This window comes from Spermophilus citellus (assembly GCF_964194105.1).
Source record: "Spermophilus citellus genome assembly, chromosome: 3".
Classification (NCBI taxonomy): Eukaryota; Metazoa; Chordata; class Mammalia; order Rodentia; family Sciuridae; genus Spermophilus; species Spermophilus citellus.
The window spans coordinates 89,138,726-89,271,310 of record NC_138184.1 but is presented as its reverse complement, the minus strand read 5'-3'; the positions used below and the strand labels follow the sequence as shown (position 1 = coordinate 89,271,310).

Sequence of the window (132,585 nt, the reverse complement as noted above, 5' to 3'; positions counted from 1 at the left end):
CTTGTACGTTTTTCCACTTGATCCACATCTCTTCATCTTCACGATCACTGCTCCCCTGGCCCAGAGCCTCACCTTTGGGTATGTTGAGTTGGAGGTACAAGTGGGACATTCAGGTGGACAGTTAGACCCAGAATTTGAAGGAGAGAATCATTAAAGTAAAGGAAATATAGGTCAGGTGGACACCTTAGAGATACGTCCATAAAAGTCTCAGCAGGCCAGTACTGAGTCTCAAATACAGAGAAGGCACTATCAGAGTGTCAGGATAACATTGTACAGAAGGGAAGAGGTAGGGGACTGGGGTGGTAGCTCGGTGGTAGATCACTTGCCTTGCATGTGTGAGGCACTGGGTTCGAATCTCAGCACCACATAAAAATAAATAAATAAAGATATTGTGTCCTCCTACAACTTAAAAAAATATATGTTAAAGGGGCTGGGATTGTGGCTCAGCAGTAGAGCGTTCCCCTAGCACGGGTGGGACCTGGGTTCGATCCTCAGCACCACATAAAAATAAAGGCATTGTGTTGTGTCCATCTACACCTAAAAAATAAGTGTTTATATATATATATATATATATATATATATATATTTTTTTTTTTTTTTTTTAAAGGAAGAGGTAGGTTCTTAAGAAGAAATAAGTGGCTGGGGATGTATCTCAGTGGTAAAGCACTCACCTAGTATGTGGAAGGCACTCACTGAGTTCAATCCTCAAAACCATAAATAAATAAAATAAAGAAGGTGAAAGGTGTTGGCATTACTACATCCCAGAGAGGGATCATGAAAGGAAAACTGAAAAGAATCTGTAAGGCTGGCAACACAAGACCACTGAGGACTGTGTTCTTTCCCTGTTGCACTAACTGCAAATTAACTGTTTCTGTAGGTCCAAAGTCTGGCACCCTGCAGACAGGGGCTTCCTGGACTCAAATGAAGGTATTGGCTGGGGCTGACTTTCTCATCTAAGGCTCAGGCTCCTATCCCAAGATCAAAGTTGTTGGCCAAGTTGTTGCTTCCTTTTCACACTTTTCCACATGGCCCCTTCCTTTTTGAGCCAGCAAAATGGCAGCTGAGTCCTTCTCATGCTTGGAATCTCTTGGACTTCCTCTTCTGCCCACCTCTTCCATTTAAATTTTTTTTTTTAGTTGTAGATGAACACAATACATTTATTTTAAATTTATTCTTTTAAAATATTTTTTTTAGCTGTAGATGGACACAATGACCTTATTTTATTTATTTATTTTTATGTGGTGCCGAGGATCGAACCCAGGGCCTCACATGTGCTAGGCAAGGGCATCACCATCGAGCCACAACCCCAGCGCCCACTTTTTTAATCTTAATTATTTTTTTTGATACTAGGGATTGAACTTAGGGGTGCTTTATCACTGAGGACACCCCGGCCCTTTTTTATTTTTCATACTGAGATCAGGTATCGCTACGCCGTCCAAGCTGGCCTCCAACCTGCGGTCCACCTGCCTCGGTCTCTCAAGTTGCTGGGATTATGAGCATGTGCCACCTCATCCATTTTGAGTCATCTCTTTAATTCACTTCCACAACTGCCCATCAGCCAGTCCTGTAACCTCCGTCTCCAGCCTCTCTGCCCTGGGCCAAGCAGGAAAGGCTGGACCTGGCACCTGGAAAGCTGCACAACCTCCTCATTGGTCTACCTGCTTCCATAGTGATTCCCACTCCCCACTCTCCACTCAATGGCCTGGGTTGGTTGTCTGGTTGGTTTTGTTCTCTCTCTAATTTTAAAATGTACCCAGATCCTGTATTTGTCTACCTAAAGCCACCCACTGGGATCTTATTGTTAGGGAGTAGCTAGCAATGAGCAGTGAGATGCAGGCCAGGTCAGGAGTATTCTTTAAATTATTTAGGGCCCTTCTTTCAACTACTTCCAAAGTAGACGAGAGAGCAAAGGGTGGTAGTTAATATGTAGAAAATAAACAGAAGCCAAGGAGCTAGTGGGAAGGCCCGTCCAGAGAAAAGGATTCCTGGGACTAACTCTTGGCAGGGTCCACTGAGGTTGGTGTGGAGCTGGAGCTGGGGATTATGGCTAATGCTGTCTCCATTTGCCTGGGAAGGAAGGTACCTTTGGTAGCACAGGTGCACTAAGGTAACTTCTGATCAGTTATGGATCCCAGCGTCCTCATTAACATGGGATTGACCTATGAAGCCCTCCTAAATAGGAGGGCCACTGTGACAGTTCTGGAGAGGACCATCAAGGTCAAAAACTCCACCACCTGAGGTGAGTGAAGGAGGAGTGGAAGACCTGATTGGCAAAGAGTGGTCCCCCGAAGGTTGTCCCCAGTTCTGCTGGTAAACATCAAACAGTAATAAAGCTGGGGACAGCGTTGTCTCCTGTGTTGCTCTCTGCTTGGAGATGACCACTCTCTCCCTTGAGAGTACTTTTTGCTTACGCCTCACTTTTCTTTGACTTTTTTTTCACCTCACTTTCACTTCTAACAAAGTTCTCTTGCATGAATTTTGGTGTCTATCTTCAAATCTTCTTTCATCGGAACACAAGAACTGAGGTGTGGAGTTTCAGGTCCCTGCTTTCCTGTGACATCATCCCACTTGGAAGAAAACCCAAGTTCTTTATCATGGCCGCGAGGCCCTCATGACCTGGCCTCTGCCCACCTCTCTCACACTCCAGCGACCACAACCTTCTCCCTGCTCTTGGGAGCACATTCCGCAGCTCCTCTGCCTTCCCCAGATCTTTCCCTGATAGGTTCTTCTTACCTATCAGGGTCTCAGTTTAAATGTCATGTTCTCAAGGAGACTTCTTCTGACCCCCGCTCTTAAAGTATCTCACCCATTATTCATTAGCCAATCATGTAGTTTTATTTTTATAGCTTTTATTACCTGGGTGCTTTCTTGTTTCTTTGTTAAATTTTTTTTTTTTTTGGATTCGGTATTGAACTCAGGGGCACTGGACCACTGAGCCACATCCCTAGCCCTATTTTGTATTTTATTTAGAGACAGGGTCTCACTGAGTTGCTTAGCACCTCGCTTTTGCTGAGGCTGACTTTGAACTTGTGATCCTCCTGTCTCAGCCTCCCGAGCCGCTGGGATTACAGGTATGTGCCACCTCGCCTGGCTTCTTTGTTAATTTTTTTTTTTTTTTGAGACAGAGAGAGAGAGAGAGAGAGAGAGAGAGAATTTTTTAATATTTATTTTTAGTTTTCGGTGGACACAATATCTTTATTTTATTTTTATGTGGTGCTAAGGATCGAACCCAGCACCCCGCGCATGCCCGGCAAGTGTGCTACCGCTTGACCTACATCCCCAGCTCCTGTTAATTTTTTTTTTTTAAGAGAGAGTGAGAGAGGAGAGAGAGTGAGAGAGAGAGAGAGAGAGAGAATTTTTAATATTTGTTTTTTAGTTCTCGGCGGACACAACATCTTTGTTGGTATGTGGTGCTGAGGATCGAACCCGGGCCGCACGCATGCCAGGCGAGCGTGCTACCGCTTGAGCCACATCCCCAGCCCTCCTGTTAATTTTTTAAAAAATATTTTTTGGGGCTGGGAATGTGGCTCAAGCGGTAGCGTGCTTGCCTAGAATGCGTGCAGCCCGGGTTCGATCCACAGCACCACATACCAACAAAGATGTTGTGTCTGCCAAGAACTGAAAAATAAATATTAAAAAAATTAAAAAAATATATATATTTTTGTAGTTGTAGATGAACAGCATACCTTTATTTTATTTATTTTTATGTGTTGCTGAGGATTGAACCCAGTGCCTCACACATATCAGGCAAGTGCTCTACCACGGAGCCACAACCCCAGCCCTTTTTGTTAATTTTTTAATTGCTGTCCCTACCCCACCCCAGTGCCAGATCTTTTTTTTTTTTTTTTTTTTTTGAGAGAGAGAATTTTTAATATTTATTTATTTTATTTTTTATTTTTTAAGAAAGAGTGAGAGAGGTGGAGAGAGAGAGAGAGAGAGAATTTTTAATATTTATTTTTTAGTTCTCAGCGGACACAACATCTTTGTTGGTATGTGGTGCTGAGGATCGAACCCGGGCAGCACGCATGCCAGGCAAGCGCGCTACCACTTGAGCCACATCCCCAGCCCCCAGTGCCAGATCTTTGAGGACAGGATCTTGTCCAACTTGTTTGCTGCCATTCCTATGACCCTAGAAGAGGACTTGTTCAAAGTTGGCACTCAAGGGGCTGGGGTTGTGGCTCAGTAGTAGAGCGCTCGCCTCACACGTGCAAGATCCTGGGTTCAATTCTCAGCACCACATAAAAATAAATAAATAAATAAAGGTATTATATATATCTACCACTAAAAAATAACATTTAAAAAAAAAGTTAGCACTCAAAGTAGGTATAAATAATTTCAGTGGCTCTTGATCCTGGGTTCTGGTTCTAGGGCCTGGGATTGCAAGGTACAGCTGAGAGTCCAGGGATATCCAAGGCCTTTGACTCACGGTACCCGCAGTGGTTATGAGGGCCAACCCCGCACACGGCCTGGGCACGCTTCAGAAATTCCCAAAGATAACGCAGTCCACAGATCTCCCCCACCAGCTCCGAGCCTACGCACCCTCCACCTGATCTCCCCAGAAAATCCCCCTGGGCACTGACCCTCAATCCCCGTAAGTCACTTGTTCCTTGGTGGTTGTGCCTGTCAACTCTGGGCTTCAGAATTTCCTCTAGTCAAATCAAACAGCTCTTTCCAAGAAGAAAAGTCCGAGTGGCGGGCGCCTTCCTGTGCTGGGTGCTGGTGACTCTCTGCGTCAGGCCTCCGGCTGCTGTGAGGGTAACCTCAGCATTTCCTTCCAGCCCCACTTTCACCCAGCCCGGGCTGGCAGAATTTTGAAAGTGTTTTCTGGAGAAAAGCTGAGCAATGGTTTTGCCATGGGCGGGACATCGATTACTCCTCTTCCTCACTCGGACCCTTTATATGTCTCCTGGGGGCCATGCCAAGCACATCTGGCTCCAGAGGTCATTGCCAAGGCCAGCTGCGCCTCCTCTCTCACCATGATCTCTGTCACAGGTACCTCACGCTGACTCTCGGGCATGGTCTTGTATCCCTCAGGGAGGAAGCTTTTGGAAAGAAGGGCTCCACCAGCGGTTGTTCCACCTGGTTTCTGTGACTGAGGACAGGTGGGCAGGGGGTTTGCTCTGTGTGCCTCACAGCTTCTTCTTTCTCCAGGACCCACGAAGCCTGCACTGATGCTGCTGTGCTGTATGTCAGCCTGGATGTCCATCCACACGTTCCCCACTGACAGGCCCATCGATGGGCCAACAGCATGTGAAGTGCAGCTGATCCTCAAGAATTTGGACAACCTGTCGACACAGCTTTTGCAGGACTACGTAAGTGCCCTAGAGATTTCTTTTCCAAAGCACTTATTTAAAAAGCCTTCTGTTGCCCCCAGAAGCAGCTGCTCTTTCCATATCTGATCTAGCTGTGGGTATCCCAGGAAGGGACAGGGAAGAAGGAGATGAGCTAAGGAGGAATGTTTAAGACAGTGAACTGCAGTGGGGAAGGAGACAAGGTTGGCCAGAGTCACAACCTCAGTGGTTTCCAGCCGGGTATGTGTTCACGCGCCTCTCTATCTCAAGCCTGCTGGGTTCACGGTACTATTATCTGAGTTCTCCTGCCTGACCACATCCTCAGAGATGGGCCATCTTGCATGCAGGAACCTTCTGAGCAGCCAAAGTCCATCAGGGCTGCAGAGGACGTCCCAGCCAATGCAGGGCGTTGATAATGGTTTCTGAGGGTCTCTTCCATCAGAGAAGGGTGGCCGTGAGCAGATGAGGGTCTGCGTGCATGCTTCTCTCTCTGCCTAGTGACTGTAGAACCTGACCCCGGCAGTGGAGTGGAAGACTAAATAAATGTGAATACTACTGGGTTTTCTTGGGTTGCCTTCAAGGCAGGGCCTCTTAGATAACTTTGATTAAACAAATAAATACCAGAGCTTGGAACAATCATGAGACCAGTCTTCTTCTTCTTACCCTCCCTGGCATTTAAACCCTAGGCTTGGCTTTTTAAGATACAGAGGCAAGGGTGCTGGGGGTGATGAGGTCTCTTAGTCATTCCATTTAACCTGAAAGCCTTAGTCCTTAGGAAGGGGCAAGGGACAGGGGGTGGCCCTGAGTCCTCAGTTTGTTTCTGAAAATTCTCCCTAGTTTCTTGGGGGCCTTTTTTAAGCAAGCATAAAACCATCCTCTACCAGCCAGAGACATCAAAGTGGCTTTCACACAGGGGGACAAGAGCAGGGAGCTAGTGTGGAAATGCAGATTTGCTCTTAGTCTCCATCCCTGGAGCCCCCAAGCTGACCTCAGCTACATGGGGCAGAGGGGACAGGATGGAGCAGTGGTTATAAACACAGGCTTGGAACTGTGGCCTTGGGAATGCTGGGTCTGCCACTTGATCCTGGGCCAGCTCCATAAACCAACAGAGGCCTAGTTTCCTCTGGAAATGGGGTTGGCGCTGGCCACAGCCTCAGAGGGTGGTCGCAGCAGTTGGACAGGGTGCCCACCAGGTCTGTCGCAGGGGAAGCTCCCGCCGATGAGCTGTCAGCATCTCTGGGTGACACTGCACAGCCAGTGCTCATGCCTGCCGTTTCTCTCTGCTTCCTACAGAGGAAGAAGGAGCCTAACATGCCAGACAGCCAAGCCTGGGTAATCCAGAAGTACCCGCTGCCGTGCTTCACCCCCGGGCCCCAAGCCTCGCACAACATCTCGGTCATCCAGGCATATCTGAGGAAGACCACTGAGTATGGGACGAACAGGATGGACGGAATGGACGGGACGGTCGCTGACGTTCTGGAACAGCTCGACAAACTCAAAGACGACAGCACCCCTGAGGCCTTGGCCACCACGCCCGCGTCCTCCGGGGATGCCTACGAGGGGAAGAGCTTCATCCTGGCTGTGCTCCAGCAGTTCTCGGGCTGCATGGCCCAGACTCGGGAAGCATTTACAAAAAGCCTGCCCAAGGAGGGTCGGAGATGCTCCCTCATGAAGTAAAGGAGGACGCCGACGAGCCTTGGGCCAGTCCTGGGGGCGCTGAGACTGAAATGTCTGAATTGACTTGAAAGAGATTCTGTTACTGTTATGTCCTTGTTATTTGTCTTGGTATTTATGGAATTATTTTTTTAATATGTGAGAGCTGGAGAGGCCAGCTCTGTTAATTTATTGATATTTATTGTACTGAGGAGCCCTCAGACTCTATTTAATAAATTATATTGAATTTTTCTCATGGGCATCTGCTTTGGATTTGGTGAGGGGGTTGAAATCAATGGATGGGAATTGGGTTGGTGGTGGCATGGCTGAGGGAGGACAGGGACCTTCTGTAAATAGCTAGCACTTCTTGTACCACGGTTTCCCCACACAGGACAGACTCCATAATAAGTGCAGCCATAGCTATGGGGTTTTGTTTATTTGTTTTTCGGTGCTGGAGATTGAACCCAGGGTGCTCGAACACGGAGATTTTTGTTTTTTATTCCCGGCAATTTTAAATTTTAAATTTTGAGAAAGGGCCTTGCACGTTGCTAAGCCTGGCCTTGGACTTGTGATCCTCCTGCCTCAGCCTCCCAAGTTGTGTGCACCACAGCACCCAGCTCCATTTTTATTTATGCTTAAAACATTTTTCATGAATGTTTATGGAGCATTTCTTAATGTCAGGTCATGCAAATGTCATCACTGTCCTTTTTGTTTAGGTGGCGAAACTGAGGCAGGATGTCATTCGGTCACTTGGGCAAGGACATGCAGTTGTTAAATGGTTGAAACAAGATTCCAGCTTGAGCTGTGGTGCTCTACCCGACCTCTGTCCCTCTCTGGGCGGTGACTGGGTCTCAGAGGTGCCGACTGCTGTGCCTGGCACAGAGCAGTCTCTCAGAGGCTGCTGCACCTTCCCCCGTGGATTCTCAGGGCCTCTGCATCTGCAAAGATCTGGGACTTCCTCACATCAGGCCTTGAATAAAATGTGTGACCAGAACTATTAAGTGTCTTGGGGATCCTGTGGCCAATGGTTCTCATGTGTGGTCTGTGGACCTGCGGCAGCAGTGGCCTTTGGCACTGCATTAGAAATACAAATCTGGGGGCTGGGGCTGGGGCTGGGGCTCAGTAGAGCACTTGCCTTGCATGTGTGAGGCACTGGGTTTGATCCTCAGCACCACATAAAAAAATAAATTAAATAAAGGTATTGTGTTCATCTATAACTAGAAAAAGAAAAGAAAAGAAATACAAATCCTTGACTTGCGCACTGGCTCAGATAGTAGGACACTGGAGTCAGCACTCTGGTTGTGAGTGTGCACGTGTGTGCGTGAGTGTGTGTGCATTTGTGCATGTGAGTCTGGGGGCCCAATGCACATGCTCTTGCACATGCCAGGCAAGCACTCTACTGCTGAGCCACATCCCCAGCCCAGCAGTCTGGGTTCTCGAGAGCCCTGCAGGGCATTCCAATGTGCTCTCAGCTGAGAAGCACAGATGTGAGCCACCTGCACCTTCAACAGTCCTCATCTTAAATATGGGGAACTCAAGGCCCAGAGAGAAGGCCCGCACAAACCAGGCAGAAGGGGGTCGCAGGAAGACTGGCCCAGGCAGCTGTGTGTTGGACTGCTCATTCCTGCTCATGCATGTCTCTGATCCAATCCCACACCTGGCTTTTCAGCCCCCCAATGACCCAGTCTCCAGTGACAATGTTTGGGTTGTCCTTCCAAGAACTCCCCCATGGTGGCCTTCAGTTACCCTTTTTGACTCTCCTGTATCAGAATACCTTCACTGTTATTTTAAAAAGTTATCCAAAACTTGGAAACAGGCAAAAAGACCACTAGGGGGCTGGGGTTGTGGCTCAGAGGTAGAGCACTGGTCTAGCATGTGCGAGGCCCTGGGTTCGATCCTCAGCATCTCATAAAAATAAATAAAATAAAGGCACTGTGTCCAACTACAACTAAAAAATAAATATTTAAAAAAGACCACTGTAAATCTTTCAAAGGGCAAATGAGCCACGAGCCCATCAGGATATAAATAATTGACTAGGAAAGTAAATGAGGGAAGGGGTCAAAGTTTCCTTAGAGAACGACTAAATTATAAACAGAGAAGGGAAGAGTGAAGCAGAAATCATCACAGTATCTTGGCATTTATGGTCCCCGGCAGGATCCTCGGAACGATGCTGAAATGGGTGAAACTTTAAAGACAAACAGGAAATTTCCACGGCGAGGAAGTATCTTCCCTAGCGGTAAAATCATGGTAGTGGTTTTAACGAATGAATATCTACATATTTTAGGCTCCTCCTCCAGGACCAGGAGCTCAACTGTCAACTGTCACTCCCTCCTAACCCCAGCAGGCTTGGGAGATGATGCTTCTCTCTCTCTCTCTCTCTCTCTCTCTCTCTCTGTGTGTGTGTGTAGTACTGGGAATTGAACCCAGAACACTCTACCACTCTACTATGTCCCCAGCCCTTTTTTATTTTTTTTTATTTTGAGATAGGGTCTTGCTAAGTTGCTGAGTCTGGCCTTGAACTTGCGATCCTCCTGCCTCAGCCTCTTGAGTCACTGGGATTCAGCTGTGCATCAATGTGTCTGGCCTGGGGGCTGCTTCTCAAGAACCGAACCCAGGAGGGAAACAGCAAGGTGACAGGGAGACCTGGCACTGCCCCCAGGAAGCCATCCAGCTGGCTGTCACCAGTCCCACTGGTGCTGGCCTCTCTGACATGGCCTGGTGACAGCCTTGCTCTCTGCGGTCTTCTTCCCAAAAGTTAAATAAAACCTTGCCCACGCAGTGTGAGAGCTATGTTTTGATAGTCTGAGACACCTTTTGGTGGCTAGCAAAGCCTACTTCCTGCTATAGAAGCTGACAATAGGAGAGATTTGCCTTCCCAGCCTCCCTGAGGCTAGCTAGGGTGTGGGCTTGTGACCATGACAATACGGGCAGACTTTAAGTCCTGAGCCAGTGACCTGAACCGGCAGGGATGGTGGAAATTAATTCTTGCAAGGAGAGGTGTCAAACGCACAGAGGTCCAGGCTCAGGAGCAGCAGGGGCCAGCGCTTAGTGGCTGCTTATGCCTCTGTTGGGGACAGGTCCCCAGGGAGCAATGGCCTCATAGCAGCTCTGCGGCCACCTAGTACCCTTGATCTCCTCCAGCTCTGCTGGAATCAGTCAGGACAGGTGGATTGGTGGACTGACCCGGGTTTCTGGCAAACCTGGCAGCAGGCTCAGTCTCTCTCCTGCTACTGAAAACCTACAGCTCTGGAGATGACTCAGCCCCGGGGCTCAGGTCCTTTGCTGCAGCCTTCTGATTAAAACCACCTCAGCTCTTGCTGGGAGAGGAAACCCTGTGATGTTCTGATTTCTCCTCTCCAGCTCCCAGCTTGGTCCCAAGTTCTCTGATGAAGAGGCCTGCCGCTGAACACTCCCCCTGTCCTCTGGATGGAGCATCTCAAACTTTCCTCTGGGGTGCAAGGCCAGCTGGGGGGAGCCTAGGGGCAGTCACCAGGCTCCACGTCCAGAAGGACCCCAAAGTATTTTAATCTCTGTTTCTGCCACCATCTCAAAATTCCTACAATTTTTCAAACAAAGTAGACAGCTGGGTCCTGTTGGAGTATTTGGGTAAAATGTAGATTCCTGGGTTTTACAACCAGAGGTTCTGATTTAGTATGTCTGGGCTGGTCCCTGGAATCTGTCCTTTACACAGCTTTATTGACATGCAAATTACATACTAGAAATGTCACACATTTTATTTGTTTGTTGGTACCAGGAATTGAAATGGGGACACTCAACCACTGAGCCACATCTCCAGACCTATTTTGTATTTTATTTAGAGACAGGGTTTCGCTGAGTTGCCTAGTGCCTTGCATTTTGCTGAGGCTGGCTTTGAACTCACGATCCTCTTGCCTCAGCCTCCTGAGCCGCTGGGATTACAGGTGTTGTGTCACTGCACCTGGCAAAGTCACTCATTTTCAGTGTACAGTTTGGTTTTTGTGCACAACAGTGCTTCAGCCAATGACAGGGTATCTATGTCAGTGATCTAATAAGATTATGCTGGAGCAGCTGGGTGCGGAGGCACATGCCTGTAATCCCAGCGACTCGGGAGGCTGAGAAAGGACGACCCGTAATTTCAAAGTTAGCTTCAGCCACTTAGTGAAGCTCTAAGCAAATTTGTGAGACTCTGTCTCAAAATAAAAAATAAAAAGGCCTGGAGATTTGGCTCAGTGGTTAAGCGTCCCTGGGTTTAATCCCTAGTACCAAAAAAAAAAAAAAAAAAAGATACTGCTAGAGCTGAGAAATTCCTGACGACTGTCAGCGTAGCCATCGTAATGTCGTGGTGCAGCACCTGACTCACCTGTATGAGATGACGCTGGGGCAAACAAATTGCACTGCCAATCATACAACAGCATGCAGCACAGCTCCATAGAGCTGGGAGCAGCTTGGTGGTGGAGAATTTGCCTAGCATGCCCAAGGCCTTGGGTTCCGGCCCCAGCACCCACCCCCCCAAAAGGTACAGTACATACAAGTAGGTTCAGTATATAATACTTGAAATTGATAATACATGGCTATGTTACTGGCTTATGTACTTAATGTATGTGTTCATCAGCTTTTTGCTGCTGTGACAAAACACCTGAGGTAATCAACTTAAAAAGAGGAAAGGTTTATTTTGGTTCATGGTTCTGGAGGTTTCAGTGTCTAAGGTCACTGGGCCTCATTGCTTTGGGGCCTGTGTTGGAGGAGACCCATCCCCCTCATGGCAGCTGAGAAGCAAAGAGAGGAAGAGGAAGAAGCTGAGGTCCCAATAATCCCCTTATGAGCACACCCCGACGACCTCGCTGCCTTCCCAATAGCATCACAGGTGGGAGCAAGTACCTCTAACCCATGAGCCTGGGGGACAGTCCACGTTCAAACTATAGCATTATCTTCCACTTTCATCATTATTTCAGGGTGCACTCTTCTACTTATTAAAGAAAAGAAGTGCCTGCACCCCAGCACCCCTTTCAGTCCAGCGGCACCCCTCTCACCCACCCGCTCCAGCCTAGCCAAGCGCCCAACCTGCACCCTCTTGGTTTAAATCGGTACAACACAAGGACTGGTGGTCACCTGGCGACTCTCTTCTCAGTGGGTGGCGGTGTCCTTAAGTGACAAATGACTGTCTACTTGCAGTCAACCATCACCATTCTGGAACATCTGTATCAGCCCCGGAAGAACCCGGCCCCTCCGCCCAGCCGCCGCCAACCGCCGGCTCCCCGTGCCCGCATGCCTGCTACTTGCCTGTTCTGGACTTTAGCATCAATGAAATCACAGGCCACGTGATCTTTTGCACACGGTTCTTTTCACTTAGCGTCACCTTCGCTAGGTTCGCCCACCGTGCAACAGGTCTCAGGATGTGCGTGCTGCTTCTTGGGATCCTGAGGTGGTCAACTAGTGTGGTGACATCTGCCATGATGCTCACTCTGCCCACAGATTCTCAGAAACAAGAAAGATTTACAGGGAGGAGATTACAGTAGAAATTTGCCTTTAGATCGAGACCATCTCCCACGGCTCCGTGCAAGGGGGAAAACATCCAATTCCTGTTTGCAAAGCAGCAACATGGGACAGAGCCAACCCCAGCTGGTCCGTGTGACAAACCCTAAGCTACCTGGAACTCAGCAAGCGCAAACTCAAATAACTAGAATTTTTTGGGGGGTAATAATTATCTGCTCAAATCTAGAAAGAAGAAAAAAACACAAGCAGATCTTACTATTTGTTGACAAATTTAACATTACATCTCACAGGACAACTTCCAAAACCATCCAAAAGAATAACTTTTTTTTTTTTTTGAGAGAGAGAGAGAGAGAATTTTTTAATATTTATTTTTTAGTTTTCAGTGGACACAACATCTTTATTTTATTTGTATGTGGTGCTGAGGATCGAACCCAGCGCCCCGCACATGCCAGGTGAGTGAGCTGCCGCTTGAGCCACATCCCCAGCCCCCAAATAATGACTTTTAAAGGTCCAGGGCCACCAACATGGTGGCTCACAACTGTAATCCCAGCAACTCAGGAAGGTGAGGTAAGAGGTTGGCAAGTTTGAGACCAGCCTCAGCAATTTCGTGAGACCCTGTCTCAAAGGATAAAAAAGGCAGAGGATACAGCTCAGTGATTTAGCACCCCTGGGTTCAAACCCTAGCATCAAAAAAAATTTTTTTTTTAATTTAAAAAAATCAGTGTTAATAAATCACAGAGAAAAGGAAAATAATCTACCAGGGATCACAGAAAAGAAAAAGTAATATAATCATCTGATTTATTTATTTATCTCAGGAGGAATTCTCTAAGGTTGACTAAAAGCTTATGCATGTCAAATTATAAAGGAAACATAGAAGAAGAGGTAATATAACTATAGGGAATCCTGCCAGGTACAGGGGCACACGCCTGTAATCCCAGCTGTTTGGGAGGCTGAGGCAGGAGGATCACAAGTTCAAGGGCAGCCTCAGCAATTTAGCGAGGCCCTAAGCAACTGAGACCCTGTCTCTAAATAAAATGTCTCCAAAAATAAATAAATAAGTAAAGGTAGGGAAAAGTTGTGTTTTTTGTTTTGTTTTATTTTGACATTTGTCCTGCTAGGTTGCCTAGGCTGACCTCGAACACCTGGGCTCAAGCCATCCTCCTGCCTCAGCCTCCCAGGCACCTGGGAATACAGGTGGGCGCCATCAGGCTCAGCAAGAAGGGGATTTTTAAAACAATGTCATTTTCTTATTCTGGAGAATTAAGAGATGAGAGTAAAAGTAGAAAGGAAATAGAAGAGGACATCAGATAAGGAGAGAGGAGAAGGGAAGGGGAGGGAAGAGGAGAGAAGAGAAAGAAAAGCTTAAATGTAAAACCCAGAAATCAAATAGCCAGTAAATGTGAAACTGCTCAGCCCCACAAGTGCCCAGGAAGACAGCAGGGGCAGCCTTCTGCCGGTGACAGTGACGACAGCTGAGGCCTTGCAAGTGATCAGGCTGGAGATGAGGCTGGTGAGAAAGCCCCGCTCAGCCACTTCCGGAGACAGCATCCTCTCACGGAGGGTTCGGCCCCCCAGGAGCATCTTCCCAAGCAGGCCAGGGGGCCTGGACGACAGGCAGACACCACAGGTCTGCCACCGTAGCGTTAAGAGTTGCATCCCAGCCTACCCAAAAAAGTGATGTGACCTGTTTGTCCAGGTCATCATGCCAGAGATTTGCAATAAAACCAGTGAGGACCAGAGGGAGGGCAGGGAGCTGTGTCCTTGTTGATGGAGAGAGGATCAGCCACTGCGCCTCGGCCTGGGCCATCCTAGGAGGGTTGAGCAGGGCCCTGGGAGAATCCTCAAGCCAAGCCAAAGTCACCCATCCGAGGAGCCCTGTCTCCCAGGAATGAGCCCCCCCCCCCCAGGTGCCTGCCACAGGTCACTGGCTGGGGGAAGCTGATGGGACCTCTGTCAGCTGTACTTCCCAAAGTGGGGCCTGAGAAGCACCCTTCCTTCCACGACTACCATGCAACCCAAGTGACTAAAACCAAGGCCACATGGGGACATACTCTCCTGTCTCCACAATGGCATGAGGTGGCCCTCCAAGGCCATTTTCTCAAAGAATTACCAAATGACACAGTAAAATACCTCAAGTAGAGGGATGGAGACTAACACTGGTTCAGAAAAGTTTATTTAAGGATCGCTCCCACGGAGTTAAAAAGCACGTGTTGTATATGCGTCCCTCTGTCTGAGTGAACATATTTATCTCACAGATGGACAGAAAGCAAAATTGAAAAATAGTACCTTTGGGGAGGGGAATAGTTTTCTTTATATTTTTATATTTCCTGAAATTTCTTATAATTAGTATGTATCATTTTAGAAGTTAGTAAAATAAACATGATTTCAAATTTTAAGAAGAAGTAGGGGTTGGGGCTGGGGCTCCATGGTAGAGCATTTGCCTATCACGTGGGAGGCTCAGATCCATCCTCAGCACCACTTACAAAGATTAATAAATAAAATAAAGGTATTGTGTCCATCGACAACTAAATAATGATAATAATGAAATAGCAGTTGGAGAAAAGAAGATGAAAAATGGAGAGTTGGAGAGTTCTGCAAGGGTCAGCAGAGGTCAAACGCTTTGGCTTGCCACCAGAGCAGTGGGGCGGACCCTGCGTTTCTTCTCACTGATCTGAGATTAGCCAAGGGTCCATTGTGCCCTGCTCTCCAGATCCAGGGCTTGAATGGCACAAAAAGTCGCCCCTTAGGGGACATGCTTCCTTGCACAACCAGTTTCTCAGTACACAAAGGCAGCATCGCTTTTCCCAGACCTTTAAGTCTTTAAGGGACTATCCAAATGACAATTCTTTGTAATGACAAGGAACAAAATGACAATCATGAGGCTCCCCAAAACCTCAATTTACACAGGGTGCCATTGCGCACACCTGTAACCCTGGTGACTCAGGAGACTGGGGCAGGAGGATGGCAAGTTCCACATCAGCCCAGACAACTTGGCAAGACCCTGTCTCAAAATAAAGAATAAAAAAGGGCTGGGATGCAGCTCAGTGTGAAAGGCCCTGGGTTCAATCCCTAGTATAGGAAAGAAAAGAAAGAAAAAGAAAAGACAAATATCCCAACTTAATTGATTTACTTGCTTGGCGGCCCCAGACACTTTTTCTCTCTTAGTGTTAGTGCTAAGAGCGGATCTTCTTGGGTTTCAGTTTCTGGTTCTCTACTTACTAACTATGCTGTAACTTTAGACAAATTAGTTCATCTCTGTGAAGAATACAATCTGGGGGGCGGGGCGGGCAAGATGAAGCATGTCTGTAGTCCCAGCTTCTCAGGAGGCTGAGGCAGGAGGATCGCAAGTTCAAAGCCAGCCTCAGCAATTTAGTGAGGGCCTAAGAAACTTAGCAGGATGCTGTCTCTAAATAAAATATAAACAAGAGCTGGGGATGTGGCTCGAGTACCCCTGTGTTCAATCCCTGGTACCAATGTGTGTGTGTGTGTGTGTGTGTGTGTGTGTGTGTGTGTTTGTGTGTGAACAGAGTCAACACCAGCTAATTCCAGAACACTTTCTCACCCTGTGAGCAGCCATTTCCCTGTTTCATCTGCCTAGTCTCCTGTTCTGTACATCCACAGCAGAGAACCCCCCAGATGTGGCCTTGGTGCCTGGATTCTTCCCTGATGTGAGAAACACGCTCACCTCTCCAAACCCAAAGAATGGACTGAGACCCAAGGTACAGAGCCAGCGAGGCTTTTCCTGCCGGTGACCGGGTGTCTGGGTAAGTGACACACCTAGAGCCTTTGCAATCAGCATTCTATCCCCTCTGGGTTCCTCATGGCTGAGGACTGTGGGGCGGGAGTGTCCCCAGGGCCTGGGTTTTACTGTTTGGGACCAGGTTCTTCTGATCTCCCTGGACGGCCAGCATCTCAGGTCTGTCTGCTGCCAGGCTGCCCCTCCCCCACCTCCTGACTGTCAGGGGCTGTGACTCCCACGCTCTCCGGTGTCAACTGCTCCCAACTTTCCACTCCGTCGTCCCTCCTGCCGCTTTTCCTACACTCCAGTTTTACACTGAAGGCTAAATACTGTACTCTAAGTGACCCTCTGGACTTCCTCTCCCCACACCTTAGCACACTGTTTTCCGGGTTCATCCATGCAGTGGCATGGGTCAGAACTTGATTACTTTTCTTTTTCTTTCTTTCTTTCTTTCTTTCTTTCTTTCTTTCTTTCTTTCTTTCTTTCTTTCTTTCTTTCTTTCTTTCCTTCCTTCCTTCCTTCCTTCCTTCTTTCTTTCTTTCTAGTGCTGGAGATGGACCTGAGGACCTTGCATATGCTGGGCAAATGACTTGATTCCTTTTCATGGCTGAATAACATTCCTCAGCACAGATAAACTTAATTCGATTTATCCATTTGTCAGTACAAGGACATTTGGGTCATTCCTGCATCTGGCTGTTAGGAATGAAGCTGCCGTGACATATTTCCACACGACGTGGTAGAGTCCCTGGTTTCATTTTGTTTTGGCACTGGGGATTGAACCCAGGGGTGCTGAGCTTCATCTCCAACCCTTTTTATTTTGAGACAGGGTCTCACTAAGTTGCCCAGGTTGGCCTTGAACTTGGGATCCTCCTTTCTCAGCCTCCTGAGTCACTGAGATTAAAGGTGGGAAGCTCCCTGCTTCCACTTCTCTGGGGCATGTACCTAGGACTGCAGTAGCTCAGTCATATGGCAGTTCTGTTTTTGACTTTTAAATGAACAGCTTAGTTATTTTCCAGAGAGGCTGCACCCTTTTGTTCCCACTGGCCACAAGTGTTCAATAGCTTGAGATTCTTGACAACACTTAGTTCCTTTCTTTCTTTTTTTTTTTAAACACTTTTTTAGTTGTTGATAGATCTTTATTTTATTTATTTATATGTGGTGCTGAGAACTGAACCCAGTGCCTCACACATGCCAGGCAAGTGCGCTACCACTGAGCCCCAGCCTCACCTAGTTTCTTTCTTTCTTTCTTTCTTTTTGGTTTTGGGGATTGAACTCAGAGAAACTCGATCACTGAGCCACATCCCAGCCCTATTTTATATTTTACTTAGATACAGGGTCTCACTGAGTTGCTTAACACTTCTCTGTTGCTGAGGCTGGCTTTGAACTTATGATCTTCCTGTCTCAACCTCCTGAGCCGCTGGGATTACAGGTGTGTGCCACCATACCTGGCTTATTTCTTTATTTGTAATACTCGGGATGGAACCCAGAGGACTGTACCATTGAGCTACATCCCCACCCTTTTTATTTTTTGTTTTGAGACAGGGTCTTGCTAAGTTGCTGAGGCTGGCCTTGAACTTTCGATCCTCCTGCCTCAGCTTCCTGGATATTACAGGTGTGTACCACCATGCCTAGATGTTTTTGGTTTTTAATTATAGCCACCATAAAAATGTGTGCAGCAAATAAACAGGTGAATTTGCCTATTTTTTCTTTGATGTCCTATCTAAAAAACCATTGCCCAGTCCAAAATCAGGAAGATCTGTGCATTTACTCTAAGTTCCAAAGTCACGAAGGCTATTATTTCCTGTGGGCTGTGTTGGCAGAGGACAGATTTGCTTCTGGACTCTCAGTTCTGGCCTCTTGGTCAACAAATCTATCCTATTTCCAGAATAATGCTTCCTTGGTGACTATAGATTTGTAGTAAGTTTTAAAATTGGAAAGTGCTCCTCGGCATTGTGGAAATAAAAATTGGGAAGGGTGATTTTGAGATTGTTTTGGTTGTTCTGAGTCCTTTTCATCACCATATGTATTTTAGGACCATCTCGTCCATTTCTGAAAAAAAAAAAAGGCCAACAAAAAATTGGAATTTTTGCTAGGTGTGGTGGCGCACACCTATAATCCCAGCAACTCAGGAGGCTGAGACAGGAGGATCATAAGTTCAAATCCAGCCTCCGCAAACAGTAAGGTGCTAAGCAACTCTGTGAGACCCTGTCTCTAAGTAAAATACAAAACAGAGCTGGGGATGTGGCTCAGTGGTCAAGTGCCCCTGAATTCAATCCCTAGTACCAAAAAAAAATTTTTTTTAAATTTTGATGGGGACCACATTGAATCTTTGAATTGGGGGAGTACATCAATCTTACAACAAGATTAAGTCTTTCCAACCATGAACATGGGATGTCCTTCCATTTATTTAGATCTTCTTTAGTTTCTTTCAATATTTTTTATTGAAGCAAAATTGATATGACACAAAATTATCCATCATAAACTGTACGATTCAGTGGTATTTAGTGTGTTCATCATGTTGTGTAACCACTACTAATAGTAAATTCTAAAACACTTTATCATCCCCCAAAGACCTTGTAACAATTAAGATGGCAAAGCTCACTTACCCCCACCTGCCACAGTCTTGGCTGGGCACAGAATCACGAGCCACCACACAGCTTTGTAGATTCAAACAGCAATTCTTTATTCCCGAACTCACACCGGCCTCCACACACGCTCTGGGGCAATCCCGTTCTGCCACCGCCCAATTCACCTACTCCACGAGGCTTTTTTCCAAAATCCCATTTGAATCTCACGAGAACTCAATGGGAACAAGCAGCAGGAACACCCTAATCCCAGCAGCAATAATCTTCAACCTCCAACTTCCCTAAAACCCCTATTGTCTTAAACCGGGAATGCCTTAAACCCAAGGACCGGGATACTTCCTCAAACCTGATCAGCTCTAAATTCGGATCCGCCTTGGTCCTTGAGCAAGGTCACCTTACATGCAATGTCAACAGCGAAATCCATTTAACATGGGGTACGCTGGCAAGGAAATTTCGATGCGTCATTCCTACTTGGCAATGGCCCTCAGCATCTCCCCCCTTCTGATTAATTAAGCAACAAGCAATGTAGCTTAAGGACCGTGCCTGGTAGGTTGTCCAATTCAACATATGGTTCTTACCCGTCATGGGAGAACTGACCTTTAGGCGTCAGCTTCCTGTCTTAGGTTGATACCACTGCAATCAGATCAACCCGTCACTGACTACCGGTCCAGCATTCAGCCATACTTGTGGATAGGCCTATGCACCAGTGGGGGGGGGTGAGGTTCTTGCCTCACCTCTGTTGGCCCCCAAATTTAGCCTTGGTGCCAGTGGGGGGGTGAGGTTCTTTGCCTCACCTCTGTTGGCCCCCAAATTTTAGACCTAGTAGAAGGGAGGAGGATACAGAAATGCCACGACACCAAGCCAATTGACGGCTCCTTTGGAAAAATTGCATCACTGGTGACACCATCAGCAAAGATATGCCAGCAGTACCACAATTCGCTGCATCAGACGATATTTCACAATGCATGCAACTGATATATAGTCCAGGCAAGTTCTGCAGGCAGTTCAAATCGGAGGAGTCTATCAATATGTCCAATTCCTCCCAAAGGAAATCAAGTCCTTGATTGAGCATTACTTGTTGAGTTATATTCATTGATGCATCAGTTTATACAGTTTATTGTGATAGCTATCGTAGAAGCTGTACTTTGGTTTTATCTTAGTCTTCACCGGCACTGGGATGGAGATGGGAATTCTGGCAATGATGCTAAAGAGACATTATCCTGAACAGAATTATTAAATATAATGAAAAGGAAAGGTGAAAGTAAACAAACAGATCTGTTAACCTCCTTTAAAAACAATCCTTAACAGCTGTTTACCTAATTTAAATTAGTAAACAAACAGATCTTTTAACCACCTTTAAAAACAATCCTTAACAGCTGTTTACCTAAATTAAATTAAATCATTTAAATCACGTGAATAAAAAAAAATTCGGATCCATTTTTTCATGAGTGCTCCTCATATATGAAATATGGACATACACACATACATATAACACAAAACAGAAGTGTGCACACAACATACAACACATAAGACAATAGTAAATAAAGGCCTTGTAGCTATACCTAGGTGAAATCTCCATTGCAATGTTTAAAAACTCCACAGTCAAAAAATAAAACACAGTCAAAAAATAAAACTGATCAGAAAAACATTAACCTAGGTTTGTATGAGCTCAAAAATAAAATAGAACTTTATGATGTGGGAAAAATGCAATAATAAAATAGATATTGAAAAAAACACCCTGGTTAATCACTGTCGCAGATGTAAGAATAGCCAAGCTGGAGCTCTGGATATCAGCTGTTATGGATTTGAGTCAAATTATCTTCTTTTTGGTCTGTAGAAATTGCTTTAGTTAGTGTCTCTGGAATCCAAATCAGCTGCTGTTCTCCCTGTGGAAACAAACACAAACGGAACCCCGACTCCAGACAATAACTGGATCAGGACCTCTCCATTGTCCTGTTAGAATATCTTTCCAAAGTACCTTAGGCTTATGTACATTTTTTGGATACATATGTCTTTCCGCAGCACTAAGTCCTGATGAATCCAAATTTAAAAAGTTTAGAGTAAAAAGGGTTATTTTATCTTTGGGGGATATATACCCCTAAGATCCTTTTAAATTTAAGTCATTCAAAAGCATTCTGCCTTAGACTTGTAATTTCTGCACCACCAAAAATTAAAATTGATGGGCTTTTTGAAAAAATTACTAATAATCTCCTTGTTCTTCTATTTTATCCAATATTTGACTTTAAAATTCTCTCTTCTACCTTTTTCTATCTAGAATGTCTGTATCTAATAGTTATCTTAGCTTTTTGCATTTTCTATCTGAAATACCTTTACTTGACATTTTCAACCATTTTCTATCTTATTTCTATCTTCTAGTTTTCTTCTAAGGTTTTTATATTTACCCTTAGTTGCTTTTTTCTCTCCTAGTTTTCTTTTGTTTCCTATTTTGTGGGTTTAAAATTCTTGTCTTTCTACGTCTTTTTTATCTTTCTACATCTTTTTTCTTTTTTTTTACCCTTCTGTACTTCTGTTTTTAAAGTTTTCTACTTCAAATTTTTAATCTTCTTTATCTAAATATCTTTTCTTATTATCTTCCCATTTTCATGTTTTTTTTTTCTCCATCATGAAGGCATCTTAACCACCTTCAATTTAACCTTTTAAAGCCTTTTGCAACTTATTTAGACATTTTACAACTTTTTACTTTACCACACAAAGATTATCTCATCTCCCTCTTTTTGGTTTAAAGTACATTTTAATAGTTTGATGAGTAAAGCAATCTTTTTTCCGCCATGAAGTTATCTCGACCACCTTCAATTTAACCTTTTAAAGCCTTCCAATTATCATCTATACTGTACTTTTAAATGTACTTTTTCACCACCTACAGCTTCACTCTTTTAAATGAGGCTTAGATTCTGTTTAAATCGCTTTAATGTTAGTTTACATGGCTGCCCTTCAACCAAAGGCTTTTTTTTTTCCATTAATAAGCTTTGTCTCAATCTGCCATGTACAAATATCTTTCTCTTCTTTCTTCCATTCTCAAGCTTTTAAATTAAGTCTAGTTTCCTCAAAATCTTTTTAAATGGCATTTTACAACTTTTTACTTTACCACACAGAGATTATCTCATCTAGAAACATTTCTTTTTCCTTTAACCTTTTATATTAAAATATATTTCCACATCTTGAATCTTTTTATATCTCTTTTTTAACCATTAACCCTTTTTATAAATTCACATTCTGAAACAACTCTTATAAAATTTCTGATTTAGACAAATTATCCACTTTAATAAGATGAAATACTTCCATGTTTTTTATGGTACTATTATACTGTAATTGAAACCCAACTGAAACTTCTTATACTCTTTGTATATAAATTACACATGATAGAATCTTAACTCTTAGTAACCTTGTTTTAGCAAAGACACAGACCAAAGCAATATTAAACTTTTTTCTATTTACCAATTTATGAAAACACACATAATGTTTAAATATATTACCTTATGGAACTTAATAAGTAAACAGTACTTGATTTTATATTTAGTGGTTGATATTTTAACACTTTAGCTTTGTAAATTAATCAGATGTCTGTAAAAACCAAGATCTTAGACAAGTATAGTAAACAGAACTAGCCATCTCTTTCTTGTTGAAGAAAAATCCTTCTACAGGATACCATGATGGTCCCATTGATATACTTAATAACTCATCTTTAAAAAGCCATGGGCTACATTTTTGTACTGTATCAACATATGCCCTTATTGTTCTTGGTCTTACTGGGGTGCCTCCTTCCTCTAACAATTTCTCTTCCTTGGAGGCGAACAACCTCGAACCTTGAGTCAACCATTTTCCCCAGTTTGCCTGAGAAAGTTCTATGAACAGGCAACTTGAAATAAAAACAAAATAAATCAAAACAAGAACACATTGTTTTTTGAAATGGTCACCCATTTTTTTGCTCTCCTTCAGGAGTGAGCAAATTCACTTACCCCCAAGCTTCAGACGTTCCCCGTACAGACCACCAAAATGCCACAGTCTTGGCTGGGCACAGGATCACGAGCCACCACACAGCTTTGTAGATTCAAACAGCAATTCTTTTTTTTTTTTTTTTTTTTTTTTTTTTTAAGAGAGAGTGAGAGAGGAGAGAGAGAGAGAATTTTTAATATTTATTTTTTAGTTCTCGGCGGACACAACATCTTTGTTGGTATGTGGTGCTGAGGATCGAACCCAGGCCGCACGCATGCCAGGCGAGCGCGCTACCACTTGAGCCACATCCCCAGCCCCAAACAGCAATTCTTTATTCCCGAACTCACACCGGCCTCCACACACGCTCTGGGGCAATCCCGTTCTGCCACCGCCCAATTCACCTACTCCACGAGGCTTTTTTCCAAAATCCCATTTGAATCTCACGAGAACTCAATGGGAACAAGCAGCAGGAACACCCTAATCCCAGCAGCAATAATCTTCAACCTCCAACTTCCCTAAAACCCCTATTGTCTTAAACCGGGAATGCCTTAAACCCAAGGACCGGGATACTTCCTCAAACCTGATCAGCTCTAAACCCGGATCCGCCTTGGTCCTTGAGCAAGGTCACCTTACATGCAATGTCAACAGCGAAATCCATTTAACATGGGGTACGCTGGCAAGGAAATTTCAATGCGTCATTCCTACTTGGCAATGGCCCTCAGCACCCACCCACCTCCTGGCAACTACCAGTCTGTGCTCTCTCTGTGGCTAGCTCTACTCTGGAAATCTCATTTGAATGGAGTCGTATATGACTGTTTGCATCTGGCTTTTTTCATTTAGCATGCTTTTTTTTTTTTTTTTTTGATACCAGGGATTGAACTCAGGGGCACTCGACCACTGAGCCACATCCCCAGCCCTATTTTGTATTTTATTTAGAGATAGGGTCTCACTGAATTGCTTAGCACCTCGCCATTGCTGAGGCTGGCTTTGAACTTGCAATCCTCCTGTCTTAGCCTCTGAGCCACTGGGATTACAGGTGTGCACCACCGCGCCTGGCACTTAGCATGCTTTTGAAGTCCATCCACATTGTAGAATGTATCATTAGTTTATTCCTTTTTATGGATAACTAATATTCCTCAGTGATGTTGTGTAGTATTCAGGGTAACAGTCTTGCACTTCCTTGGTTAAGTTTATTCTTAAAGATCTTATTCTCTTTGATGGTATTGTACATGGAACTCTTAATTTTATTTTTGGGTTGTTTATTGATAGTGTTCAGAAGTATAGCTGCCTTTTGTATATTGGTCTTGTTTCCTGCAACTCTGCTGAACTCACTGGCTCTCATAGGGGCATTTGTGTGCATGCATCCTTTTATGGTTCCTATATAGAGAATCAGGTCATCTACACATTTACAGAGTCGTCTGCGGCCATACCACCCTGAATGCACCCACTCTCATCTGACCTAAGCAACTAAGCAAGGAAGATGAAATTCGTCAGCCCTGGTTAGGACTTAGATGAGAGTACTGGCTTTATTTCTGGCTTCCTAAACCAATCGCCTGCTATTTCTATGTCTTGCCTAAGGGCTCTGGGTAGACCCTTCAGCAGTGTTGACAAGAGATAGGAACAGACATCTGTGTCTTGCTCCTGATCTTGGGGGAAAGTTTCTGTCTTTTGCTGTTCAGCATCGTGGTGTCCACTGTGGGTTTTTCCTGGAAGCCCTTTATCAGGCTGAGGAAGTTCCCTTCTGCTCCTGGTTGGCTGAGTGTTCTAAGGATGAGTGGTGAGGCTTGGTTCTTGTGTGTGAAGGGAGGAAATCACGCCTGCTCTGTAGGGTCTTTTAAATATAAGTATGGGACAATGGCAATGGGATGCCCCACTGTCTGCTGCTGCCAGGGGGCGGGGATTGGGCTCTGGTCAGATGCCCCGGGACTACAGCTCAGATCAGCAGTAGTGACACTGGGCAGTTATGTAACTCTCTCAGCCTCAATTTCCTTATCTCTAAAGTGGGGGTAATAATAGCACCTGCTTCATGGCCCGTTGCATCATCTCCGCAGGGAGTGGTAGATGTGATTTAAATCATGACCTTACTAAGTACTCAGGGTGCAAAAGCTGCATGCTAGGCGAGATGGCTGATAAAATGAGATGTCCTTGTCCTTAAGGCAAGATGGTGATGTGAAGGTGGCACTGAATTACATCACCAGGCAGAAGATGGCATGTGACATGGGTGACAGAAATGGCGTACTACCGGTAGTAGTTCAAAGTCCAAGGTTGGGTGGGCCGGGCCAGGGCAGACCACAGGGAGCAGGAGAAAGCACCAGGGCTTCAGGGTGGGGAAGGAACGGGTGGCAGAGGTAAGGAAGACATGCGGCATGTGGCCAGCATGCCATGCTGGAACCTGGAGCCCAGAGGTGACGGGAGATGAAGCTGGTATTGTCCCAAGCGCTGGGCAAGGGCCTGAGCCTTCCCCTGGAAGAGCAGCATTGGAGTGGGGTCGGAAGGGATGGGTGTCCGCAAGCCATGGCAGCTCCCTGACCCTGGTGGATCAGAGCCGAGGAGTCTGTTAGGAGATGACCCTGGCCAGTGCCAGTCACATCCACAGAATGAGATGGGACCACTGTTGGTGACACTCTTTGACAGATGAGAAGCGGAGGGTAGGCTGCTGAGGGAACTCGGGAATGCCTCCAGGTGCCACCAAGGATGGTGGCCCGAAGGGTGGCTTTAGCAAGAAGAAGAAACATGGAAGATGAAATTCGTCAGGTGTAGAGTCAAGAAATTAGAAGTGACAAGACCTGCTACCCACAATGCTCAGGTCTCCCTGGTGCAGGCGGGCACCATTCTAATCTGCAGTAGGCTGGAGCGGGATCTCGCACCCAGGCCTCCTGGTGAATGAGGGATCTTGCACTGAGGGCACTGGGAGCCCCAGGAGGCTTGAGCAGAAGGCCACCATCCCAAGGGTCATAAGAATGACCATTCCGGCCTCATGGGTGGCGAATTGATGGACGAGCCCAGGAAGCAAAGCATGGAGGACACTGAAGGTGTCCAGGCAAGAGGCCGTGGGGATGGCAGGAGAGGTGGACTGTGCCCTTTTGAGGGAGCAATGGGGAGACCCACCAATGGGGTGAGCGTGGGAAGGGGAGGAGGATTCCAGGCCAGGTGGGGGGCTTGGTTGAGCAGCTGGGTGCTGCCATGGGATACAGAGCATTTGGGGATGAAGAGGGTTTTGGCAGGGGAGGCAAAAGGTCACAGAGAGGGTGGAGCCCACTTCACAGTAAGTTTGGTTGGGAGAGGGACTTAAGGGAGATTTGAGATGAATGAGTCAGTGGAAAAAAGGAAATTGTGACAGGACAGATAAGGAACAAGGAAAGGCCCCCGGGGAGGTAAAGGGACAGGATCTAGGAAAACATAAGACACAGCCTGCGAGGCTGGTAACCGGCTCTTCCTTTGAAGTCTGCCCTTCCCTGCGGGGCTCGGCCTCCCCAGTGCCTCCTCCACTGGGCTCCTTTGCTTGCCGGAAGGCTCCTGGCCCAGGTGCCATCTACCACAGGGCTGTTCCCAGACGCCCCCTTCTGGCTCCTCTGGGGTCTCACAAGGCCCACTGCTCAGATTCGATACCATTGATTCCCTGACCTCGCTCAAACTTAGCCAGTCTTGATCAAAGGACAAGAGCGGAAAGAGGAAAAGCTGGACAAGGAGGACCGATGGGAGGGATGGACACGGGAGGAGCTGGTACCAGTCTGGGATGAGGGTGGGGTTCATTCGGGCCTCTCCCACCACACAACAGTCACAGAACCAGGCAGCCCTTGGGTCCCTTCCCCCAGGAGCTCAGCTCAGTCAGACTAGATCAAGAGATTAGGCTGTTGGCTGTACCATGCCCACTTAGGCAGGAAAGTAGACTCTTATCTTAGAAAGCTTTTCCCCTCGATAAACAGTAGGGTTTTCTAGCTAATGATTCAGCAAAACAGAAAATCTGATCAATTACTACACCCCATTCCCCAGGTTTCTCACTGAGGGTGACTTCTATAGCTTCTCACAAAGCCTTTGGGAACTTTTTAATGACGGACCCTGCAGGAATCTATACAATTCTGGAAGTGGTATAAAAAAGCACATTTGCTATTGATGGGTGAAATCATACTGTGCCTAGGATTTGCTTTGAAAAAACAGAGGTAGGGCTGAGGTATAAATGGAACAAAACTGTCCCGCAGTGGACTGTTGTTAAAGTGGATGATGATTCACCATAGCGTTCTCTACTTCAGGGTGTACTGGAGATTTTCAGAACTAAAAAGATAAAAAAAATCACACTACATAGGCTTAAAGTCAAATCCTAATATATAAAAAGAGCCACCAAAAATAAGAAGCAAAACTGAGGTCCACAGAACCAAGGCTACATGAAGATGAATGAAGAGCTTTCTCAGGGCACAGTGGTGCATGCTGTGAATCCTAGCAGATCGGGAGGCAGAGGCAGGAGGATTACAAGTTTGAGGTCTCAAAATAAGAATAAAAATGACTGGGCTCAGTCTTCATTGTAGCTCAATGGTAAAATAGCCCTGGGTTCAATCCCCAGTACCAAATAAAGAAATAAATAAAACATGGAATGCTTTTAATCCCATTTGGAGATTATTGTTACATCTACAACCCAAATTATTGAAATTTGGAATTGACATATCATCTTAGGACTCAATGCCTTCTTTAGCTTGACGTCTGTACCTGCTGGCTCCCACCTCCCTGCCCCCCCTCCACCTTTCTGAGGGCATGAGGCAGCTCTGGGGCTGAGTTCATTCCATAGTTACCTGGCCCCCGCCATGTGCTAGTTCTCTGCTGGGTACCAGGCCCTGGGCCCTTGTCATAAAAGGAAGATAAACTGAATAATCACAAACAGTGTCCTGGGGACTCAGGGCGCTGGGGCCTGACATTGGGCCTACACATGTGCACTGGAGGGGAAGCTTCAGGGCTGGGCTTGGCGGGATGGGACAGGGCTTATGTTAGAGCCTGAGGCTGCCCCTGGGAAGCCCTGAAGGACCCATCAGAAGAGCAAGGAGCTTAGACTCTGCCCCAGAGCCCTCAGCGTGAGGGGCTGAGATGATGGGCTGGAGCTCCCAGGGCAGCTGGCAACTCGGGTGCCGATGGCAGTGGGATGGGGAGAGAGGATGGATTTGGAGGAAATTGAGAAGCTCTTGGCATCAGGGGGGATGAGGGAGGGAGAAGAGGGGTCTCAGGCCTCCGGGTTTGAGCTTGGCAACTGGTGGGTGGGCAGAGCATCCTGGAGGGGTGTCCAGAAAGACAGTGGTCCCAAGGAAGCCTGCATTCACAGGGTAGGTGACAAACCCCTGCCATGAAGGATTTTGCCTGGGGACTCGTGTCCAAGGACCATTGGGATTAGAGTGTAAGTCACCATCAGCGCAGCCCAAACTGGCCCAGCACTGAAAAGGCTCCTTGTCATGGCAATGGCCCCAAGACAGGGTCTTTCTGCTAATTGTTGATCCAATGCCTTAGACAATAAACACTGGGAAGTTGAGCATCAGAGTGTCCCTGTGTTCAGGTGCGGAGGTTTTTGTCATCTCTAGTTTGCACTCTCTTCTTCCACACCTTCTTCCTCCACCTGCCTGCACAGGTGGCAGATAAGGGAGCCAGCCTGTAGGGAGCTGCTGGCTTGTTTCACAGGACAGTGGTGCAAATCTGAATCCCTGACTTGAGACGCAGTGGGCTGATGCAGAGGCTTGTGTTTGATGAGATCCTCAGGACTCCCCCAGGGAAGAGTCTTCATGACACAAAGCAGGACCTTGGGCCTTGAGAACCAGCACCCTGCAGAGAAAGGCAATGGGCTGCAGATTCCTGTGGGCTGGAGGACCCTGGTTTCCACTGAGCTAAGCAACAGGTGTCTGTTTTGTTCTTCTCATTGATTTGAGCCCAATACCATATGGTATGTGCAATCTTAAAAGGTGCTGGGGGCATAATTTGGAGAAGACCAAGTTTGGATGGGTTAGGGAGGGAGCAGCTGTTAAAGCACAGGACCCTCAACACCCCCGCCCCCCGCACCCAAGCCTCCACTCCAGGCTGAATCGCTGTCTCCCAATGTTCTGGCTCCTCACTTCGCCTTGCCCACAGCTCGACAGGCAGCATTGAAGGCCACACAGAACAGATTTTCAAAAAAATAAGATTTTTTTTATTGTCTTGAATGCAAATATAGTTTAAAAAAATGCATTGTAGTGTTGAATACAGCTGGTGGAAACACGTTTCGACAGCAGTCAAAGGGCCATGCTGGGGGTGATGGGGACAGAGGGAGCCTCTGGTCAAACCAGACCCTTTCCTGGTTTGGATTTTCATACCCCCAGGTGTAACCACCTCCTCAAAGGAGCCCTGCAGTCACTGAAGTTCACAACAGAAAAAAAAAAAACAGCCATGTACATAATAACTGAAACCTGGAAAAGAACAGAACATGCTGTAGCCATGGCCCTGGAGTAGCAGAACAAGCCGGTGAGCCCGCTGGCCCAGGGCGGGCGGTGAAGATTCAAACAGGGTGCCCCTGGAGGAAGGCGGCCTGGGGACAGGCTGAGTTCCCCCCTGCAGGATGTAAACTCTGGAAATGTGTGACTTCGGTGTCTCCCACCCCTCACCAGATCTTCACTAGGAAACCCCAAGAGAACTAACTCTTCAAATCTCTTTGCCCAGGATGACTGTGGATCCAAAGTCTGAAGGCGAGATGGAGGTTGAGTTCTGCTAAATAACTGGAAAGGAATTTTATAAAAATTCCATGAAGTAAACACACACACACACATGCACACACGCAGGCTTGTGCAAGTGTGGGTACACACACAAGTCTACATTCAATGTGACAAGTTCCCTTCTTTCTTGAAGGTTGGTTTTTGCATGTGACAACAAGCAGTCCAGTCTGGTAAGCTGAGGAGGCCTGTCCTCAGCCTCACCCACCCCCATGGCTGGCCCTGCAGGAGGCACAGGATAGGGTTGTTTCTTAAGGCCACCCCCTTTTCCTAGAGCCTTTGAGAAGCTGCCCACCTACCCCAGGGTGGCCTGTGGGTGGTAGCCAAGGTGCCTACCAGACAGTCCAAATGTCAAGACTGCTATTGAGCTCTTCCATTTCCCCTCACTGTCCCGCCCCTACACGTGGCCAGACATGGTTCAAGTCCTCTTTAATACTAACAGGCACTGAGGGGACAGGGTCTGAAGCCACATCCTGCTGCTCCGAGTGTCCCAGTGGGCTGCTCCCCAAACACTGCCCCCTGCAGAGGCCGCAGGAAGATACTTTGCAAAGCCAAGTCACTGGCAGTGGTGCTTCTAACTAGAGGCTAGATTCCCCAGTGTGGAGAAAGGCCCCACTCGCACCTTCATGCGCCTGTTCAGCAGAGGGAAAGGGATCCCCAGGGTCAGATGAGGACAAAGGGAAGGGACTTCTGAAAGCAAGGAGGGGTGATGTCCCCTCCAAGCCTGCCCACCTGGGAGCCAGTGGGGAGAAGAGCTGAGCCCTGGGCTGAGGCTGGGTAAGCCCGTAGGGCCAGGACCTGTGACCCTTCACACACCCCAGGATGCTCTGACCACAGGCAGCCCAGTGCTACCAGCCACCTCACTCCTTCACTGGGAGCAACTGGGGTCTGGGCACTGTGTCCTCTGAGAATCCAAGTGGTCATCTCAGCCATGGCACAGAAACATTCAGGCCCAGGCTATGGAAGAGGGGAGGGGTCAGAACCCCAGTACAGCACATGGGATTAAACTGGGTCACAAGAGCACGGAGGCTCGTTGGCCACTGACTCTCCTCTGTGGGTGGCAGGGAACAGGGGCTGGACTGGCCTCCACATCCCTCCACCCTTCTTTCACTAGACCCAGTGTGTCGTCAGTGCTGACTTCTGAGTGAAAAACTGCTGGACTGCAGCTGGCTTGCCATAGGGCCCCAGGAAGGTGACAGAGTGTGACCTGCTGCCAACTCTCAGAAAGCCCCTTGGCTGCACCCGCCCTGTCCGTGGTCTCCCACTCATAGCGAAAGAATGAGCAGCATGTGGGCACTGATGGCTTCGGAAGATTTCACAGAAACACTTTCAGAGACTGACAAGCCTGCCGTCCTTCTGTTTTTATCTTTTCAGGTCAATTTTCTCCTCTTCAAAGTGTCAGCATTGACAGGGGCTGGGGGCAGGAATGGGGTGGGAAGGTGTATAAACAAGCTCCCGCCACGGGAGGCTGCTGACAGCAGCGTGGCCTCAGCTGCCCCAAATGCCAGCCAGGGAGCCCAGGACAAAAGTCAAGGACAGGCCCTTCCAACTGGCCAGATTCATCAGGCAAGACTCTAAACCAAGAAAATTCCCAGGTCACGAGACAATCCCATGTGGAGCAGAGACACGGCACTGCGGCCTCACAGCCACAGCAAGCAGAGGCACCAAGAGACTAAAGTTAGCCCCAGACAGAAACGGGCATCCAGCTAAGTCCGCCAGGGCGCACACGCTCACGCGCCCGCTCCGGTCTTATGGGACCCAACAGCCTTAGCTGAATCATGAACGTAAATTCAGCAAAAGAGAGGTAGGCCATGAAGCAGGAGGCCCATGATTTTACATCCCACTGTTTTTTTTCTTTCTTAAAGTTCCTCTCCAGTAGGGGTGGGAGCCCCCTGATCAGGAGAGCCTTGGCCACCACTACACCACCTGCAGGTTACAAGGCACAGGAGTGGGAAGGGCTGGGCCTGGGTCCCCCAGGAGGCCCTCCCAGCAATGTCTGGTTGTCCTTTCTCCCTTCTGATCCTGGTGGGGCTCCTCCCCAAACACAAGACGGGCTGAACTTTGAGCATGCTGACATATGGTCTTAACTTCTGAAAGGGAACTCTGAATTTATCCTGGGGTAAGGGATCAATTCCATTACCATTTCCCAGTGGAATACAAAGCACCGGCCCCCACATGCCTTGCTCACCCCTCGGCCTGTAAACATGTTTTTTGAGGTGGCTAAGGGGTGCCACCAAGCTGTTCTACATGGGGCAGAAGTGCAGACAGGGAAGCAGATGGCTGGTTAGGGCCCACTACAGAGAAGGTGGCTCAGCCAGTGGCTGAAAGAGACACCCCCTTCTCTGTCCTCCATCCACCAAGGCTGAGGTGGAGCTGGAGCCCCTGACTCTGCCTGGGTGGAACTTAGGGGCATCCCAGGGCTTCCTCCTCAGGTGACTCCTTCAGGCATGAGGGCGAGGACAGGCGGGAGGCCAGGGTTGAAAGGCGGCTCTGATCCTCACAGCAGATCAGAGAAGCACGTTCTTCCCAGGAGGAACCTGAGTGCTGGGGAGAGCACTCAGGTGCAGCCACCTGCAGCTGTCCTTCCTCATCCCTTCCAGCTGCAGCGTGCACTCAGGACCCCTGAACCTTTGGATGCCTGCCACCTCCAGCCACACCTCCATTGTACCAAATCCGAGTGCAGTCCTTCATGTCTCACCTGGGGACATCTGAAGATAGCTCTGAGGTGACCCTCTCAGCATTTAGCTTCCTCCCCCAAACACAGACGGGCTGGACTTTGAGCATGCTGGCATATGGTCTAAGACCTGCCCTTGTTCGGGATCCCAGCTGACCCCCACCAGACAAGACGGCCAGCTGACTGCACAGCGTGGCCTGGGTCTTTTGCATGCCAGAACTCAGGGAAACTTCCCTTGGCACGCCTCCCTTTCTGCCACCAGGTGGGGATCAGGGCAGAGGCCTCAGCTGTAAGAGGACCCCCACAGGCCTTGGGCCAGGTCCCCAGCAGCACTGAGGAGAACGCAACACCCGGTGGACCAAACACAACTGACAAGGCAGCTGGAGGGCCTCTGAGCTGAGCAGTCACTTGGGCGATGCTGTGCATGCTCGGCGCCTCTGTTGGGCCTGTGTGCTACGGGTCTGCGAGGAAGGCACTTCCCCAGCAGCCTGTGGGGTGGAAGAGGGCAGCCCACCAAGCCACAGTTGGAACAGAAGCCCAGGTCATCCACAAGGGCCAGGCGCCGTCAGGGTCAGAGGCAGGAATAAGTCCTCTGCCTGCCCCGGGCAGGATCACCAGAGGAGCGCAGGGAGCCGAGGGTGGAGGAGCAGGAAGTCTCAAGACAGGAACTCAGAGGGACCCGCGAGGTTTCCCACCAGCAGGATCAGGCTTTGTCTCCTTGTCCCATCTGCTTCACTCACTGGTCCAGGACCCAGACGGGCCACCAGCAGGTTAGGACTAGAAAGGCGCTTTTCCCTTTGTCCAGCTGCCCTGTGGGCAGGGAGGTTGGTGACTGAGGTTGCTGAGAGAGAGGTCACAGCAAGGGGTTCCCAAGATGGGCTATCACTGTGGGCAGGCCCTGAGCGTGGCATCCTGACAGCCAGTAGAGTAGAGGGAGGCCCAAGGCTTTTCGTCAGGAAGAGCGGGGACAGGTCGGGTCTCCAGGCATCTCATGAGGTCATATGCCATCGAGGTGGCTAGGATTCCCCCGATCTCTTGCCAATCCTGGTGACAGCTTCTGATGCCTGCTCTGGCAGCTGGGACGGGTCTGTCAGAACAGAGGTGGTGATGCTCAGCTGCCGGAGGGTGCTCAACACCACTGGAAGACAAAGGGCAAGTTAGCCTGGGGACACGACCCACAACAGCAGAGCACTTCACAGGCAAGACCCTACAGGATGCTTTTCAGGCATAAAGACGACAGTCCAGAGCCAAGTGCAGGGGGGACTGTGGGCAAGGCCCCGGCCCAGACCCTGCTAGCCTCAGTCCTCACAAAAGCTGCCTGTACCCTGAATTAAATAGTCAATAGCCCCTAAAGCCACCTAGCAAATACCAGGTGCTCAATAACAAAAACTGGACTGGAGCAGACTGGCAGACACACTGCCCTTGCAGTAGCTTTGCTGGCTCAGGGCCTCTTGTATGGCATCATCCTCCCACCCCCGGCACTGCGGGCAGGATCCCCTAAGCACTGATTCCAGCTACACGCCTCCCTGCCTCCCTCCCTCCCTTCGGCACCAGCATCAACCATCCCACTCACTCGGCCTGAGGATGGGCAGGGAGCAGTGCTGGTCCAGCCAGGACAGTGTTGTCTGGTGCAGCTCCTCCAGGCTGCCAGTGGACACCATCCCTTTGAAGGACTCAAACAGCGGCTTGATGATGATGCTAAACTGCAGGGCGTGGGTTAAGGAGAAGGGAGTGTGCAGGAGGGCCAGAGAGCAGGCAACTGAGGGAAGACAAAACCCAGTGACAGCCTGGCTTTCCTCCTGATTCCCCTGGACTAGCAAGTGTCAACTACAGAGAGCTGATCAGAGACAGAGGCAGTCCTGTCTCCAGGCAAGCTGTGTCCTCCGTGTGATCAGATAGTTTGCTCTAACTATGACCACGGAGTGAGCAGAAGGCAGGGAGGACACAGGTCCTGAAATAATGTCATGAACAGATTTTTATGTAACACAGGAGGCCCAAAGCTGACCGATGAGCAGCTGTCTGGAGGGGGCATGTCTTCTGTGTGCCCACGCACTGGGCAGCTCCTGGCTGCTTCCTGAACCAGGGCCACACCCTCCTAGGTGTGCTCGGTGACAGCAGGCTACCAACGTCTCCTGGACTTCACTGTCCACCCCCACCTAGCCCTGTGACAGGTTCTCACTCCAGATGCCACCTGGCTCCACTAATGACAGGAGACAGGACAGCAAAGCAAACTGAGTCATACGGACGAGTGTCTGCCATCTCTTCATTTAAAACCACCCACGGAAGTACACACAGGTGGCTCTGCCCTGTCTGACTGCTGCAGCTGTGATCCTTGCATTCCATGTGCTTGTTTCCTCCAAATGCCAGGCCCCTGGCCCCACATCATGGCTGACCTGCCGCACGAGGGCCCTGCCTACTTGGAGGCAGAGCGGAAGCTGGTGAAGAAGCTATCCCTGTAAGAACCATACTGCCATCTGGAAGGCAAAGACATGGCCTAGTACCCAGGACATTCAAAGCCAGGTGAACACAAACTGAGAGGAATCTGAGGGGACTGGTTTCAAATCCAGGCTCTGTCACTGTAAATATTTATTATTTTTTTAGTTATAGATGGTATGTGGTGCTGAGGATCGAACCCAGAGCCTTACACGTGCAAGGCAGGCCCTCTACCACTGAGCCCCAGCTCCAGCCCCTGCCCTTGTAATTTTTTTTTCTTCTTCTTTTTTTTTTTTTTTTTTTTTGGTACCAAGGATTGAACCCAGAGGTTCTTCTTAAGAACTGAGCCACAAATCCAGCCCCTTTTGGAGACAAGAGTCTAAGTTGCTGAGGCTGGCTTTGAACTTGAGATCCTCTTGCCTCAGCCTCCTGAGATGCTGGGATTACAGGAATGCACTGCACCTGGCTCTTCCACTGTAACTAGGTGAGCCCAGTTTCCATCTGTCAGTGAAAAGTAAAAAGGCTGCGAGGCTGTTTGACCCCTTTCCTTCCCCGCTTGCTGCCTCTGCTGGTGGCTCCAGCATTCTTCACAGACCTAGAGAGCGGAAGTGGTCACGTGGCCGCCTGGCTTTTCCTGCAAAGCACCCTGGAAGCTCTCCCCTGGACACAGGCCAGGCCAGAACAGACCTCTTTCCCCAGAGACAGAAACTAGCACTGCCTATCTTGATGAGCCAATGACAACCACGCAGAAAGCTCTCTAAGGGAACTGAGCATCACGTCTACTGTTTTAGTATGTTGCCTACAGGAGGGAAGAGCAAAAAAGACCACCCAAAGATACAATCCAGAACTTCCAATTCTGCAGGATCCGCCTTTTCACGTACTCGTCAAACATGTCTCTCATGTGATCATACTGAAGCCGGGTGACAGAGACTCCTGTGGCGGGGAGCAGCTGCTGGCAGGAGCTGAAACAACAGGAGGAATCAGGGGAAGCTCTGAAGGCAGCTGGCGGCAGAGGAGAACTCTGGGCCAGGTGGGCAGGGCCGGCCTGCTGCTGGGCCACTGCCAGGCACAAACGCAGGCCTGTGGGCAGAGGACCAGAACCTAAATGCTGTAGGAGAGGCTCCGTCAGCAGCAAAACCACAAAAGGTCCCTCTGCCACGTGAACATGTGAGGCTGAGCACCCAGCCCAAGCCTCACATGATGGTGGTGTTGAGCTCCTCGATCTCATCCCGCAGCCGCCGGGCCTCCTCTTGCATCTGGCTCCGCTCTTGCTGCAGCTTGGTGATGTACTCCACAGTCTTCTGCAGTGTGATGGCATGGCTGGTCTGCAGAAGGCAGGAGACTCAGGTGGCAGCACTTGGTGTGTCAAAGGCACGCAGGGAAGAGCCATCCTGTCACCACCACCTGACACTCTCAGGCAACTCACCAGCTTGGAATTATTGGAGATTAAACTGTTGAGGGTGTCAAAGCCCATCTTGATGTTGAAGCGCCTCTTCTGCTCAGCTGAGATATGCCGGTGCTGCTGGGAAGTAACTGGTCACTAAGACAAGAGCAGGCCTTGGACCACATCCCTCCTCATTGCCCAACCTGACACTGAGTGGCTGGAAGCAGACTGGGACCCTGGGGCACATGATAGGCCAGGGCTAGAGAGCTACACAGGAGAGGGACAACAAAAAACTAAAAGGATCCAATGAGGGGCCAGGGTAGACTACAGCTGCCACCTCTCCTCTCCAACCCTGTGCTTCTGGCTGCCGCGGCCTTCCTCAACTGGTGGTGGCAAAGCTGCCTATCATGCTGGAGGATTCAAAGCTGATCCCTGGGTTCAAGGTCCACACAAAGCTTTCTGATAGGCCCTCATTGCCACGGGGCTGGCTGAGGGGAAGGGGGGGGCAACAGAGGGGCGGATTGGATCTCAATGTTTCTGGCTGCCTGAGGGTGTGACATCAGACAAATGCCAAACCAGTGGTTCTTTTTTCCAGATGGATACAGCTGCCCCAAGGTTCCTGAATATTGTTTCCCTTCTCTCCTCATCCTGACAAGGAAATCAAGACCCAAGAGAGACATGTCATACCTTTAATGCAAATACGTTTTTGGTGTCTGCAGATTTCCCTGAGCAGCTGTTCTGGGGAGACTGAGGACTAGGGCTTTGTTCTGACGCACACGGAGAGGCCTTCCCTGAGTTTGGGCAGTCTCGACCTAGGAAGAACAGAAACTGCTCTCAGGGAAGAGCCTGAGAGAGGACTCAGTATCATGAAGGAAGGTTAGCAACCCTCAGACACAGGGATCCTCCAACTCCTGAGACTAGAGGCCCGTTTTTTAACCTTTCATAGTTGCCCCAGAGTAAAACCTGGAGAAACCCTTGCCAACACTGAAAGGGGTATTTCCCTTAGCCCAGGCAAGGCCCGGCAAAGGCAAGTCAGATATGGGGCAGGAACGCAGCCTGAGCTCTGCAGCCCCAGGTCTCAGGGAGTGGCAGCCATTAGAGGGGAGGTCTGACTGCTGACCCAGCCCCCTACAATGCTACCTCCAGGCAGCCAGGGGTTTCCACAGGGTTTGTAAGGTCCCCATTCTTACCTTGTGTGTGGAGCACATTGGAATCTGTCTTATTTCTGTTCTTTAAACTCTACATGTATGCTTTCTTAAATTTTTATCTTACCCATTCCCTGAAATTTTTAATCAAAACCCATTGCCACCTTTGGACCCACATAGAACAAGTAGAGCAGCGCTGTGACCTCATGGTTCTTGTCACTGCCGTCTCTTAAGCAGACAGTTCTTGGGTCCCTTTCCAGCCTTCTTGGCCTGCCCCACTTTACTGCACCAGATGTCCCAGGTTCACGTCCTCTCTACTGGATTATTTCCCCCAAACTATGGTCAGGCTCCACAGCATGGCTCTAACCCCAGGTTCCTCCATCTCACCAGCAGGGCTGTGTGGCCCTGGGCTTTTCCGAGCTTACTTTAGGGACTTGACTCATAATTCTCTCAACTCCTTATCTTTCTAGACTGAAGAGTCCATTTTTTTCAAAACCTGTCCTTACAAAAGACAGTGGCTGCTGCCCAAGCACACCAGCTGCCTGTGCTGTAGTGTGCCGGTGGCCTGCGCATGAGTGCTGCCCCAGTCACCCTGCTGCCCACCCAGCATGTCCCAGTCCTGGAGGCCCATGGGCAGCTGCTCGTTTCTGTGTGAAGTCCCAACTACTCAAGTAGTGTGAACACTCACTGGACCCTGAGGCAGGGCCCTGGGGACTGCCCCCATGCAGTTGGGTCTGCTCGCCCTTCACCAGGGAGTCTGGCACTGTGCTCGGAGAGAAGAGCCGGGAGACAGGGGTGGGCTGGCTGCTCGTGCTATGGCTGAGGTCTGTCACCAGGACGCTACTGTGGAACTCCGTGACTCCAGGAGCCTGTGGTGACATGGGAGAGAATGGTCACCGAGTGCTGATGCACAGCAGAGCAGACCGGTTACCCTGGATGAGAGCCACTCAAATGTAGGCTGCCTGGGGTGATTCAGACACTGAGGTCTGCCTGGGGCCCTCCTCACCCTAGCGATGGAAGCAGGTGCGATGACCACACTGGACTGGGACACAGTAGATGCCAGGATTCCTTCTCTCTTCAGAGGGCCTGATGTCATGATCACTGCTTGTGGCTGGCCTGGAAAGGTAGCTGCCAGGACAAGGCTAAGATGAAGGGAAGGCCTGGGCCTGCCATTACAGACCCAGCCCCCAAGCTGCAGGTGGCCTAGCTCCCAAGAAGCGCGTGTGTGCACGGGCACACACACACACACACACACACACACAACAATACACACATACACCCTCTTTGCCCCTCACCACAAGGGAGAGACAAGACCACCAGGGCATCTAAGTTGTTTTTGCAGCTTCTTGAAGAAGACACATTATAGACCCTTGAAAGAGATGCCTGGAACCGTGTGTGTGTGTGTGTGTGTGTGTGTGTGTTTTATAATTTTAGTTGTAAATGAACACAATATCTTTATCTTATTTATTTTTATGTGGTGCTGAGGATTGGATCCAGTGCCTAGGCAAGCGCTCTACCTCTGAGTAGAGGCCCAGGCCCAGACCATGTGTTTTCAAACTGTGGGCTGATACTAACTTCAAAAAAGGACATAAAATAGAAGATGGAATAGATCATGCACATGCATTACCCATGACACTTCTACTTTGTTTAAATGTGTATGTGTGAAGGGGATGGCCTCAAGCTTGACAGCCTCTGGGACAGGGGGACACCCCTCCCTGGAGATCCCATGCAGGTACACTCCCCTGACTCACCTGGGGCCAGGCGAGCGTTCTTCAACACCAAGGACCTGGGCTCGGGTTTGGAAGCAGGCACTATTTTGGGGGACTGCTTGGGCCTCCCTCCAGTGAAGGATACAGGTTTGGGGTGTACAAAAGTTAAACGAGGTTGGGGAGGCCCAACAGCAGGTGGCCGGGGGGCAGGGGACAGTGCCAGGCCACAGGGGGAGGGGGAAGGGGTTGGGTGGCGGGCTGTGATCACAAGGCCCTGGCTCTGGCTGAAGGTGGTGGTGCAGGCTGTGTGGGTGAGGGTGGCGGAAGCCGTGTGGGTGATGACAGGGGGCGACTTGCTGACTTCAGCAAACTTCTGCAGAAAGGCAGGTGGCGTTGGGGGGTTCAGGGCAGGGACAGGAGAGGAAACTAAAGGTAATGCAGGTGGAACAGGGGCTGGGGCAGGGCTGGGGGAAAGTAAGGGCATGGTAAAGATGGGGAGGAAGGGCTGAGGGATGCTTGGGGGAGGCTCGGAGGGACCAAAGTCCGGGGACTGGGTAAACGGGTCCTCAGTCTGAGAAGCACGCTCACAGCCCTGCCCACCTGTGGGGTCAAGGGAGGGAGCAGCAGAGTGTACGATGAGGCTGTCGGGAAGGCTCACAGTGGGCAGAGCAGAGGTCTGCAGGACGCTCCCCTGAGAAAGGAAGAGAAGTGAAGGGCCAACGTGGATCAGACGTCCACCTTCGCCCTTTAGTGTTTTTCGTACTACAAAGCCCAACTTCAGACACTGGGACGGAGGGACTGAAATGCTATCTCTCTGCTGCTGCGCTAGGAAAATAGATCGGTGTCCCCAGGGCGTTGACAGGAGTCTTATTTCCATGAGGAGCTGAATGATAACACAGTTCAGACAAAGCAGCGGCCTCCACACAGCTGGACAGCAGCCTGGGAATATCTGGTTTCTGGAGTCCAGTAAGGGTCTCCCTACAGTTTCTGTCATCTTCTATTACACAGCAGAGTTGGCCCGGACTGCAGCTGCTCAGGGGTTCCCCCAGGACAGCTTCAGATGTCAATTTCTAGGCAGGCCACATCTTCCTAAGTGGGAAAAGCTATGAGGAATCAACTGTGGAGACCTCGGTCTCTATAGAAGAAATTCTTCCCCAATTCAGGTGGAGGGAGATGGTGCCAGGTTACCAGTAGCTAACTGGATACAGGCACCAGCCAGAGAGGATTCTCCCAGGGCAGCTTGTTCAGTTCTGTAGCCTCAGCACCTGGTAACCAACTTTTGTTGATTACTAAGTAAAACAAGTGAAAAAAGTACACAGAACTATTTTTATTAGTGATCCGTGTTTTCATTTTCTCTAGCTAATCCTATCTCAACTGTTCAGAACAGAACTGGCCACACATAAGTCATGAGGATCCTCGGGGGAGAACACCTGTGGTGTGTAAGAATGCTTCTGAAGAGGACTCTGGGATTTCTTTACCCGATCCCTGTGTTCAGCACCGCATCTAGCATCACCTACCACTTTGCTTGTGATTGCATGGTTAGGTCATTGACCTAGCTCTACTGCAAACTATGATGACAGCCTCATGCCTGCTACCCCCTGCCACTTCCCCAATATCCTCTACCTGAGCAGGAGGGCTGTTGGGATCTGGTACAGATGCTGAGGCAGGTGTAGGCAGCAAGGAGCCAAAAATGGAGCGACTGGAAGAGAAGAGGTCTAAAAAAGAACAAGCCGGCAGGGGTGTTTGAGCTCTGGGTGCCCACCGTTTCTTAGAAGAAAGACCCAAACAAACAGGGCTGAACCCCACCCTACCTCAGGGCTGCCATGACCACAGAGTACCCCACCCCCCAGAGATGACTTCTTCTGTAGAAAGAGGTGCCTGTCTAGAGCCACCACTGCTGACTGAAAACTCCTGAGGCCAGGCAGGCATTTCAGTGATGACAGCAGCTCAAGGACCTGATCTAACTGCAGGAAGCTTTGTTGGGAGGTGGCTGTGTTATCAGTGCCCTCTGCTGCTTAGAGGGAGAACTGCTCACAGTCAGGCTCCAAACTGGTGATAATGCCTTCTGAGAATGTCAACTTCCTTCGAGAGAGCAATGGCCCAGAAAAATTTTCCAAGCTTTGCAGTTACTACAAAATAAAAGTTTAGTTTTTGAAAAATCCTAAGTCTTCCACCATGTCCACTCTAACCATTCTCTTTCTGAAAGGGAAGCACCAATGTGCTCTGTGGCAGGTAGGAAGAGCCAGGCCCGTGCTCCCTCTGCCCTGGGGTCCTCACCCTGGAAAGGTTCAAAGGTATCCATGAAGTCCAGGTTGGGTTGCAGAGGGATCAGCCCTGGCTGGATCATGTCTGCATTTCCTAGATGTGCTGCAAGAATTAGGAGGGAGAATTAGGAGAGAGGAATCACTTTGCCTTCTCAGACAGGGTGTGGGAACATATAAAAGACCTGGAATAGATTTTCTTGGCCCTGCTCACATTCTAGATTCTTCCAAGGAGAACTGTGGGCAGCTGGCTGGGGTTTCTACATTCTTGGAGGTTTGTGGCCATTCCCACACTCAGAAGGCAGGGAAAAGTGAGTTTTTACTAGATGGGTAAATGGAGTATCAGGGAATGGGACACTCCCAGGAAGCCGCAAATAGCTGAGCAGATGCCAACCCTCCACTCCCTCTCCCAGTTCTGAGTTTCAGTCTTCTCTGGGTTCACTGGAAGACAGGAGGCCTCCAGTTGGGAAGTCAGGTCCAGAAGTGCTTCCATGGCCCTGACATGTAGATCTCAGTACTGGCATGTGTCCCTGACTAAAGAGGACAGCAGGACAGTATCAGAAATAATATCTAACATTTAATATCAGAAACATTAAATTGGTTCAGACCACACCCCTGCTTTTTTCTCACAGTGGTGCCAAGGGAATGACAGCTGCTGCAGTGTGACTCAATCTGTAGTCCCCACCCCATTCAGTGCATGTGGCCCTAAGTGAAGGAGGTCGGCTGATCCTTCTCTTCCTCTCTGCCTAGCCTTGACAGATGACATGCAGCAGCTCAGAAATGACCCTGAGAGGCCTGGCAGAGAAGCCAGCTTTCCAGGACTGAGCTGGGGTTACCTATTTCTCGTGGGTTGGGCCAGGCCACTGGCTGGTGTGATGAAAGTGTGGAGAAGAGGGTGTCGCTAAATTCTGACATGAGCATGTCCGTGTCCAGCAGGGGATCCTCCTCCATGGGCACTGGGGTCTTCCAGTCATCCCCATGCTTATGCCAATACAGTATGTCATCATCCTGCCACCAACAGAGGGGGAGGAAACATCAAAGGGCAGCTGTGGAACTCAGAATCCTTAGTCCCACCGTGCTGGGAAGCACGCCACAGAGCCGTGCTGTGAAGATGAGGCGGGAGGTAGAGGGCAGCTCCTCCCAGCCTGCCCAGGGGGTCCTTTATGGCTGCTTCCGCAGTCACCCGCAAGTCCTGAGATGGACCTGTCTCCACCTCAGGCAGTCCCTGTCCCACAGCTCTCCCAGGCAGGGCTCACAGAATCACTCACCTGGGCCAGGCTGGAGAGGTCTTCATCCTTGTGTTGCTGGAGCTATGGACAAAAGGAGTGGGACCAGGGGGTCACCAAGAGCCCTGGGAGGGAAGAGGACCCAGCTTCATCTCCCCACAATGTGAGTGAACCCTCTGGAAGCACCTGGGCCTCATCTCTCTAGGAGGCATGCAGGGAAAGGGACCCTGCTTATTGCCATCCCCAGGATTTGGTCAAAAAGGAGGTTCCCAGCCAGGGTCTGTGGAAGAAACAGCCCTGTTCAGAGCTGAGGAAACTGAAGGCCACCACTTAGGGTGTGAATGCTGGCTTCCCACTTTCCTTCCTGATGCTCTGCTTCTGGTGGAGCAGTGTGGAGCCCAGGGCCGTAGGCCAGTATTTTGAATGGGGGCTGTGTTCCTTCCCTCCTCTACAGGGGCTTCCTGAGCATGTTCTTTGGGGGAGCCCCATTCCAACACTATGGGGGGTTGTCGCTCTGAGTAACCAGCATTTTCCTTCCCGTGATTGATAGAGGCTCTGTCGGTCACTTTCGTAGTGATCTGGCCACATTCATAGTGGCCCTCTAAGGCTGCCCCAATCCTTGAAGTAGCAGAATGTGTCTTCATGCATAGGCGTGCCTCCCTGCAGCCCCATGGGTCAGGCTATGCTCACCTGTTCCTTTGTGATATTACCCTTTTGCCCTGTTTAGGATAGAATGTTCCATGGAAATGCCCTTTGTGTGTCCCCTTTTCTTGCTCTGCCTTTGGTTGTGGCCTTCCTAGATGGCAGTCAACCTGCTGACAGCAGACATCATGAAGCTAGACTCAGCCCCCTGAACCCTGACCGCTGGCCTCACTTGAATGGCTTCTCCTCAATAAAAGGGGTCAGCACGCGCCCTCTCTTTCTGCGAACCCTTAAAGTCAAAGGAGCCGTCACAGAACCCTCCCAAAGAAAAAAATATTTCTGTCTCTTGTGTGGTTATTTTGTGCAGTCCAGTTCCCCTGGAGTGACCCTGAGTGTTTTAGTTGCGACAAATGTGACACAACACCCTTTTCATTCATTCATTCATTCATTCATTCATTCATTCATTCATTTTTATATACCCTTTTCTTGAAGTAGGTCCTCCACTTGTGGTATTCCCTGATCACAAACTCAATGCGACTTTTCCAGTACTTCCCCTCTGTGGTGATGGCCTGTAATAGAGAGGCCACATTGAAAAGAGCGGTCTTAGATGATCAGCAAAACTCAGCCGTGAACACCAAAGTATCCACTACTCAGAGTGGGCCTCGGACGACCCAGCTCCGGGAACCTCATCACTGCGAGGCTGTGACTTCACTCGCAGAGCATGCTGCATTTCTTCTGGCCCTCTGGCTAAAGACACATTTTCATTTCAAGACCTAAAACATCTAAGGGGAATCCTGGTTTGGGTCCTAAGGATCCACACTGGGGCACAGGAGAAAGCAGAGTCACTCTTTCCCAGCATGGAGTCTTCCAGAACCTCATGGGCAGCCCATATAATATCTTTTCCAGTAGCCTCTGCTGCACTCTCAAAGGGTGAAAATGAGCAGGTGATCACACAGGTTTCAGGTGGACCAGGTACCACAAGAGCACCAAATCCACCCTTCCACTGCAGCAGGATACATGCCTTCCCTGGTGGCCCTGGAGACTCAGGATAGAACCTACTCTGCCCAATGCAGGCCCAGCCTTCAGGCTTCAAGTTCATTTCCCCTCACCTGCAAACCTTCACGGTTTGTGTCAGTAACAGTGAAGAATCATTTTTTAAAAAATTTTTTATTAGTTGTTGATGAACCTTTATTCTATTTACTTATTTATATGTGGTGCCGAGAATCAAACCCAATGCCTTACACATGCTAGGCAAGTGCTCTACCACTGAGCCACAACTCCAGCCTAAGGATCACTTTTTAAAAAACAGAATCTTTTTTAAAAATTTTTTATTTACTTTATTTATGTATTTATTGATTTATTTTTGAGACAAGGTTTCACAAAGTTGCTTAGGACTTTGCTAAGTTACTGAGGCTGGCTTTGAATTTAGTAATCCTCCTATCTCAACCTCCTGAATTGCTGGGATTACAGGCATACACCACGGTGCCCAGCTAAAAACAATTTCAATATTTCCATCATACCTAAGGAAATCATATGATGTTGAACAGCAGATTATACCTGAGAGTTTCAGTACTACTTCATTAGGTTACTCTTTTATCATAATAGAAAGGCATTCTTAGATAAAAAGAAAAAAGTGAAAACAGAGTCGGCCTTCATTGTCTGGCACCCATTCTAATTTCATTTCCCAAAGGGACCCTCTATTAAAAGGTTTCTAGGGCTGGGGATGCAGCTCAGTGATAGAGCACTTGCCTGGCATGCATGAGGCCCTGGGTTCCATCCCCAGCAGCAAAATAAATAAATAAATGAATAAATAAGAAATTAATGAATCTCTATATCCTTCTAGACATGTCATTTGCACATATAATCACAAGTGCACACTTTTAAATTAACATAAATATACTAAAAATACTGCTGTGCAACCAGCTTTTTAAAAGGGTGCTCTTTCTTGTTGCTCTCAGTATCTAGCGATCTCAGGTCCCTGTAGGAGTAATGACATCTGTTCTGTAAGGAGGCAGGCTTCTCTCTTGATAACTTCCAGAAGAAAGACCCACTTACACAAGAGGAGAGGATGAGTCTCCACCAGGTTGGCCTGAAGAGGGAATCTCTGTGGGTTGGAGGGTGTTGGAGGCCACCTGTGCCTTCTTAAGTTCATACTGACTGCTGTTACAACATGGGACCCTGCTTCTCCCACCCAGTCTCCCCCGCAGAACTCAGCCCTCAGCAAGTCTATCCCGGGAAGCAAAAGCAGTTTCCTTTCTCAGCCCATCATGATGGATTGCCAAGTACCTCTGGTCGGCGGTGCTCGTCTACATCAACAGAGCCATCCAGTGGGGTGACAAAGTGGCACACGGGATTCTTGCGCTTCTCCAAATCTGAAAAGAGAGATGAGACATTGTCATTGCACCAAGAACCCTGAAGGAATCCTGTCCTACCCATCCACACTCTTCCCTCAAGATGAGATCCTCTAGAGTGTTCCTTCCTTCTTTTTCCCCTGGAAGCCATCCAGGTGAAAGGCAAAGAATCTGACAATAATGTGTGAGCAAGAGAGGGAATTGGCTCATGGAGAGGGGTACAGCCTGCGCTAGCAATGTTTCAACCACTCAACTCGAGTCACCGGGTCCTGTGGCATCCAAGCTCCTGGGAACAGGACACAGCTGTGCCTGCAACTTATAAAAAAACTATGTGTGTGTACTGGGGTTCACCCAGGGGTCCTCTACCTCTGAGCTACAGCATGGTTCTTTTTATTTATTTTTTTAAATTTTGAGACAGGGTCTCACTAAGTTGCCAGACTAAACTCAAACTTGTGATCCTCCTGCCTTGGCTTCCTGAGTTGCTGGGATTATGTATTATATATATTATATATTATAATGCCCAGCTACCTGCATTATTTCAGACTTTGTGTGTGTGTGTGTGTGTGTGTGTGTGTGTGTGGTACCCAGGGCCTTGTGCATGTGAGGCAAGCACGCTACCAACTGAGCTATAACCCAGCCCTGCCTGCATTTTTTCAGACCTGCTGAAAACAAGAACTACTTTCCAGCTCCTCAAATGTCACCTCTTGACTTCACTCCTGACTCCCCTAAAGAGAACCCCTTCCTCTTCCTCTGGGCACAAGCGTCTAGCATGCTACTGAGCACACTACACTGTGAGCAGTGGTCTCACACATCTGTCCCTCCAGACTCTATGCTCTGTCAGCCAACTATGCCTGGACACAGCTGAGTATCCAGGTCCCTGGGATTTGGCTTGGTCTTCCCATCTCCACAAACTGCTTGAGAAACTCTCCTATCAGAACATGATGCCTCCAAGCTCTGGGTCCCAAGTTGCTCAGGTCTCCAGTGGGTAGAGATCTGATGCCAGATAACTGGAGGCCCTCAGCCCCATACCCAGGCACTCACACTGCATGTACCAGGCCCGCCAGATGGCGTTGTTGAGCCGGATCTTGTCTCTCCACTGGAGCTTCAGGCCCTTGAAATTCTTCCACTTTGGAGACACCAACTTCCCACTGAAAGAGAGACAAAGCGGGGAGACTCAGTAGTTTCTTGGAAAATGAAGTGAAATTAATCCATGCTGCCCTGTCATTCGGTAACCCCAGAACTCTCAATGGATTCATTACCAGCCACAGGGTAGGCTTGACAGAACACATGTTATACTTCAGGATTTTTTCACAGCATATGGGGTAGGAGTGGGGCGTGATGGCAAAAGTGTCAGGCATGGAGGGCATAAATACTGCAACAGTTGATACTATGAAGTTCACTTAACTCTTTGGGTTACTTTTATCTATCTGTAACATTTTCTGAATTAAATACCAAAAAGAAATCTGTTGACCACTGAATGAAAACTAGGCTCCTTTTCCCTGGTCTTCACTTGCCCTTCTCAAGCCTTATGAGAAGGGGACCTCTCTGCATTGCTTGGAGGTGGCTCCTGGCACAACACTTGGGAACCTGAACTGTCCAAGAGGGCCATGCCTTCAGCAGCATTCCTTGCCTGCTGTTAGCCTGGTCTGCAAGTGCCCTTCACATACTCCAGGAAGAATTGGAAGGTAGACTCTTTAACAATTAGGGGTGGTACGGGCAATCCAGGCATATAAATGTCCTATGGGCCTCGATGACTGGGAGTTCCTCCTGTTCAGAGTCCCTGACACTGGGTCCTCACTCATGAAGGAAGGAACTCCCTCTGCCCAGCCCCTGCTCTGCCTTCCAGAAGCTGTTCCAATGCCACCCTTCTGGGCTGGCCTGGCCTCTCTTCTTGGCTTTAGTCAGCCTCTGGGACAACACCAACACCTGATGCAGAGATGTCTGAGCACAGGTGTATACACACGTGACTGCATCTCTCTTGCCACCAGGATGGGCTTACTTAGTAATTTTTCCTGGAACAGGTTATGGGTACTTGCAAACCAAGCTAACAGCCGGCAGAGAGCTCCCTGGAGGTGCAGGCTTTCAAGAAATTCAGTTTTCCAAGTGTCCTGCCAGGGGCCATTCTGAACAACTGGCAGAGGGGTCCCTTTTTCGGATGGCTTAACATGGGCAAGGTATTATTTTTGGTCTGTATCAAAGGGGGTTTGGAGTGATCCATCTGGTCATAGGCCACAGCCTTGTCTCTTCTCCAAACCCATTCAGAAAGGCCCTCTGAGGGGCAGAGGTGTGTCGGCAATCAGGCAGCTGCTGGAGTGTCCAAAGGAGGTACTTAAATAATAAACATTCTTTGGTTTATGTGTTGAATTGAACCCAGGATGCTCTACCTTCCCACCCAAGCCATCAAGGAGCCCAAGCTTTGGATTATGTTGGCCAGAAAACTCACCCCACAGAGAACATGTCATAGAAACATTCTTTGCATGTAGGGGACATACGAGTAACAGCAGCTTCTGCCCAAAAGGTCAGGAACCTCAGAAGAGTCAAAACCTTTGGTGCTTCTTTTGCTTTCCAGTCCACCTGGCTCATCTCCATGTGATTGACCTGTCACCACACCTCTGGGGTTCAGAGCCTCTGCTGCACAGCATACCCCAGCTAAGCAGGCACCCATCTGTTCTGGCACAGCCTTTCCCTGGTAGAATCAAAATAAAATGCCCCTCCTCCAGAGTATTTCACTAAGGATTGAATAAGAATGGGCATGTGTTTACACATATAGATTCTCTCTCCTCTCCTCACCCCATATCTGTTAAACCCTAAAGCAAAATATAAAAAAAAAACTATGAGTAACCATCTCGAGAATCAGATTTTAGTTAGTCCTGAAAGCTATCTTTTTAACATCTCCTGACTTGAGGTGTTTGCCACACTGCCAGGTGGCTGCAGCTCCTGCACAGGCGGAAGAGGGAGGTGCCTTGTGCGCACCCTCAATCCCAGCAGAGACACAGGAAGGTCAGCCCTGTGGTGCATGTGAGCCCCCAAAGCTGTGGGGCCAAGCATTCCTTCTTCAGTGCTTCCCATTTACTCAATAAGTATCAAGCACCTACTCTGTGTGGTGAAGTGCTGAGAATCAAGGAAGGGCACGGGCAGGGCAGCAGGGGCCCTGCTCTCCCGGGCCTGTGTGCTGAGTGTGAAGGATAAGCAAAGACTGGGCGAGCACGTGGAGCACCACCAACCCAGTGGGAGAATCCAGAAAGCTCTCTGGAAGAAGCAGCATTTAAGCTAAGGCCGAGGAAAGGAGGGGAGGCCCACACTGCTCCTTCTGCCTGCCACTGGTCAGGGCAGTGAAGCCCCCAGTGGCTGTCCGGACAAGGCTGGAAACAGAGCCTACAAGAAGCTAATAGCTCCCTCCCACCATGAAAAGGACAATCTTCTTTCCCTCCTGTGCGAGGTTCTCTAGCAACTGAAGATATGGCCAGGGAGGTGATTCTAGAAAACAAAAGAAAATAACACTGTCCTTGTCTCTTTATTTCCTTAAGGAAAAAAAAAACAAAACCCTGGCAACCCCTATTGGGTCCCCTCTTGCCCCTGCCAGCTCTATTTTTATTCTTCACACTTGAATAAATCCCACTTCTTTCACTCTTTAACAAACAAAACAAAACAACCTTTCCCTATAATTGACACCCCTTCCTCTTTCTGAAGTAAGAATTTTAAGGCTACTCTACATCCTCAGTAGGACCAGAATCTGACCAAACACTGGCCTCCCAGAAATGGCTGCAGAGTACCCACACAGACTGGGGAGCTGCTGGTACCCTGATGTGGTCTCCAAATTAATCACCTGCTAATATAAACCTAATTGGAGTACTGACACACAACTACAATCCCGGCAACTTGGGAGGCTGAGGCAGGAGGATCACCAGTTCAAGGCCAGGCTGAGCAAACCAGTGAGACCCTGTCACAAAAGTAAATAAATGAAAAGGACTGGAAATGTAGTTCAGTGGTTAAGTGTCCCTGGGTTCAATTCCCAGCACTGAAAGAAAACAAACAAACAAACAAAATCCAACTCTAGCTTTGCTTATCTAGCACCTTCAACAAGGCACAACAGGAGTGAGATGGTAAAGAAATTCAACCTCGCACTGGAGGGAAAGAGGATTGTCTTTTCATGGTGGGAGGGAGCTATTAGCTTCTTGTAGGCTCTGCCTCCAGCCTTGTCTGGACGGCCACTGAGGGCTTCACTGCCCTGACCAGTGGCAGGCAGAAGGAGTAGTGTGGGCCTCCCCTCCTTTCCTCGGCCTTAGCTTAAATGCTGCTTCTTCCAGAGAGCTTTCTGGATTCTCCCACTGGGTTGGTGGTGCTCCACGTGCTCCCCCTGACAGGGATGAGTTTGGGGATTCTTCACTTATTCCTCCCTGCTTGATGAAATGTTTCCCTTCTCCTTGATGTTTAGGTCAAGTACAGTCCATTTCAGCAGGAAGATGCAGGATTTCAGAACTTCCATCAGTACAGGTTCCTATATTATCCTCATAGCCAATAGGTGGCGCTCCACAGACACAAAGAAACGGGCCCAAATGCAAAGGCAAAACTTAAGGTACAGAGTTCCCTGCCCACCACAGCAAGTCCAAATAAAGATCTGAAGATGCAACACACATTGCTCTATGATATCAAGGGTTACCAAGACAAATGATGTTACAAAATGACAATAGACAAATTATATTAGGAAATGCTGGCGTAGGCCTCTCTAAGTCACCTTCCTGATGGGCTCCTTGGCCTATAAGATGCTCAGGTGCATTGTTTGTTGTACCAGGGAATAGCTGCCTTTTCGCTTGCTGGGGCTCCCTTGTGGAGCCTTTTAGAGAAGCTTCTAGTTTCATGGGAAAAGGCAGCTGTTCCCTGGCAGAGCCATGAGCAGTGTTTCCAGAAAGTCTCTCTAGTTCGGACTCCGCCCCTACACTGCCACAGCAAAACTCATCTTCCAGATGTGATGGAAATACGCTTCTTGGTCCAAATGTATTTCTTCTTCAAAGCATAACCAGGACCACTGATGAAATTTTCTGAGACCACTAGTTTTCTGCCAAATACCTTGACGTCCTCTGCCAGCCTTTGCCTCCTAACTTTGCCCCTCCTTATGTCAGAACAATGATCCCATTGGGACTTACCATCCACTAAGCCTCCCTGCCCACCATATAGGAAGGCCACTGTCTAGGTCCAGCTCATCTTGGGGCTGCCAGCATAGTGTCTGGTACAAGGAAATGCCTTTACATCCAGTTTTTAAATGAACACTAAGTGTTTCCATGAAGAGAAGTTTTCATACCACCCAGCCTGGCCACCCTTCTTAGAAGGCAGGTTCTGGACATGAAACAGGAACTTCACAGGACAACAAAGATCCCTCTCAAAACTTTGTTGGACCGAGTGAACAAACCATAAATTCTTCAGAGGTCTGGCAAAAGACTATTTTGGAATGAAAGGAAATTAAACTGCAAGGCTTGCACAGGCCAAGCTAGACAAGTAGGAAAACAGGGGAGGGCAGCAAAGTGAGGGAGGGCAACAGCAGGCCACAGATTTGGGATTCTGTTGGTCTCAGGCAGGATTGGAACCTAACTCCTGGTCAAACCTTCTCCAATAGGAAGAAGGCAGAGGTCTTAGGGTCTGTTCATTTGTTTATGCCATCATATATGTTATGGGGCAATATGTCCCCCATCGTTCCTGATGCTGCTTGGTGGGTTGGCCAATAGCAAAGCATCCCCAGCCCTGCCTCCTTACTTCCTCACAGACAGGTGGAGAGGGTGTCAGTGTAAGAGCAGATGAGGGACCGGTAGAGGTGGCAGGCCATTCCCCTCTTCTTTTGGGAGGCAGCTGCCCATATTCACCATGCTCTGCTCTGGAGGGAGGATACGGAGGGAGGAAGTCAGTCTGGGGTTAATTCACAAGCTCATCTTCAGCTCATCAACAATATGGTAACATTTTAGCCATCATCTGATGGTACTTTTTATTTTTATCATGATAAATCACATGTAACATAAAATCTACCATTTTAGCCATTTTAAAGTATATGATTTAGTGCCACTAAGTACATTCAAAATGTTGCACAATCATCACCGTTACCTAGTTCCCCAACTTTTTTTTTTGGTTTGTTTGGTTTTGTTTGTTTGTTTTGGTACTGGGGATTGAACACAGGGACGCTCCACCCCTGAGCCACATCCCCAACCCTATTTTGTATTTTATTTAGAGACAGGGTCTCATTGAGCTGCTTAGGGCCTCACTAAATTGCTGAGATGGGCTTTGAGCTCGCGATTCTCCTGTCTCAGCCTCCCGAATAGCTAGGATTACAGGCATGCACCACGGCGCCTGGCTCCAAACTTTTTTTTGTCACCTGTTAGTCCTGCATTAGCTCTTGGACAATTTATATAAATGGAATCATACAATATGTGGCTCTTTGTGTCTGGCTTCTTTATTTTAGCATAATATTTTCTTTTATTTCCTTTTTCTACATTTTATTGTGGTGCTGGGCAGTGAACCCAGGGCCTCACAAATACTACACAAGCACTCTACCACTGGGCCACATGCCCAGCTCTACATATTTTCAAGCCTCACCCATGTTGTAGCAGGTTCAGAACTTCATTCCTTTTTAAGGCTGAATCTTATTCCACTGTGGGCTGTTCCTCTGCAGGACTTTCTTTAGAATGTAAAACAAACCAACCAACCAGGTAACCCACATAAGGGATGAATCTACTTTCTATTCCTCTAGTCCACATTCTATTCCTCTGTTCCTCTATGGACAGACAGACAGCTGGGATGTTTCTACTTTTGGGCTACCACGAACAATGTTGCCAAAAACTAATTGCTTTGTCATATTTTCCAAATGGTTCAGAACACTGGGAGGGGAGAGAGGTCTCATCATTGAGCTGGCAATGGGGACATAATGATGGGCAAAAACAATTGTGAGCCTCGCTGGGAGCAAGCTGACAACTGCTTATCAACATTTTGAATGCACATCCTTTTGACCCACAATTCAAGTTGTAGAAATTGATTCTATAGATCCAATTGCACACAGGCACGAATACACAAACAGAGGGACACTAAACCCCAGCACTGTCTGCAGTAGCAGAAGGCTGGAAACAAACTAGATGTTCATCAGAGGGGATCGGTTCAAACACTGGTATATCCATATAGTGGAACACTACGGGATCATTAAAAAGCACTTTTATGTGCTAATATATAGGACCAATCTATAAGAGGCATTATTAATTTTGTTTGTTTTTGATTTGGGAATCAAATTGAGGGCCTCACATATGCTAAGCATGCACTTTACCACTGAACTATACCCCCAGCCCCATCTGTATTTTTAACAGGGGGGTATATAATATACACAGACAAACAAGAAGAAAGGAAGGGAGGAAGAAGGGGAGTGAGGAGAATAGACAGCCAGCCAATCTCTGGAAGGACACACAAGAAAGAGGTAAACAGTGATTGATAACTGCAATCCCCTTTAGAGAAACGAATTGGACAGTTATGGGGCCTGGTGGGAAGTTTTCACTGTTTACTTTTGTTTTGTTTTGTTTTTGTACTGTTCAAATGTAACACAGGAATATATATATATATATTTTCCCTAAATAAGCAAAAAAAAAAAAAAAAAAAAAAAAGATCAGACACAGTTCAGGAACATAAAAAGCTCCAGTTAATTGGGAGCTTTGGAAAGGCAATTAACCACACAGACAGACATGGACTTGTGAATGAGACAGTTCTGTGTACCAGACCAGATAGGATAATGGTTATTAAGCGGATGTCTTTAATGAGTGAGTGGAGGAACAATGCTCAGCCTCATCTCTCCTCCAAGACTCCAATTCTTCTTCTTCTAAAGAACAGTCTCTGTTGGATTGTCCTGGGTTCTGGGCCTGGTCCCACAGGCTATAAGAGCCAAAACTAACAGGCTGTAGAGGGACAAAGGTTCATTGAGGAGTTGGAACATGGTGAGCAGCCACAGCAAGTGCAGGGCAGGAGGAGGGCAATATACATGCAGGAATCGCCCTGGCAATTTGAAGCTGCCACTCAGAGGAGGGCTCCTTCAGAGGAGCCCAGGGGGTTTGGGGCCTGCTCCCATGCCTGAGCATGGGTACCTCTCCTGCACCTGAAATTCATCCTTTATGTCGGTTACCTGGTTTGTTTTACATTCAAAAGAAAGTCCTGCAGAGGAACAGCCTCTAAGGGCTGTAGCAGCAAGGCAGAACACAGGCTGCAAGTCCTGTTCCAGTTCTGTCCTACAGCAAGGTGAGCCACAACAAGAGTGTGTGGGAATTCCACCTGGCTACAACGCTGACCTCTCCTTTACCTTGACTGTGACCTCAAGTGATCTGTGGTCTTGCCTTCCATTTGCAGACAGACACACCACCAGACTTACACCACTTCTAAGCAAAGAAAGAAAGGAGAGTGGTTCTATTTATGGACAAGTCTCATTAGCTTCCTGAGTCCACTTTTGTAGTTGCAAAATACCCACGCACAAGAGCAGTGAGCGGGTTACAAGTAGGTGTGAGGCCCTGGGCTCAACACAGAGGAAACACTAGTCATTGTGGGGCATGTCCCTGGGTTTTAAAGTGTCACATTCTGGCCATAAATGGACTCACAGGGCAGAGCACCACTTAGAGCCATGTTCAAATGTTTGTGTGCACTGAGGTATAGCTCAGTAATAGAATATGTGCTCAGCATACACTAAGCCCTGGGCTCCCCACCGCCAAAATAGATAGATAGATAGATAGATAGATAGATAGATAGATAAAAGCTCATTTGCCAGGAAAGTAAACTCAAATCTAGAAATCCAGGTGATCTCCTTCCTCTAGGAACAAGTTGCAACTGAAAAAAAGGTGGTATCTCATTTCATTTTGTGTCATTTGTTAGTGAGATTTAATAATTAAAAAAATATGCTGGGCTGGGGATGTGGCTCAAGTGGTAGCGCGCTGGCCTCGCATGCGAGCTGCCCGGGTTCAATCCTCAGCACCACATACAAAGATGTTGTGTCCGCTGAAAACTAAAAAATAAATAAATAAATATTAAAATTCTCTCTCTCTCTCTCTCTCTCCCTGTCTCACTCTCTTTAAAAAAAAAAAAATATGCTGGGCATGGTGATACACACAGGAGGATCACAAGTTCAAAGCCAGTCTCATCAACTCACTGAGACCCTGTTTCAAAAAAATAAAAAGGGCTGGACATGTAGCTCAGTGCCAGAGTGGCTGCCTAGCATGCATGAGGCCCTGGTTCAAACCATAGGAGAAGAAAAAAGAAAAAAAGATCTATGCATTAGTTGAAACTTTTATTTATTTTATGAGTTGTCTGTTCATGTTCTTTGTATTTTAAAAATATAACTTTTTATTTTGAAACAAGTATAGACTCACAGCAAGTCACAAAAATGGAACAAAGAGTTCCAGGTACCTTTCAGTCAAGGGTAATATCTTATATAGTTGCAGGACAATATCAAAACCAGGATACTGGCTTTGGTACATTACAGGTAAGAGGACTAAAATTGTACTTAGCTTTTCAATATCCACTGAAATGCTGACTGCTTTCTTTTTGCTATTTTACATTGTAATATTTTACATTAGCGATATTTACAGTTCATGATTTTCTTCTGCTTTGTTTTTTTGGTTTTTTTTTTTTTGTTTTGTTTTTTTAATATTTTATTAGAGACAGGTCTCACTGAGTTTTTTGGAGCCTAAGTTACTGAGGCTGGCTTTGAAATCATGATCCTCCTGCCTCAGGCTCCCAAGCTGCTGGGATTACCGGTTGTACCACCGTGCCCCAGTTCATGAAGTTCTTAAAGATGATTCTTCTAGGTCTTTTGCTTTGGTTTGATTTTGTGTGTTCTATTGTTTTTTGCAGTGCTGAGGATTAACGTAGGGCCTTTTGCATGCTAGGCAACTGCCTTACCACTGAGCTATATCCCTAGCCCCTCCACGAGGCTTTTGATTATCTTTTGTGTATTATAGCATGTGTTTGAATAGGTAGTTCATAAGTTTGTGTAGTCACAGCTACTGGTCTTTCCTTATGTGTTTTATTGCTTCCCTCTCTGCCCAAAGGCTGCAAAGATTCTGTTTTAACATTAATCTCTTTTTTTTTTTAAAGTATAGAAGCCACTTTTTTTTTTAAAGAGAGAGTGATAGAGGAGGGAGAGAGAGAGAGAGAGAGAGAGAGAGAGAGAGAGTTTTTAATATTTATTTTTTAGTTATCGGCGGACACAACATCTTTGTTGGTATATGGTGCTGAGGATCGAACCCGGGCTGCACGCATGCCAGGCGAGCGCGCTACCACTTGAGCCACATCCCCAGCCCCACATTAATCTCTTTTTAAGCCTTTTTTAATCTTACTGATTTTTGAAAAAAAAAGATTACATGCTCACATTAAAGAAAATTCAAACAATACTGAATGGTACAAAGAACAAATGCAAGGTCACAAGCAATTTCACCACCTAGAAGGAACAGTCGTTTAAATTTTGGTGAGAATATTGTATATCTATCTAAAGACAGGTACAGCCTTTACCCTCGGCCTTGAATTCTAGGCCCCTGCAACTCCTGCCTGATAGGAGTGTTTTGTTTGCATAGGGGTTTTGGAGCAGGGGACATCAGTTCTGACCACCTGAGCAGCTGGCAATTAAAGTCTCAGCTGGACCTCTGGAGCAGCTGGAGACTAAAGGTCAGTCATAGGCAATATGGATGGAGACTTGGTAATAATTCTGCTCTTGGATGGTGTTAATTTGAATTCTTTCCCTGTCATCAAATATAACTGGAAGTGTATCAGTCTTCAGTGGGTTCTGGGGTCTTTCTAGCAAATCATTGAACCTGGAGATAGTTTTGCAAACCCCACAGTGTGCATTTGGTGTATTTATTGAAAGAAGTCTTAGGGATTATTTTAACCTTGTAGCTGGCCCATGTGTCCTTTTTCTTTGTTTTGGTTTGTACCAGGGATTGAATTCAGTACACTTGACCACTGAGCCACATCCCCAGCCCTATTTTGTATTTTATTTAGAGACAGGGTCTCACTGAGTTGCTTAGTGCCTCACTTTTGCTGAGGCTGGCTTTGAACTTCTGATTCTCCTGCCTCAGCCTTCTGAGCTGTGTCCTTTTTTTTTTTTTAGTTGTATATGGACACAATACCTTTATTTTATTTTTATGTGGTGCTGAGGACCGAACCCAGTGCCTTCCACATGTGAGAGGAGCACTCTACCACTGAGCTACAACCCAGCCCCCATGTGTTTTTTTAAAATATATTTATTCAGATAAAGATATAAATATATGAATAATTGTAATAAACAAATAAAGGATCATGCTTTTGTTTTATAACATGTTTTTTTTTTTACTTGTAGGTCACAGATATCTTATTATGTGAATATGGAGTTTTACATTATTTTATTGGCTACAGAATATTCCACTACACATATTTATCATAATCTATTTAACTATTTCTCCATAGATAGATATTCATATTAACAAACACACTGTTTCTTTACTATTATAAACAATGCTATAATGAATATTCCAATATTTATATCTTTGTGCATTTATGAGACCGTTTCTATAAGAAAAATTCCTAGAAATGAAAGAACTGAATCAGAGGGTTTATATATATTTATAATTTGGTGATAGCTAAAGACTCTTTAAAAATTTATACTCATTTACGCTCTCAACAGCAATGAATAATGCCTATTTCCCCAAAATATTACTTATATTAATTACTAATACTTGCTAATTTGACAGGCAAAATCTGGCTCAATGATACTTTGACTCCCATCACCATCTTTTTTTTTTAATGTTTATTTTTTAGATGTAGTTGGACACAATATCCTTATTTTATTTTTATGTGGTGCTGAGGATTGAACCCAGGGCCCCACCCGTGCTAGGCAAGCACTGTACAACTGAGCCAGAATCCAAGCCCCCATTAGTATATTTTTGTGTGTGTTCCCTGTTTTTTTTTTTTTTTAAGGTAAAATGTTTCCCTCCCTGTTGGCTTGAGGCTCTTTATCTGGTGGAAATGTCTGCAACTCACCAAAGAGTTACCATGTCCTGTCCTATTTGTCTTGACTATTTAAGGTACATGCCCTTTTTGTTTTTTGTTTTTTGTTCTTTTTTTGGTCCCACTTAAATTTTTAATATATGGTGGGTTACTGTTGCTATTTTAGTAGAATTTTTTCATTAATGTAGTAAAAATTTAAGTCCTTTCTTTTATGTTTGTTTTTTGTGTCATATTTTAGAAAGGGGGTTTCCTATCCTAAGCCTGTGAAAATACTTATTTACATTTCCTTCTAGTATTTCCACAGCTTTACTTTGTACATTCAACTCTTTGCTGTGTCTAGAATATATTTTGGTGTAATGAATAAGAGGGGGATCCTGCCTAGTCAGTGGTTCCCACCAACTTGCTAAACCATCCACTTTTTCTGTTCCACTAAACTTCCACCCCAGCACACAGCCTTTTCTCACACACCTGGGACCACATCTAAATGCTCCATTTCTTACTCGTTTTTGTGTATATGGTTTTTTGTAGGGGAGGAATACTGGGGACTGAACCCAGGGGTGCTCTACCCCTGAGCAACACCCCCAGCTCTTTTTATTTTTTATCTTTAGACAGAGTTTCACTAAGTTGTCTAAGCTGGCCTTAAACTTTATTTCCATCCTCCTGCTTCAACCTCCTTAGTAGCTGGGATTACAGCTATGTACCACACCTGGCCATAAACATATTTTTAGTGATTTATCACTTTCAATATTCAACTCTTGATTCTTCGGAGGGTGGGGGAAGGAATCAAAATGCAGTTCCTTATACAGTTCTCCAAAATAAATTCTGACTAGGTATCTGACCATCTCAGCTTCCCCGACTTATTAATGGCATTTCCATAAATACATATTATGTCATGACATACAGTAGGGTCTGCTCTAGGGCCTCATATCACTGATTGGTGTCCCATCATCTAGTAACATGATCCTGACTTAATAACTATAACTTTGTGACATACTTTACTGTCACAAGTAAGGTTAGCGCCCATCATTTTTTTAAATAAATTTCAGAATTCTTGCCTATTTATTCTTCCATTTGAACTTTACAATCATGTTGTCAAATCTCAAAAGAAAACTTTTGCCAGGCTCAGTGATGCACACCTGTAGTCCCAGACACTTGGCAGGCTGATGCAGAAGAATCACTTGAGCCCAGTAGTTTAAGGCCACCTTTGACCCTATCTCCTAATAAGAAGAAAGAAAGGGAAATGGAAGAAAATTAGGAAACGCCTCTAGTATTCTGATTGGGGCTATACCTAAGGTGGGCTGCACTGATGTGCCAATTGGGCTGTCCCCATTTCAGGTTAGGGTATGCTTCTCTACTTATTCAAGCTATTCAACTGACTAGAAAAGAAAGAGAAAGGCTGGGTGTATCTTAGTGGTACCATGCTTGCCTAGGGTTCGAGTCCAAGCACCATACAGGAAAAAAATGGAAAAGTGAAATCTGAAGCTTTTTAGTTTTCTATACACGTCTTTCACATTTCTTTCTTTCTTTTTGTTGTCGCTGGACATAATACCTTTATTTGTTTGTTTATTTTTATGTGGTGCTGAGGATCGAACCCAGTGCCTCACAAGTTCGAGGCAAGTGCTCTACCACTAAGCCACAACCCCAGCCCTGTCTTTCACATTTCTGATCATAATACTTTTGTAACATTTTAAAATAGTATAAAAATAAAAAGTATAAAGTGAAACCAGCAAAACAAAACCAAATTGCATAGTTACACCCCTGAACTGGAGCACCCTTCAATACAACACCTTTTATTGTATTCAACATGGCCCCACCTAGCTGATAAGGCAACCGTCCAGGGGCAAGCCGCTGGGATAAAGAGAGGAAAGGCTTCTATTATATTCAGTACCAGGAATATTCCCCGAAGAATAATCCTGCTCTGGCCTCTTCCCCCACCTGTGCAAAAAGGCAGGTTTAAATAGTCTAAAGTAAGATTGTATGTAAAGAATGAAAACTTTCACTGAAATGCAGATACCTGGCTTACAGAGGAAGTGAATCAACAGTTTTCTGGCCAGAGACTACACGAAAAGTGAAGGCTCTAGAAATTGGCTACCAGAGATGCAACAGAAATGGGTCATGGGTCAATGTTTCCGAGCTCCTATGAAGACTGGCAAGACACAAATTTGTTATTATCACCATCAGTCATTTTTGAGGCATTGCCAGCTACATAACCTACTTAAAAGTCAGGGAAAGCTGAAGCCATCTGATGCATCTCAAAGGGTAAGATAACACTCTCCAGGTAGCCAAGACCTATAAATAGGCTTCCATAGCTTCTCCCTTTTACAGAGAATTCAAGCAGCTTAGTCCAAATTCTATCCCAGTTCCAAAGGTCCAGAGCATTCCCCTTCCTAGAAAAGGAGATGTGAGTCCTAAAGAACCCAAGTGAGAGGTACCCAAAGTAAGGAGGGGGGTCACACCAGCTGTCATTAGGCAAAAGAACAAATAGATGAACCTGTGACACCCCACTACAACCAGACTTCTGGCTTATCTCTGAGAAGGGCAGTTCAACAAAGCAAACAACTTTTTAATGCCCTCTTCACATCATCAAAATTCCAAAGCAGCATCTGTTCTCCCTTGCCTGCTACAGATGATCTCCCTCCCATGTGCTACTGTCATCCCAAACCTCTTCCTCTTCCAAAAACTTAAAAAAAAAAAAAAAAAAAAAAAAAAACAGCAGAAGGAGATAAGTTTCAGTTATTATCCAATCCCAATATTAACATCAGACCTTTGTATATTATTGACCCTGATGCACAGGCAATTCCTATCTTAACTGTCAATTCAAATGCATAAAGAGAAAAATATTTTTTATAGCTGCATGTGAAGGTGAGAACACCTTTAGTTACTGGGGTGCTATGAAAATCAAGTGGAGGGGTAACTAATGGATCTCTCATTTACCCCAGCTTCAAAGGCCTCTTGGCAAAATAGACAAAAAGAAAATGAGAATGCCTAAGGCACAGATTATTAAGAAAAACAAACTAGGGGCTGGGGATGTGGCTCAAGCGGTAGTGCGCTCGCCTGGCATGCGTGAGGCCCGGCCTGGGTTCGATCCTCAGCACCACATACAAACAGAGATGTTGTATCTGCTGAAAACTAAAAAATAAATAAATATTTTTAAAAAAAAGAAAAACAAACTATAGAAGTCAGCACACAAAGTAATAGACATTAGCCAGGCACCGTGGCCCACATCAATAATCCCAGCAATTTGGGAGCTGGAGTGGGAGGACTACAAGTTTCAGGCCAGCCTCAGCAACTTAGTGAGACCCTCTTTTTAAAAAAAGGGTGGTGGAATGTTGTAAAGCAACCCTGGGTTCAATCTCCAGTACCACACACACCAAAAAAAGAGATAGGCATTTATCTTCTCCTAACTGAAATCCTGATATGCTGATGCAGCCAGGCCAGGCCCTCCAGGAGTTTGTGGAACTGGGAAAACTAGACCAAGGTGGGAGGAGCTCTCCTCCTTCTCTGTTTCCATAGACATTAGGGAACTATGAATTCTGCATGAGAGGATGCAAGCAGAATAAAACATGAAGCCAACCTTTAAATGGATTTTTTGACTGTAGAGTTTCAGCAGCCTGTGTTGGCTATAAGGGTCGGCTGTGTTTTCTCAGCATAAGGAGAGTTCAATTGTTCAATTGTTCAATGCCTGACTCTGCTATAGTCAAAATCACAGACATTACAGAGGAAATCTGGTTTCGTCCACCATGCCTGTCCTGATGTCATGAAAAATCTATCAGATCTATCAGCAGAACCTTGGCCAGGCCCCCTTCATGGGTGGAAACACAGAGCATCTCCCAATTAGGGTGACTTCAGGGACAGGGCCAGCTTTTCTAATCAGAAAAACACTTTCAGAATCACCCTGTTACCTGCAGCCACAGGAGAGCAGGGAAAAGGATATTAATGTCCCCCAATGCAGTTCTGCAGCCCAGGCATACCACAGGTCTCTCTGAACTTCACTTTCTTTGGGAAGAAGAAAATAGATTTCACAGAGCTATGGTAAGAAAAAATGAAGTTGGAGGTTGGAGCAGACTGACTGCTCCATCTGGTACACAGAAGGGTCTCTGCTGAATGGATTTGCACAATCAGCTTGCCATACCTTCAGAGTTGTGACCCACTCACTATAAAGGGCACATTTAGAAGCCTTGAGGCACTACAGCCAATGTAGAAATGGAACAATTTGGTGGGGTTGGGGGATGGTGATAAACAAGATCCTTGGAGCTGGCCAGACACCCTGCAAGATCTCACACTTTAACAAAAACACAAAAGATTGCAGCCAGTATGGGCAGCACAGAGCAGGTTGTCCTTCCGGCATCAGCCCCACTACAGAAGAGCCACTGCATAGGAGCAGCAAAGGGTGGAGTTGGGGATTTCCCAGCACCCACACCCCCTGCATCCTGTCCTAGCTCCCTGGGCGAAGAAAGAAATGCTGCAGAGGGACTGATGGCCTTCACCCTTAGCTCGGAGGCCCTCTGCCCCAGTGTTGATTAATTAGGCTAGAGAGCTGGAAACCTGGAAGGAGCCAAAGGGAGGGTGCTGGGCCAGGCTGCCTACTGGAGAGTGCATTAGGAGGCAGTGGACCAGCTCCATGGACTCAGGTACTTGGTCACGTAGTCACAGCTCTTTCAGTCTGACAAATCCACAGAAACAAAGAAGAAAGAAATAGCTGGGCGCAGTGGTGCACAACTGTAATCCAGTGATTCAGAGGCTGAGGTAGGAGGATCCCAAGCCTTAGCGTCTTAGGGAGACCCTCAGCAACTTAGCGAGACCCTGTCTCAAAATAAAAACTAAAAAGGGCTGAGGATGTCACTTAGTGGTAAAGCACCCCTGAGTTCAAAATCCAGCACCAAAAAAATAAATGAAATGTATGGTGGCACACTCCTGCAATCCCAGAGACTCAGGAGACTGAAGGAGCAGAATCAAAAATTTGAGGCTAGCCTGGTAGCTTAGTGAGATCTGGTCTCCAAAAAACAAAAAGGCCTGGGTATAGCTCAGTGATAGAGTGCCTAGTACATGCAAGATCCTAGGTTCAATTCCTGGTACCAAAAAATAAAATAAGATAAAAATCACAATAATAAAATAAGAGGGCTGGAGTTGTGGCTCAGCAGTAGAGTGCTCACCTAGCAGGTGTGAGGCCCTGGGTTCAATCCTCAGCACCACATAAAAATAAACAAATAAAGTAAAGGTATTTATTTAAAAAAATAAATAAATAAGAAATGATCCCCTTACAAGGCTGAGAGTCAGCTGCTAGAGTTACAAAGGGAAAGGCCAAAGGCCTTTAATTCCTCAACTATTATAAGGAAGGTACAGATTAAAATGTGTTTTTGATGAATGAAGGGGAAAAAAGAAAAGAGCCTGCGCCTGCATCTTGCTTCCATCATCAGAGATCAAAGCATCCTACTGTAAGGAGGCGATCTTCCACAGGCCAGGAAATGAAGCATCCCAGCACTACCCAACCAGAGCCTGCAAAGTACCAGCTTAACACTGAGGCCCAGGTAACAAAGTGAGTCCCTGGGCCCTGCCCTAGAACCCCACAAGCTAATGGGAATGCAGAAATGGCCGAGTGAGTTCAGGCCTGCAGGGAACAAGTGCAGGGAAACACAAAGGAAGGAAATTTAATGGTGCCTGCCTCCAAAAGGATGCCTCACCTGTCTCCAGGTTGGACAGGGCTGACCAGAGAAGGGGATACAGAGGAAGGGCTCCTTGTAAAAGGAAGGAGCCCCTTCTCCAGACATGAACAGCCTCAGCTCCTGCGCTCTTCTTCCCTCCTTCCCCTATCAGCACCATAAATGGGTCCTTAATTTTGAAAAAAGGAGTTAAGATAACAGCACCTGAATGCTGAGTGCCAAGGGTCAAAGTCTGTACCTTGCTGCTGTGTCCCCTGCTAGTGGAAGAACAGGTGCCAGTCAAGTTATTGGAAAAAGAAGAAGGTTATGGAAAGTCTGCTGTCCACATCTTACATTTAGACAAAGGGTAATTTCCTGAATCTATGGTCCAAAAGGATGATGGAACAGGAAGAAGAGTTCACCTGTCATGCCAGTGTCTGAAGTGAAGCAGAAAGAGAAAGGTGGTGGGGCAGGAGAAAACAAGAGGGGAAAGAAGGGCTCATAAAAGGGATATTGTGGAGAGATGTCTTTTCTCAACTGTTGGTGGTTTGATGATAAAAAAGTGAAAATCTGCAGAATGCAGTTTCACATACCCGAATCCCAGCAGCTCCGGAGGCTGAGGAAGGAGGTCTAAAACATCTCTCTACAGGGAGATCTGGCAGTTCATACTGAATCAAATGACTAAAGTAAGCATCACTGACAGTGGGGCAACCTGACGTTACACACCCATGAAGCACCCAACAAAAAAATGGTTAGGCCAAATCACATGTGGTTTATAGGACACGCAGAGGACAGGCACACAGGTTAAACACCCTAACAGAAAAACAAATGCAGAATGTGGGACAGTCTTCACACCCAGATCAGTCCCTTTAAAAGGTCAATGCATGCCAGGTGTGGTGGGACATGCCTGTAATTCCAGTGATTTGAGAGACTGAGGCAGGATTCCAGGTTTGAGGCCAGCCTAGGTAACTTAGTAAGACCCTTTCTCAAAAATTTTAAAGGGGAAGGACTAAAGGTGTAGCACCAAAGTAGAGTACCCTGAGTTCATCCTAGGTACCCCCACCCACACACACACAAAAAGTCACTGCATGAGGAAAAGGAGAAGAATTACACTAGATTAAAAGACTAAAAAGATGAAAACCAAATACAAGTATAGGCCTGAATTAGGTCCTGATTCATAAAAATTAATTACAAAGGACATTCTGAGAAAAACCAGAAAACTTCATGTAGTCTATATATTTAGGAATAAAATGTCATAAAAGTCTGCAACTTATTTTGTTGAACCATCTGAAAGCAAGAGATATAGATACAGAAAGTGTGATAAAAGCCAATAAAGGGAGGTTGGAGGGGGGACTGCAATGATGGTGGTGGTTGCATTATTTAAACTTCTCTGTTTAAAATCTTTTATAATAAAAATCGGAAAGAAAAAAAAAACTGGGGGGGGGGAAGCCCATGCTCAATTTTTTTTTTTTTTTAAAGAAACAAAACAAAACAGGGGCTGGGGATGTGGCTCATGCAGTAGCGTGCTCGCCTGGCATGCATGGGGTGCTGGGTTCGATCCTCAGCACCACATACAAATAAAATAAAGATGTTGTGTCCACCGAAAACTTAAAAATAAATATTAAAAAACTCTCTCTCTCTCAAAAAAAAGGAACAAAACAGGTTAGGGTATGGCTCAAGGGCTTTCAGGGAAACTCAAAAATATATAATAAATGGTCAAACTTTGGAAACAAAGGAATCACTAGAGATCAAAGAAATAAATCTTTTTTTTTTTTTTAAATTTTTTAATATTTATTTTTTAGTTATTGGCAGACACAACATCGTTGTTTGTATGTGGTGCTGAGGATCGAACCCGGGCCGCACGCACGCCAGACGGGCACGCTACCGCTTGAGCCACATCCCCAGCCCCACAAAGAAATAAATCTTAAAACACTGGTGATACCAATTGTGACTATCAGATTCACAAAGATCTTTAAAAGCAGGGTAATACTAGCACACAGTTTAAAAAAACAAAACTGGGAAACACTTTCACCATTTCTTCAGAAGGTAAATATACATTTGCATATGACTCAGCATTTAATCAAAAGAAATAAAATCTTTTTCTTTTTCTCCCCCAATCCCTTTATGTTTTATTCTATTTTCCTACAGTCTAATTGCCCAGGCTGGCCTCGAACTTTGATCCTTCTGCCTCAGCTTCCAGAGCAGCTGGGATTACAGGTGTGTGCCACTGTGAAAACTGTATGTCTACAAGACTTGCAGATGAATGTTCTGAGCAGTTTTATTCATTATATAGTTGAAAACAATAAAACTGAATAGAAGCCAGAAGTCCTATCAACTGGTGAATGGATGAAACAGTGGAATGTCTGCTGAGCCCAGAGCAACTTGGATCAATCTTCAAACATGCTAACAAAAGAAGCCAGAAAAGCGCACCCTACACATTATATAAAACCATCCCTGATAGGCACCCAGTGGGAGAGGCGAGCTTCTCCTGGGAAGGACTCAAGGAACCTGCCAGTGCTATATCTTGATTCTGTATCTCTGTGGTGGAGGGGGTTACTGGGGATTGAACCCGGGGCACTCAACCACTGAATTGTATCTTCAGCTCTTTTTTAAAATCTATTTTGAGGGGCTGGGGATGTGGCTCAAGCGGTAGCGCGCTCGCCTGGCATGCGTGCGGCCCGGGTTCGATCCTCAGCACCACATACCAACAAAGATGTTGTGTCCGCCGAGAACTAAAAATAAATAAATAAATGTTAAAAAAAATAATAATAATAAAATCTATTTTGAGATAGGGCAGGGGATAAAAAGGCCTAGTGGGGATGTGGCTTAATTATAGAGTATCCCTGGGTTCAATTTCCAGTACTGCAAAAAGAATTAATTTATTAAAAATTTGCCAGGCACCATAGTGCATGAGGCTCAAGAGGCTGAGACAGGAGGAACTCAAGTTCAAAGCCAGCTTCAGCAACTTAGTAATAAGAGGCCCTAAGCAATTCAATGAGATCCTATCTCTACATAAAGTATAAAAAAGGGCCAGGGATGTGGCTCAGTGGTTAAGTGCCAAAAAAAAAAAAGAAAAAGAAAAAGAAATGCTGCACTCCTTAGCTATTACTAAGAAACTACTAATCCATTCTGTCTTCATATGTATGTCCATTCTGGATGATGTGCATAACTGGAATTGTACTATGTGACTTTTTGTGACTAGTTTTTCCTCTTATTATACTGTTTTTGAGGTTCTCTCACATTAAAGCATGTCAGTACTTCATTCACTTTCATGATGGAATAATACTCCATTGCTTAGATTCACAACGTTTTGTTTACCATTCAACAGTTGAAGGACATTGAGTTTATTTCTAACTTTTTCTCATTATGAATAATGCTTCTATGAAAATTCATGAACAAGTTTTTGCACAGACATATGTTTTCATTTCTCTGAAATGAAACTGCTGAATCATAGGGTAATTCTATGTTTAACTTTTTGAGGAACTGCCAGACAGCACAGCCACTGCACCAATTTATACTCCCCTCAGCAGTGTCAGCAGTGCAGAGTGCTCAAACCTCCATGTGCTCACCAATGCAGACCATGGCCTAGTGAGCAGAAAGTGGGACCTCACTGTAGTTCTGATTTGTATTTTCCTAATGATGAACAAGCTCAATACATTCCCACATGCTTCTGGTCATTTGTGTATCTTTGGAACAATGTCTCTTCAGTCCTTAGCTCAATCTGTACATTAGGATTTCTAAATTTTTGAGTTGTAAATCTCTTTATATATTCACATATGCATCCTTTACTAGATATATGATTTGCAAAAATTTTCTTATTCTGGGAGTTCTTTTCTAATTGGTACAATTTTTGAAACCTGCTCTAATAATATGTATCAAAGATTTCAGCCAGGTGTGGTGCCTCACACCTGTGATCTTAGCTACTCAGGAGGCTAAGGCAGGAGGACTACTTGAGCCCAGGAGTTCAAGGCCAGTTTGGGGAACATTTTGAGATTCTTGTCTCAAAAGAATAAAAATAAAAAATAAAGAAGTGTAATGACAAAAGGTATAAACAAGGTTATTCATTCTATGTAAACTGAATTCCAACCCTTACCTCACATCATATACAAAAATTAACTCAAAATGAACCTAAATATAAGAACTAAAAGTATAAGGTTCCTAGAGGCAGAGGGTATAGCTCAGTGGTAGAGCTCTTGCCTAGTATAAGTATTTGCCTAGCATGTGCAAGGCCCTGAGTTCAATCCCCAGCATCACAAAAAATCTTCCTGAAGAAATCGGACAAGAAAATCTTAGAGGCCTTGGGTTTGGCAAATATTTTGTTAATAGAGCACAAAAATGATGAATTATAAAAGACATACATACTGTAACTGGTTTTTAAAAACCTCTGCTCTACAAAAAAACTACTGAAGCCAGGCACAATGGCGCATGCCTGTAATTCCAGCAACTCAGGAGGCTGAGACAGGAGGATCACAAGTTCAAGGCCAGCCTCAACAAGTTAGTGAGACCCTGTCTCAAAAAGTAAGAAAAGGACTAGTGGTAAAGTGCCCCAGGTCAATCCCCCTCCACCAAAAAAAAGAACCAAAAATGATGGTGTGAGTCTATTTTACCTACATGGGCACAGAGAAAAGTTAAAAGGACAGTAACATAACGGAACCCCCAACTGTAGTATTTCAAAGGATTCTGTCCTTTCTTTCTGTCTTTAGGGAAGTATGCATTCCCCATTTGACAATAAACGTGCATCTCCAAGTAATGGGGAGAATGGTAAGGGAAGAACCTACATAAAAGAATTTCCACTTGGGGGCTGGGGTTATAGTTCAGTGGTAGAGCACTTGCTTGACATGTGTGAAGTATAGGGTTTGATTCTCAGCATCACATATATATACATAAAGATCCATTGACAACTAAAAATAAATAAATAAATAAAAAGAATTTCCACTTGGAAAGGGGAAAAGTCAATGTTCATCTCACACTTAACATAAAGTAAAATTCAACTAACCAGGACACACAGTTTGCCCTGTTGACTGGATTTTTTTTTAAACTTGGAACATTTGAGAAATGAGAACACACTGTAATTTTCTTTCTTTTCTTTTTTTTTTTTTTTTTTGTGGCACCAGTGTTTAAACCTAGGGGCACTTAACCACTGAGCTACATCGCTAGCCTTTTTTATTTTGAAATAGGGTCTTGCCAAGTTGCTGAGGCTGAACTTGTGATCCTCCTGCCTCAGAATACTGAACTGCTGGGATTGTAGGCATGCGCCACCATGCTCAGCTATAATTTTCTTAAGAATCTCATATCTTATAGCCTTTCCCAGATCTGCAGGTCATTTCTATCATACATACTAGTTAATTTGACCAACACTTTTAGTGACATAACTGGGTAATTACAGCTTCAGAGTATTCCAGAAAAGAAGTTCATACACAGAGCATTCTCTCACAACTACCTGGAACTCAATTAACTATCTAGGAGTGAGTAAAAATAATTCCAGATGGATGAGAAACTTCTGTGCACTAGATTCAGAGGACAGTCTCCAAACCCTAAGTTAATTACTCTTATTTTACACTCAATTTAACAAGTTATACAAACCAATAGAAAATGGAAGATCTGGCTGGCAAAGTGGTACATGCCTGTAATTCCAGTGTTTTGGGAGGCTGAGACAGGAGGATTACAGGTTCAATGCCAGCTTCAACAACTTAGCAAGATCCTAACTCAACATAAAAAAAGGAGTTTGGGTGTAGTTCAGTGGCAAAATGCCCTTGGTTCAAGCCCCAGCACGTGAGACAAAAGGGCAGGTCAGCAGTGAACCCCCTGCAGAACCTGAGGAGCTGACAGCCTGGAGGGGACAGTCATTAAAGATTCGAAAACCAGGAGCTTATCCATTCCTAGATTCTTGTGTTCTCCTCAAATAGAATCATGGAGGTGCTTCCCAAGTCTCTCTGAATAAGAACTAGCCCTGGGGAGGTCACTGTATAGGCACCCTTCCACTGGGCTCTGTCACCATGCACTACTGTCTCCTTTCACTCCCACAACCCAATCTATGAGAAAAAGAACTTTGACTTAGCTTTCTGGCACAAGAAACTTAAATTTCTTTTTCTCCCCCCACCCCCACTCTGTTCCTTAAGGTCTCACTAAATTGCTGAGACTGGCTTTGAACTTGTGATCCTCCTGCCTCAGCCTCCAGCCACTGGGATTACAGGTATGTGCCACTGAACCTGGTTTACCTTCTAAACTCTTGAGATGTCATATTGTAACCACACTGCACTTAAGAGTTATTAATCCAAATGCACAGAAATGAAGTTCTTGAAAAGGGAATCTCAATCTCACTATAAACACCTTCCTCTGTGAGCCACCTCAACCCCAGGGGAGTTCCTGATGTCCTTTCCCTTCAGGAGCAGGAGTTCCAGAGACATCTGGATGTCATAATTTGACCCCACAAATAGGACATTGCACTGAGGGGTGAGACAGTGAGTCGATGCATTGAAGTTAGCTTCGGAAACCAAAATACTGAGGCTCCACTCCTATCCTTGAAGGAGCTCAGCCAAACCTTCTGCTCTTGCTGATTACCTCTATAACTTGAAACGTCATACACAAGATAGGGCAGACACCAGGCCTGAAGGGTCAGTTGAGAGGTCAGCCTTGGCAGCAACAACAGCAAGCAGGCAGCCTGGCCAGAGCAGGTAGTCTGTGTATGGAGCAGGTGAAGGCCACCAGAAGTGCTGTGATTCCTGGAAACTATGCTGAAAGGGCCTTACTCAAGAGGTAACATGGGCTGCAGCCCTGGAGTCCAGGATGGTCCTAGGATGCCACTGGAGCAGGAGACAGCTGCCTACTCAAATCTGCTGTTGCTGTGACCAGGGACAGCAAAGGGAAGACGTTTCTCCCCTCCGGAGCAGCAGAGGTAGAAGGAAAAAGGAGCCAGTGTCAGGACACTGGTGCAACTCAAACCAAAGCAACTGACACTTTATTCAAAACAATGGTGGCTTTGTCAGGAGATTGCAACAGCCCAAGAAGAGTCAGTTGAAAAACTTGCCCTCCCCACCTAATTTCTACCCTCCGGTCCTCATAACTTTGAGATATCATGTTAAAAAGAAGGAAAAGGGCCAGGCATGGAGGTGCATGCCTGGAATCCCAGCAACTCAGGAGGCTGAGGCAGGAGGATCACAAGTTCAAGGCCAGACTCAGCAACTTAGTGAGTCCCTAAGCAACTTAATGAGACTACACCTATAATCCCAGCAGCTTGGGAGGCTGAGGCAGGAGTATTGAGTTCAAAGCCAGCCTTAGCAATTTAGTGAGACTCTAAGAAACTCAGTGAGACCCTGCTTCTAAATAAAATACAAAAAAAGTGCTGGGGATGCGGTTCAGTGGTTTAGTGCTCCTAGGTTCAATCCCCACAACCAAAAAAAAAAAAAGCTGGGGATGTAGCTCAGTGGTTAAGTGCCTCTGGGTTCAACCCCTAATACCAAAAAGAAAAAGAAGGAAAATAAATTATACATTTAAATCAACATCAGCCAATGTATGTGATGCAAGAGAAGGTCACCAGCTGCCCTTCAGAGACAACACATCACTGGAGCTGCCTATTGTGCAGCAGGGATACCTACCCAGGAGCCAGGGCTCCCAGGACATGTCTAAATCTTACTGATGAATTTCCAGTGATCCCAGCCAACAAAGAACAAAGGGCTGAAACATTAAGTTTTCTACACTGCTGCAGTATTGAGTTCCAGTCACTTGGGAGGGAAGTATCAAGATCTTGATGTGAGTTGGGATGGCTACCCCCTATCTCTGCAAGACCCTCAAAGCAGCTACCCCAGGGTCCTCTAGGACAGGAAACAGTACATTCCCTCTGCAGAAGAACTGGAGGCTCGGGAAAGAACAAGTTACAGTATTTCTCACACCACACCCTGCCCTCCTCACTTCATCCTTACTTTCCAATTGGGGCAATCTCCTGCACTCTACAAACACACCCAGAGCTCCAAGGAGCCAGCAGCAGGCACAATAACAAAGATAAGCAAACAAACTTATCAGGTGAAAAGCAGCTGGCTACACACAGGCTACACCAGCCAGCTCCACTGTAACCTACACTCTGGTAAGCTACTGAGAAGGATATGGAGGGGGCCTAGAGAGCACAGGTAAGCTCTACCTGCTTGCTGGCTCTCAACTACTGTACAAGGATAATGCCAAGGACAAGCCAGAGCTGAGCTGATAACCAGGCTCTTTGCTGCTGTGAAAGCAGGCTCTCCTATGGGCACCGCCTCTGCCAAGGTTTCGCAGTAGGAAAACAACATGAATTCTAAAACTAACAGGAAGCCTGGGGATATAGCTCAGCAGCACAGCATGTGGTTATTAAGTGTGAAGACTTGGGTTTGGGCCCCAGCAAACCATAAAAAACAAAAACCAAAACAAGAACAACACCAAAATATACTCACCATGGCCCCCACCCCCAAAAAATGGAAACAGTTGGTCCAATGGACAGGTGACTACCCTGAAAGAACAGGGAGCTAGGAGCTTGACCCACTGGTTCCTCAGTAAGGGGTCTGAGCAAGAATGCAAAAGGTTGACACAGGGCTGGGTTGTGGCTCAGTGGTAGAGCACTCACTTAGCATGTGTAAGGCCCTGGGCAAGGCCCTGGGTTCGATCCTCAGCACCACATAAAAAGAAATAAGTAAAAAAAAGATATTTAAAAAAAAAAAAAAAGATTGACACAGATACCCAGGCTTCCAGGCCTCTGTGCTGGGACCCCACTTTAACACAGGGCAGGCAAAACATAATCAAATTCCTTGTATCTTCAATCACCAGCCCCTCACCCCGCAATCAGCTGACACTGCAGGAGATGAGACAGCCCCTCAAGTGAGGAAGGCTGCCAAAAGCAGAGATCAGTCTGCATCTCAGAACACCACCTGACAGAAAATATTTAAATGACGACGTTTCAGAGTGAGTTAGCCCTTCCTCCCATGGCCCTCCCACAGCCTAGGCCTAAATCACAGGAACACACATCCACAGCACTCACCATTGCGAGAGCTCACCACTGAGCATTGGTGCTGAGCATTCGTCTGGAATCAAGCCCTTTAGAAGCCCTCACCCTCCTTACTTCTGTAACAACAAAAGGCCAAGGGACAGGCATTCACTGCCAGCACCATTGTGATCACTGCCTCAGGGGTCTGACAGCTACAAAACACACGAAGACTCCTACTAGCTACCAACTATCCTCTGCCCCCTGCTCCTCTGCAGGGACACACATGAAAACACAGACAGCTTTCAAATAAGCAGCCCAGGGTGCCAGAAGAAGGCCACCATTCAGCTGTCTAGCCCCTCACCACCATCCCCATACACACCTACCTGCCTGATGAGGGTGGGCTGGTGTGACGGTGTAGAAGGTGCCTGGTGTGGCAGTATGAGGTACTGCCTCTTTTCCAAGAGTCCTAAAATGTTCTCAGGGTAAATGATTCTGTCAGAAAGGAGGAGGAGGCAGAGGGACCCTTTGGACAAAGGAGCCAACCTGAGGTATGCAAACAGAACTGGGGCCCAGAAACCTGAGGTTACAAAAATACCATGGAAATAATGTTCAAGGGTCAACAAAGGGATTAAGTAAATCATCCACACAATGAGATACTATTCAGCAACTAAAAATAATGCAGATGAAAATTTTGGAACTTGGAAAGATGTTCACAATCTCTTAAATGGAAAATAAAATATACTCACCATGCCAAAAAAAATTTTAAAACAAGGTTTGGAAGGATAAACACTAGGAAATTGACAAGTTATCTCTGGGTGTTGTGATTTTTCTTTTTCTTTTAGCTTATTGCATTTTCTAATTTTCTATAATAAAAATGCGGTTTAAAAGGAAAAGGTTCATTTTATTTTTAATGTTAAAAAATACTGTGGACATAGAGAAATAATGACAAATAAAATCTGGAAGGAAGCTTGGAAAGCACAAACTCTAAAAAGTAAGGATCTAAGTTTAGAAGGATTCACCAATTTATCAGTGAACAGTAGAGGAAACATTGTATCTCCAATAAATATAAACTCCATTTTAATCTGGTTTAGAAGCAGAAGAAATGCATTTATGAGCCATAAGGGTATCTGCAAACACCTTTATAAATCACATCAAAAAGAGAGAGGGGCTGGGGTTGTGGCTCAGCAGTAGAGCGCTTGCCTAGCACGTGTGAGGCACTGAGTTCGATCCTCAGCACCACAGAAAGATAGATAAATAGATAACAAATATTTTGTATCCATCTACAACTTTAAAAATACTTTAAAAAAAAGAGAGAGAGAAACAGAGGAAGAATTTGGTGACTATACAAGTGAGTATGTGTAGGTGAGAGGAAGCTCTTAATGACACCACTATTAAGCCAACACACACACACACACACACACACACACACACACACACACAGAGTAATAAAATGAGTAGGTTACAAACTTCAAACAGGAGGCAAGAGGCCCACTCAATCCAGAAGCTATAATTTTGTTTGAACTGTAACCAAATCAACTGCTTCAAGTCCAACTTTTTGCCATCCTCCCCAATCTCAGAATCACCCTATGAAAACAGCCCCATTCTAGTCAAGTATGGTGGTAAGGTTGAGGCGTAATAGTTTAAAAAGGAATATAAGGCTAAGATTAACTTAGAGTACAAGATTTTCATAAAGCCAGAGTAAACCCCCCATCTCTGGGACAAGATCATTTAGAACCCAGGCCCTCCTCCTAATAAAGAGCCACTGTCTCTGAAGACTTCAGTACAGATGGGCACAGTGGCTCATCTCTAATCCCAGCTACTTAGGAGGCTGAGATAGGAGGATCTTGACTTTGAGGCCAGTCTGGGCAACACAGTGAAACCCAGTCTAAAAATAAAAAATAAAAAGGGCTGGGGATTAGTTCAGTGCTAGAGCACCCCTGGGTTCAAACCCCAGTACCAGGGGTGGGGGGATGATTATGGTCCTGTAAACAAAGCTGAAGGTACACATAGCAATGGCAATACCTAAAAAACTGTCCTTGTACCAGAGCTGGCTCATGGCACACTGTCTTTATCTCTCTTTTGTTTTCCACTTTCCACATTTCACTACCGCCATCTCTTAGGCCAGCCTCGCTTTACACTAGATCCAACCTTAAATTGTACCAAATCAAATTTAAAAGTAGAGTTCACATAAAAATCCAGATTTCTGGGGCTGGGAGTACTCTAGCTCAGTGGTAGAGTGTGTGCCATGCCCTGAGTTTAATCTCCAGAACCCCTCATCCCCCCCAAATCAAGATTACTTCCAGCTTTTCAAATATGAAGATGTTCTAACACTGGGCTCAAAATACCAAGAATCACCTGGAGGTGGGTGATGGCTGTCCTCTGGGGCAAACTCTGCCTTGCCCCACAGGTCACTCTCTAGCGCCTTTCCAGTGCTGAGGCCAAGCCAAAGAGTTTAAAACTCATATGGTTTTCATAGTAAGTATTTCTCTATAACTGTGACTTTATCAAAAATAGGAAAATAAAATATATAAAAGGTCCTCTTGGACTTACAGATGGCCCATTTTATTTCCTGGTCCTTATGGGGATTTACGTGTAATCCTGACCCAGATAAAGCAATGTTAAGAGGAGAAAGGTCTTAACAGGAAAACTTTACAGAGGGTAATTTGGCAAGTTCTAGTGCACATGCAGAAAACAATTCCCAAGCCACTTTTGATCTATAGGGAAAGTCTCAAAGAAGGTCACTTTCCCCATGATTCCTCCCTTTCATGTATGAAGTAAAGAGACAGAATCATGGTTCCATACATGGACATAGTTAGGATTCTTAAGACCATCTGATCCTGCACTTTCCAAGTCACATTCCCTAAAAATAATGTGGAAAGTCTAAATTGTTTCAATATTTAAAAAACAAACAAACAAACAAAAACACAGCTCTGTTAAGATATAATTTATATACCATACACTTCACCCTTTATAATTTACATACCATAAACTTCAACCTTTAAAAGTGTTCAATAGCTTTTGGTATATTCACACCATTGCCACTATAATTTTACAACATTTTCAACATCTCCTCAAAAATATGTACCCTTACTGTGTCCAGTGGCACATTCCTATAATCCCAGCAACTTGGGTGACTGAGGCAGGAGGATCGCTAGTTCAAGGCCAGCCTCCGCTACTTAGCAAGGCCTTAAGGAACTCAGTGAGGCCCTGTCTCAAAATAAAAAACAAAAAGGGATGGGGATGCAGCTTAGTGGTAAAGCATCCCCAGTATCCAAAAAAGAAAAGGAAAAAAAGTATCTAGGGATCCAGGGGATGGGGACGTAGGTCAGAGGTAGAGTGCTTGCCTGCTTGCCTTATATATACAAGACCTAGGGTTCAATACCCAACACCACAAAATTGTAACAAAACAAAAATATTAACAGGGACTAACCATTCTCTCCTCTCTTAAGCCCCCAGTAACCACTTTCCATTTCTGTTGATTTTCCTACTCTAGACAGTTCATATCAATGGGATCACAATATGGTCCTTTTGTGTCTGGCTTCCTTCACTCCCCATAATATTCAAGGTTCATCCATGTTGTAGCCATGTATCAGAGCTTCACTTCAAGTTGTTTTCAATTGTTTTGTCTTTTGCTTTTGTTTTAGTTTTTGTGGTGCTGGGGATCCATCCCAGGGCCTCCTGCATGCTACCCAAGTGCTCTACCACTGAGCTACAGTTCCCAACCTTGGATTTTTTTTTTCATTCTTTTTTTTTTTTGGGGGGGGGGTACCAGGGATTTAAATCAGGGGTACTCAACCACTGAGCCACATCCCAGCCCTTTTTTGTATTTTATTTAGAGACAGGGTTTCACTGAGTTGCTTAGCACCTCACTTTTGTTGAGGCTAGCTTTGAACTCTCAATCCTCCTACCTCAGTCTCCTGAGCCACTGGGATTACAGGTCTGCACCACCACACCCAGCTAAATATTTTTTTTTTTTTTAAAGAGAGAGTGAGAGAGGAGAGAGAGAGAGAGAGAGAGAGAGAGAGAATTTTTAATATTTATTTTTTAGTTCTCGGCGGACACAACATCTTTGTTGGTATGTGGTGCTGAGGATCGAACCCGGGCCAAACGCATGCCAGGCGAGCGCGCTACCGCTTGAGCCACATCCCCAGCCCCCCAGCTAAATATTTTTAAAGTATATATTTCTTTGATCAAGTCACAATGGACATTCGTTAAAATATGAAGCTTTTTTCATTTTCTCTAACATGTTATGAACATTTTCAAACATACTGGAAAGTTGAAAGAATTATCCAATGAACACTCATGTAACCACCACCTGGATTCTGTGTTAACATTCTTTTTTTTTTTTTAAAGAGAGAGAATTTTTTAATATTTATTTTTCAGTTGTCGGTGGACACAACATCTTTATTTTATGTGGTGCTGAGGATAGAACCCAGCACCCTGCGCATGCCAGGCGAGCACATTACCGCTTGAGCCACATCCCCAGCCCCTCTATGTTAACATTCTGACATACTTCCTTCATCACATTCCATCAGTCCTTGCATCAATCCATATTATTTTATTTAAGCAGTGGTTCTCAAAGGGTACGTAAGACCCTTCTAGGAGCCCACGATATCAAAACTATTTTATTTTTATCAGTTGCTGATGGACATTTTATTTTACTTTTTTATATGTGGTACTGAGAATCAAACCCAGTGCCTCACACATGCTAGGCAAATTTTCTACCAATGAGCCACAACCCCAGCCCCCTCAAAACTATTTTCAAAGTAATACTAAGAAGTTCTTTGTCTTTAATGCTCATTCATTGCAGAGTATGCGGTACAGCTTTCCAGACAAGTAGTTGCAGTTTGCTTGGGATTTTTTTGGTACTGAGGATTGAACCCAGGGTTCCTACCACTGAGCCACATCTTCAGGCCTTTTTATAAAGTTCCTTAGGGTTTCACTAAATTACTTAGGCTGGCCTCAAATCCACCTGCCTCAGCCTCTGGAGTTATCGGGATTACAGGTGTGTGTCACCATGTCTGACTAATGAGTTTATTTTTTAAGTGCTTAATAAATAGTTTAAATTTTTCTCAGAGTTGGTTTTTAATATGGTTATATATAGATATAACCTGCCAGGCATGGTAGTGCAGACCTACATTCTCAGCTGTTCAAGAGACTGAGGCAGGAAGACTGCAAGATTGAGACCAGCTTCAGCAATTGCAGTAATTATTTAAAAATAAAAAGGACTGGAGATGCAGGTTGGTGGTAAAACATCCTGGAGTCAATCCTCAATACCAAAAGAAAAATAAAAAGATATAGCCCACATATACAAAAAGAGTAAAGCAGTCCCAAGACCAAAAAGTTTGTGAGACACTAATTTAAAGCATTTCAGAGTAGAACGTAGACAGAGTACATCATCACTTCATCCCTAACATCTTAGCATGCATAACACCAACTACAGTTTAATATTTGTTCCTGGTTTTTGGTTTTGGTAGGAACTGCATAGAATAAAATGCACAAGTCCTTCATTCTTTCTGGTGTAAGGTATTGAGCCCAGGGCCTCATGCATGCCTTTTAAATTTTGTACTTATTTATTTGTTTTTATTCTCATTTTGGCAATGGGGCTTGAGCCCAGAAGCACTTTATCATGGAGCCACATCCCAAATCCTTTATTTTTTGAGACAGGATCTTACTAAGTTACTCTTTTTTATGAGCTGTAAAGTCTTCACTATTACCCAAATGGGATTCTGCATACTCTGAGAATCAAAGGCTAACAACAAGGAATCCTGTTTCTATATTCCTATACATAACCACACCCATCTGAGTTTAAAAAAAAAAAAAATTCAGGATTTACAGTAGTACAGATCACAGGATAAAAACCCTTCTGTTCAGAAGGCAAGTTTCAAACCCCAAAGCCCCACCACCCATCCAATCATCCAATGTCCTGCTCGGGAGGCACATCAAAAGGAAGAGGAGAGATGGTACAGCATGGCCAGAAGACGGAACCCAGGTGCATGGACCTGGGCCTCCCACACTGACAGCCCCTCTCATCCTTTGTCATACCTTGTCACACAGCCCAAGTCCCAGCTGTCAGGAAAGCCTTGGGCAACAAAGTTTTCTGCACTGAGGTGTCCTCAGCACAAATATACCAGCCACACAATGCAGGCTCCCTATTTCAGTCATGGCTCTAGAAGCTCAGGCCCCAAAATGCCCAGTCATCACTGACTCCTTGCTTTCCTTCCCCCCCCCCCAGGTCCAATACACCAGCAAATCCAAAGACCACCTTGAGTCCATCCACTTCTCACCACTCCACCTGACACGGAGTGTCGCAGAACAGAGAGTAACGGCCTCCAACTGGGATCCTCGCTTCTCTGGCCCCCTAGAAACTACTAGTTTCCTGTGAACTAATCTACAGATGAGCCACCATGAGCTGCTCGATGAAGACAAATTAATATTCCCAGCACAGTGAGAAATGTGCTAACTCCCCACCACAACCAACAAGTTCCCTTGCCTTCTCAGGTTTATCTCCTACATCCCATCTGCCCTCAACCTCATCATGCTGGCCTTCTTTCTAACCTGGGCTGCTTCCTTCCATGCCTGCCTCCTACTTGTCACACATGTTTTGGTTTAATCTGAAATGTCACCTATTCAGAAGTCTTTTCCAAGCAGCCCAAAGTATCTGCCCACCCTCCCTGCACCCATCACTTCTATCCTTCATTTTGTTTTATGGTCTTGGCTGCATTCCACTAGAGTGGAAGTTCCATGAGGGGAGATGATAAATCTGTCTTGTCTACTACTGTGTCCCCAACTGCTGACCTGTGCCTGGAACACAAGAGGCCCAATGAATACTTGTTGAGGGAATAAGCATTTGAGCTTGGGGCAGCTAAGCCAAGACCACAACCAAACTCATGCTGTGGCCTATGAGGTTCTGCTCAGAGAAAGAGCCAGTCAGCCTCCCTCAAATGTCTGAATTGGAATCTACAGGGCTAATTTAATTAGACAACTGGCAAAGAGCACTAGTAATAACAGGAAACCCTGAGTGAGGTCCACATGTGAAAACACAGGCCCTAGGGAGCTTAAGGTGGCAGACATGGAAGCTCCCGTAAGCAGAGGAGCAGAGAGAAGAAACAGCAGCAGGTGAGAGTGCCAACAGGCAGCAGGAATGACATCACCAAGGAAAGTGGTGCCTACGAGGAGGCGAGGACTGCATGGTGGTCCATCAGCAAAGAGGGGCATCACCCCTGCTGACCACTAAGGCTGCCAGGGACCAGCACCAGTCTCCGCTGCCCTCCAGTAGTTCTCACATTAAACCCAGGGGTGCTTTATCACTAAGCTACATCCCCAGCCCTTTTTTTTGGGGGGGGGTGGCAGGGCGGGAAAGGGTCTTGCTAAATTGTGGAGGCTGGCTTTGAACTTGCAATCCTCTCGCCTCAGTCTCCCAAATTGCTGGGATTACAGGAGTGTGCCACTGTGCCCAGCCTGATCCTTTCAATAAACCCCTATCCTATAGGCACACAGCCCAAAGAGCCCTGTCTAAACCCAGTCCTGGGACCTGGAATTCTAACCATAGATGAGGGATCTCCAACAAAAGACAGAAAAGAATCACTGGAGACACAGGACAGGACTTCTAGACTGCACATTTTATGCCCAAGAGTTTATTCAATTTCCAGGAAGGGGCTGGGTGTCATGGCACATGCCTACAATCCCAGCAACTTGGAAGGATGAAGCAGGGGGATCACAAGTTCAAGGCCAGCCGCAATTTAGCAAGGCCTAAAGCAAGTTAGCAAGACCCTGTCATAAGATAAAAAATAAGGGCTAGGGCTAGGGACATAGTTGGACCCCTGGATTCAATATCTAGAATCAAAAAAAAAGAAAAGTAAAAGAAAGAAAAAGAAATCTGAACAAGGGGTGCTCATGCTCTGAATTTTTCATTAGCTTTTATATCCCTACAAAATAAATCAGATTGGGGCTGGGATTGTATCTCCATGGTGGAGCACATGCCTAGCATGCACTGAGGCCCTGGTTCTGATCCCCAGCAACAATAAAAAAGTCTATTGACTTTCCATTCCATAATATCCTCTTATGGGAATTATACCAGGCAGGGAAAAAACAAGGACACAATCCACTGTATAGACTTTTCTTTGACCAGGGCCCTTCTATTGCTACAGCCCCCTGAATTGGAGCCCAGTACACTCAGCATAATCAATATAACCCTGGGGTGGGTTTGCCAATGAGGAAAAAGAACTTAAAAGACTTTCATACCATGATTGGGTGCTTAACGTTTCCCCCAAGAAACTTCTGAGTCAGGTGCCACAGCTCACACCTGTTATCCCCACTACTCAGGAGGCCGAGGCAGAATTGCAAGTTTGAGGTCTGCCTGGATAACTTAGCAAAACCTTGTCTTAAAACAAAAACAATTAAAAAAAAAAAAAAAAAAAAGGACTGAGGATGTAGTTCATGGTACAGCACCCTGGTGAACGTTCAAACCCCGATAACAAAACAAAACAACAACAACAACAAAAAAAATCATAGAAAGAATCTACAACATAGCAGCTGTTTAGTTAGTATGAGTTTTCTTATATTGCCCTACCAAATAAACCCTTTTACTTCTTCTCTTCTTTAAAATTTTTTTTTAGTTGTCAATGGGCCTTTATTTTATTTATTTATATGCGGTGCTGAAAATCAAACCCAGTACCTCACACATGCTAGGCAAGTGCTCTACTATTAAACTACAACCCCAGTCCTCTAACTTCTTTTTTCAGACTCTCTTTCCCCAATTTTATCAACCATTCTTTGCCCTTCCATTGAGCTAGCAATTAACTATTCAACCTCTACATAAAAACAGAAATTTGGTTCTGGACTACTGAAGGGCAGAAAATAGGTAAGAAGAATAGTGGGGCTTCCCACTGGGAAAGAGAATCCAAGACTTTTGACAATTAATACAGGGAAGGGGAGATAAGCATTGAACCTGATGTCGGCAAAACTGTCCACATAGATACTAGTTATAGCATTGCACATACTCTCAGTACAGTGTAGACACTTCCTCAGCAAGGCATTAGACCCTGGTTCACATTGTTACAGCCCTTACTAACTGCTGTCAATGCTGTGTCTGTCCCACAACTAGTCTTCTATGAAACTCCTTTAGAGATTGACATTTTCATCTCTGTAGCCACAGCTCCCATCTCAGTGCTTGTATGTGCAAACACATATACACATACACACACCTTTTTCTTTTTTTTGATGGTGGTGGTATTGGGATTGTACCCAGGGTCTTGTACGTGCCAGACAAGTGCTCTACCACTAACCTACATCCCCAACTTTTTGTTTCTTTTTTTAAATGTTAAGACAGAGTCTTGCTAAGTTGCCCAGGCTGGTCTTGAATTTGTGATCTTCCTGCCTCAGTTTCCCAAGGCGCTGTGATTACAGGGATGTGTCACTACACTTCCACCACCTTTTAGAGGCAGGGCCTTGCTATGCTGCCCAGGCTGGTCTTCAACTTCTACACTCAAGGGATACATACTCCTGCCTCAGATGCCAGAGTGCTGGGACTACAGGCATGTGCCACCATGTGCAGCTAGTGCACACTATCCAATAATTAAAGGTTAAAGACAGAACAAGAGAAGAAGAATACCTTAACTTTTTGTGGAAGCAGCAGAGTAAAACTCAGCTGGGCATGGCACGCACCTGTGAACCCAGCTACTCAGAAGGCTGAGGTAAGAGGATGGGAAGTTTGAGGCCAGCCTGGGGAACTTAGCAAGACCCTGTCTCAGAATTTAAAAAATTTTAAAAGGGCTAGGGATGTAGCTCAGTGGTAGAATGCTTGCCCAGCATGCACAAGGTCCTGGATTCATCCTCCAGTACTCTGCCAAAAAAGGAGGAGGAGGGGGAGGAGCAAGAGAAAGAGGATGCTGCTTTGAAACTTAAAATTTTGGAGGACATAATGCTCTGTCTTCAGTCCTTGTTATTCCCAAGTCTGATTCCTTAAGCCACGAACAAAGGGTTACCACACAGGGCACACATGTGGGGACCACATCCTGAAAACTTACATACCAAGGTTACCTTACAGCTCTTAGTCAAAATGTCTCCTCCAATATCCACTTAAGCAGAAAGCTGTTTTCCAGAAAGCTATTTTTATCTTAAAACACATGAAAAGAGTATCTTCTACCTTCTGAAAACTTCATACCACGGTTCCCTGACAAGGAATTAAAAAGTAGAAAAGTGAAACCAAAACTGACTACAAAAAGCTACACACTAGATGTGTTCAGAATCTGTGTGGGGGATGTACATGTGTGACATTCCTTGAAATGTTAAGAGGGCAAGAATCATGAACTATGTTCTAGAGTGCATAGCTCCACTGTGGAGCCTTAGAAAGGATTCAGCCAAATCAAGAATGCTTCTGTTTAGTATTTGTTAGGTGGACATTTAAAAACCACCCTAAAAGACACAAGTTGGATACATTTTTTTTTTCTGATTATAGATGAGAAACTTGGGATCCTAGAAAATGTCAGTTGAATGAGAATGCAGAATTGAAATTCCATCATGTTCCACCTGCTATAGTCAGATGGGTAAACCTCCTCTTGCCTATTATTTGCCAGGTACCAGGCATATTCACAGACATATCTCAGTTAATACTCATTTCCACCCTGCAGAAAAGTTCTAGCCACCCCATTCCAGAGCAGCAGACAGGAAAGCTTAGGAAAGTAAAGCCACCTGTAGCTCTTCCATGTCCTCTACCACCTACCAATTTTGCCTTGGGTAGAGGCAATTTCTTCCCCTCTAAGATATCCTAACAATTGAACACATATTTTAGGACCAAATCAAGACATTTTGCCATAGGGCTACTCAGCATCTCAGAGTGGGTGGCCATGGATTTTAAAGCCAGCTACAAAGAAAATGGAATCCCCTTGGCACAGTCACCAGGCAGGCCACTGGGCTTGCTCACACTGTCTTCTGTCCCCCAAATACCATATTTCCCCCACCAAAGTCAGCTCTGGTCAAACTTCAGGAGTTAAAGCCTTTCTTGTTCTGGAACAGACCATGTTCATCATCCCTAGACCACTTCTCAGAACTGGGTGAAAAATAACCACAACTTCCCCTGCACTTGGTTCCTCCCCAAAGACTGTGAACCTCAGCTGGAAACAGCTGGGAGGCAGCAGCTAACAGGAAGCCAAACCAAAAAAAAAAAAAGGCACAGAGTGTACCAGGGAGAGTTAGGCAGCTAGAACCAAGAGGCCAGGGGACAGCCAGGACACTGAAGTTAGGAAGGACCCAAGACAGAAACAGTCACATAGAAGAGCAGTTCCAGCCGACATTCCTCTCAGCTGAAGTAAAGAAGAAACCAGGAAAAGCAGTAAAGGCTCTGACCCCACTGAACAGGAAGTCAGACCAGCTCTGAAGCTGAGTCTCTTTCCTGCCTGTCCCCCATCTCAACCTTACTTCTCTGAAAGTCATCTGGTAATCATAGCAAAAGAGCTGAGGTCAAAAACTGCCTTTTCCCCAGCTTTTCTGTCAATCTCTACCAAAATTCCACACTGCCAACTAAGTTCAGGAAAAGCCAAATTGAGCCTCACACAGAGACGTAGAGTATCTTCATGAAAAATTAGTAAGCAGATCCCAGCAGGGGACCTTTGGTGGTGGACAGACCTAGGTGGCAGTAGAAGGAACTCAGGCATAAGGAACAGCAAGAAAAGCAAGAGAGCTAGGGGGGCTAGAAGGTCTGAAAATCAAGGTAAGCACCAAACTAGTGGTGCATTTTACAATCAAGAAAGGTAACTGAGCAGTGGCCAGTTGCCAAAATATTTTTGAAAGAAATGAAGGGGGGGAAAAACCATTACTGAAATTCTTTGGTGTTATTTAATAAGCCTTTAGGTTATCTAAACAAAGGGCAAAGGGGAGACTAGCTTAATTTTCCTTTTGCTGAGCTGACTTGAGGCTTTCTAGCCTGCACCTCCTGTGACTCAAACATCATTCTTTCACTGTACATGCAGAAGTTTATATTAAAGTAAAGAAAAGGATTAAGTTTTCTTAATAAGACACATTCCTGTCTTTCACCTCTGGTTTTGTTTGAAAAAGCTTTCTCATAGATTATGCTCTGATCTAGTTGCTTTAATTCCAATAGAAGTTCTCAAAATTTGAGACTGAAGGGTGAACAGAACTGCAACATCAATGCCATTTTTTTTTTTTTAAACAGAACATCTTCTAGGCTCAGTGCCAGCTCAAACTGGCAAGACCTGAGAATCAGAGCAGAGACTGACCAATGTGCCACGTCAGGGGGACAGGATAAAGAAATATGGAACAAGCCATCAGGGAAACCTTCATAAAAGGAAACAGGGGTGAGGGGTCTGTCTCAGGAACATAACAAAGGAACAGGTAGACTAATCATTTATTCCAGAGGAAGAAAATGCCATCCAGAGCTAAGTATATAGCATTTTAAATTCATGTAAATAATGTTTTAACTTGGATTTATTCAGGGATCACTACTCTTTAAAAAAAAAAAAAGGAAGAAAGAAAGAAAGAAAAAGAAAAAGAAAAAAGTCTTTCATGCAGAAAGACTGCTTAAACCCAAGAGTTTGAGACCAGCGTGGTTACACAGCAAGGTACCTTCTCAAAAATAAACAAATAAATAAATAAAGGAGAGGGAAATATTTCTGCTCTTCTCTACAGTGTTACTGGAGTCTCATAGGAGACTTTGCCTGTGCTGCCTGTGAAGCAGAGCTAAGTGAGCCAGGGCCACTGCATTTACTAATGCAAGAGATTCAATTCTGTAGGGATCCCATGGGGTGGGGGTGGGGGGGTGGAGGAGGTTCTGTGCAAGGCTGGGCTGTTCAGGCCAAGACAGCCAGGGCAAAGAAGTTCTATGATTGAGTGAGAAAAGTCACCTGAAGCAAATGCCTAACATATAACCTGAGGAAGGGAGAGAAGAGTGGAAAGACTTCTTAACCCTTGGGAGGCAGGTATTTCTTTCTGTGACTTTGAAAAAAGAGATGTCTGCTCAAAGCCAAATCCACATGTCAGGATGATATCTGGGATGTGTGCCCTAAACACTGACATCTCCCTCATCTAATGTTTCAGGGACACCCAGAAAACCCTTCAACTTGCCAGGAGAACAGACTGCACCTCCAACCGCTGTAGCTCCAAAAGTCTTCCTAGGAGCACCCAGGGCCCTCCCCAGGGGCTACCCAACAAATAGGTTGTGAGGAGGCCCAGACTCCAGGTGCACGGACAATACCAAAAGTAGCTAACATTAATGGAGCTGTACAGGGCTGTAATAAGCGCTTCATCTATCCAATCCATCCCCACAATAGCCCCCTGGAGGCAGATACGACCGTCATCTCCTCTTTACAAAGGAGGAACCAGGCTCCAAGGTGTTACACAATCATTAAATAGTGGAGCCAGCGCCCCAGACACCCTGGACTGGTGGTCTTAATCACCACTAGGTATTGTTGGAAACACACAAAGAGTTTGGGGGAAGGGGTCGACAGAGCTGGGCAACACAAGGTGCAGCCTTACTACAACGGTTTCTGGACCGAGATCGGTGGCTCCTGGAACACTGGAGGCGGGGTGGGTGGGGGGTGCCTGGATGGGGAATGTGAAGCCGGAAGAACCCAGGCACTGATGACAGGGGAAGCGGCCAGGACCGCGGCGCCTCTCACAACGTTGGGACTCCCTCCCAAAGGGAAAGCGTGGTGCCAAAGGGACCCCGGGGGTCCCAGCCCTCCACGCTCGTTTTGTCTAAGGAAGGCCCCGGTGAGAGACGGGGCCCGGCCAGGTCCGCGAGGGTCGCCGGGTCCCACCTGTAGGCCAGGGTCATGCACTCGAAGAGCTTGGTGAGCGAGGCGTCGATAGACAGGTGGCAGGAGCTGGTCTTGCCGAAGCTGTAGGTCTGGCACGTCTGCTTGTTGACCGTGTCGAAATCGTAGCCCTTCTTAGGCGGGTGCTCGCGGTGCGGCGACGACACCATGAAGTGGCCGCTGTGGATGATCTGCTGGGGGCGCGGAGGCTCCTCGCGGCCCGGCCCGGCCCTGGGCGGCAGTGGCGCAGCGCTCGCGTGGGCCCGGGCCGAGGTGGCCACGCCGGAGGCGGGCGGAGGGGACGGCTCATCCGTGTCCGAGTCGTCGTCGTCCTCAGGCACCTGGGGCTTGAGCAGCACCGAACGGACCCGGCTGCGAGGCCGGCGCGGAGAACACATGAAGACCTCGGCGGCCATGAGGGAAGCCCAACCGCGGGCATCCCCCGGGGGTCCGGGAGACGCGGGACTGCTAAGCTGAGGGGCACCGGCCCTGCCCGCGCACGGACTGTCCGCGAGCGCGCGGCGGGGAGGGAGGGGTAGGGCGCCGATCCCGGCGTGACGTCACTGCCGCGCCTCAACCAATCAGATGCCCGCGTCGGCCTCTTAAAGGCGCAAGGGAACTTTTCCTTATCTAGGAGGACAAAAAAAGGGCTACGCCTTCCTGCCCCGCCCCTCTCTACCCCCACCCCTCGGGGCAGGCTGAGAGCTCCGAGACGCCGGGGCCAGGCCGCGCCCCTTGAGGGTGGCTCGGCCTAACAGAGACCTGGCCCACTGGCTGTTCGGGTTCCGCCCCCGCCCCGCCCCGCGCAGCCCAGCGCTGGCTAGAGCGCTCGGCAGCCTAGCTGCGGGCCAAACCCGAGCTCCACGTGGTGGGTGGGGGTGGGGCTCCTCCTCCCCCGCCGGCTTTCTCCTGCGGGGCCCGGAACTGGGTCCTAGACAGCTCCGTTCCGAGCTGTTGTGCTACTGTGGCTACTGTCTTCGTTTTTATTGTCGCTGAGTACCGAAGGGATTTCCCAGATGTGCACAAAAAAAAAAAAAAAAAAAAAAAACGGGAGCCCTTCTCACGAGACCTGACATCCGCAGAGGTCCAGGTCAAGGCGGCGTCCCAGGCCCACAGCTCTGAGTGGCAGAGCTGGACCGGAGCCCTGCTCCTTCCAGTACAGCTCAAAACACTGTGGGGTTGTTTTCGAGACTGACGGCAGAACCAGCCCCTAAGTAATTCCAAAAAGGGGAAACTCTGAGCCATAGCTTTCTTCTCTGTCAAACTGTAACAATGGTTCACCTTGGGAATATAACCCTCAGTTGCTCTGGGGCTTATTTTTTTCTTTTCCTCTTTTCCCTCTCCCGGCTCCCTAACCTGGGGGCGGGAAACTATTTACCTTGAGTTATCGGTGCGCCAGAGAAAGAAGTCTACCAGAAGATCTAGGAAGTGAATATCTCCCAGATTATGATTTAGCTCCACACACAGGCCTGTAATACCAGCTACGCAGGAGGCTAAGGAGGAGAATCGCAAGTTCAAGGCCAACCTCTGCAATTTAGGGAGACCCCAAAATAAATAAAAAGGGCCAGAGGCATATCTTAATGGTATAGCTCCCCTCCTTTAAATTCCCAGTATCACAAACTGATAATAGTAATATAATTAAATTATAATTCATTAAGATCACTTTCAATATTTCCATTATTTCAACCACGAAAAATATTTTGTGCTTTTTTTTTCTTGGCGGGGAGAGGGGGTGCTAGGGATGAAGTTAGGGCCTCTGGCATGTTAAACACAAACTTTCACTGAGCTACATGCCCATCATATTGTGTGCCCTTGATCCAAATTGTACACTGATGAGTTCTATACCTTTATTGTTCCAGTATTTCACTTTCCTCACTTGCTGCACACATTTGCTTAACTTTTTTTTTCTCAGAGGAGGGGGTTGTCAGTATAATTAGTGATAATATAATAACTAAATTCCACTTTGATTTCCTCTTTATATTTTTGGGTATGGTTTGAGTTTTAAAGATTGTTACAGATGAAGAGACCCTTTAATTCTTCAAGATGATAATATTACCTTTTTTGGGTTTGTTTGTTTTTTTTTTTTTTTTTTTTTTTTTGGAGATAGGCTCTTGCTATGTTATCCAAGACTGATCTGAAACTTGAGAATTTGACATTACCCCTATTTTAGTCTCCCAAACAGCTGGGATTACAGACATGAACCACAGCTTCTGGTTTGCCTTAGCTTGCTTGTTTGCTTGCTTTGATTTTATTTTTTGCAGTACTGGGGATTGAACTGAGGCATGCTCTACCAATGAGCTACATCCCAGCACTTTTTTTTTTTTTTTTTTTAAATATTTATTATTTTTTTTTTTAGTTTTCGGCGGACACAACATCTTTGTTTGTATGTGGTGCTGAGGATCGAACCTGGGCCGCACGCATGCCAGGCGAGCGCGCTACCGCTTGAGCCACATCCCCAGCCCCCATCCCAGCACTTTTGAATTTATATTTTGAGACAAGATTTTGAGACAGGGTCTCACTGTGTGCCACTACACTTGGCTCAGATGCAGATTTTTTTCCCCAAATATTTCTAATCCAAGGTTAGTTGAATCCTTGAGTGTAGAACCCACAAAAACAGAGGGCCCACTATATTTTCTGAAATTTTTTTCTTTGACCTACTTTTAGGGAAATTTTACTAAAAGTTTAAATTATGCTTTTAAAAAAAAAACTTTCTTAAGAGCATCCTGTCTTGTTTCATGAATACAATATTGACTCTTATTCCACAACTATTTTGAGTTCATAGTCCTGGGGATTGAACTCAGGGGCACTTTACCCCTGAGGTATATCCTCAGCCCTTTTTATTTTTTTATTTTGAGACATAGTCTCACCAAACTGCTAAGGGTCTCACTAAATTACTGAGACTGGCCTTGAACTTGCCATCCTCCTGTTTCAGCCTCCCAAACTATTGAGATTATAGGCATGCGCTAGCCACTGTGCCCAGCTATTTGAAGTCTCTTTTGCTCCCTACATTGTTTATCCCCCCATTCCCTCCGCCCTCAACATGAACTCTCTTCATATTGGAAGCTTTAGAGCATCGCACACAAATAAATAAAGTCTATTGACAAAAAAGAAGAAGAAGAAGAAGAAGTATGGAAAGGAGCATCATTATGATAACCCCAGCACCATCAATGTGATGGCAGAAGTAAGGCCCATCAATGGCTGAGTCAGTGTGTGGCCAGCAGCCTTTTGAAAGAAGGCTAAATGTGGGTGTCTGAAAGTCTTCTGATGGGAGAGCATGGGTAAGGCTGTGGAATCCCTAGAGCAAGGCCGGGGAAGGGGCCATTAACTTCCTGTTGCTGTGCCCTGCTCTCCGTCTGTAGTCACTCCCTTCCTCTCTACTTTCAGCACCACCCCCCCCAACACTGGAGCCTCCCTGATTTGGTTTCTCCAGAAGGGAGCCCTACCATCAGAGGCAGTCAGCAGGACTAGACCCGCTGGGGCTGGGAACCTGACAGACTCTCTGTCCCACATGGGCTTCTAACCTCCTTAGTCCTTACAACCTCCCTAGTCCTTTCTTTCCACCCTCTATGGTGCCTCCAATTCTAGAGACTCCCTGGGATTTTGGGAGAGGCCTGACCAGCATCTCCTTGAGATCTGCTTTTGCAGGTCTTTGGTTTTATCTTCCTCCACCTTCCTCCACCTTGCAAAGTTCATTTTTTCCTTTTTTAGTTAGAGACAGGGCCTCACTGAATTGCTTAGGGTCTTGATAAATTGCTGAGGCTGGTTTTGAATTTGTGATCCTGAGCTGCTGGGATTACAGTTGGGTGCTACCACACCCTGTTTACAAAGTTTCTTTCTTTTCTTTTCTTTCTTTCTTTTTTTTTTTTTTTTTTTTTTTTTGTGTGTGTGTGTGTGTGTGTGTGTGTGTGTGTGGTGCTGGGGATAGGGGATTGAACCCAGGGCCTTCTGCATGGGAGACAAGCACTGTACTCTAGCCCCAGCCCCCTGCAAAGTTCATTTTTATTCCTCCATTCTCCTTCCTACTTTCACAATGGCTGCAGATAATGCCTGATTTCACTAGCTATGGATTTTCTGCTTCTGCTTATTGCTCTCTTACACCTGGGGGGTGATTTTGGAGAAGGAGGAAGGAGAGAATATATGTTTAACTAACATCTACATGTTTTTTTTTAAATTATTGACTATTTGCTAACATTTTTTTTTCAGTACTGGGGATTGAACCTGGGGTGTGTTACCACTAAACTTCATTTCCTGTCTTTTAAAATTTTTTTTTAAATTTTGAATCAAGTTCTCATTAAGTTGCTGAGTCTGATCTTGAACTTTCAATCCTCCTGCCTCCTCCTTCTGAGTCATTGGTGTGGGGCATTGAATCCAGCTATTTGTTAACATTTAATAAAACATTGACATTTCATATAAACTAGACTGTTAGGGCATTCTCAAACAATCAGACTATCTGACAACTCTGGGCCCTTATTTCCCCTCGTAGCTGCTGGAGCCCAGGAGCAACTGTCCCCTCCAAATAAAGTCTGTATTGAGAAGTTTTCCCCAGTCCCCCTCTTCCCTAATGCCTTGGTCTATTGGGCTTATTTACATTACCTGCCTGGTTGCCATGGGTGTTTGAGTTTGAAATTCCTGCTAAGCCTCATTGTTAGCTATGTGCCCCTCAGTGAAATGACTTAGTGGAAGTTGAGGGATTCTGGGATAAAACTCTCATAATTTGGAGTAATTAATATCTACTTCATAGAGTTGTCAGGAGGACTGAGTCAAAATATATGTATGTAAAGGACTTTATAAACAGTGCCTGGAACAAGAATATATGGCCCTAAGTTTTCGATGGTTATATAAAGGGATCATTCATAAAATGCTCTTTATTTTTTTGCACACAGTTCCAGAGTCTTTTGTATTGGGAATGGAACCCAGGGCATCTTACATGCCCGACAAGCACTCTATCATTGAGCTACATCCCCCAACTCTTTTTTTTTTTAAATTTGAGACTGGTCTCACTTAATTTCCCAGGATGGCCTCAAACTTGAAATCCCCCCACCTTATTGGGCGTAGTGGTGCACACCTGTAATCCAGTGACTTAAGAGGCTGAGGCAGGAGGATTGCAAGTTCCAGGCCACCCCAGACATTTTAGCAAAACCCTGTCTCAAAATAAAAAAATAAAACAGGCCGGGGAGAGAGTACTCAAAAAAAGAAAAAAAGACAGCTGGACCCACATGAGCCCCATTTCAATCAATCGATATTATCATTCAATCATTTAATAAGTGCCTTCAATCTGGCTTTTTTCACTTAACATAATGCATCTGAGGTCTTTCCCTGTTGTATGTCTCTGTCATTTATTACTTTTTTTTTCCCCTTAGTACTGGGGATTGAACTCAGGGTCACTCAGCCACTGAGCCACATCCCCAGCCCTGTTTTGTATTTTGTTTAGAGTCAGGGGTCTCCTTGAATTGCTTAGCTGCTCCTTGAGTTGCTCACTGTTGCTGAGGCTGGCTTTGAACCTGCAATCCTCCTGTCTCAGCCTTTCGATCTGCTGGGTATAGTTCGTTACTTTTTATTTCCGAGTAGTACTTCATTTCATGAATATGCTATAGTTTTTCTATTCACCAGGAAAGGGCCATTTAGTTTTGTCTAAATTTTAGTGATTATGAATAAGCCCACTGTGAACATTCCCATCTATTTACCTCTTAGGTAAATATTTGGAAGTGAGGCTACTGAGTCATGGGGTAAGTTTATGTTTCATTTTACAAGAATCTGCCAAACTTCTTCTTCTTTCTTCTTCTTCTTCTTCTTTTTTTTTTTTTTTTTGCACTGCAAATTGAACCCAGGACCACACACATGAGTTCTCTACCTTGGAGCTACATCCCCAGCCTTTTTTATTTTATTTTGAGACAGTCTCGATAAATTGCCCAGGCTGGCCTCAAATGTACAATCCTCCTGCTTCAGACTCGTGAGCAGCTGATATTGCAGGCTTGTGCCACCAAAATCTACCCAAGGCTTCCAAATGGCCACACAGTTTACATTCCATTAGCAGGGCGTGAAAGTTCTGCTTGTTCTGCATGACTGTACGTGACATGGTCAGTCTTTTTAAACATCCTACCAGGCGGACCAAGGAATCTCGCTGTGGTTTTAATTTGCATTTCTCTAATGCCTAATGATGTTCAGCATCCTTCATGTGCTTATTTACTTTCCATACAATTTCTTTTGACGAAATGTCCATGCAAATATTTTGAACATGAGGAGAGATGTTCGCTCTGTTATTATGGAGTCTTGAGTGTTTTTTATATATTCTGGTTACAATTCCTTTGTCAGATAAGTGTTTTGCAAAAATTGATCTGCCAGTCCGAGGCTTGTCTTTTCATTCTCTATACAGTGTATTTAGCAGAGCAGAACTTTTTAATTTTAATAAAGTCTAATTTATTCATTTTTTTCCTCTTACAGTTATTGCTTTGATATCACATCTTAAAAACAAATGAACCAACCCAGCTTTACCGGGTACCATGGTGCACACCTATAATCCTGGCAACTCACGAGGTACAGCAGAAGGACTACAAGTTCAATGTCAGTCTAGGCAACTTAGTGAGACCCTGTCTCAAAACCAAAAAAAAAAGGGGGGGGCTAGGAATGTAGCTCAGTGGGAGAGAGTCCCTGGATTCAATCTCCAGTACCAAAATTAGTTAATTAAATTTAATTTTTTAATATTTATTTTTTAGGTGTAGTCGGACACAATACCTTTATTTTATTTATTTATTTTTATGTGGTGCCGAGGATGGAACCCAGGGCCTCGCACGTGCTTGGTGAGCACTCTACCACTGAGCCCCAACTCAAGCAAATTTAATATTTTAAAATATTGTTTTAGTTGTCAATGGTCCTTTATTTTATTTATTTATATTCGGTGCTGATACTTAAACCCCGTGTCTCACACATGCTAGGTAAGTGCTCTACCATTGAGCTACAACTGCAGCCCTTAAATTTAAATTTTTTTTAATATGAAAAATTGTGCTCTATATGTGTAATAAGAATTGTAATGCATTCCATTATCATATATTTAAAAAAAGGAAGAGAAAAAAAAAGTTTTGCTTAACCCCATGTCACAAAGATTTTCTCCTATGTTTTCCTCTAGAATTTTTAGATTTGTATATTACATTTTGGTTTGTGGTCTCTTTTGAGTGCAGTTGCAATAAGGTACAATGTATTAATTAGGTCATTATTTTTGCATACAGATATCCAATTATTCCAGCATCACTTGTTGTGTGTTTGTAATTGTTATTGACAATAACAGCTTCTCCCATTTATAAATCTTATAAAGTGTTCTGGGGCAGGGACTGTTCTGGCTCCACCTTTCCTTGAGCCACCTGCCCCAACTGCCTGTCCTTGAGCCTAACAGCTGGGCCTTCTGCAGTTCTGGATTGGCAGAGGGGTTTGTTTCTGGCCTCTGTACCTCTTCTCTCTCTTCCTGAAATCTCCTGGATAAAACAAACCGTGAAAGGGCAGGGGTGGCCTCGCGGTCTGGCAATGACCCTTTGAAAATAAACAAGTGCAGAAACTGAAAGGCAGCGGCCACCTCTGGGGACTACTCGGAGAAAGAGTTCAGGACCAGTGCATCCGCCGCGCGTGGCTCAGCAGGCCTGAGCAGGCGGCAGGGCGGATACGCAAAGCCAAACAGGATCCCGATTATTCCAGAGGTCCCCTCTGGCCAGAGAGACCCCGATGCCTTTACAGAGAGCACCTGATGGTAGGCTCCTTGATGGTTTGCCCAGGACACCTAACACATCCTCCTCTTCCTCATCCCCACACAACCCTGGGAGGCAGGCAGGGCAGCAGACTTTAAGGCTGTCTTCAGATAGGGAAATTGAAGCACAGGTGTGTGAAGAAATAGAGGAGTGTGGGTTTGGGATTTTAAAAATAGTCTGGAGAGATACTATTTATTTATTTTTAATTTTAAAAAATTGGGGGGGGGGGCTTGGGGATTCAACCTAGGCAGGGGCACGTTTTAACGCTAAGCTACATCCCCCAATTTGGTAATTTTTGAGACAGAATCTCACTAAATTGTTGAGAATCTCACTTAAGTTGTTGATGCTGGCCTTGAACTCCTGCCTCAGCCTCCTGAGTAGCTGGGATCACAGTCGTGCCACTGTGCCTGGCTAAGGGGGTATATTTTACATCCCTTTAAATTCACCCATTTTAAATGTTCAATTCATTGAGGTTTAATAAATTTCTGTGGTTGTCCAATCATCCTCACAATCCAGTTTTGGAGTTTCATCACCCAAAAACATTCCCTCATGGCACTTCACAGTTAAACCCTGTTCCCAGCCTCAGGAAAACTAGGGTTTCCTTTTTTTTTTTTTTAAATATTTATTTATTTTTTAGTTCTCAGCGGACACAACATCTTTGTTTGTATGTGGTGCTGAGGATCGAACCCGGGCCGCACGCATGCCAGGCGAGCGCGCTACCGCTTGAGCCACATCCCCAGCCCCTAGGGTTTCCTTTCTGTTTCCACTGTTTTGATTTTTATAGAAATTTCATATAAATGGAACCATACAGTACAGGTCATTCCTCCATATAGATGGGATTGGTTCTAGAACCTCTGTATATGCCAAATCTGAGGATGCTCAAATCCCTGTGGTCCTCTGAATCTTCAAGTTTCACATCCTCAGGTGCACGGGGCTGACTGTGTATACCCACGGTGGGATTTCAAGCCAGAATCTAACAGGACAGTAAACACACCTTTAATGACAGCTCTCCACCTGCTGGTCATTATCTTCAAGCCTCAGTTTTCACATCTATAAAATGAAGCTCTGAATCTGTCCCTCTCTCAGGATAGAAGTCAGGGTGCAATGAGATCATGGAGGTCCAGGATCTTGCACGGATTATTAACGGTCCTTTCCACCTGAAAAGTGAGTAAGTACACTGGAGTATACTGGCCCCCTAAAATGTTCTCCAACAATGAGGATGAATAGACTCTAATGACATGAAGCAATGTTGGTGAATCTCATGTGATGAGGGCTGTGGACGTGGCTCAGTGGAGGGAAGCTCTCCTAGCATGTGAGAGACCTGAGTTCTGTCTGGGATACTGCAAAAACGAACACAAATGAGCTTGTGCTTTGTGATTCCATGAATATAAAACTCAAAACCAGGCAAAATAAATCTGTGCAGGGAGAAAAGTCAGGGTAGCAGCTACCCTTGGAGGGGAAGTGACTGGAGGAGGATAGGATGGGGACTTTGGGGGGGGATACTCTGTTTTTTTGATCTGGGTGGTGATAATGTAAAGCAGTTGTGTTCGGGTATATATGAAGATTCATTGAGGCTGGTGGTGTAGCTCGGTGGCAGAGTGCTTGCCTTGCATGTTTGTGGCCCTGGGTTTGATCCCCAACACTACAAAAGAAAAAAAATATTCATTGGGCTATATCCTTACATGTCAATAAAAATTTCAGTAAAGTCTTGCATGGTGCCTAGCACATAAGAGGTAATTGTTATTATTCTTTCAACAGGAAAGTGTAGTCTAGGGCAAGTGTTGGCAAACCTCTTCTGTGAAGGGCCAGATGGTAAATATTTTTCACTTCAGGAGCCATCAAGTTTCTGTTGCAATTACTCTACAGTTGTATGGTGAAAGCAGACGGGGACAATATGTAAATGAGTGAGTATGGCTGCATTTCAATAAAATTTCTGATCTAGAGGAAGACAGGCTAGTTTCTAGACCCTCCTTACTGTCCCTATGGTCATTCCCTGACCTTGGTTTTTCTTTTCTGTATAATGGAGAGACTGATATTCCGCTCTAAGCTACCATTCGGGGTTGCAAGCAGGTCAAATGAGCTCATCGCCCTGGGAGCCCGAGGGAGAAAGGAGCAGGATTAAGAGCCTCTTGAGGTTCTTTGTTGCAAAGCAGCTTGCTATTTCTGCCAAGGTCTGGAGAGAGAAAGCCGTGGACCCCAAGCCTGCCAATACATCCTCCAAGCTCTAGTGGCTCAGGGGGTATCCCAGAGGGAAACAGGATCTACAGACTTGGCACCATATCCTTGTCCTTGCCTCCCTGAGGCCTCTACCCAGAGCCCTTGGAGAGAACACTGGTGAAGAGCTGGAAAAATGAGTCTCCAATGGGCCTTTCCAAGGAGACCAGGGCCCTGAAGCATTCTGTGGGTGGCTTCCCTGAGCGGCCAGCGCCTGGGGCAGGGATGTGTTGCTCAGGCCCTTCCCCAGCCAGGAACGGCTTCCCTCTGCCTGTTTTCTGGTGGGCTTCCACTCATCCCACAAGGACTGATTCATCTGAGATGTGCTATGTGGACAACTCCAGTGTCGATCATTTGGAGAAAAGGTGGGTCTTCCGGGAGCAAAATGTGACTCTGAGAGGCAAGTCCAAGGCAGCTAGAGATGGGCAGTTCTTCTCCTTCCCTGGCCTCATGACCTCAGAGCTGGACTTCCACATGTGTTTGGTGATAATAACTATAATAGCAATAAAAATAACAACTACTATTTGAGACTTACTGTGTGCCAGGACCTGTTCAGAGAACTTTACATATATGAATATACTTAAGCTTCACAACAATGCTAGTATAGGCACTGTTATACTCCCCATTTTACAGATGAGGAAACTGGGGCCTGCAGAGGTTAAGATACTTGCCTGAGGTCACACAGCTCTGGAAAGGTGGAGCTTTGGAAGCTGAAGGTTATAGAAGGTCCAAAATAGGCCCATGTTACCCTCTGCTTATTTCTTTGTCATCATCTGGGAAATCTCCAAGTCCTTGACACATGGGAGCACTAAAAGGGGAGTGACTTAGGAAAGGCACAGAAACTTCCTCAGAGACAATGGCATTCAGTCAGGAGTCTGAGCTACATTTCCCATAGAAAGGGCTCCTGGATGTGTCAAGGACACCCTTTGAGCCCTGGGATGGAGGGTGGGGGCTCATCTGGGGAAAAGATCCAGTGAAAACTGACTTAACCATTCAAGGGTATTTATTAGCTCACAAAACTGAAAAGTTCAGGGGGAGGGCTGGCTTCAGGGTGGGCTGGAGCACAGTGCCCAAGTGTTACTGTCGGGAAGCTCACACTCACTCAACTCTTTCCAGTGTTGGCCTCATCATCAGTCTTCCCTGGATATGGGCAAAGACAGCCCCAGCAGCTCACACCTCTGTGAGCCCCCTCCCCACCAAGCTCCAACTGGACTTTTCCCCATCAGTTCCACAGAAATCCTAGGGCTGTCATTGGACCACTGTGGGTCATGTGCCCACTTCTGAACCAATGGCAGAAGCCTGGGGGTGGAACCGTACTGATTGGACCCGTCTGGTTAACCCAGAATCGCCGGCTTCACTTAAAAGAGCCTGAATGAGGGCGACCCCTAGTGGAAGAAGAGGGAAATGCAACTGGACAAATCCAAGGGTTGTCCACTGAGTCTTGGGAGTAAAACATGTGTTCCTCACCCAAAAGAGCTTGGAAGGGAGATTAGATTTGGCCTTTAGGATTTGCAGTCTGTCGTCAGCCTCACCATAGACCTCCATGACACCACTGGCTTGCTCTGGACTTGGGCCTGAGCTTTCTCAGCCTGCCCCCCCCCCCCCCCCCCACCAGTCCCCTCTCCACCCACCTGGCTGCAATACTGATTGCTTTCAACATGTCACTCAGGGGCACAAGGGCCCTCTTGCCAAAGCTGGCCTCCTGCTTGTCTTATTGTTCCAGTTTCTAAGCTGCCCTGTCCCCACCTCCAGGGTGGCCTTTTTCAATTCCATGCTATTGGCTGGCAACACTATCCCTAGCCCAGCAGAGCCCTGGCTCAGAAACCATCAGTCACTCTTTCACGTCAACAGGAAAACTGCATTCCTTAGCCTGGAGTTCATCCACTATCCTAGGAGCTCCCCTGACCCCTGCCATCAAAACGCAGGTCTCCCTTTTCCCAAACTGTGCTAGGCACTGTTCTCAGAGCGCCAGGGCACCTTTCTGTCCAGGAGAAAAGGGTCACCTTTGAGTCATTGCTGCTCAGGGTCCAGCACACAGACAGTGCTCAGTAAATGCCTATAAAGCCTTCCTTTCCTACTTTCATGCATGACTGCTCCTTGATGCAGATGGCAGAAGTCACTCAGCTCCAGAGAGACAGATGCCAAGTGACATTGAAAGTGAAACAGAATGACTGGGAGAGCAGAGATTAGGGACTGCAGACATGGGTGGCAGAGATCCACAGAGAGATGAGTCTGGACGGGGACAGATAGCAGGGAGGACAGAAACTGTGATATGCCAGCCAGCTAAAGCTTTTTATTTTTTTCCGTTAAGCAAACAAGGCCCCTGTGATTTGTGTTTTGTCTGTCTGAACCTTCCATATCAGGAGTTAATTTAGCTGAGCAACCAATTCTGATAAAAACAATGAAACGCACATTGAAAAAGATCAGGGTGGGTCAGAGAGGCAGACGGAACAAAAAGGAGAGTGTTTGCCTCCAGGTCAGCTCTGTAGGGAGACTTGGCTCCAACTTTCTAGAACAATATTCCCTCCCCACTGTATCCAGGAAGCTCACCCAGGGCCAGGGCCAGTTTTCAGCTGGAAGAGGAAGTGAAACCGGACAAGGGGAAGAAAAAGTCAAAGGGGGAGGGGAGCCTCAGCTAGGAGGAAAGGGCCCAGGGAAGGTTTTGGTTCTGGCTACACCACAAGCGACTGGATGCCCAGTTCTAAGTCAAAGACAAGGCTGCAGTCCATCAGCATGTCTACCTCCCCGAGTTCCTCCTGCAGGACAAAGGCTCCCAAAGTCAGGGAAGCAGCAAACTGATGTCCCTGCTGGAGCCCAGGCCTGAGGTATGTGTCAGGTGAGGCTCTTTTATTATTTTTTATGATGTGGGGAATAAACTTAGGGAGACACATGCTTGTCTTGCACATGCTAGGTAAGAGCTCTACCGCTGAGTTACAGCCCCAGCCCCAGCCCCAGGTGTGGCTTTTATACTGGGGCTCTGCCTGGCCACATGAGCTGGACCTGCACGAGGTGGTTGACAATACCTACCCACAGAAAGAGCGTCTAGTGGTTCACCTGACCCCCTGCTGATGCTTAGTGCTAACAGCTCTCCTGACTGTGGACACAAGAGTCCCTGCATGTGATGAGCTCACCTGAACTAGTACAACCAGGGACATGCAGCCATGCAGACACAGCCTTGAGGGCGTTCTTGCCAACCATCTGATAGTCTGTGTGTGGGGCTGAGGATTGAATCTGGGCCCTTGCACATGGCTAGGCAAGTACTCTGCTATTGAGCTGTTTTTATTTACTCTTTATTATAATGCAACAAAACCATATGTGCTCATGATTTGAATTTTTTTTTTTATTTTCTGAAATGGAACCATTGTACATTGTACAAACCATATCTACTGATGGAATAAATAAGTGAAAAATTATACTGCTGTACAACACACCAAAAAAGAAAATCATTTAAGAGGGGGGAAAAATTAGGTAACGGTGAAAAAAGGTCTTTATACCTCTAACCAGGTCCTCGGCCATAATGAACATTCCAAACCATGACACCTTTTGATGATGGGAGGTCACCACCCCATATGAATCCGTCATCAGCCTTCCGGGTTATGGGTGTAAGTGCCAGCACTTTGTGGAATGTGTAGCCGCAGCTCCCCCACCTTCAAGTTTTGTGGGGGAGTTAAGTTTGCCCTGGGAGCCCTTTAGGCCATGGGGCCTGATGTCCATGGAAGGCAATCGCTTAGGATCCCCCCCACCCCTGGCTCCGCCGGCTAAAAGGTCTTAGATTCCGTGGTGGGGACGAGGGCGAGGGGTGCAGGGTGGGTGGGGAGCAGCAGCTCCGAGGAGGAGACTGCCTCAGGGAAGGAAGCACATTGGATTTCTGCAGTCTAACCATGCCACAGGGAAGGCCTTTCCGGCCAGTGTGGAGTGCAGGGCTGCTGGCGCTCTGCCTGGCGTGGCCTTGGCGGGGCCCAGCTGGTCCCAACCGCTGGCCCATTCCTACCTTCAGGCACTTCAGAGAAAAACTAATGACAGCCTTGGTACCGTGGACATCTTCATCCTCCACTGGGCTGGGTCCCCTCGCCTGTCCAGAGAGGCCGCGTGAGCAGAGGAGGCCTGGCTGCCTTCCTGTCTCCATGGATGCTGTTGGAGTCTCCTTCAGCTGTCTGGGTTGTAACCTCTCGTTTTCCAAAACAGAAATAAATATCCAGATTCATCTTTCATCAAAATGGAGCTTTGCTGCAAAGAAAAAACATTACCCTAACTCTACAGGATCTGGAGGTAAAGCCGCCTTGAGATACGTTGAGAGGTGGCGCCTGGGGTCACTTCCACGCGCCGAGGCGCAGAACACAGTTCTCAGCAGAACTGACCGCCTGAGGGGCAAAAGTGATAAGTACAAGGATTTTTTTTTTAAGACAGAACCTTTCGGCATTGCTCACTTCAACATTAAGATTTTTCAAAGTTTTTTTTTTTCCTTCCCTTATTTCAGGAGACATTTTGCATGAGGTATTTGAAATTCAGGAACATTTTGATTCTTCTTGAAGTGCAGGAAATATATACGCTCCCTTAAAAAAAAAAAAAAAAAACAATAGGAGCTTCACCCTCAGAAACTCTTAGAAAATGGAACCTGGCAGACACTTCCCATGGTGGTCGGGAGAAAGATCCACATGTCAAAGTGGTACCTGAATATGCACCAATTAGCCCAAACACAAACACAAACAAAAACCCCCAACAAAACCCGAAGCCCCCCTCCCACCCCCCAGTAACACACAACTCAAAGGGAGTCAGAACTCCAGTGCAGTAAAGAAAGCTGAGGAAAAGGTTTACGGTCTGAGGAGTCCGTATGTTAATTAAGAGCAAACCAGGCCTCAAAACTCAATAGCTAGGCAGTTCATCCAAGGGGGCATCTCCGCTTTGAGAGGACCGTCCCAGCACAGGCCGGGCACAGGGAGGGGAATTCAGTCGCTCCTTTCTGGAGGGTGTGCAAATCTTTCCAATTCCTTGGTGCCTTGTTTCTGGCCTTTAAGGCCCAACCATCAAGGCCTGATCCCTGGTGGGGACCCGACGGCATAAATGTCCTGGGAATGAGATTCCATCCAACTGTCGGCTCTGAGAGTCAGAACATTTTGCAGAAGCGAGTGGGTTTCCTCCAATTGCAATCTTGCCTCTGGGGGCTGGGGGAGGCCAAGGGTGGGGGTGGGGGGCTGGTCAGAGGGCAGCAGGTTTCTATGGATTTGAAATCCAAGCAACGTCCTGTGAGAAAGTTCAGCACCAGCTGCTCCCGCTGCCTGCTCCCACCTCCTGGCCCTGCTATCGTTTTAAGGAGACAAACACGCAGTCAGTCAGAGAAGCCACTTGGTCTTCGGAGGTCCAGGAGGAAGCAGTGACGGAGGTGGTGGTGACAGTAGGGGCAAGAGGGTGGAAGTGCCAGAAAAATCTAAGGGCTTTGCATGTCCATCTGGGCTGCTGGGAACTTGGAAATACCCAGCCCCCAAGGCCCCGAGGAGGTAAGGGCATGGCCTGGACCCAAGGAGGCCAGCCCTTGAGGACTGGGCCCGGCACCTATAATTCCTGGAGTCCTGGAGGCTGGTGCCAACCCCACCCAGGGCTCAGAGGGTGCCCAAGTCCCCTCTTCCAAAACTGGGCCAGCTGAGGAGTGTCTACTGTCCTGCAGCTCCAGCCTGCCCACTCCACAGCAGTCCTGGGCAGGAAGGAGCAGGGTGAGGAAGGTGGTGGCCGCTGCCTCATCCAGACCGAGAGGGCACTTTGTAAAGGGAGATGTAAAACAACCAGGAAACATGCCAGAGGTCACCTCAAGGGCACAAGGCACAAAAAAAGAAAGTGGAAGGAATTGGTAGAACAGTGAAAAGCCCCCGACAAAAAAGCGAATTCCTGATGGGTACCACCCTCCAATAGCTTATATCGATAAATAGAGAAGTGGGGGGGAACAGCAGCAACACAAATATGATCTTGGCTTCCGAGACAGTGTGGACGCTCCTGAGCGGTCAGCCCGCCTCCCAGGACAGCCGCTTCCGGGTTCGGGTGTTTCGCTTCACAGCAGAGTTCTTCAGTGTCTGAGAAGTTTCGCCGTTCTGGGTTTTCTTGGATTTGCACTTGGTAAACTTGAAACGTTAGTAGTCCTGTTCGCGCCCAAGAGGAATGGCGCTCACAGCGCTTTCTAGGGTGAGCCTGCTGACGCGCCTGCCACGGAACGCGGACCGGAGGATCGAGCTCGGTGTCTACATCTCTTCGGAGTTCTGTTGAGAGGCCTCCAGCTTCATCTTTTTAGAGGGTGGCACTCCTTCCAAATCCTTGGGGGAAGAAGGAAGAACACAGAAAGACGCGGGTTAATAAGCAGGGGAGGGATTCAGGCCCAGGAAGAAAGCGAAGGAAGGAGGAGCTGGCGGTCCCAGCCCCAGCCAGGCTTGCAGGGGAACGTCGCGCCCCGGTGCTTTCAGAGCTATGCAAAGCCCCTGCCTGGCCCTGACGAGCTTCTCACCCCTTCACCCCACCCAGAAGGACCAGGCTTATTTGTGAGGCACCGTCTCATCTGCAGTGAAGTGTGACGGTAATTATTTGGTACACCAGGTTCAGGTGCACCTGCCCAGGCCCTAGGCAGTCTCCCAAGGCCCAGAACCACTGTGTCACCTGGACTATGCTCCTCCAGGACACAAGTTCCCAGCCCAGGGCAGACCCTCAACCTTTGTTAAATGTACACACACGCACATTATTCTGGGGAACAGTCTGTAATTGTCAACAAATTCCCAAGACGTCCCATGACCACCCCCCCCCCCAAAAAAAAAATCAAATATCTACTCACTCACCACCCAGTTACCTTGGCCACCTGAGAACACCTGAGACCAAGCTCTGGGTCACACTCCTCCTAACTCACCAGTTAGGCCACTGGCCTGGGAGACAGCCCCTGCTTATTCAGCACCTTGCAGCCCCCATTCTTTCCATTACCACCACCTTTTAGCAAGTCTCATTCATGGCCTGCCCGCCTCTCTTGCTCACCACTGCCCCAGCCACTCCTGAGCCACCACCTGCCTGGATGATGCAGTAGCCTCCACTGCGGCCTCCCACATGTCCCCCAACCCAGCCCAAGCACCTTCCTAAGCCATCGGCCACACAACGGGCATGAAACCTCCCAACACTTTCCCTCTGACTTCAGAACAAAATGAGACTCCTTTCCAGGGCTGAAGAGGCCAGGGGACCAGCTCCAGTGGACTCTCCCTCTCCCCTGGCCCTCGCACCCTGCCCCAGCCTCCCTTTCACCCCCCCAGCCTGGCTCCTGTCCTGAGGCCAGAGCGCCCTTGGCTGTGGCTGCCCAGAAGCCTGTCATTGCTGGCATTTGCACCCTTCAAACACAATTCCTCTCAGCTCATGCGGACCCCAAGACTTCCCGACTCATCACTCTTCATCACATCACCCTGTGCCTCTCCCTACGCAGCACTCGGTCAGACTTTGTGTCTAGTCTGTGTCCCGCTGAGCCTGGTCTTCAGCCCATGAGAGCTGCCCCGTGTCCCTGGTACCCAGCACACAGCAGGTGCTTGGTGTTAAATATGAAATACAGGCACTGGGCCTGGATACGGGCTGGGCTTCAGGCTTGGAGGAGGCTGTGTGAGCTTCTTCTGGGGACCCTGCAGCAGGCGCCAGGGACTCTGGAAGGCCTGCTCTCTTCCTCCCTGAACTTTGTTTCCCTTAACTTAAGAGCATACAAACTCCACAGGGGTGTTAACCGGAGAAAGTGGGCTGTAGGGCTCCCAGGGAAGGTGGCCCTGCTCAGGTGAAGGGCCTTCTGTTTGGCAAAGCACCAGGCGAGGGTGACGGTGAGGGAGCTCAGATCTGGACCTAGAGTCGACCTGCTCCACATTGGGAGAGAGACAGAGGAGACAGAGGAGTGAGACTCGGGCCAGATCAAATATCAGGAAGGCAGAGGGGTCTTCCCAATGCAAGGTGGGGAGGTGGGGATGGGAGGCAGCATGACTGATTCAAGCAGATGCTGACACTTGGTTATGACCCAGCAAGGGGCCCAAGTAGCAGCCTGGGCTCAGTTGCAAAGGACCCCCCACCCCGCAGAGGCTCCCAGGAGCAGGACCCATGTCCTCCTCCTCTATTGCTTGGCAAAGGCACCCAGGGTGACGGTCATGGACACTGCTTGATGGATAAATGGCAGTTCCAACTGACAAAACAATGAGAAAACACCTTTCAAAGCATCCCCAACAGCCCACCGGGCTCCCGGCTGCTCTGGCAGGCCCTCTGAGGCTTCGCTCCAGGTACCTGAGAGATTGTGGACATCTCTGCCGCCAGCCCCGACTCTGCAGACGGCTGCCGTTCTACTTTCTCTGAACTGTTCATCGAGTTTTCCATCGAAGACTGTGAGTTCTGCTCATCAGAAGCGTCTGGGAGAAAAGCAAGACGACAGAAGCTGTTTTCAGATACGTGAGATGCGTTGCCAGATGGGCCAAGTACTAAAAATACCAGGAACTGGGTACTCTTGTGGCCAGCATCTTTCAGGGCTGGATGAGCTGTGGGGCTTGGGAAGCCTCCTCTTTACTTGTTAGTGAGGCTGTTCTAAGCAGGCGTGGGTTACAGGCTGCTCAGGGAATATCTATTAGCTGCCCCGCAGCAGGACAACCTCAGGATGCTTCGGGTGCCTGGCGCCCTCTGGTGGGCCTGACGTGCCCAACAATCATGGCTGTCCACTCCTTTCCCCTTGGGGAGGTGGCTGGCAGGGAGGTTTTGCCTCGTTTCTGTATAGAACCAGCAGTCTCCTCTAGAGAACGGACCCTTTATAAACATTTCTCTTAATAATATGGGTGTTCCTCTGATATCAGAGCAATGACTTCGTGCAAAAAGAAAAAAAAAACAGTTAAAATCAACCTGTCATCTCAAACCACCCACAGATAGCACAAAACAACATTTTTAGAGGATTTGTTCCCATTTTTTCTAGACTGTTCCCCTAAGTGTCTCTCATTTTCCTACTTCCCTGGATGGCAATCACAGAGAAGTTTTCATGTCTTTACAAATTCCCTAATCACAAGAGCTTACAAGATGGCTGCCCAGCATTCCAGTTAGCAAGCCCTTATCTGAGATTCTGGTGATTTGGGTTATTTCTCATGACTCAGTCTCCCTGCTTCCCCATCCCAAATTTCTTTGGCAGCAGGAAGGTGTGGACTGGAAGAAGGAATAGAGCCTTGGGGGGCGGCAGGAGCTGTGAGTTACCTGGAATTCTGGGTCCCAGGGAGGGAACAGCAAGTTCTTACCTGAGCTGCTTCATGCAAGGTGCAGACAACCGACCATGTGGTTTGGAAAAAAAAAAAAAAAACCCAAACCACACACACTAAAATAATACAAGGAATGCCTAAGCAACCCGGACTTACTTTCTGGGGTTTCTGAGGCAGAATATAAAAACGTTCAATAGGAGAAAAGCAGTCAGACTTGAACTGAAAGCCAAGAAAGCAACATGGGAACCCAGAAAGAGCCAGGGCCCCGACTGGCTGGGGTGCAGAGGGCTAGAAAGCAGGGCTGCTAGGAATCGCAAGATCCTCCATCCAGGGAGGCCGAGAGGGGATAAAGAGCTGCCATTGCCCTGTTCCTCCCCACTCGGGCAGCCCTAATCTCTGTAGCCATGTCAGGAGGCCAGCACTAGCCCAGGTTCATGTGCGTGGTTCTGAGCTGGGCATTTTTTTTTTTTTTTTTTTGTACCAAGGATTGAACCCAGGAGTGCTTTACCACTGAGCAACATCCCCAGCCCATTAAAAAAATATTTTATATAGAGACAGGGTCTGGCTGAGTCATTTAGGGCCTTGCTAAGTTGCTAAGCCTGGCCTTGAACTCACAATCCTTCTGTCTCAGCCTCCTGAGCCGCTGTCAGGTGCCACGATGCCCGGCCTAGAGCTGGGCTCTCTTGTTGCTCCAAGGAAGAGTCAGGGACCACCATCATCAGGGCTGGGCTCTACCTACAACCTGGTGTGTGGAGGGACACAGGATTTGGACGACAGATCTGGGTTCAAATACTGCTCATTCTGCCTCTGCCACTGGCTGCCTGTGGGACCAGGGGCTCTCAGTCCCAGTTGCCCCCTCTGTAAAAACAAGGCTGACAGTGTCACCCTGTCAAAGTGGCTGTGGATTAAATGGAATGACATGATAAGGTCCCAAACTGTCAACTAACTAACAGACTTGGGAGTAACTGAGGGATTATTTAGGGTACAGAGCCAAATGCTATAAACACCTAAAATTTCTTTGATGTTTTTAGTTTTACCTTTAAAATCCATGTTAATGGAGGTTCCTCAAAAAGTCAGACAAAAAATTAGCAAAGCACCCAGCAATTTCACTCCTAGGTATAAACCGAGAAAATCTAAAAGAGGGACTCTTGACTCTTGTACATGAATGTTCACAGAAGCATTATTCATAACAGCCCCCCGAGTAGAAAGAGCACAAATGTAAATGGACAGATGAATATCCAAACAAAATGTGGTCTCTCCATACAACAGAATGTTATGCAGTCATAAAAAGGAATGAAACAGTTGGGTGTAGTGGTGGATGCCTGCCATCCCAGCTCCTTGGGAGGTGGAGGCAGGAGGATTCAAGTTAGAGGCCAGTCTCAGCAATTTATTGAGGCCCCATCTCAAAATCAAACTGGAAAAAAAAAAGTTTGGGATGGAGCTGAAAGGTAGAGCTCCTGCTGGTATGTGCGAGGCCCCGAGTCCAATCCCTAGTATGCACACACACAAAAAGGCAAAAAGAAAAAGAATAAAGCACCAAAAATGTGCTATGACATGGACGAACCTTGAAGATACAATGCTAAATGAGAGAAGCCAGACTCAAAGGACCACGTGCTGTGTGATGACATCTATATGGAGCATCCAGAACAGGCGAAGCCATTGAGACCAACAGCAGACTGCTGGTTACCAGGGAACGGGGGGGGGGGGGGGGGGGGGGGGGGAATGGCAGTGATGGACTCATGGGTACAGTTTCTTTTGGGGGTGAGGAAAATGTTCTGGAACTAGGTAAAGGGGGTGGCTGCAAAACAATGTAAGTGTAATAATGTAATCAATGCCGCTGAACTTTCTTTTCTTTTTTCTTTTTTGGGTGGAACTGGAAATAGAACCCAAAGGTGCTCTACTACTGAGCACTTTTTTTTTTAAATTGTAGTTGGACACAATACCTTTATTTATTACTTTTATGTGGTACTGAGGATTGAACCCAGAACCTCACATGTGCTAGGTGAGTGTTCTACCACTAAGCCCCAGTCCCAGCCCATTTTTTGAGACAGGGCCTCATTCAGTTGCTGAGGCTGACCCTGAACTTGCCATCTTCCTGCCTCAGCCTCCTGAGTAGCTGGGATTACAGGTGTGTGCCACTGTGCCTGGTACCAGTGAATTCTTGTTCACTTATAAATGGTTATTTTTTTTTTTTTTAATATTCTTTAGTCACTGATGGACCTTTACTTGATTTATTTATATGTGGTGCTGAGGATCAAACCCAGGGCATCACACATGCTAGACAATTGCTCTTCCACTGAACTAGAAACCCAACCCCACAAATGATTAATTTTTACATTTATTTCTTGATGCCGAGCACTGGACACAGGACCTCATGTATGCTAAGCAGGAGATCTACCACTGAGCTTCACCCCCAGCCATGAAATAGTAAATTTTGTGACTTTCATCTTAGTAAAATATGGAGGGGCAGGAGGGTGGCTTGGAGATCATGAGGGTGGCCATTCACCCGGCAGATTCTTGCTGCCCCTATGCTGGGCAGACACATGTCCTAGCCAGAGGCCTCTCCCGAGAGCCAGGCGGAGCTGGCCGTGGCATGTTCGGGGCTGAGAGCAGCAGTCCTGTTCTCTGAGTGCGCTGGTGCTGGAACTTACCCAGGGGAAATTTTTTTCCTGGGGCCTAAATTTAGTCCAGGGAACTTGGACATTATGTCATTCCCTGAACTCACTCAGTAGTAAACAAGTTCAAAGCAAGGTCAATATCAGGTGGCCAGCCCGTCTGGTCCCAGTGTACCCACCTGGGAAGGCCACATGGGCCTGGGGTGGCTGGAAGAGGACCCTGGTGGGGTGCAGGGACCAAACGTGGGAGTTATGAACGCTTTAGCCCAAAATATAACTCCCACAACTCAGCTTCAGTGGCCCTTAGGACAGAGGAGACCCAGACCCTGATTATGGGGAAACAAGGCCACAGCCAGAGAGAAACCAGGAAGGCAAAGAAGCCTGGACACGGCTGCAGATGTGGCCACATGTGTCCCAGCACCCCCAGAAGTATTCTTCCCACAAAGGGTGAACACAGTGGTCTCCACAGCTGCCCAGGCCCTTCCTGCCCACTAGAGCCCCTCCCGCCTCCATGACTCCTTGCAGGGACCTGACAAGGGGAGGCAACTTTTATCATCCCATTTTATAAACAAGGAAACAGGAAGTGGTATAGGAGGTGATGTTCCCTGTCCAAAGCCAGGCAGCCAGTAAATGTCAGCCTCCATGTGACCACACCACCTGTCCCAGCCCCTCTGCCTTCCACCTGCCAAGCAACCTGACCAGGAAGGTGCTGGACGCCTGGCAGGTGTGCCATAACTGTGGGGGCTGCCGAGCGGGAACCAGAGAGGGGGCCTACCTAGTGTACGTGGAAGAGCTACAGAGGACACTCGGCTAGGGGAATCCTCTCCTTGGGGACACTGGGCAATATTTGAAAACATTTTTGGTGTCACAGCTGGGGGTGAGGGAGCATCGAATGGGCAGAGAGCAGGGATGCTGCCCAGCACCTTATCACGCACAGGAGGCCCCCACGGCCAGGAACTACTCGATGGTGCTAGGGCCACAAGCCCCTGCTCTAGGGGAGTCACCCTACCTACAGCCTCCCTGGAACAGATCCCAGCTGGATCTCCACATTTCAGTCCCATACATTTCCCCCACTCTCTTGGTGGGATTGGGGATCGAACCCAGGGTCTTGTGCTTGCTAGGCCACATGCCTAGCCCTTTTGACTTATTTGAAAATTGGATCTGCCTCAAACTTGTGATCCTCCTCCCTCAGCCTTCCAAGTAGCTAGGATCACAGGTGTGTGCCACTGAACTTTTTGTTGTGTTGGGGATCAAACCCAGCATGCTAGGCAAGCACCCCACCACTAAGTCACATCCCCAGCTCTACCTGTATTTTTTTTTCTTTTGCACCAGAAATTGAACCCAGTGGGGCTTAACCATAGAGCCAAATCCACAGCCTGTTTTTTTTTTTTTTTTTTTTTTAACTTTGAGACAGGGTCTCCCTAATCTGCTTAGGGCCTCACTAAGATGCTGAGGCTGGCTTTGAACTTGCAATCTTTCTACCTTAGCCTCCTGAGCTGCTGGGATCACAGATGTGCGTGCCTCCATGCCCAACTAGCCATGTTCTCACTGCATGTGCCATCTGACTACACAGTCCCACTGCCAGGTACAGGTCTACAGATCTACTTGTACCTGGGCAAAGGTGCAAAGAGATACGTGTATGAGACTTCCTGCAGGGACCACATGTTAAAAAAGAAAAAAAGAGAGCTGGGTGCAAGGTCAGCCTCAGCAATGTAGCGAGACTCTGTCTCAAAACAAAAACGGCTGGGGACGTAGCTCCATGGTACAATGTTCCTAGGTTCAATCCCCAGTACTACGAAAAACAAAACAGCCTTCTCAGACTTTTACTTTTTCACTTTGGAGAGATAAATGAATTCAAGAAATATTTTAATTTGTCTTCTAAATCTTCAATGAGAAAAACAGTGATTGTGGGTAATACATGTTGCTTTGGCCTTGGTGTGGGAAAGGCAGCAGGGAGAGGTGGGGAGTGTGGCAACTGGAGCAGACAGCCCTACTGCCCTTCTTCCAGGAGCAGCTACTTCCCCACTCCGCTTGTTGGTGCCCCTGGAAAAGCAGGCCCAGTATTGCCAAATATTCTGATTTTGGGAGAGAGGGTAGAAATCAATCTTAAGTGGAATTGTCCAGTTTTTAAATTCTGACATCACGTTTGAATTTAAAACAAACAACAGTCCTGGGCTTCATGGCCACCTCCACACCCCACAGGCTAGATCTAGTCTAGGACCTCTGCTCTTGTGGGACAGGAAGCAGGATGTAGCTGTGACTAAGACCTGGGAGCCAGCACAGAGCCTCTCTGGGATGAGGACGAACTCTGCAGTAGGGGTGGCCCTCCCCCAGAACCTCACCAGCTGCTCGCAAGGCATACCCTGGGATGCAGGCACCCCCAGGGAGCTCCAGACCTGCCTGCTTAGGCCAGCCTCTGCTGTCCCTCCCTGCAGGTACCCGGAGCTGCCCTCAGCCCATTTCTCATGCCCAGGTGCACCCATCAACACATGCTCTCTCCTAACACTCTAACACACCCCTCAACAGACCATCAGAACAACTGTTCAGTTTCTTAGGGTTCACAGTGGTGATTCTGTGAGAGGATGTTCCTAAGAGGCACGCTTAAGGACCAACTGCCCTATGTCTACAGATTCCTTTCAGATGGTCCTAGGAAATAAACCCTCAAATAACAACTGCCAAATTTAGCTGGCAGATACACAGGCATGTATGATGCTATTTCCATTTTTTGGCAAGGATTGCAAAATAAACACACACACACCCCTACGAATGCAGGTGTACACCCAATCTTCCCTTCACAATGAAACCACCTCTTACTGCCCCCTCTGCTCTTGCTCTGCCCTGGTCACCACCCTCTCCCACTGGGACAACTTCTGCAGCCTCCTCACTGGCGTCCCCTCCTCCACCCTGGCATCCCCATCACCTGTTCTTAATTCTTCAGGTCCTGTCATCCAAATCTCCTGTGGCTCCTGTCTCACCCGCTGTAAAAATCTAGGTGGGCACAGTGGCTTTACGAGCCCACCACTCCTGACCTCGTCCTACTGTTCCTGCCACGCTGACTCTTCCCCAGCCATGCAGAGCCCCCTCCTGCCCCAGGGCCTTCACACTGTCTGTTCCTCTGCCAGCAAGGTTCTCCCACAACTTGCCACTCGCTCAATTTGACCCTCATCTACTCGGTGTCACCTCAGTGAGGTGCTTCCTGACCACCCTATTTAAAATCATCACACTTCCTGCCATAACTCAGTAAGACAGTCTGTTCCCCTTTTCTAATTTTTAATTATCCCCACACATCTTTAAATACTGAATTATCTGATTTTTTTAATTGCTGCAAAAGAATACCTGCTCCAGGAATTTCTCATTTTTTTTCTTTTTTATTGAGGGTGGTGGTGAGGGGTACTGGGGATTGAACTCAGGGGACCTCTACCACGGTGCCACATCCCCAGCCCTATTTTTTTTTTTTTTTTTTTTTTGGTGGTGCTGGGGATTGAACCCAGGGCCTTGTGCTTGCAAGGCAAGGACTCTACCAACTGAGCTATATCTCCAGCCCTCATAGCCCTATTTTGTATTTTATGAGAGGCAGGGTCTCACTGAGTTGCTTAGGATCTCACTAAATCACTGAGACTGGCTTTGAACTCACAATCCTCCTGCCTCAGCCTCCTGAGCTGCTGGGATTACAGGTGTGCACGACTGCACCTGGCAGCTTCAGGTGTTTTACCTTCCTTCTTCTGTCATCTTCTGGGGCTGGCTGATGGCAGGGCCTCCTTGAATACCTGTGCCCTGACTGAACGCAGGCTGGCTAGAGGGAGGCCATTCTGCACCCCAGCCATGGCAGGCACGTACCTTCAGCCCCAGGGTGCTCCTTCCCGTCAGCCTGCGCCTCGTCCACTTTGGCTTCCGTGCCATCGCTGGGCATGGCGGAGTTGGGCTCTGGTGCAGGGCTGGAGTTGCTGCTGTTCTCTTGTTTGATGGGGGAGGCGTCTGCTAGGGAGCTCTGGTTGCTGTTATCGTCTGCACAGAGGGAGAAACAGGCACAGGGTGAGATCCCGCCGGGCCGAGGAACAGCAGATTGGGGACAATGTCAGCATCCCTTGATGCCTCAGGCCCCCCAGGCTGCTCTCCAGGGAAAGGTCTGGGCAGTTCCTCTGGAGCTGACCACCCAGGGCCACCCCACATGCCCTGTGAAGCCAAGGATTATGGAAGCTGGCCCAACCTGGGTGGCCTTTACTGTGTATGGAGGGGCCTGATACATCGAACGTCTTTGGGGGACACCTGAGACCTAATTCTGGGCGGGGAAAGCCATAAAGCACTGTGAAGCACACAGCATGACCCGTGAAGCAGCCTGCCAGGGCCTCCACCAGAGTGCATCAAACCTCTGCACTGACTTCCAGGTGACCCAAAATCAAAGGGAGACAGGGACCAGGTAGCAAGAGCAGGCTACCTAGGACAAGCGCCCAATCTCATCAAGTCACTGTCATTAAAAAAAAAAAAAAAAAAGGAAAGAAAAGAAAAAGGACTGAGCCGGGCATGATGGTGGTGCATGCCTGTAATCCCAGCCGCTCAGGAAGCTGAGGCAGGAGGGTGGCTAAGTTTGAGATCAGCCTCAACAATTTAGCAAGGCCCTAATAGACAACTGTCTCTAAGTTGAAAATAAAACAGGCTGGGGATGTGGCTCAGTAGTTAAACACTTTTTTTTTTTCAAAAAAAAAAAAAAAAAAAAAAGACTGTAGTTGTGACACAGTATAGGGGTGAAGTTCTTGCCTAGTAACAACCTGGCATCCAAGAGGCCCTGGGTTCCATTCCATCCCCAGCACATCTCTCCCTCTCTTTCTTTCTTTCTCTCTCTCTCATACACACACACATACCAAGGAGAAGCAGGGGAGATTATTAAGATTTACAGATTAAAGAAACCTAAGAGACTTTAAGACTAAATATGATATATGGAAATTATTTGGATTCGGTTTGGAATGTGCCAGTTGTAGCCCATTTTGGGACAATTGGGGAATTTGAATATGGCCTGGATTTTAAAAGCTATTAAGGTATTATTGTTAATTTTGTTAGCAGTGATAATGGCACAGCAGGCAGAGAGAATGTCACTCCTTGGCAATGTGTTCTGAAATGTGTAGGTACAGACTCCAACATCGTGATGCACGGAAATTGACTTGAAAATGCATTAGCACAGGCTGCAGACAACCATCACGGCTCCCAGAACTTCACACACAAGAGCTGTTTTTTAAAAAAATATGTAAATGATATGTCAATTAAGAAACTTAACACATTAAAAAAAAATTGATGCGGCAAATATGGGCTGGTGCTCATAAAAACCAAGGAAGGGGCTCACGGGGGCCATCACGTTACTTTCTCTTCTATGCTCTACAATGAAACTTTTCATGATAAAAAGGAAAAAGCAATGGGAGGTAACCGGGCAGTTACATTAGTGGTCAGGTGGTGGCAGAGCTGGGGGGTGCCAGGGCACATCTCCCCTTGTCCTGCAGCGATTTCAAAAATAGCACCATAATCTGACACTGCCTTTCTGGACCATGCTATACTCCGGGCCAAGGCCAATTTTGTGAAAGTGAGTGTGGGGGGCAGCAAAGCACTCTGATAGCCCTGGGCACCTACAATGAGGCAGGCACTGGGCAAGAGCACTTAGTTGCCTGTTTTTGAGACAGGGTCTTGCTGTGAGGCCCAGGCTGGTCTCAAACTCCTGGGCTCAAGTGATCCTCCTGCCTCAGCCTCCCAAGCAGCAGGGATTACAGTTGTGTGCCATTGGACATAGCCATGGGGATTAATCCTCTCAACAACCTACCAGGTAGTCAATGTTGCCATGTTTACTGTATGGAGGGGGAAACTGAAGCTCAGAGCGGCAGACACACTGGTTTAGGCTGGTCTGCCCAATTCCTAGTTCTGTTTCTCTTGTCTACTCAACATGCTGCGGAGGTGCCAGGCAATCACACAGCCCAGCTCGGTTAAACTAGATCTTTCTTTTTCTTTTCTTTACCTTTATTTTGTTTATTTATTTTTATGTGATGCTGAGGATCGAACCCAGGGCCTTGAACATGCTAGGCGAGTGCTCTACCACTGAGCCACAATCCTAGTCCAGGATCTTTCTTTAAGTATACTTTGGTGCCCTCCTTACACAAAAGCATCCTCTTATGAATTCTGGACAAAAAAAAAAACAACAAAAAAAAGTGTGTTCTCCTGATTTAACCTGCAAGAAAATCTAAAGTTCTTTCTTATGCAAAGATACATGTGCATTTACAGCATTAACAATGACAATATACACTAATGCTTAACGAGCTAGCTGCAGAAACTGGCCTGGAACTTGGTAACAGCAGGACTCTGATACCTGGACCCACTTTAGTGGAATCCTGGGGACCAAAGAGCTCAGTGCTGATGACCCCCCCCCCCCAAGCACTGTGGAACACCTGTCAGGCCCATGTCTCCCATGTCTCTCCCTCGGCCTTCACACCTGTCTTGTTGTATGTGCCCTAGAATGGAAAGGATGCAAGAAGGTGGACATGGTGCTCACATCCTGGGAGCTCCTCCACTCAGCATTCTGGATTTCTGCATTAGTTCAGGCTATGAGCCTGGATTCTGCCTGTGAAGGACCTCGAATGCCAGCATTGGGATAAGATGTTACAAATTTTCCAACTTCAAGTTAGGCAAGTCACTTCATCTCTCTGAGCCTTAGTTTCCTCATCTGTAAAATGGGACTTTTTATTAGATTCAAATGAGGTAATGCTCGAAAACAGGCCTGGCATGATGCTTGGCACGCCGTGATGATTTGGTAAGTGGTAGCTGTTAACGTGCCAAGGCTTGAGAGAGACTATCATTTAAATCCTTACAATGAGTTTATAAAGCAGGCACCACCATCCACTTTCTACAGATTAAAATGAGACAAACCCCAAGGCCAGAGGAATGCCACAGTCCAGCCTGAATCTTGAGTCAGGCTGGCTTCTTGGGTTCCTGAGAGAGGGGCTGCTGGGTGATGCCTAGGAGCGAAGTCACATCCCAGCTCAAAGGTCCATTTTTAAAAAGGAAATGAATCTTGACCATGATGACGTGGATACTTGTGGGGCTTTCTTGACATGTTAATGGGCAGTGAAACCCCATGTGCCTTTCTGAAGCCAGGTCTTCCAATAAAGCAAGCCTTCCTGGGACCTGGAGCCAGGGATTGGGTCTTCCAGACTTCTTTCCCCAGAACAAGACTGGTGTGGGGGTCTGAAGGCCTTAGAAACTCCAGTGAACTCCTCTTCCATTTACTTACTTAGTTATTTCTCTGATGCCGCCTTGCTATACAAAAGGTTTGGGATGGACAAAAGTACAGACATTGAAATCAAAATCGAGAGGTGGATGGCGGTAGGGGTGGCAGGCACTATGACCCCGCGGGCCAGCCAGGTGACAGAATGAGGCGAACCTGTGGGCCAGAGTTCCATCCTCCCTACAGAACAACTGCTCCTGCTCAGCTTGCCACTCCCAGGGTTCTAGATCTGACTCCACAAAGAATGGTAATAGAGCAGATTTCCTGACTTATAAATATTAAAGGCTGCTATAGTTTGGATCTCAAATGTCCCCAAGGGCCTACATGTGAAAAGCATGATTGGGAGGCGGTAGAAACTTTAATGTGGAGCCTGGTGGAAGGCGGATGTGCCCTTGAAGGTGACCGTGGGACCTCAGCCCCTTCCTCTTCTTCTTTCCCACTCCCCTCTCCACACACACACATCTTAGCTACAAGATGAGCAGTTCTGTTCTACTTTTGCCACGATGTGCTATCTTGCCACAGGTCCAGAAACAATGTCCGTGGACAGTCAAGCCTTTGAAACTGTGAGCTAAGAGAAACCTTTCCTCTGTTTAAGTTTATTAACTCAGGAATTTTGTTATAGTAACAGAAGCTGGCTAACACAGAAGCTAACTCAGTTTTGTTAAAAACTTCACACTGGAATCTCTGAGAACATTTTTCTTGTGGGGTTGGGACAATCAGGAAGGGACACAAGGAGGCCCACTGGCGCTAGTTGGAAACTATCTGGGGTTTTGACGTGGGCTGCTTACATGGGAGTATACAGTTTGTGAACATTTCACAGAGCCATATGCTTAGGATTTGAATCTTCCCCCCTCAATAAAAAGGTAAAAAGAGAAACAAACACCCACAAGGTGTGAAAATAAGAACCTGGGTAAGTCACATTTCAGCCTGGATTTGATACATGGGACACAGGTTACAACTTTTTTTTTTTTTTTTTTTTGGTACCAGGGTTGAACCCAGGGACACTTTACCACTGAGCCACATCCCCAGCCCTTTTTATTTTTTTATTTTGAAACAGGGTCTAGCTAAATTGCCAAGACTAGCCTCAAACTTGAGATCCTCCTGCTTCAACCTCCCAATCACTGGGATTATAGGTGTGTGATTGCTGGGATTACTGGCATGTGCCACGGTGCCCAGCTCAAGTTACAACTTTTGAAATTAGATAGCAAGAAACTGAATGCGGTGGCACACCCCTGTGATCCCAGCAACTTGGGAGGTTGAGGCAGGATGATTGAAAATTCAAAGTCATCTTCAGCAACTTAGCAAGGCTCTAAGCAACTTAGTAAAACCCTGTCTCAAAAAATCAAAAGGGGGTGTTGGGGTTGTGGCTCAGCAATAGGGCACTCACCCTGCACGTGGGAGACCCTGGGTTCCATCTTCAGCACCACTTAAAAATCAATAAAGAGGGGCTAGGGCTGTAGTTCAGTTATAGAGTGCCCGCCTCACATGTGTGAGGCACTGGGTTAGATCCTCAGCACCACATAAAAATAAATAAAGATATTTTTAAAAAATCAATAAAGAAAATAAAGGTATTGTGTCCAACTAAAAGAAATAAACATTTTTAAAATAAATAAATAAATAAATAAATAAAAGGGGACTAGGGATGTGGCTCAGTGGTTAAGTGCTCCTGGGTTCAATCTCTAGTACCAAAAAAAAAAAAAAAAAAAAAAGAAAGAAAGAAAGAAAGAAATCCATTTTTGGAGCTTCTTAGTAGCAAAACAAAATGGGAAAAAGAAAATACAGTCATTTATATGGTCAGCCAGACCCAGGAGGGAAAAAGAAACATATACTCCTCCCCCCCAACTCCTCCTGGGCATACTGGGCTATAGAAACAGCGGTGAGGTTTCTGGTCACGGCGGGAGGAGAGGGTCTTATTTTTGTCTCTGGTTTATTTTGCTTTCTGGCTTGGTGCACTGGGGATAGGAACTTCCTCTTCTCTGCAGAGCCTTCTCCTTGGCACAGAGGCCTCTTGGTCCTGCCCATCCTCCTACCCCTTGCCTGGAATGTGAACAAACCTGCTAGAGAAACAAAAACACAACTGAGCGCTTCCCAAGGCCCAGGGACCTGGCAGCTGAGGCGGCGGCTGTGGGGAGCTCACCGTGCATGTCCATCATCCCGGGGGAGGAGCTGTTCTCTGGGGTGGTGACCTCGGAACCACACTTCTCGTCTTTGCCTTTTTTCTTATTCTTGTTTTTCTGGAGGGGAAAATGGAGCAGAACCAAGTCACTGAATCACATGTGAGGACACATGTGCGAGCAACCCCGGGGAGTGCTATGAATGTTTTATTCCATTCCATCAACCTGGAGCCCCAAACTTCTACAAGGTTTTCTTTGGTCTGTATTTAAGTGTGTCCCCCTAGAAGCGGAGCTCTGGGCCTCCTCTGCTTTGGAATCAAAGAAGGGAGATGGCTGCAGCTGGCCTAGGTGCAGCACCCTGGGAAATATCCCTTCTCTGTGGAGGGATCACTAGTGGTCAGGCAAACGCTGCGGCTGGCGGCAATTGTCTCTGCCTCTAGGAAGACTGGCAGGTGCCAGGTGAGGCCAGGTGAACCCCGGTAGGCAGGGGTCACTGATTCTCAGTAGCTTCAGGTCCCCAAGGGCTGCCTTTCTCCAAGTGTAGGGAAAGAGCAAAACCCCAGAGCAAAAACCCATGCTACTCCGTTCTAGTTTTCAGTGTCGGGATGGATCCCAGGACCTCAGGCATGTTAGGCAAGAGCTCTACCACTGAGCTGCACCCTCAGCCCCCATTTTTCACCACAGGAACAGAATCATGTTGGAAACCACCTGTATCCATCAGTCAGAGACTCATTAAATAAATAATGGTATACAATGTAACAACTACAGAGAATATGGCCGCTTCCCCTGTACTAATAGGGAGCCATCTGCAAGAATATTAACCTATGAAAATATTTCAGTATTTCTAAGATGTATAAAAGAAAGGTGTGGAACATGTGAATTTCTCATCAATGGTGAGAAAGGGACAGACATGATTTGTAAGCTCAGGCTCCCTCTGGAAGGATAAAAACAAACTGGGAACACTCCAGGGAAGAGAAGTGGGGTGAGGGTGCATGCGAGGAGGACAGGCATATCATAAGGAGAGCCATGTTAGGGCTGGGGCTGTAGCTCAGTGGCAGAGTGCTTGCCTTGCATGTGTGAGGCACTGGGTTCAATCCTCAGCACCACATAAAAATAAACAAAATAAAGGCATGCTGTCCATCTAAACTACAAAAAATAAAATAAAATAAATAAAAAATAAAAAGCCATGGTAAGGTGTAATAATACAGGCTGGGGATATAGCTCAGTTGATAGAGGGCTTGCTTTGCATGCACAAGGCCCTGGGTTCAATTCCCAGCACCACGACAGGAAAAAAAAAAAAAGTGTGAATACACAAATGCTCAGAGATGGAAAATAGACTGGAGGTTACCAGGGATGCAGGGAGTGGGGAACAGGGAGTGAGTGATCACGAGTATGAATGTTCTTTCTGGGGTGATACAAATGTTCTGGAATTGTAGTGGTAGTGGTTGCACAACCAGGGATATACCAACACTGAAGCGCACTCTTTGAAAGAGTCAAGAATGTGGGGCGCAGCTCCATGGTGGAGCACTTGCCTGGCGCTTATGAGGCCCTGGGTTTGATCCCTAGAACTGCAAGATTGAAGTAAATTTTGCAGGGAGCCATGATGCACGCCTGTAATCCCAGCAGCTCGGGAGGCCGAGGTAGGAAGATCATGAGTTCAAAGGCAGCCTCGGCAACGTAGGGAGACACTAAGCAACTCAGAGACCCTGTTTCTACATAAAATACAAAAATGGTCTAGGGCTGGGGCTCAGTGGGTAAGCGCCCCTGGATTGAATCCTCTGTACCAATAAATAAATAAATTTTATAGTATGTAAACTGCCTTAATTTAAAAACATTTTAAAGTAACATTTGGATTTTTGAAACATTTTACATATTTGCAAGAATGAAAACTTCCAGAGTTCTGAAGTTTAAAAAATGGTATTACTGTATACTAATTGGGTATTATTTAAAACAATCAGGAGCTAATCACCCACAATGCAGATTCCCCAGCTCTAACCTCAGAGATTCTGATTCTGTTGTCTGGGGCCGGGTCCAAGAATCTGCATTTTTAATCAAGATGCTCAGCCAGGCTGGGAACCTTGGCCCCACAGGGAAAGGGGCGGGTGAACTGGGCATCACATCTCAGACAGGGAAAGGCATGGTGCTTCCGGAGCTGATACCTCATGTGTGCTCAGTGAGAAACCCAGGAACTGGACAGCAAAGCCCCACTACACAGAGGAGGGAGTGGAGTCCCCACGGGGTGGGGCAACCAGTCCAGCCTCATAGGTTAAGCAGGGCTTCTCTGCCTGACTGCGAGTCCAGCACTCTTGGCCCAGCCTGGAGCTGCCCCGTCCTTCCGACGGCCCCTCTATTCCATTTTCTCCTTGATCATATTCCACTTGGCACTTCCCTGATGTCTGTTTCATGCTATTCTATAATTATCTTCCCCCAATGAGATTAGAAATTCCTTGAGAGCAGGGACCACATCTTCTCAAAAGCAGCCGGCGTTTCTACACCACTTAATGATGAGCGAGGACCAGGCACGGGCCAGAGCCAGGAGCCACCTCCAGGAGCTGGGCTACCCTGCTCTTCTTCTGGAGACTTGCAGAGGACCAAGTCTCAGTCCCTCCTCTAGGAGCCCAGGACAGAACCAGAAGGGAAGAGAAATATCGAAGCCCTCAGCCCCACACTGACCCCCCTGGGGCAAGCTTGCCAAACAGCACCAATATGGTGTCTCAGCCCTATTAGCAGGTGACTGGCACCAAAGCCAGGAAGCTGGGAAACCCTGTTTGCAATGCCTGGCAGCTGCCTGCTGTGGTTCCCTCAGGATCCAGCAAAGCCACTCCAGCTCCCTCAAGATGTCTCAGGAGACATAGTCCCACCCCGCTTAACTCCTCCCAAGAGCCCAGGCAACCCTGCACCAAGCTTTCTCACTCCTAGGGCCACCTGTCACCAGCAGCTGCAATGAGCAGAAGGCTCCCAGGAGCAGGCAGCATGTACTTTGGAGTCAGACAGACCTGAACTCCATCCTTGGCTCAGACACTAGCTGTGTAACTCTGGGGAAGTGGCTTCACCTCTCTGAGCATGTGTCCTTAATTGTATAGAGATTTTAAAAGTTCAATTCCACAGGTTCAGTATGAAAAGTAAATGAAATAATAAGGTGAAGCATGAGCTCAGGGCCTGGCAGATGTTAAATGCTCAGGAATAGGACCACAGTGTAGGGAGGGTGGGAGTGGCTGTGGATACCACTGTCCCCACCCCCAAACCATGGTGCCCTGGACCTGGGGAGGGAGCAGCCTTGTACTAGCTGTGTCTCCACTGGCAAACCATGGGGCTTTCAGTACAGAAGACACAATTTGCAGGGGACACTCCTGCCACTCTGGGGCTGGATTATGGAGGAAGGCAGGGACACAGGTCCAGTAGCCTCTCTGGGTTTAGCTGGGTCCCTGTGCTTGCAGGTTCCTTTGGCTCTGGGAATGGCAGCAGATAGGCCTTCTCCCCACAGTGGGAGGAGCACAGACTGGCAGCCCCAGCCCTGAGGCCAACCCCCATACTCACATCATCAACTTTCGGCTCCGTCACAGGGACCCATTTGTAGATTCGTAGGGATGTGTCACCAACAGTCACCCACTTCTTCTCCCTGTGGAGGATGAGGAAGAGCCCATCATTAAGGCGGCTTGGAGTTGGAACCTGCTCATCCCTGTGGCAGGGTACAAGTCACACTCCTTGGAACGGAAAGGGAACAATCCCTGATGGCACAGAAGTGGCCTTGACCCCCAGCTCTGCCCCTTGATAGCTGGGGACCCTTGGCAAGTCACGTCACTAAAGTAAGCCTCATCCTGCCCTCCTGAGAGCAGAAAGCACAGTACAGTGGCCCCCCGTCCTCTCCCGCCATCTGCCTCTTGGAACAGCTCAGAGGCTCTAGAGAGCAGCATCCTGGACAGAAAGGGTGCCCTCAGGGGTGACGCTGGGAGGCCATGAAGGGCAGAGCCTGGCCTTGTGAGGAACATCTCTGTGCCCCTACCTTCAAGGTTCTTCTGCCCTGTCTGCCAGGCCACCACCCTCTGAACTCTGAAGGACAGAATCCAGGCCTCTAGCTGCAAGAGGCAGGTTTCCAGATGAGGAGAAAATTATAAGCCACAAGAAGGAAAAGGGGTGGTAATAATTACTGCCCTCTCCACCATCACCACCCTGCTCTGTGCCATCGCTACTTTCTAGATCATTGCTGCTGCCACAGAACTTCCGTCAGACTGTGTCACTTCCTGCCCCACTTACTCAGAGCCACACACCTAGGGGGACAGAGGCTCAGGGACAGCTTCCAGGAATGGAGCTTGGGTCTGAACTCTGATATTCCGGCCTCCAGCTCTGCCATCTCAGAGAAGTGGGAAGTCACTGAGGATCTGCTGAGGGCCTGGCAAGGAACCTGGCTGATTCTGGGGACTCATGGGAAGCCCTTGGGGCCAGAGGCACACCTGGCGCAGGTGGTAGAGCCTCCAGAGACCCTCAGTAACTTCTACGATAACAGTTTCACTGGAACTGAAAATTACATGTGGTACGAGGACCTCCTTGAGTTGCCTGACACATTGTTTTTGGCCTTTCTACCCAAGCTCACCCCTGGGTCTTCCCCTCTGTGGGTGCAGGGCCCATGCACACTCAAAACCAGCTAACCAAAACCACAGACACCTACACCCCCGACCTCTGCCCGCGCGGGTCCCACATGTCCCTGCAGGAGGAAGCCAGGGCTTGGCTTTCATTATACTACCGACCACTTCTAGGGCCTTCTATGTGTTAAGCACCAGACATACTTTCTCTAATCTCTACAAAACCTTGGGTATCAGGAAGTGTTTCGTGCCCCATCTGACAGAGAAACCAAGGCACGGAGAGGGGAACTCATTCTCTCCACAGCCAGTGTCCAAACCCCTGGAGCCATGCTGCTTTTTGGAACAGTCTGTGAGGCTGCCACCCTCATCCCTCTTACCAGGCAGAACAGACAGGTCAGCACAATCCCAATCTTTTGCCACCTCCATTCCAAAAAATCAGAGGGTACTTGAAGGGACAAGGATGTTTCCAGAAACACCCTCTGTAATAAGGAGAGCCACAATCATAATGGCCACTGTGCACTGAGGGCCTGGTGCATGTGAGGCTTCACGCCAAGCACTTTAGACTCTTGGCCAGAGATTCCCAAAAGGTGGAAAAAGGGACCACTGTCACCACATTTTGTAGGTGGAAAAACAGGAAACCCAGAGAACCCTCTGCTGAGTCCCCAAATTATCAGAGAGACAGGAAGCTGTTCTCCTGGCAGTGGACATGGAAAGGGCTCCTGGACAGAAGCAGGAGTGTGGAGAACCCCACTGGGCACTGGGGCTCCACCAGCCACTTCCCAGGGAGAGGGGCCTGGAGCTCAGGTGTAAGCTATGGAAGGAGCTCTTGGGAGGACAAACCGGGACTTCACAAACACGTGGGACAGGAGCCCAAGCCCAGGGGAGCATCAGAGATTTCCCATACTGCCGCCCAAGCCCATTACCCCAGGACATGAGACCCCTCCCCAATGAGGGTACTAGGCTGTTCCCACCACCTCACAGCCAGGGTGACAAACGAGCAGCCAACAGACGTGTTTTGTTTGGCCTGCCGAGTACTTTTAAAAATTTGAATCGATTGCCAAACTTAAAAAAAAAAAAAAAAACACATAAAAAAATCCAGACTTCTGGCTACTCTCAAAAACTTGATCTGGACCCACATGCCCCGAGGCATGCCAGCTTGCTCCAGATGGCATGATGTAGCTCACTCACCCCCCCCAACTCCCACCACCTGTAGGCACTGGGGCCGGGATTCAACATGACCGCAGGGCCATACCCCAACCTAGCTATGAAACTGCCCCTCAAAACAATAGACTGGGCTCAAGGAGCAAAAGCATGTGAGGTCTCCCCCACATTAGGAACACATCCCCGGGCTCCTATATAAACTCTAAGTACCCATCCTGGATTCTCTAGGCCAAGGCCAAGTTCCAATGTTCTCCTTGGTCCAAAAGTAAGGGCTGGCCAAAGAGACCATCTGGGGATTGCCCCCACCCAAGGGGACCCTCTAAAGAGAGCTCTCTCTCCCTCACTTTGTATCCATGCCCAGGGTTGGTCCTGACACTTTAGGCCAGGCCTCATCCAAACTAGGCGCAGGTCCACTTTACCTGCTTGTACTGGCAGGAAGGTAGGTAGCTGGGACAAAACCCCTAAGGAGTCAAATGAGGCCCCAGGCTCAAATTCAGGTCTCTTCCAGAGACAGGTAAACAGGCCTCAGTCTTCACAGCAACTCGCTGAGGGAAGCCTGCAGGTGCTGAGCCGACCCAGGTCTATGCTCACCTTGCAGCTCAAGCCTTTGCCTCCCAACCCGTGACGCCCCTTCCCCACCTCTTCTCCACCCACACCGGGCCTTATACCCCTGGCCCAGTTTGCCCAAACAGAGACCCACCATTTTGCTTTTGCTTCAGCCATCTTCTGGCCTCACACTCCACAGCCTGCCTTCCTAGGACAGCAGATAGAAAGGAGGGCACTGCTAGCTGTTGGCTTCTTCTGCAGGGGCAGGGGAAGGGTGGGCCTGGCAGGGGAGGGGGGTGGATTTTGAGGGTCACTGATGCTGAGAAGAATTCCCCCCTAGGTTTAAGCACTGACGGGTATGCCAGACAGCTTGCTGTCCTCTGGATGAAACGCGGGACACACGCTGGGGGTGCAGCTCAGCAGTAAAGCATGTGCTCAGCATGCGTGAGGCCCTGGGTTCCTTCCCCAGCACTACAAACAGATGAACACAGGCTTCCTAGTTAAATCTGAACTTCAGAAAAATGGATAGTTTTTTGATATAAGCATATCCCAAATTTTGTGTTGAATACACTTACACTAAAAATATTCTATTTTTTGGAGGGGTACAAAGGATTGAACCCAGGGGCTTACACATGCTAAGTATGTGCTCTACCACCCAGCAGAAACATTTATTTTTAAAAATTATTTTGTTGTTTATCTGAAATACAAATTTAACTGGGTGTTCTATATTTGCTAAATCTGGCAACTCTCCCTCCTAGCCAGTGGTGAAATGCATGGTTGGTGGCCAGTTAATAAACAACCCAAAAGCCTCTAGGGCTAACTGGAAGACCCATTCTAAAGGCTCAGCAAAGCCAGATTCAGCTTCTCAGGGTCGCTGGAGAAACCTGGGCAATGAGACCATGCTTTCTGCTTATAAGAGGAAAAGGGGGGAGGTGCAAAATTCAAGTTTCTACAAAGTCCACCTTATAATAAGGACAACATTCACAAGTGTTCCTGTGAGCAGGACAATGTGCTTTTGGAGACATGACCTTAACCACCTCCAACAGCCCCAGGATGGGAGAGAGCCACTGAGCCCCTTGTTGCCGGGGTTAGAGAACTGAGTTACATGGACTGCCCAAGGTCACAGCAAAGAAGTGAAGCAGAAGTTCAACCAGGAGGTCCCAAAGCCTGAGGTCTGTAGAGGACTCGAGGTGCTGTTTCCTGAAACACAGGAACGGACTCTGACAGAGCCCCCTCCCTATAGTGGTGTCTGGCCAGGACAGAGAGGCCGGCTGCTCTGCTGCTCTGCAGTCTCCCGGGTAGAAAGCCCCAACCCTCCATCTGCCCTCCCTGCAGAGCAGCTGGCAGCCCTGGCTGCAGCTGTCACTGGGTGCAGGAGCCTGGGCAGGGCTGAGAACCTGGGACAGGAGGCCCCACCAAGCCTCCAGGAGCTGAGAAGGGCAGCTTGCTTGGTCCCTTTCTACCCTCCAGGCTGGTGACAGCCAGAAGGGACACAGGCCCAAACACCAGCTCTTTCTTTGCACAGGGGCTGAGGCAGGGAAGGAGGTGACTCCAGCCTTCCCACTGGGAGTCCCACAGGAGAGAAGGTTATGGGTTGTTTTCCTGTCTTGTGTTTTGGCCTGCAGCTGTTTCTGCCATTTTTAAATGGCTTCAATTGGGCACTGGGCGCCCTGCGCGGCAGGGGAGCTCCCGACGGCACCCAAGACTTGGATCTCAACTTTGGAAAGCCTCTCCTTCTCACGGTTGTGAAAATTCTTTGTCCCATTGGAGCCAAACCCAGCCCACGGCCGGGCATCCAGCCATCCGCAGACAGCCCTTTCCATAGGAGGCCCGGGAGCACGTGGACTTTATTGATTTTCCCCTTGCCTTTTTGTTGGGTTTGACTCAGAAAGGACAGCTAACTTGTGACACCACCTGACCGGAGGCTCGCCCCCAGTGGTTTTTAGAGACCAAGGCGTTACTCAAAGAAATGACACCCCCAAATATAAACAGAGCCTGCGTGGGGCCTGGTCAGGCTCTAGAATTTTAATAAAAGGTCAGGATAAGCCCGCGGGCGCTGACACTCAGGGACACTGTCGCGGCTGCTCCTCTCCCTCCCGGACTCTGGTGAAGCCGTGGGAAAAACATAATAAAGTTGAAATCAGGGAGCGGGGAGTTTTCAACAAGTCCAGTGCAACCTGGCGATCTGCTCGCGCCTCAGGCCTGGCCCTGGGGTCGCTTCCGAACCAGACCCTGCCGAGGCCATGAAAATGTGCCAACCCACTGATTATAACGAGGCCACGCCGGACACGATCTAATTTGAGCTTGAAAAACACGCCCGGCCCACGCCGAATCTCGCTGTTCTCCAGCGCGGAGAACAAAAACAACGGCTCTCCCCGCAAAACAAACACGAGCTCCGGGTCGGGGAAGGGCAGACGCGGCCCAGAACCGGTTTCTGGCTCCGAATATGAGCCGGCCCGCGCCCCCCGCGCTCTGGGCGCCGCGCAGAGCCGGGTGGGTCGTAGGTGCCCCGCGCCCCGCGGCCGCCCGCGCCGCTGCCTCCCGGCGCTCGCCCCCATCTTTCTTCCTCGCCAAGAGCCCTCGCTCCAGGCAGCCCAAAGCGCTAAATTTAAACGGCTCGCGCTCCGCAAACTCCGCAGACTCGAGGGCGCCGGGCCTGGGAGGCGGGGAGCCGGCGGGCGGGCGAGCTGGGAGGGCAGGAGGGCGGGAGGCCCGGAGCGGGCCGGGACGCTGGGCCAGCGCTTCGCCGCCCGGGGCGCGCGGGGAGGAGACGGCGGTGGCGGCGGCTCGCTCGGTGCCTGCACAATGGAGCTCGCGCTCTGCCCGCCGCCGCCGGCACCGCGGCCTCGGCGCGCGGGAAGCCGCTTTCATGTGACTTGCACAAAACGAAATGGCTTCTGGGGCCGGCCCCGAGCCCCCCTCCCGGGAGCCGAGCGCCACGGCGGGGGCTGCCCGCCGCTCCAGCCGCCCGGCCCCGGGCGCCCGCCGCCTCCGGGCTGCCGCCGCCGCCGCTCCAGGTGGGCGACAGGCGCGAGCGCACCTGGGCAGCGGCCGTGGCCCCCGCCTGGCGCAGGTGACCCGGCTCGCGCGCCGCCCGCCCGCTCGCCCGCCCTCGCCAACTCCGGGCCCGCGGCCGGCAGGGCGACCCGGAGCGCTGCGCCCCGAGGCTTTCTGTGCCAGGGTAGGGTTCCAGGCAGCCGTGGCGCCCAGCAGCAAGCGAGCGGGCGGGCAGGCTCCTCGGCTTACCATTTGCGCACTTTCTCGATAGCCGCCATGACCCTCTTGATATCATCTTTGGCCCGGCTCCTGGTCTCGGCTCGAACCGACCTGCCCGACATGGTTCTGGCGGGGAGAGAGGCTGGGGGAGCGCGCCCGCCGGGTCCTGCTCGCGCTCCGCGGCGGCCACACTCGCGCCCGCCCGCTCACTCACTCACACACAGACACTCACACACTCACACACATACACACACACAAAGCCTGATGCCGCCGCGCGCCCGGGGCCCAGTGCGCAAGCGCCGGGCGGCAGCTGCACCGAGCAGGGGGAGCAGCGCCGCCGCGGCCGCCAGCAGTGCGGCCTCCGGGCGCCGCCAGCGCCGCCGCCGCCGCCGCCCACCCCGGGGAGCCACCCGACCCCATTCCCTGGAGGCGACGGGGGGCGCCTGGCGACCCCGACCCTCGGCACGCGGAGGGGGCGGGGACTCACTCGGAGGCCCGAAGGTGCCGCGGGGACGGCAGTCTGGCTGGGTGGCCCGCCGCGGAGGGGGCGCATTCCTGGAGCCAGCTTGGCCAGTGCCCTGCCCGGGGTTTGTGGCAGCGGATGCAATAATGCGAGTTTCCTGCGGTGCTCTTGACTTCTGAGAGTTGGAGGTGGAGATTCGGGACGCGAGGTGCTCTTAGAAGAGTTGAGAGATACCGCTCTCTCCTGGCCCGCTGCTGTGTTTAAAAATGAGCCAGGACGTCGCTCTGGAAAACTAGGGTTCTAGGAAAGGTGCCTGGAACCTAATGATTATCATCATTGTCACAGGGATTCTTTTCTCCAGAGATAAGTTGCCCTGTCATAGATAAGGTGAGGGGGTCTTCGCTGGGGCTTGTCAGAGGATCGCAATTTAACCGTAGGTCGCTTCTGACAGAAGTACCAAGCTTAGCCCAGGTGCTGCCACTGCCCACATAACGGTAGAAGGTAAAATGGACTGGCCCGACCCACAAGGAAGACTTTTAAGGATCGTTCCATCTCTCCAGCCGCTAGGACGGAGCTCTGGAAGAATTTACTAGGGTCAGGAGAACCAAGTGCCATGGCTCTGTGTGCAGCTGCAGCTAAGCCTGGACCAGACTGGATGCCTGCCCAGATGGATGCTGGGAAAAGAGTGACCTAATGTGAGCAAGCCCTGTGCTGGAGATGAATTAACACAATACCAGTCATTTCAGGGTAGGAAACTGAGTCTCAGGGAAGTTCAGGGTTGCAGCCATAAGCTGTAACCTATGACTCTCATTCATTCCAGTACCAAGAAGTTTTCCCTGTGGTTTTGGTTTTGATAGAAATGGAGTGAGAGACCGTAGGCCTTTTCCTAGACATATCTTTTATCATTCTGAAATGCAAACTCCCAACATGAAAGTGAAGATAAGAACAATTACCACAGAGAAGCATCCTGAGGATTTATGCGGGAAAAATTACCTGACAGCAGCCTAGTTCTATGTGCTGTGTTCTCCCAGTTACTCCAGAGGCTGAGGCAGGAGGATCACTTGAGCCCAAGAGTTGGAGACCAACATGGGCAGCATAGGGAGACTCCATCTCAAGCAAACACAATAGTAACAGTGGGTCGCAAATCAGAACTCTCATGCTGTTGGCCCTTTCACTGCATCTAGCCATCCATATGTGCTTTGGGCCACAGAGAACTTTTAAAAATATATATTTCTGGACTCAGTGGTAGAGTGCCTACCTAGCTTGCTTGGGTTCAATCCTTAGTGCCACAAAAATAAATAAAAAAGAAAAGAACAAATAAAAAAATGGTATACAAATCAATAGTTGTAGAATATATATTTATTCTTATTAGATGGGTTTTGTTATATTGCCCAGGCTGACCATGAACTCCTGGGCTTAGGGGATCTTCCACCTCACCCTCCCAGATAGTTGGGACTATAGGTGTGTGTCACTGCACTCAGCTATATTTGATTTAAAATAAGACACCATGTCAAAAATATAAATACTATTCGATGAATTGATCAATGCATGTATCCACACAATGGAATATCAGTCACTCAAGGGAATGATTACATGCTAAAAAAAAGTCCTGACATGCTAAAACATGCTAACTGAAAGCAGGGTACACAAGGACAAAGATGGTATGATTCCAGTTATGTGAGTTATCTAGAACAGGCAGTCCACAAAGACAGCAGGTTGGTGGTTGGCAGGAACTGAGGGGAGGGGGTGACGCACAGTGACAACTAATGGGCATGGGGTTTCCGTTTGGGATGATGCAAAAGTTCTGAAACTAGATAGAGGTGACAATTGCATCACATTGTGCATGTCTTAAGTGTCACTGCATTGTACATTTTAAAATGCTTACAACAGGCAGTTTGATGTTACATGTATTTCACAATCATAAAAAGAAATCCAAGCCAGGCCCAGTGGAGACACACAGCTATAATCCCAGCTATTTAAGAGACTGAGGCAGGAGAACTACACATTCCAGGTTGGACCCTGCCTCCAAATAAAGTTAAAAGTGCTGAGGGTATAGCTCAGTGGTACAGTGCTTACCTAGCATGCATGAGGCCCTCAGTTCAACCTCTGAATCTGTAAAAAAAAAAAAAAAAATACAAATATCCAGCTTCTCTTGAGACTTCTAGATCCACACACAGGGCCTCAAGTGCCACAGGGCACCAATCAGCTGGACGTGAGGAGCTCTGTGCCCTACAGACAAAGCTGTCCCAGTCACCAGAGTGCTTATCCAGCCACTTGACTCATCTCTGGTACCTGTATGACCCCTGAAGTGTTTCTATTCTTGATCCCTAAACCATACAGCTTCTACAAATGTTCTTTATAAACGTAGTTTGTCAATTTTTACAGTTTCTGTGAAAATTGTTTTACAGTTTATAGTTTCTGGCCATGAGATATTTAAAATTATTTTTTCAACAAAGCATACAGTTGTTTTATATCTGGTGATCAATGATTCTAATATTTTGAAGTATCTGAGGATCTGTTTTTGCTAGTTCTTGCTCATGGTGTCATATTTCCTTGTTATATGCCTGATTATCTTTGACTATGCTAGATACTGTATGTATGTATGTATGTATGTATGTATGTATGTATTTATTTATTTATTATGTGGTACTAGGGATCAAACCTAGGGCATCCCGTATGTTCAAGCCCTCTACCAACCTCAGTCCCCTTTAAAATTTTATTTTGAGACAGGGTCTCACTAAATTGCGCAGGCTGGCCTGGAGCTTGTGATCCTCCTGCCTCAGCCTCCCAAGTAGCTAGGATTACAGGTATGGTGATATATCACCACTCCTAGCTTGGACACTGTCTTTTAAAATTTATTTATAGGGATAATTTGAGGCCTTCCTCCAAAGATGATTGACATCTGTTTCTGCCAGGCTCCTGAGGTCACTGCTAATATGGGACTACAAAAATCCAAGTTCAGGGCTTGTGGTTCCCTGACCACCCAGCTGATGCAAGTGCAGCCTGTGCAGTGGCTGAGACTGGTTCGCAGACAGTCCTCTGAGGGTGGCGTCTATAATGTGCTGTAGCTGACTTATGGGCTTGAGCTTCTGAGCTCTGTGTCCAGGGACTTCAGGTTGAGAGTTTGAAATCATCCACAGTGGGAATATTTACATTATGGAAATTGGAACACTGTATACATCAGGACCCTTCGTCCCCAACCCTACCCAGAGCTGATTGTTGAACATTTGCCAGCTTATCACATATTGGGGAAACCTGACTGGGGGAGGTGGCTCCCAAATTATTATGGAGGGATTTCCCACTGGGTGTGGGTCCCCGGGTTGTAATTTTCTGACCTCTCACCCCACAAAACAGTCAAGTTCAAATATGCTAGGGTTGGCAAATATTTGCAGGGTAAACATGGATTCCTTGCTGGATTATCTTTTAGCATTATCCCCCCATTTTGGCCTATTAAATTCTTACTATTTTGTCAGCACATGGTGGCTTTTAGCATGTTTTCAAATGTTCTTCCTAGCTGTTTAGTTACTCTCACCTTGAGAGTTACTCTGAGCAACTATTTGCCAGAAACTAGGATTCAAACCGTCTTATGAAAGTTAATATTCTAGACATGTTAAGAGCAAAAGATGCTCTTACTCTTACTCTCTCTTACTCCCTCCCTCCCTCCCTTCCTCTCCCTTCCCCTCTCCCTCTCTCCCTCTCCCCCCTCCCTCTCCCTCCCCCTCTCCCCCTCTCCTCCCTCTTTCCCTCTCCCTCCCCCCTCTCCCCCTCTCCCCCCTCTCCCCCTCTCCCCCTCTCCTCCCTCCCTCTCCCTCCCCCTCTCCCCCCTCCCTCTCCCTCCCCTCCCCCTCCCCCCTCTCCCCTCTCCCCCCTCTCTTTCCCTCTCTCTCCCTCTCCCCCCTCCCTCCCTCCCCCTACCCCCTTCTCTTCTGCGACTGGCTGCTATGGTCCTGCTAATAAATTCTCGGACAGAAACAGGGTCTCCCTCGATTGCAGAGGCTGGCCTTAAAATTTCAATCCTCCTGCTTCAGCCTCCAGAATTGCTGGGATAACAGTTCTCCGCGGACACAACATCTTTGTTGGTATATGGTGCTGAGGGTCGAACCCCGGCCGCACGCATGCCAGGCGAGCGCGCTACCGCTTGAGCCACATCCCCAGCCCGTTATTAAAGAATTTAAAAAATTGAATACAGAAATGATGCAAAGTAAAAAAAAAAAAAAAAAAGAGCAAAAGATGCTGGGCATAGTGGCACACACCTGTAATCCCAGGTACTTGGGAGGCTAAGGCATGAGGATGGTGAGTTCCAGCCCAGTCTGGGAAATTTATGAGACCTTGTCTCAAAATAAAAGATAAAAAGTGCTAAGCATGTAGCTCAGTGGTAGAGGGCTCCTGGGTTCAAACCCCAGTACAAAAAAAAAAAAAAAAAGTAAAAGATTATTCCAAAGTTACAAAAGTGTGTTTAGTTAAACAGCTTAAACGCTCACCTCATCTGTAAAATGGGGATGAAAATAATCACACCTACCTCATAGGGTTGTTATGAAGATTAAACACAATATTTGTCAAGCACTTGGAACAGCGTGGGCACAAAGTAAAGCTAAATTCAGGACCTGTGTGATTGCCAGAATTAGGAAGGCCCACACTAGAGTCTGAAGTCAAACTACTCTCCTACCCTGGGTTGCTAAATTCAACTCTTATTCCACTTCTGCCATTGAGCGTTCTTCTGGGTGGAGGCTGGTGCACCGCTGTGGGGTGGAGGAGGTTTCCATCTCTGGAGTGGAGATGTGTAATTGGGAGGATACTGCAGGCCCAGCTTTGGGGCTTCTCTGAAGCCTAGCAACTTGCAACAGCAGCAGCAATGTCCCTTTCATAAACAGAGGTGCTCTCTGGCTCTGGGAGCAGGTCATTAGCCAGGGCTAGCAAGGGGGAAGAGTGTGCAGAGAAAGCTCCAACCACAAAGTGGAATAGAGTCCCTTCCTTTGAGAAAGGGGCAGAAAGATGAAATAGACCATTCAGGCCACTCCCCACTTTTTTTTTTAATACCAAGGATTGAACCCAGGGGTACTTAACTGAACCACATCCCCAGCCCTTTTTATTGTTTATTTTGACACAGAGTCTTGCTAAGTTGCTTAGGAGTTGCTTAGGGCCTCACTAGATTGCTGATGCTGATTTTGAACTTCAGATCCTCCTGCCTCAGCCCACTGGGATTATAAGCGTATGCCACCATGCCCAGCGCCACCTCCCTCTATTAGGAAAAAAAATAAATAAAAGCTAAAATCAAGTAGCCACATGCCCAGTTAGCAGAGATATGGCCAGAACCAAGCTCTACCCATAGTGTGGTCCCTGGGCTTCCCCATTCCGTATGCACTATAGTGTTGACAGTTTGAAATTAGTCACTGTGGGGCCAGGTGCGGGCCTGCAAATTGCAGCAGCAAGTTGGAGACTGAGGCAGGAGGATTACAAATTCCAGGTCCACCAGGGCAAATTAACAAGATTCTGTCTCAAAAATCAAAAAAGGGTGGGGATGTAGCTCAGTGGTAGAGCATGTGCTTAGCATGTGTGAAGCCCTGGGTTCGAGGCCCAGCACCAAAAAGCAAAACAAAAACCAAAAGAGATAGTAGACAGGAAGGGCTTTGAACGACGAATGTGTACGAAGATGAGGTAATGTCACCCAAATGCTCCTCTAACATTGAATGATTAAATACAGAAAGTCTGGTCCTGACCCAGTAAAGCTAGAATCCCTCCACCACCAGGCCTGGTGAGTTCTCAGGTCAGGAATCTAGGAGCTGCCTGCATCTCTCTCCCTTACTCTCCACATGTGCAGGTGTTTAGACTCTCTAGCACACAAATGCCCTTCCTAGTTCTGGGTGAGCCTTTGGCGATGGGGACAAGCCACACTACAGA

The 132,585-nt window shown here is 47.4% G+C and overlaps 3 protein-coding genes and 1 long non-coding RNA gene across 6 annotated transcripts; 2 read left to right on the top strand and 2 right to left on the bottom strand.

The window, feature by feature from the left end:
• Nucleotides 1-4,976: 4,976 nt before the first annotated feature.
• On the top strand, nucleotides 4,977-6,968 carry IL31 (interleukin 31; the record flags this gene model as incomplete). Its single annotated transcript, XM_081283249.1, has 3 exons — nucleotides 4,977-4,992; nucleotides 5,152-5,312; nucleotides 6,585-6,968. The coding sequence occupies 3 exons, from the start codon at nucleotides 4,977-4,979 to the stop codon at nucleotides 6,966-6,968; spliced, it is 561 nt and encodes a 186-aa protein (XP_081139375.1).
• A 21,772-nt stretch (nucleotides 6,969-28,740) lies between these two features.
• MLXIP (MLX interacting protein) lies at nucleotides 28,741-86,134 on the bottom strand. Of its 3 annotated transcripts, XR_014021078.1 has the most exons (18): nucleotides 85,576-86,134; nucleotides 46,274-46,380; nucleotides 45,168-45,253; nucleotides 43,361-43,450; nucleotides 42,282-42,323; nucleotides 41,850-42,021; nucleotides 41,030-41,119; nucleotides 40,376-40,467; nucleotides 38,795-39,443; nucleotides 38,050-38,171; nucleotides 37,732-37,912; nucleotides 36,586-36,710; nucleotides 35,941-36,036; nucleotides 35,712-35,839; nucleotides 35,353-35,476; nucleotides 33,655-33,784; nucleotides 32,106-33,219; nucleotides 28,742-29,405 (listed from the first exon to the last, which is right to left on the bottom strand). XR_014021078.1 is itself a non-coding variant. In XM_081286237.1 (17 exons), the coding sequence occupies exons 1-17, from the start codon at nucleotides 85,986-85,988 to the stop codon at nucleotides 33,098-33,100; spliced, it is 2,769 nt and encodes a 922-aa protein (XP_081142363.1). In that variant the 5' UTR covers nucleotides 85,989-86,134; the 3' UTR covers nucleotides 28,741-33,097. The 3 variants fall into 3 exon arrangements, 2 of the variants coding, with proteins under 2 accessions (XP_081142363.1, XP_081142364.1); XM_081286237.1 differs by having other exon boundaries at nucleotides 28,741-33,219; XM_081286238.1 differs by having other exon boundaries at nucleotides 28,741-33,219; nucleotides 35,941-36,033.
• Nucleotides 86,135-98,040: 11,906 nt separating this feature from the next.
• Nucleotides 98,041-100,096, top strand: LOC308644013. Its single transcript, XR_014020882.1, has 2 exons — nucleotides 98,041-98,319; nucleotides 98,356-100,096. It is a non-coding gene; the product is annotated as an uncharacterized lncRNA (long non-coding RNA).
• Nucleotides 100,097-100,650: 554 nt separating this feature from the next.
• Nucleotides 100,651-126,618, bottom strand: BCL7A (BAF chromatin remodeling complex subunit BCL7A). Its single transcript, XM_081284648.1, has 6 exons — nucleotides 126,255-126,618; nucleotides 120,259-120,340; nucleotides 116,745-116,841; nucleotides 111,187-111,354; nucleotides 103,788-103,909; nucleotides 100,651-101,818 (listed from the first exon to the last, which is right to left on the bottom strand). Exons 1-6 carry the CDS (start codon nucleotides 126,344-126,346, stop codon nucleotides 101,747-101,749), a joined length of 633 nt encoding a protein of 210 aa, XP_081140774.1. The 5' UTR covers nucleotides 126,347-126,618; the 3' UTR covers nucleotides 100,651-101,746.
• Nucleotides 126,619-132,585: the final 5,967 nt, after the last annotated feature.

Bases quoted from the DNA above. Each gene is read 5' to 3' on its own strand.
- MLXIP (XM_081286237.1), bottom strand. From the start codon at position 85,988: ATGGCCGCCGAGGTCTTCATGTGTTCTCCGCGCCGGCCTCGCAGCCGG. The intron at 37,913-38,049 runs GTGAGGAGGGCC...ATGTCACCACAG, and splicing joins CACCTGCTTCCATCGCTAGG to GCTCCTGGAGTCACGGAGTT. The intron at 35,477-35,711 runs GTGAGGCTTGGG...CTGTTGTTTCAG, and splicing joins GAGCTCAACACCACCATCAT to CTCCTGCCAGCAGCTGCTCC.
- BCL7A (XM_081284648.1), bottom strand. From the start codon at position 126,346: ATGTCGGGCAGGTCGGTTCGAGCCGAGACCAGGAGCCGGGCCAAAGAT. The intron at 111,355-116,744 runs GTGAGCTCCCCA...CCCTCTGTGCAG, and splicing joins CGGGATGATGGACATGCACG to ACGATAACAGCAACCAGAGC. The intron at 101,819-103,787 runs GTACCTGGAGCG...TCTTCCCCCAAG, and splicing joins AGATGTCCACAATCTCTCAG to GATTTGGAAGGAGTGCCACC.